General features: G+C 37.4%; 14 protein-coding genes, 4 long non-coding RNA genes, 1 other non-coding gene and 2 pseudogenes across 22 annotated transcripts; 12 read left to right on the top strand and 9 right to left on the bottom strand.

The window, feature by feature from the left end:
- Positions 1 to 718: 718 nt before the first annotated feature.
- On the bottom strand, positions 719 to 1993 carry LOC113735952 (uncharacterized). The gene has a single exon (XM_027262911.1). The coding sequence runs from the start codon at positions 1991 to 1993 to the stop codon at positions 719 to 721; it is 1275 nt and encodes a 424-aa protein (XP_027118712.1).
- A 769-nt stretch (positions 1994 to 2762) lies between these two features.
- On the top strand, positions 2763 to 2869 carry LOC140038210 (small nucleolar RNA R71). Its single transcript, XR_011842005.1, has one exon. It is a non-coding gene; the product is annotated as a small nucleolar RNA R71 (small nucleolar RNA).
- Positions 2870 to 12079: 9210 nt separating this feature from the next.
- Positions 12080 to 12473, top strand: LOC140038149 (uncharacterized). The gene is made up of 2 exons (XR_011841969.1): positions 12080 to 12173; positions 12283 to 12473. It is a non-coding gene; the product is annotated as an uncharacterized lncRNA (long non-coding RNA).
- A 3789-nt stretch (positions 12474 to 16262) lies between these two features.
- Positions 16263 to 18278, top strand: LOC140037739 (trans-resveratrol di-O-methyltransferase-like). Its single transcript, XM_072082742.1, has 2 exons — positions 16263 to 17087; positions 17431 to 18278. The coding sequence occupies exons 1-2, from the start codon at positions 16305 to 16307 to the stop codon at positions 17737 to 17739; spliced, it is 1092 nt and encodes a 363-aa protein (XP_071938843.1). The 5' UTR covers positions 16263 to 16304; the 3' UTR covers positions 17740 to 18278.
- Positions 18279 to 30605: 12327 nt separating this feature from the next.
- On the bottom strand, positions 30606 to 32916 carry LOC113735950 (replication protein A 70 kDa DNA-binding subunit D-like). The gene is made up of 10 exons (XM_072083173.1): positions 32773 to 32916; positions 32406 to 32676; positions 32244 to 32323; positions 31993 to 32149; positions 31815 to 31893; positions 31588 to 31717; positions 31352 to 31488; positions 31125 to 31245; positions 30824 to 31052; positions 30606 to 30733 (listed from the first exon to the last, which is right to left on the bottom strand). The coding sequence occupies exons 1-10, from the start codon at positions 32914 to 32916 to the stop codon at positions 30606 to 30608; spliced, it is 1476 nt and encodes a 491-aa protein (XP_071939274.1).
- Positions 32917 to 33039: 123 nt separating this feature from the next.
- Positions 33040 to 38507, bottom strand: LOC113735946 (uncharacterized). Its single transcript, XM_072083172.1, has 5 exons — positions 37883 to 38507; positions 37580 to 37741; positions 36558 to 37469; positions 33840 to 36465; positions 33040 to 33751 (listed from the first exon to the last, which is right to left on the bottom strand). The coding sequence occupies exons 1-5, from the start codon at positions 38505 to 38507 to the stop codon at positions 33040 to 33042; spliced, it is 5037 nt and encodes a 1678-aa protein (XP_071939273.1).
- Positions 38508 to 51941: 13434 nt separating this feature from the next.
- Positions 51942 to 53946, top strand: LOC140037738 (trans-resveratrol di-O-methyltransferase-like). Its single transcript, XM_072082741.1, has 2 exons — positions 51942 to 52777; positions 53131 to 53946. The coding sequence occupies exons 1-2, from the start codon at positions 51995 to 51997 to the stop codon at positions 53440 to 53442; spliced, it is 1095 nt and encodes a 364-aa protein (XP_071938842.1). The 5' UTR covers positions 51942 to 51994; the 3' UTR covers positions 53443 to 53946.
- Positions 53947 to 59318: 5372 nt separating this feature from the next.
- LOC113735071 (trans-resveratrol di-O-methyltransferase-like) lies at positions 59319 to 63903 on the top strand. The gene has a single exon (XM_072082740.1). The coding sequence runs from the start codon at positions 59370 to 59372 to the stop codon at positions 60156 to 60158; it is 789 nt and encodes a 262-aa protein (XP_071938841.1). The 5' UTR covers positions 59319 to 59369; the 3' UTR covers positions 60159 to 63903.
- Positions 62887 to 63903, top strand: LOC113735945 (trans-resveratrol di-O-methyltransferase-like; annotated as a pseudogene).
- A 648-nt stretch (positions 63904 to 64551) lies between these two features.
- LOC113735944 (uncharacterized) lies at positions 64552 to 65685 on the bottom strand. Its single transcript, XM_027262905.2, has one exon. The coding sequence runs from the start codon at positions 65683 to 65685 to the stop codon at positions 64552 to 64554; it is 1134 nt and encodes a 377-aa protein (XP_027118706.2).
- A 3786-nt stretch (positions 65686 to 69471) lies between these two features.
- On the bottom strand, positions 69472 to 70128 carry LOC113735943 (uncharacterized). The gene has a single exon (XM_027262904.1). It carries the CDS (start codon positions 70126 to 70128, stop codon positions 69472 to 69474), a length of 657 nt encoding a protein of 218 aa, XP_027118705.1.
- Positions 70129 to 72952: 2824 nt separating this feature from the next.
- LOC113735942 (trans-resveratrol di-O-methyltransferase-like) lies at positions 72953 to 74355 on the top strand. The gene is made up of 2 exons (XM_027262902.2): positions 72953 to 73726; positions 74004 to 74355. Exons 1-2 carry the CDS (start codon positions 72983 to 72985, stop codon positions 74136 to 74138), a joined length of 879 nt encoding a protein of 292 aa, XP_027118703.1. The 5' UTR covers positions 72953 to 72982; the 3' UTR covers positions 74139 to 74355.
- A 3654-nt stretch (positions 74356 to 78009) lies between these two features.
- Positions 78010 to 78429, bottom strand: LOC113735941 (uncharacterized). The gene has a single exon (XM_027262901.1). The coding sequence runs from the start codon at positions 78427 to 78429 to the stop codon at positions 78010 to 78012; it is 420 nt and encodes a 139-aa protein (XP_027118702.1).
- Positions 78430 to 85497: 7068 nt separating this feature from the next.
- Positions 85498 to 86405, bottom strand: LOC140038147 (uncharacterized). Its single transcript, XR_011841968.1, has 2 exons — positions 86326 to 86405; positions 85498 to 85920 (listed from the first exon to the last, which is right to left on the bottom strand). It is a non-coding gene; the product is annotated as an uncharacterized lncRNA (long non-coding RNA).
- Positions 86406 to 95816: 9411 nt separating this feature from the next.
- Positions 95817 to 98104, bottom strand: LOC113735070 (uncharacterized). 4 transcript variants are annotated; one of them, XR_003459508.2, is made up of 5 exons: positions 97970 to 98104; positions 97485 to 97560; positions 97022 to 97053; positions 96907 to 96935; positions 95817 to 95905 (listed from the first exon to the last, which is right to left on the bottom strand). It is a non-coding gene; the product is annotated as an uncharacterized lncRNA (long non-coding RNA). The 4 variants fall into 4 exon arrangements; XR_011841737.1 differs by having other exon boundaries at positions 98054 to 98100; XR_011841738.1 differs by lacking the exon at positions 97970 to 98104 and adding an exon at positions 97774 to 97910.
- A 948-nt stretch (positions 98105 to 99052) lies between these two features.
- Positions 99053 to 100903, top strand: LOC113735939 (uncharacterized). The gene is made up of 3 exons (XM_027262900.2): positions 99053 to 99873; positions 99965 to 100082; positions 100646 to 100903. The coding sequence occupies exons 1-3, from the start codon at positions 99053 to 99055 to the stop codon at positions 100901 to 100903; spliced, it is 1197 nt and encodes a 398-aa protein (XP_027118701.2).
- A 1101-nt stretch (positions 100904 to 102004) lies between these two features.
- LOC140038146 (uncharacterized) lies at positions 102005 to 102918 on the bottom strand. The gene is made up of 2 exons (XR_011841967.1): positions 102838 to 102918; positions 102005 to 102440 (listed from the first exon to the last, which is right to left on the bottom strand). It is a non-coding gene; the product is annotated as an uncharacterized lncRNA (long non-coding RNA).
- Positions 102919 to 105411: 2493 nt separating this feature from the next.
- LOC140037737 (trans-resveratrol di-O-methyltransferase-like) lies at positions 105412 to 107483 on the top strand. Its single transcript, XM_072082739.1, has 2 exons — positions 105412 to 106264; positions 106617 to 107483. Exons 1-2 carry the CDS (start codon positions 105482 to 105484, stop codon positions 106929 to 106931), a joined length of 1098 nt encoding a protein of 365 aa, XP_071938840.1. The 5' UTR covers positions 105412 to 105481; the 3' UTR covers positions 106932 to 107483.
- A 23-nt stretch (positions 107484 to 107506) lies between these two features.
- Positions 107507 to 109207, top strand: LOC140037989 (trans-resveratrol di-O-methyltransferase-like; annotated as a pseudogene).
- A 3247-nt stretch (positions 109208 to 112454) lies between these two features.
- On the top strand, positions 112455 to 114701 carry LOC140037988 (uncharacterized). Its single transcript, XM_072083171.1, has 2 exons — positions 112455 to 113491; positions 113645 to 114701. Exons 1-2 carry the CDS (start codon positions 112455 to 112457, stop codon positions 114699 to 114701), a joined length of 2094 nt encoding a protein of 697 aa, XP_071939272.1.
- A 24980-nt stretch (positions 114702 to 139681) lies between these two features.
- On the top strand, positions 139682 to 141031 carry LOC140037987 (uncharacterized). The gene has a single exon (XM_072083170.1). It carries the CDS (start codon positions 139682 to 139684, stop codon positions 141029 to 141031), a length of 1350 nt encoding a protein of 449 aa, XP_071939271.1.
- Positions 141032 to 142518: the final 1487 nt, after the last annotated feature.

The raw sequence follows: 142518 nt of genomic DNA, 5'->3' as shown, positions 1-142518 counted from the left end.
GTGATCAAATCAATTTTAGCCTTATCTACCTCAATACCCCTTGATGAAACAACATGGCCCAAAACTATGCCTTCCTTAACCATGAAATGACATTTTTCATAATTAAGAACCAAGTTTGTTTCAATGCATCTTTTCAAAACCTTTGTTAAATGGTCTAGGCACTGATCAAAAGAATCACAGTATACTGTAAAATCATCCATGAAAATTTCAATGCAATTATCAATCATATCAGAAAAAATACTCATCATGCATCTTTGAAATGTTCCAGGAGCATTACACAAACCAAAAGGCATACGACGATATGCAAAAGTTCCAAAAGGGCAGGTAAAAGTGGTTTTATGTTGGTCCTCTTGAGCAACAATAATTTGATAATATCCAGAGTAACCATCTAAAAAGCAAAAGAAACACTTACCTACCAACCTCTCAAGCATTTCATCAATAAATGGGAGTGGAAAGTGGTCTTTCCTAGTTGCGGCATTTAACTTCCTAAAGTCAATGCACATTCTCCACCCATTTTTCAATCTCATTGGCACTAACTCATTCTTTTCATTTTTCACCAACGTGATTCCAGTCTTCTTGGGAACAACATGGACTGGACTTACCCACTGGCTGTCAGAAATAGGAAAAATAATTCCTAATTCTAAGAGTTTGAGAATCTCTTTCATCACCACCTCCTTCATTGCGGGGTTGAGCTTGCGTTGATGCTCTCTCACGGGTTTTACGTCCGACTCCAAAGGATGTGATGCATGCAAATGAATGGATTGATGCCTTTGATGTCTGCTAACGTCCATCCAATTGCTGGTTTAAATACCCGTAAGACCCGTAAGAGCCTCTCTTCTTGCAACGCAGTTAAATCATTGGCAATGATTACAGGCAAAGTCTTGTTATCTCCCAAGTAAGCATATTTCAAATGCTGGGGCAGTTCCTTCAATTCCACATTAGGTGCCTGTTGAACAGAAGGTAGAATCCTTTCATTAGAAGTGGGTAATGGTAGAAAAGAATTTTCAAACCTGCCTGGAAGCGGATGTAGTGAATGTAAGGACATGATAGCTTCTTTGACTTCCTCCTCCTCCATGTCGTCCACTTCTAAATTGGTCTTGCCTTGTTGTAAGACAAAGTCCAACTTGTCCCTCATGAAATTCTGTTCAAAATTCTCTTGCACAATGGTGTTAGTCATGCCAACAAAATTTACAGATTCAGTATCCACAGGATGCTTCATTGCATCAAAAATATTAAAAGTGACCTTCTCTCCATCAAATTCCACAGATAAAGTCCCTTCATGTACATCTATTTTAGTCCTTGCTGTGCTCATGAAGGGTCTACCCAAAAGAATCACTACTGAATCAGTAGAGTATGCATCATTCATATCAACAATGTAAAAATCCACAGGAAAAATGAATTCATTGACCTTTACTAGAACATCTTCAACTAGGCCCTCAGGGTAGACATTCGACCTATCAGCTAGTTGAATGATTACCCTAGTTTCTTTGAGGGGTCCTAAATTCAAAACTTTAAAAATTGAGAGAGGCATGACATTTATTGAAGCACCTAAGTCAAGCATGCTTTTTTCAATTCTTTGATTGCCAATTATGCATGGTATAGTAAACATACCTGGATCCTTGCATTTCTGGGGCAACTTCCTTTGAAACATCGCTGAGACATTCTCCCCCACCTTCACCTTGTCATCCAGACTCAACTTATTGCGGTTAGTGCATAAACCCTTAAAAAATTTAGCATATTTAGGCAATTGCCTAATAGCATCCAATAAAGGAATATTGATCTCCACTTTCCTGAAGGTGTCCAAAATCTCTTGCTCAGATTCTTCCTTTTTGGCTCTTGTAAACCTGCCAGGAAAAGGAGGAGGAATGTCAACTTTCTTTGAGACTTCAGAGGATTGTTTCTCATCTTCCTCTTCCACCTTCCTGGGTACTTCTTCTTCTTTGGCATGGGCACGCCTAGGAGACTGTACCTCCTTGCCACTCCGTAATTGCATTGCACTGGCATTCTCCTTGGGATTAGGAATTACTTAAGATGGTAACTTTCCTCTATTACTATTTTCCAGGTTGCTCATGGAAGTTGCCAATTGAGACATCTGTACTTCCAAATTCCTAATGCTAGCACGAGTCTCTTGTTGAAATCTGTGAGACTCCTGCTGAGATCTTTGAGTCTCTTGCTGTAATTGACTCGTGCTTTGGGCCAGTGACTTCACCATATCTTCAAGAGACATGTTTGAATTGGAAGTGGATGGTTGTTGCACTGGTGGCCGTGGCTGGAAATGTTGTTGAAAGCCAGGGGGTTTTGAAGCATAGCTAAAGTTAGGATGATTTCGCCACCCTGGATTGTAAGTGGGTGCAAAAGGATCATTCCTTCGTGGAGGTGGTCCAGAAAAATCTTCCACTATGTTGGCTTGTTCAGGTGAATCCTCCTGGAGAGTTGGGCACATGTCAGTCATGTGTCTGGGAGCAGCACAGATACCACAAGTCTTCACAGATTGTAATTGCCCTCTTGCCATTTGACGTACCAGAGAGGTAAGCTCAGATAGTTTACCCTCTAAGTCAGAGTGATTCACTTCATTGACCCTTCTTATTGCTCCATCAGCTGTCACTCCAAATTGTTGGGAATTTCCAGCCATGGTGGAGATCAATAACGTGGATTCGTCTGTGGTCTTGTTAACCAGAGCACCGCCACTGGCTGCATCTAACATGCTCCTATCCATGGGTCATAATCCCTCGTAGAAATATTGTATTAAGAGCTGATCAGGGATTTGATGATGCGGGCAGCTGGCACACAGTTGTTTAAAGCGCTCCCAGTACTCATATAGAATTTCCCCATTTGCCTGCCTAACTCCACATATTTCTTTCCTTATATTGGCGGCTCTAGAGGCAGGGAAAAATTTCTCGAGGAATCTTCTCTTCAATTCTTCCCACGTAGTGATGGATCCAGATGGCAGGTAAAATAACCAATCTTTAGCCTTATCTGCCAAAGAGAAAGGGAAGGCTCTCAATTTGATGTGGTCCTCAGTGACTCCTTGAGGTTTCATTGTGGAGCACACCACATGAAATTCCTTCAAGTGTTTATGTGGGTCTTCACCTGCAATACCAAGAAAAGTAGGAAGTAAGTGAATAAGACCAGATTTAAGCTCAAATGCCTCTTCCGTGTTAGGAAATGTAATGCATAATGGCTGCTGGTTCACATTAGGAGTTGCCAACTCCCTCAAAGTTCTTGGGGCTGCCATTGCTACTCGGGGAATATGCACTTCTTCTTTTTCAGATTCACTTGATGAATCACTGGAAACAAACTCTTGCTTAGATTCTGAAGGTGACGTTGAATCTTGTTGCTTACGCAACTTTGCCTCCTTGGTCAACCTTCTTGCAGTCTTCTCAATCTCTGGATCAAATTCTAATTCTTCTGTACGAGAAGATCGAGGCATAAAATAAATAAAACTAATAAAAATAAAAATAAAAACTAAAGCCTGTGCAATAAGTCACTTAAAACACCAGATCCCCGGCAACGGCGCCAAAATTTGGTGGGTGTCAAACCACCAAAAATAAAATTTATATTAGACCTACTACCAAAACTGAATGAGTATAGTGGTGAATAGGGTCATCTCCACAGGGAACAGGTAGGCAAATCACACAGGAAAATGGGGGGGGATTTTTAGCAGTAGTACCAACTAATTAAAAAGGAATAAAAACTGAAATTTAAAGTTGATTAAGATAGCAGGAACCAAACTACACAAATAACAATTAATTAAACAACCTAGTCAAGGAATTAATCTTGGCACCAAAGCACACAACTGATCACAGATACACGGGACAATTCATATACTCACGAATAAACTGGTTATAGTGGTCAAGCGACGCGCCCAACTACCAATCTTTCCTTAATTTTATGGTAGTCAAGAGACGCTCATAAACTACCCTCTTGTGACTAGACAACCCTAGAAACGCTCACAGGATTTAATGTAGCTACAGCATTAGGATTTAGAAAGACCCAATTCTAGATGACAAACACACATGCGGGTTTATTTAGGCTAGATTAATTATCCCCACGATCCAAATTAGACCGCTTGCGAGGCGGTGAAGTTGTCTCGTTTGCCACTAATCAAGATGTTTAAAGGCTACGTGCCAACATCCTAATTGGCTATCAATTATTTAGACAATCGAATAACAGGCCTAATTATCCAATAAATCTAAACAATAATAACTCAGGGAAAAATAGAGAATAATCAAATACCCATGAACATATAAATTAAAAATAAAACAATTAAAACGATCTCACAGTTATGGTGCTCCAATCCTTGATTTATTCCTCAACTAGATAAAAGAACTAGCCTTGCCGCATAATCATGAAGCAATTCAGAGTTTTCATGGAGTTTTTGTCGATTGAGGAAGTAGTAAAAGATGTCGGCTGCTATTTGCTACTTGCATTCCAGAGGAAAAAGAGAGAAAAGAAAAACAAAAAGACAAGTCCAAGACAGAAGATGCCCTAGTCTATTGCTGCCCTTTTATTTATAGTGTTGCCGCCGCTTCCCTTTGCTTGTTGAATTGGAATTTGTTTCCCACAAGGATTGTTTCCTTATTTCCCTCATTGGATTGTTGCCAAAAGTCCTCTTCGAATTCTATTTCCTCTGCTACTTAAAGGTCTTCGCAGCACTTGCTTTCCAATTCCAATTGGTTTCCAATTCTCCTGTGTTTCCCAAAAGGATTCCTTTTTCTTACTTTCTTAGTTGTTTGTTGCCAAACGACTTCTTGCTTTTAAGGTTTCCTGATCTCACGCATGGTAAAAAGGTATCTTCCAATCAGAATGGTTGTTCCAGGGGTTGGGCCCGTGATCCGGCTTTTTCACGCAACTCTGTGTTGTCTGGCGTGGGCACGCCAGAGAAGCAAGAGTCTTCTGGATTTTTGCCTCCCTTTTGTCACTTTCAACACTAATTGCCTGTAATTAACACCAATACTAATTATGAGCAGAAATCCAATACTTTGCATACTATACTGCCAAAATTAAGACCAAATAACCACAAATAAAATGCATAATTATATCCCTATCAACCACACCTGATTTAGCTATTAATCCCTGTAGCTTTGGTTTTTGTACACTGACTCAAATTTTGACACTTAAAAAATGAACAAAAAAAAAGATAAATTAAAGTAAGACATTAAGATTGTGTTAGAGAAAATACTAAAAGAGTAAATTTTATATACACGGACAGCGTATACTAGTTGATGTTTCTTTAATTTTATTTTATGCTAATTTAAAAGGATAGGAAGGGACACCACATCAGCTTTAGCAAATAATCCCTATAGCAGGTCCAGTAGTATTTTGGACTCCAAATGTACCGCGCCAAAACCCCTACTTTGCCTGATCTAGCAAGCAGTGATTTTAATGGTAGTGACTCTATGGTAATGGAAGACCAAAAAGTCTTCAATTACCACTCCAGAGAAAATTCGACACTTTTGTCTTGATTATTCACCAAGCCATAATATCAAAGAAAAGGTATTCCTAACTTCTCTGCACAACTCTGTCTCTGTCTCTCTCTCGACAGTTTTCTCAGACCCATCCTCACCGCCCTGCACTTGTAGGCTCTACTCCAACATAGGTTAATTATACTGGAGCCAAGCTAGAGATGGTTGAGTTTTCTTGTTTTTCTCTTTCCTTCTGATTTCGCTGGTCATTGACTGGATTCTATATGAGATGGTTGAGGGTTTCGGGATTTTTGGTTGATTTTCTGTCGTTCTGGTGGGATGCTGGGGATTCATGGTGAATTGGAATTTTTGAGTAGCAATTGGTGGTGGGTTTTCCAATTTATACAAACTTGAACAAAACTTAGTTTGTTGAATTTCAATTGACATTTTGCTCATTTTGATGGAGACGATTTGTAGTATTTGAGATAAATTTGTGATGTTTTGGGTACTAGTATGGGTTCTAATGTCATAGGCTGTGGTTGCTGGCCGGTGTTTGGTGATGGTTTGGCTCCAGGGATCAGCCTATTCCATTACAAAGCAAGAAAAAAAATTGAAGAAAAAATGGAAATCCATTACAGTAATAAAAAGAAGGGTAAAATACATTTTACTCACATGTGATTTAGCGATTTTTCATATAACCCGACTATAGTTTCGAAAGTTATATATATAACTCCCTTATAGTTGGAACTAAAGTGTCAAACTAACCCATGAAAATATCGAAATTATTCTTGTTTAAAAATTAAAATAGTTGAAATGACCAAAATATATAAACATAATATGCACGACATTCTAATCTCATATAGTTTTATATTTTATCATATATCCCCTTATGCTTTATATGGAAAGAAAGAAATAAGAGAACATTTCAGAATACCGCTACACCAGCTGACAAAATAGTTGCTGATATCAACAAAGTAGTACAAATGACTGTTATTTCATGGCCAAGAGCTCCTCGCACCAAAGAAAATTGGCAACTAGTTTTGGAATGGGGTTTGCCCCAATCCTGTTTGCAGGATTAGACTCTTTAGCATGTAGTAGTAGTACTAGTCATGGTTTTCATTTTCTTTACATGATTAATGAATTATATATGTTAGGAAATTGGCTTAATTTCTTTTAGTCAAGATTCCTATTTGGTGTGGGAACTAGTTTCCTAATTGGATTTAGTTACTTGAAGTAGTAGTCAAGTAAATTCCTATTTAGCTAGATACTATTTTCTACTCTATATGAGTTTAGGAAATAGTATTAGTTTTCAATTGTTATTTGGTTTTTTGGCAGTAATGTTCCCTATAAATAGGTGGGTTGGCATACTACAAAGACACACAAGAAAGAAGTGAGAGAGTTCTTAGTGGGTGAGAGGGTTATACAAGAGTTGGGGCTTGGGAATCAAGTTGTAATCTTGTGGTGTTTTTCTCATAGTAAGAACAAGTTTTTCTCTCCGTGGATATAGGTTTGGTAATTAAGCCGAACCACGTTAATTCTTGTGTGTTGTTCATCGTTCATGCTAGATATTGTTTTCTATTAAATTGTTGGTCTTTTCCTTTTCAAATAATTGGCCTGATACCCTAACAATATAGTGTAGTTACACTTGTGACGTGCATGTATATGGAGACTTCTGACTCTCCTTTGTAAAGCTTTCCTGCATATCAATAAAGAACAAACATTTGCCTAAAAAAATGATTCTAGAATATTAAATATATTTTTGTGTAGTAACCATGCTTATATACAATGTTTTAGATTTCATAGACACTGATATGAAGAACTTAATTTCAGGTGCAAAATGTTATTTTAACTTGCAGATTTCCTGTCTGAAGTTGAAGCTGAGGAGTCAATTAAAAAGTACACCAAGCCCTCTAGAAAACTCCTTCAGGACGAAATGCTTATTAAAATATTTGGGATTAAGGATGGCCATGGAGAAAATCCATGTACCCATACCCATGAACGCTGTTTTGAGGATATAGTTTACGGTGTAATGGCACCTGCTGAACACAGATCCACTGCAATTGCTGGATTTCTTGTCCAGCAAAGTCCTCCTGCTGTTGAAGCTGCTTGTCAAACCTGATGTTGTCATGATCTATATTTTGTATTGTGTAAATCTCTTATTGTGGATGCAATATTTCTCCTCGGGATTTTTTCATTGTCAGCAACAGGTTGTTTCATTCTTAAAGTAACTTTGAGACAAAGTTGTCTTTTTCTTTTCTGTATTATTTTCTAAAATTCTTAAGTAATTTCACTATCAACAAGCACACAACAAAGCAGTAGCTGGCCTAACATTTGGACCCACTCTACCACTGTCTTCCCACGTGCGCGCCCACACACACACACATATATATATGAGCTTTTTTTGAGGTATAAGAGTTTTTAACGTGAAACGATATTTTCTTACCATAAATTAAACAAAGAGAATAAGAAGAAAAACTGCTGATCTTATGCTGAGTCACCCACAAAAGTTTTTACACCCAGAATGTTTAAGTGATATTTTTGAGTACATACGTGAGTACTCCATTTTGAACCCCCATTAAGCCATTATCAAAAAGTAGTAGTAAAGTATTACGAGTTGGAAAAAATATAGTTTTGGCCCCTGATGTTTAGCTCCTTTGCAGTTTTAGTTTTTAAAATTTTGTTAAAAACAAATCTGATTCTCAATGTTTAGCACATGTGTAGTTTTAGTCCGTAAAATTTTAGCAATAGTAAATCTGGTCCCCAGTATTACAAATTGGAAGCATTATTTAGGACAATTGATGGATTTTTTCAAATATTGACGGAATCAGTCATGACAATCACATGTTTGTTGAATTAAATTTCTTAAAAAAGAAGCAAAATAACTAGTAATGTTGAACAATAAGAATAACTTACATGATAGAACGTTAGTAACTAATTATTAAAGAATATATATATGAAAAACTAAGTACTATGATTTGTTGATTAAAGGTAATAGGATTAGAATATGAAAATGAATTCTAGATCGATGAATTGAATGCTTCGAAACCTTAGTTAATTAATTTGGACATAAGCAATTAGTCCTTATTATTGTTATTTAAAGTTTGCCACTATTTTGATTCTTTATTTTGAAATTTAATTTAATGGACACATGATTAAACATGACTACATTTTGTTAGTATTTGAGAAAAATTCTTCAAATGTTCTAAATCTGCTTTTTATTGGATACACTGGGAACCAGATTTGCTCTTATCAAAACTTTAAGGACTAAAACTATACATATATTAAACACTAACAACCAAATTTACTTTTGCTAAAATTTTAAAAACTAAAACTGTACAGATAGAAACATTAAGGACTAAAACTGCATTTTCCTCAAAACTCGACTTCAAGTACATAATATAAAAAGTATTCTGGTTTTTTTTTTAAAAAAAATAAGAAACTGTATAAAGCAGCAATAAATGAAATAGGAAGGCCATATGTTTCACGAAGGTGTCCTTCGAAAAATACTATTTCCTTCCTTTCATATTAGATGATACGAAATAATTTGAATTCTATATGAAATATGCTTAGAGAGAGAGAGAGAGAGAGAGAGAGAGAGAGAGAGAGACTATTGTGTTAGTTATGATTTTATGTAAATGATAAAACAAAGTAAGTCTGATAGACTAACTAGATGCAAGGAGCACAAGAACAAGGAAAAAAGACTGATTAAAAGCCATTTGGATTCCTATTATTTTGGCATTATCTAGAAAAATAGAAAAATCATTAAAATACCCTTCATATTTTGTTAAATGAATTTTTTTGCCTATCACTTTTAAAATGTTAACTTTACCTCCTTTATAAATTCAAATTAATAAATTTTGGTACCAAATCAAGTTTTTGATAACTTTTGAGCCTGAAAATCACCATTTGGTCCACATACAGTTATTTTTTATATACAAAAAGGTCAGGTTCCATTTCTTCAATGGCACAAGTGAATATAGATTAGGTCAAATCCCGTTTTTTTAAGAGAAAAAAATAAATATGATTTAGATCAAATCCTATTTCTAGGAACAAAAATGAATATGGATCCAGTCATTTATTTAATTATAAATGGGATATAACGTTTTTGCCCCTAAAAAATGATCATGCATTGGTCACGTGTTGGATTCAAGGTAAAACGTGGTAAAAAATCTAAATAGCAACCAAATTTTATCGATTTGATTTTGTGAGGGACATAAATTTAGTATTTCAAAAGCGAAGGGTGGAAAATTTTATTTGATGAGATGTGAGGGACATTTTGAACAATTTTCTCTTAGAAAATCTTTTCAAATATTTGTTGTACATAATTTTTGAATCATTTTTCATTTAACATACATCGCATCATAAAAGTTGTTATAGTAAAGAAAATTCCCAAAAAATGCAATCCCTCTGATCTACAAAACTATTGATTTGAAAAATTATACAAGTGCACGGATTTGTATGGATTGGTGATTCTTAATTATGTGATAAAGATTGAATAGATATCATGAAGGCCCACCAGACCTTTGATTGGTATTTGGTTCTTGACTAAAAGAAGAAAAACAAAGAAAACTTTTGGAGACTTGCCTGCTGAGGACTGATTGGTGAATATGACTTGTGAGTAGTCTAGAATGTGTGCTAGTGGTGGACCTTTGGAGTTTGGATTCTATTCTTGTTTGGTATAGTAGGCTTTTACTCCTCGTTAACGTTGTTACTGCCTTCCACAAGCCAACCCCATTATCTACTATTCTACTGGTAGTGCTTTATTTGTCTCTTGTTCTGGTTTGGTTTATTTGACGGTCTGGCAATGGTGGTGCTGATTGTGGTCCTGCTGCTGGTTGAGTGGTACTAATCTCTTCTTCAAGTGAGTTGCTACAGATATCAAGTTAAATTTGGATCAGTAACAAGTTAAATTTGCATTCAGTTGAATTGTTGGGCTGCATTGATTCTACATTTGAGTAAATTAGGACCACTACTGATTATTGATTGCAATCGTTGCTTTGTTGAAAAATTGGTATAGACCTTGGGTGCCTCACATGTACATTCTGTTGATTGGGTTTGCCATTTAAGTTGCTTCAGTATCTGTGGAGTGCACCAGTGGTACTGGTTGGGGTGTTTTGACTAATATTTGTTCTTTCTAATGGGTTGGCTGCCTGATTAAAAAGGGAAAACTTGTGATTGTGTGGTTATTGTCTAATTTCTATACTGCTATTGCTAGAATTGCCGCTTCTGAGTTGAAAATTAATTATCCACTTGGAGACTTTGTTGAGATTTTGGTTGGACAGAGTTGTGCATTTGCTGGTTGAATTGAGTTATGATGTCTCAGAACTTGGGCATGTACTTCACCACGTTGGTTTCCCTCCGCAGCTGCCAAATACCCTTAGCCACTCGAGAGGGAAGTTTCGTTGTCCTCTTCACTTTAATTGCTTTAATTCCTCCATTGAGGACAATGTAGGGTCTAGGTGTGGGGGGGCAGCTGTGCTAGTATCTTTCGTTCATTTTCATTTTCTTCTTTTTAGTGATTGGCTCGTAAGTGCATGCCAAAATTTGATGTTGGATTGTTGCCTCTATTTCTACTTTTGCCAATTTTAATAATAAAAGGGTATCAAGTTAATGTGGTTGAATCCAAAAACATCTCTTTGGTGAATATCGATGATTGTTTTACTCTTATAATTTTTGGTTAACTTTCCTAGGCATAGGGAATGATTATTGGCATTTTCATGTGAATTGGTCCGGTTATTAACTTTAGTTCTCCATGTTTGAAAATGAGGCTAGCTGATGCAAGTTTTCTTTTTGTTCTTGAGTTATATTGAGTTTTTGTGATTTTTAGCTATGCATAAACTTGACTGTACTCCGCTAGTATTTACTACCGAGTAACCGGGAATTTTCACCAAAAGTGTTGATTCTCGCGTCAAAAGGTAGTAATTGCTATGAGTACGTGGTCACGTGGCGATAGAAGCTGAGTAACCGGGCTCTTTCATCTGGCCAATGTTGGAGTTCGCGTCAAAAGGCTCTAATGGCTAGCGACTAAGTCTTTTGTTACTATTGAAAAGAAGAATAAAAAAAAAAAGAGAGAAAAGTAGAAAAAAAATGTGAAAAAAAAGTGAATGTTGTGTTAGTGTATAATAAAAGTCAGCTTGCCGATTTGTGGATTTAATGTTGAGATTTTGGTTAATAGTTGGACCATTTGCTGATAAATGTTATGCGTCATTCCTTTTTCTTAGATTAGTTAACCTGAAATTAGAGGAGTTTGTGGTTTAGAAGCTAACCAAAGTGATATTTCTTGGATCTTATTCACTGATGCTTGATTATTGTTTTTCTTGGTATCTTGGCAATTTGTGAGATAGAGCAATAGTCACTATCAAATATTGGTACTTGTCTGCTGTTCTCATTGATAGGGTGTAATTTTATCATTTATTTTATTATTAATTTTCCCTATTACTTGACCCGATGTGGATTAATTGCTGGATTCTACTCATTTTTAGTGTTTTGCATATATTCCAGGGAGTAGAACGAAAATATGATAACAAGTGCTAATTTGACAAAAAAGGAGTCTAAGGCACAGAGCTCACCCCAGGGGCATTGTTGGCAAAGGCAAGCTTATGCCCATTTTAGTAATTGCCGAAGACAAAAGCATTAAAAGGAGCAACGAAGGGCTGAAGGCAAGGGTCTTCTTCTTCGTCTCCGGAGGGGGAGCGCCGCACAGGAGGTCCTCTCCGCAAGGGGCCGCCGCACAGGAAGGCCTTAGAGATGATTAGAGAGGAACGAATGGTACAGAGGGAAACCCAATCTTCAGTAGTTAGCTTTTAGTCTTTTGACTTTTCTTCTTCGGTTGTAGTAAAGACTCTTAGTAGTTGTTTTCTTCCTTCGTGAATGTCAGGAGCAAAAGAAAAGTATTGGACTATTCCTTTTTCTTTGCTTTGTGCTCTTTGACTTTTCCGTCGTGGCTCTGAGTAGTATTGCTCCCTGACAATGGCCGCGATTCTTGCTTCACTCTTGCGTGGATTTTGTTCATCGATTTCGCATGGGTTTTCCTCATCAATAATGAGCTAAATCCCTTTTTCTAGTTAAGGAGCAACGGATGCTTTGGATCGCCTAAAAATTGTGAGATCGATTTAATTTTATCTTTCCCTTTATTTATTAGTATTTGCATATTCCCTGATTGCAGTGCTTATGGTTGTTTAATTAATTGATTGTCTTGGATCCGGATAATTAGTTAATTTAATAATCTATTATCAATTGAGGTGTTAAATCCGTAATTGTTTAATTGTCTCAAAATAGTGATAACTGGCATGATTGGGTTTGTGTCAGGGGAATACGCGGGCTAATCTAAAATAACCCTGGTAGTGCGTTATTTGGTTAGAATAGGGCTCCTCTAATACGTAAAGCAATTGGGGAATTAAATTCTACGGGCGTACCTAGGATTATTTCTCAATTAGAGCAGTGATTAACGGGCGTACCTTAATCATCGACACAGTAAGGAGGGGTTGACTGTCTTCGCTTGTTTGGCAGTTATAACCTATTTATTGATAAATAATTGGAATTGCCTCTGCTTATCGATGATCAATTAGGTGAACCATTGCTGAAGTTATTTCTTGGCTAGATCCTTAATTATCACTCATTAGATTTTAGTAAATTGTTATTTAATTTCTAGTTGGCTATTTTATTTTTATTATTTTACTTTTAGTTGATTTGTTTAGATTGTCACTCCTGATATAAAACACCCCCCTTGTCACTGTGAATTTGGAAAGGACAATTACTCCCAGTCCCTGTGGATTCGACCCTGCTTACTGCTATCTACAGAAATTACTTTTAGTTTGAGCAGGTTTTATTATTGCACAGGCTTCGACAACCTGTCACTCATGCTTGAGGACAAGCATGGTTTAGGTGTGGGGGGAATTGATAGGTTGCAATTTTATCATTTATTTTATTATTAATTTCCCCTATTATCTGACCTGATGTGGATTAATTTCTAGATTCTACTCATTTTTGATATTTCACATTTATTTCAGGGAGTAGAACGAAAATATGATAACAAGTGCCAATTTGATAGAAAAAGAGTCCAAGGCACAGAGCTTATCCCGGGGGTATTATTGGCAAAGGAAGACTTTTGCCCATTTTGGTAATTTCAAAAGAAGAGAGCAGGGCAAAGGCCTCTATTTTACTGGAGGCTAGAGCGCCGCACAAGGGGAGCTTCTTCTTCCTCTCCGAAAGGGGGCCGCCGCACAAGGCCAGACAGTAGCAATAGGCCATTAGGATAGGAACTATTAGATTGCAGAGAACAAGCACTTTCTTTTTCTAGCTTCACTTTGACTTTTCTTCCTAGCTTTTCATTGCTTTACTCCACGCATGTTAGGAGAAAGCAATTTCTAGTTTTAGCGTTTGACTTTTCCATTTCGTCTTCTTGTGGTTTCTCTAGTCCGTATGTGAAGACCAAGTGAAAACATTGAATTCCTTCCTGTAGCTTGTCTTTCTCCTTGATTTCTCCGAATTGAATTTGACGATGGCCGCTACTGTTGCGTCAGCTTTGTATGGGGTTTTCCCATCAACAATGAGCTAAATCCATTTTCTCTAGTCAAGGGACAACGGATGCTTTGAGTCGCCTAAAACTGTGAGATCGATTTAATTTTATCTTTTTCTTTTATTTATTGGTATTTGCATATTCTCTGGTTACAGTGCTTATGGTTGTTTAATTAATTGATTGTCTTGGATCCAGATAATTAATTGATTTGATAATCTATTGTCAATTGAGGTATTAAATCCGTAATTGTTTAATTACCTCAAAATAGTGACAACTGGCACGATTAGATTTGTGTCAGGGGAATACGCGGGCTAATCTAAAATAACCCTGGTAGTGCGTTATTTGGTTAGAATAGGGCTCCTCTAATACGTAAGGCAATTGGAAAATTAAATTCTACGAGCGTACCTAGGATTATTTCTCAATTAGAGCAGTGATTAACGGGCGTACCTTAATCATCGACACAGTAAGGAGGGGTTGACTGTCATCGCTTGTTTGGCAGTTATAACCTATTTATTAGTAAATAATTGGGATTGTCTTTGCTTATCGATGATCAATTAGGTGAACCATTGCTGAAGTTATTCCTTGGCTAGATCCTTAATTATCATTCATTTGATTTTAGTAATTTGTTAATTAATTTTTAGTAGTTTCTTAGATTTTATTTGAACTTCTTTTATTGTCACCTTCTGCATAAAAACACCCCATTGTCACTGTGAATTTGAAAAGAAACAATTACTCCCAGTCCCTGTGGATTCGACCCTACTCACCACTATCTACAGAAATTACTTTTAGTTTGAGCAGGTATTTATTATTGCACAGGCTTCGACAACCTGTCATGGATATTAGGCCATTATTGCATTAAGCTTTGTTTATGCTACTTTTAATTCTTAATCTCCAATAAGATGTTGAAACAATCAATCTTTGGACAAGTTGCCTAGCCAATTTGGATGAGTTGCAACTCATTGAAATGGAGTTGAGGTAGGTTGCAGATGGTTGTGACAAAGGTTAATTGAAATTTGTCAAATTTAATGCGTTTTTAGTTGATCTCATTGTGTTATTTGTTTTTCATTTTTTTACATATATATTTTTCTCGATAGGCTCATCTTGATAGGGCGTTGTTTGTTGACTTTGTTAAGTTTATTCACAGAAATTATTGCTACGTGATTTATTTTAGCCTCGTGACCTGCGTTATAAATTCCAATTTCTTCTACGCTTGCAATCGAAACCATTCTAGAGTGATAAAAAAAAATTTTAAAAAAAATGCTAATGAAACCATATATTCAACTTCATAAACTCTCTTTTCCTCACATGTGTAATTTATCTTCGAAGGCAGATATGAACATGGCCTGCCAATTCACTCCTATCCCAATCAAGAAAACAGCAGCCTTTTTTTTTTTTAGTCTATTGTCTTAAGTGGATTTTATCCATTCAGATTTCTTCATAAAAGCAAATTAGCTTCCTGATAATGAAATGAAAAGGGTTATCTGCACACACCAATATCAAGACATATGCAAGTAATGTTGGAAACAAAACCAAAAGTGACAAAATATAATTAAAGATCTTTTTTTACACCAAAGAAATGTGTATATTTTTAATTCTGTGGCGTGATTCCTTTTTAAAATGTTTGAAGCCCAATGTTCCTATAATAGAGGAAGCCTAGGAAAGCATTTGACAGTATTGCCAAGCAGTGGTAGGTTTTGTAGGCCAAAATGGTGCAATGTAAGTCGAAATGACAGACTATTTGCACCACAACAAATTTAGCAGCCCATTCTGGCGTTCAAAATAATATGATCGGCCAAAGTTTAAATTCTTCAAATATCCAAATCCAAATTTTTTACAACTTTATATTTTTTTCTTGCGAGGATTTTGGTTAGTCTAACACTTGTATAAACTTTCCTTTCTCCATTCATACAATTAGGACGAAATCTATCCAAAATTACGTGTGTCAGGAAAAGACTGTTGAATTGTGGTGGACTCTAGTATCAAATTAATGGATTAAATCTTCTAATAATTGAGGCAAATAAATAGTTTTATTCCATTGAAGGTGTATATAATGACAATACTCATAAAATTAACTTATACTAGACGCCTAATAATTGAGTCTAGATCTTGAGAATATATGTTCTAATTTTATTAGAGTTTCACTCTTGACATATCTGCTCAAAGATTCACTTAATAATTGAGTTCATTTATTGCCTTTGGATCCTTGTTTCTGAGTTGATTTCATAGTTTATTCATTTTTCTAACCGGTTGTTGTCATATTATTAGAAGAAACTATTGCAACGTTATTCCTGTGAATCCCATACCCGGCCTATAAAATGCGAGTTCTACTTGTAATTCCCAACCAAAAAGCGAAAAAAAATCCTAGAATTTCAAACAAAAAAATGGATTTGGCTAGAAATATTGGTGATCATACTGGTGAGCTTTTTCAAGCACAAGCTCACATATGGAACCATATATTCAACTTCATAAATTCTATGTCCGTCAAATGTGCAATTCAATTAGGCATTCCAGACGTTATTCACAAACATGGCCAGCCGATGACCCTTGATCAATTGATTGATGCTCTTCCCATCAAGAATGCAAAAGCCCCTTTCGTTTATCGTCTCATGCAGATTTTGATCCACTCAGGCTTCTTCATTGAAGCAAAGATTCCTGGAAATGAGAATGATAATCAAAAGGGTTATCTGCTTACTTCTGCTTCTGAACTCCTTTTAAAGAGTAACCCTTTTAGCATGACGCCGTTTTTACTAGCCATTCTCGATCCCACCTTGACTGATCCATGGCACCATCTCAGCCAGTGGTTTCAGAATAGTGATGAAACCCCGTTTTATACTTGCCATGGCAGCTCACTTTATGATCTTGCAAGCCATGAGCCGCGGCTTAATCAATTCTTTAACGAAGCAGTGGCTAGTGATACCCGGCTGGTTAGTAGCGTGGTGACCAAAGATTGTAAGCATGTTTTTGAGGGTTTGAATTCATTGGTAGATGTTGGAGGTGGAACTGGAACCTTTGCTAAGGCAATTGCTGATGCTTTCCCTCGCCTGAAATGCACTGTGTTTGATCTTCCTCATGTTGTTGATGGCTTGGAGAGTAGTAAGAACTTGGCCTATGTTGGAGGTAACAAGTTTGAAGCCATTCCTCCTGCAGATGCTGTTTTAATGAAGGTATGAAATCGATGTTGCACGTTTTCTAGTTGACAAATTTTTTTTATAGTAGTGTTATTTAGATTTTTATCCTTATTGCCTGAGATCATAAGATTAAAATTCACCAATTATAAGAAGTGTCAATTTCAAAAGTAAGATTGAGTAGTAGAAATTGAGGTTATGCTTAATCTAAGAACTGCATCATGAAGAGGGGAAAAAAAAGAACAAAGTTTTAAACGTCAAATTGATTGCGTGTGTTTGGTACTATAAGAGAATAGTTTTGTTTTTGCTTTTTGACGCAAAAAGCTTTAAATGGGTTGTAATGTTTCTAACAAAAAAATTGATTGGTTTTGCAATCAAGCAGTGGATATTGATTGATTGGAGCGATGATGAGTGTGTACAAATACTAAAAAAATGTAAAGAAGCAATTCCTAGCAAGGAAAAAGGAGGCAAAGTGATAATTGTTGAAATGTTCTGCAAAAGTCTGCAGAAAGGGGAAGATGATCATGAGGCGATTGAGACCCAACTGTTCTTTGATATGGCAGTGATGGTTCTACTCAAAGGAAGGCAAAGAAATGAGAAAGATTGGGCGAAACTTTTCACGGAGGCAGGCTTCAGTGACTATAAGATAACGGCAGTATTGGGATTGAGATCTATCATTGAGGTTTATTAATTAATATGCTTTTTGAAAATGTTGTTTGTGCTAAAGAGCGATGAATCTTTAGTCAGGATGTTCAGAATAAGTTTTATGGCTTTGGAGTGTTTGTTTTACTCATTTATTGGCAATAGACAAATTGCCAAAGTCCAGTCTTGAAGCTGTACGTGGGCGGCTTATCAACTTGGTTCGTGCTTGTATCTTGAACCAGATTTACTCGCGAAGTTCACCGGATTTTCTGGCAATTGGGCATTGAATGAGAAGAGAAAAATTACAGCCGCTTGTAGGATCCTTACTAGTATAAATAAATGCCATTTCCTCAGTTGAAGGGCACCAAAGCTCAAGTGAAAGATAGGAAATGAACGAGTTCAATTGTTGAGTGAGTGTTTGAGCAGATATCTCAAGAGTGAGGCACTGATATATTAGAGCAACTATTCTCAAGAGTGAGGCTCAATTATTAGTGTCCAATATAAATTTATTTTGTGTGTTGTTATTAAATATATTTTGAGTGTAATAAAATTGTTCGTTTGCCTCCTTTATATAAAGGATTTAATCCATTGATTTGGTAATAAACCCCACCACAATCCAACACTGCAATGTGTCCAAATCCCAGCCTGGAATACACAGCAAGCACATTATGTATAAATGGTGTGGAGTTGAGGTAGCTAACGACAATAACTGTTTCCAACATTGTTGAAGTTGAAGTAGAGGCATCGCTTCCACTTTAAATTCAGCCATTACAGCTGAATGTAAGTTGAAAGAAGAACGGATAAACAAAATGTAAGTTTAAAAGATTTTCAGTTCTTAACTTGCCTAAGTTGTACAACACTTTCTAAACAAAATGTAACTCAATGTAAATTACTTATTCAATTTTGAAACAATGACATTGTATCTAATTAATATTCGTGTAGATCCATATATGTTTGTAATTTCAAAGTTATGTGACTTGCTTTTGGCTGCACATTATCAAAATTTGCCTTGTTGAGAAAATCTTTCCCATACATCATTTGGGACGGTGGCACCTGACAACCGTCCCAGCCCATTCTCCACAAATACACCTTTCTGGATCTTGCAAATATATTAGTCAACAAAAAGAGTACGCAGAAGAACTAAATTGAATTGTTATAGCCACTCATGGCTCCAGTTACTAATCATCATGCCTATCCATTCGTGTGGGTCTTATATGCTCTTTAACCATAAGATTGGATGCCTACCTGTTATACCCAAAAAGGAAAACAAAATCAACAGCGAAAAAGTTGGATTTGGGCATTAGCGAAAAAGTTTAGTTATATGACTTATATCTAAAAAGTTTTGACAAACATATGAAAAAATCCATGTCGCAAGCGAGACAAGCAATAGGCAATCTGATGGAGCAAATTGAGAACATGACAATGGCACACCATTGATGAAAATAAACCGTTCGTCTACCATGGAGCCGCGCTTGGTCAATGGTAAATGAACAGATAGCATAAATCAGGCAGCCTAACATAGTAAAAGGAGGGTTGATATTCGCCTGGTCTTATATGCACATTTAATATCATCCCAGCAAATTCTGCTGGAAATGACACGCACCACCTCCCCCCTTTGCTGTCAATGCATCATAGTACAATCGCCATCAGTCAATGTCAAACTAGATCCTGCACTACTAGAAGAGGGAAAAAATCGCAAATGTGTAAATCATGATGCTGGAAGACAAGAAATGGTCATTTGTTTCTTCAGCCCAAAAGAATTGACATTTTGACATCTGCACAATTCCAGAAGACATAGTTCGTGATACCTATGAAAACAACATGTTACACTTTTCAGATGCGAGTCTTTTAGCCGATGAAACTTGTTTTCTCAGACAGAAGAATCTAAGTTGGCCAAGTAGTCAGGGACTTCCCCCGCTATTTGGTTGAGGGTTCAAATATTGGACTCAACAATTGGGAGTGGGAAGGGTGGGAGGTTAAAAAAAATGGTTTGGCCTGGAAAAATAACATTATCTTACTTTTTACCACTAGCATTGCAGTTGCCTTGACGTGTATTATGGTCTGCAGTCTGCACTCACTAAAGAAAGGGTCGAAACCGAAAAACCGAAAAAACAAAATAATGATAATCATAATAAGATTATAAGAATTAGAAACTTCATTTTGTTTATTCTTTGTTTTATAAGAGAACCTCCTCAGTTGAATTCTATTTTACCTCCGTCCTTAGCTAACATGGAGCTGAGAAAAGCGATGAAATCAGCTCAAATGATGTGAATATTCGTTCGGAAAAATGGAATAACTGATTGTTGATTCGCTAAAAGAGGAAAAGTGTAAGTTTTAAGTTCTACAAAAGATGTCAGTATCAGTATCAAATGAGGAAGATGAACTGAGGTGACTGTGTTTCACAAGACGGATACTACTGTACTACTTACACCTGTTATGCCTTTCACAAGTTATTTGGTTGGAGAGATGAGATTCAGTCAGCAATTCCTTCTCCCCATGAAATATTGGTAATCCAGCTTTTCATGTTTTTGTCATAAAAGTATTTTCGTATTTCAAACAGAGAAAGAAAAGCACAGGCAACATATTGGAACACACATCCTAATGTGTGTGAATGACATATGAAAAAACTTCACATAATGCTCACGTGATACCAAAGCCACAGGAAACATAAGATAAATCAGCACATCTTATAAAAAGCACTAGTGTGAATTGTGGCTCGGAAATTGAAACTCAAAAGAAAAAAAGGGATAAGGGAAGTCTTTTGCAACGCACAAATCTCACCTAAGTCAAGGAGTACATCCAAGTTGGAGGACTCTTTCATTTTACAGCTAGAATGAAAATGGTCACTCTTAGTTGCTATTTTCCGACAATCAGTTTTGCTCTTGCATGTCCCGCCTCAATTCGGAATTGCTCTCCCAATCCAAAATGAGCCATCAGTATCCAGACAAAAGTAATGAGCTCACCACCTTTACTGAGCTGCTGAGCATGAGCATTTGCTCGGCAGTGACTGGCAGCATAGGACAACAGTTCCACCCACACTTTACTCATTATCTCCCACCTTTTCTTATCATTCAACTTTTTCAAATCCTTTGCAAGCCTACAGGCATCGAACAATATTGATTTGCTTCTATCTCCCTTCACCTCAATGGCTTTAACAAGAGCATTTACATTAAGTAGCTTTTCGCATGCATTTCTTTTTCGATTTGCTGAACTTGATTCTCTTCCAGTTAATCCATTCTGGGCTATGCAGCAGGTGATTAATTTTCTGCAAATTCCCAAGTCTGGGGTTCTTATAATTAGTTCTGATTTCCACCTGCTGAAGAACATCTTAGCTTCTTCACATGTGTCCCGAAATTGAATTTGTCCAATGCCAGAAACTGCAGACATCAAATTAGGCCTCATAACCAAAAGATACAACATATAATCAGATATAAGCTTACAATAATTGCGATTGGAATTGCCATCATCAGGACTCGTGCAATAGCATAGCTCAGTGGCAATATGCCACAGCAACAGGCTCTCATCGTATTCAACTTCGTCACCTACACTTGATGAAATGATGGGATATGGGTAGTGATTGGTGTAATCCAACAGTACCAAATCACCTCTTGCTGAGTATATCTCTTTAGCAACATTTGTGGTTTTTGCTTTGGTAGCTTTAACCTTGAGCTCAATAAAGATGAAATCCTTTAAGTCCTCTGGAATGACAATGTCCTCCTTGTAGTACATTTCATCAAGAACATCCTTGATTCCAACGGTTTCAGCTGCAATATCTAACCATCTCCAACGCTGATTCACACAAAAGTTTATCAAGTTACATTGCCAAAGGGTATTAGACCACCTTTTGGAACATGACAGCTTTTCACGGACTGCATATACAGTTGTTTTGACTGTGAGATTCTTAAGCTTGACTATGGTCCAGTCTGAGAAAATGAGCTTAGTAAAGGCTACAAAATTCAAGAGAACAGCACCCGAAAGCAAAATGTAGGTAGTAGCAACATCAAAATGGTTAATATCGGGTTTATGATGTGATGCAAATCTCTCAAAAGAAAGCACTATAAGTATAGAGCAGATCAATCGAAGACAATAACCTTTTTTACTGTGTACCACAGCCATCTTAGTGTAGAGAGTATCATATATGAAATTGAGCTCCACCTCCATTACTCTGAAAGCATCAAATGCAGACCTTTGGAAGAAAAATTTTCTGTTCTTACTGCGCTCATGAAAGCTAAACATATGGTCAACAATCAGGCCCCTAAAAGTGGTAAACAATTCATACCCATTTTGCACAATATCTATATCACTGATGTCTTCAGGACTCAAATTCTCTTCTTCTGGATTTGCAGAAGTCTGAGTGCCTCTGTCATGTTCCTTCACTATCTCTATCTCAACTGGAACTTGAGCAGCTTCCTTAGATGAGTACTCCACCATAAGCTGCATAGTTTGGTCCAGCATCTGGCAGTGGAAGCATAGAATCCTTAATATTACCCAAACAAGCTAAATATAAAGCCCGTGTTCGCTCAGCATATTTAATAGTTCCAGAAAAAATCAAGAGTATTGTGGGGACATAGAATACGTTACGCAGGGATTGTGAAAAAACATAAGCAACAGCAGAAAACTGAGTGATAAGCCCAAGCAGATGCCTAATCCACAGCTCATTGTCTTTAAGCGAGATGGCGGTAATATTATCAGGGCCACCAAGATGTGGCAATAGAAATGGAGCCCAAAATGCTGCAAGGTCTTGATTTACTGCAAATCTCTCAGGACAATTATTACTTTGACCGTTGGAGATGAGTCCAACAGCAAAAGCTGCAAACCAATCAGCAAGCAGATAAAATAACCAGATGGTAGCAGTCACTGTCATGTTTCCTGTTCTTTTACGTGATGCCGCACAGCATATTAACACCACTTGGAAAAAAAGACTGATGAGAACAGCAGCACGAAGATTCCACTCATCCCATAGCCTCTTTACTCTGTCTGGAATGGGGAAGGCCATGCAACTTTTTTGTTCTTTCCTCTCCTTTCCTCTCTTTATTCACAATAGCAATCCAGCTGTAAAGAAGAGAAACTGGACAGGAAGCAAGGACAAATTCCAGCATCAAAGACATAGACGATGGCACAAGATGGATTAGGCTTTCGTCATATACAAAATTTCTCAAGAACAACAGGTGAAAAAAGGTGAAAATCTGTATAAGAACCCCACCCCATTTGAGACTTCTAACAGAAACATGGATGCATTGTCTTTAAAATGAGGGTATCAAATGGAGCGCCAGGCACACAACATAAATGATTGACCTAAAGACCTTATTACACCGTAAATTGTGTCAATACAAACCAAAAGTTTTCCTACACATCCACAATGAGATTTCTAGCAGTATTTTTCTTCAAGCCTTTCTGGACTTTAGTTGTCTGTTATCATCCAAAACCTTCAATCATGTAGAAGCATCTGTAAATACTTCAAAACGGACTAACTCCATTATGAAGGTCTGGGGTAAACGGAAGTGGTTAACATCCAAATTCAGGATCCTCTAAAGGATTGTCGAGTTTTAGAGGCTTCTATAAGCTAGTGTCAGCTCAAAATAGGTCTATCAAAATGTGCATGGCAACCTTGCATTCGTGGTTTGCACGATTTTACCATTTTATAGCGCAAAAATCAAATTCATCATCTGATTCAACTCTCAGGCATTTGAGCATCCATTTTCAAATATATATATATATATATATATATATATATATATATATATATATATATATATATATATATATCATCTGACAATTCAGCAACACCAAGGTTTAAAGGTATATGTGTAATTTTTTCTGCTGTCTAGTTGGTATCCTCAAGAAAGAAAGGGGGAGGAGGGGGGGGGGGGGAACTTGCATATGAAAGTACAAAAATTGCACTTTATACTTCTGAACAAGCAGTGAGTCAATGTCAAATGCTAGCAACAATCAGAAGAATTAGGAAACATGACTGACATAGGATTGAACATCATTACCTGATTGACTTTTACTCTCTTTGGTTCTTCTTCTGCAGTTCTACTTCTTGTGTGCCTACAGTTTGTCATTTAGGTTATAAGAAAAAGTATAGTGGTCTGTAAGAGTAATCCGATTGAATTTTGCGGTAAGAGTGGTTTGTCCTTTTGAATTTTGTACCTCAAATCATATCATATTTTCACTACACTAAAGTATGAGTTGCCTAACGTAATTTCGAGCAACTTCAGTTGCATTTTCATGAAAGCAGTTATGCTGTAAATTTCAACAAATCCAGTGGCGTTTCATTAGTTGTCGTCTGGGTTTGACCTCCTGCTTCAAATCAAACCCTAGTAGCCTTTCCCTTATCACTGTATCGCCGCTGCCGTTTCCTTCTCTCTCCTATATCTACGGCCATAGGCCTGAGAAAAAAAAAGCCTTTTTCACTCACCACCATCCGAAGTGCCAAACAAATGTATAGGATTGGAAGAGGAGTCAAACTATTCAATATTCGAATCGAGTTTTATTTGATAAAAGTTCATTCAATTTTGATTCATCAATTAATTAATTTAAAATTGAATAATATTTTATATTCGTTGAAAAAAATTATTTAATTTCGATTTGACAAATAAATTATTTAAATTTTAATAAAATTTCAAACTCGTTAAAATAACTAAACAAGTTTAAATACTATGACATTTGATTTTATTAGACTCATTTACACCCTCTACAAATGTCTTTCCTCTTTCTTCACTTCTCCTCCCTTCCTCTTCGCGGCTTTGGTGTTTATCCAAGGACTAGGCCCTCTCCATCTCCCTCTCTTTGCACAAAATTTTCATTCCTCCTACATCCCCCCACCTTTCCCTTCTATATATTTTGGATCCTGGACTTCCTCCGGAAAGACAAGACTACTTTTTATGTTTGTGCCATATCGATTAGAGTTAAGCACACCATGTGATTGCTATTGACATGAATTGCTAGTTGTGCTGTTCTCGATTTTCCTTCCATATCGAGGTCCGATTTTTCGTTCATTCGTACCAGACATTGGGAACAATAATAGTGAGTAGCAAATCTTCCTTCTTGGTTGCGATCATACCAGCACTGATGCAGCGGATGCCATCAGAACTCCGAAATTAAGGAACCATCAGCCTTTGGGCTTGTGGCCACCATCCCACCAATCACCACAATTAAATGTGGATTTGTTTCAAAAAACCCAGACGAGTACGTAGTGCACCCATTTGGTCCGGTGGTAGTTCAGTCCTTTCCGGATTATCCCTGGACCTCGTTAGATCCACCCCCTCCCCCTAGTGTAGAATAGATTAGGATATACTACAATTGTCGTCTCCGGAAAAAAAAAAGTAGCAGATCAAAATAAAACCCTATTTGATAACTCACTTCAGCACTTAAACTTGCTTAATATATTCAGATCTTTAACATTTCTAGACATGTTTGATAACAAGAAATTGAGCATTTTAATTAATTAAATGGTTCCAAATTATGTTGGATTTCATTTAATGCAAAATAAGCTCAAATATTATGATTTCAGTATTTATAATTTAATAATTTAACGGATTCAGATGTCGGTTTTCAAACGTCAGATTTGAAATTTCAATTTTGTCAAACGTATCTTAAATGAATGAACCTGAAAATATTAAATAAAAAAAAAAGCAGGTTTGGCTAAATAGTTTACACCTTATGTCCACCTCGAAAGACATGTACAGCTAAATGCTTATTACTAGTACATGTTGTGATTGAGTAGCTTAAGCGGCAATCCCCTTGCCTTTAATTACATTTAAACTAGCAAAATATGACCGTGCTTGCGCACGGTGGAAAAATATTTTTGAATATGCCCATTAAAAGTTAATAATGATAAAAAATTGTGCTTAATTAGTTGTTAATTTCTTAAGGAGAATACTTTTTAATAGTATAATTCAGTAGTTGAAAATAAATTGCATACATGTTTTAGGCGTTCGGAAAGAATGAAGCGGTACTATAATGAAGCATCTTAGCAAAAGATGGATGCAACCTGGAAGCCAACAAATGGGTAAATGGTGGTATAGGCAAACGATTAACAAGAATGAAACTTGTCTAAAGCAAATAATTCTAAATTTTATTTTATCTATCTTGATAAGAAAAGCATCATTTATCCTTAACTTAAATAGTAGCTAACATGACAACTAATTTTACACTGGCAAGCTGATCAGTCTATCCTACTTGCAAGTTGGCCACAATCTTTGGAAATTGAGCAAAACTCATGCTTGCTCCGTTACAATTGCTTTTTACCCTCGCTCAACTCTGAGAAAGTTAAAAAAAAAAAAAAAAAACAAGAAGCTAATCTAATCTAAATACATGTGAATCAAATGTAGCAAGAGTGACAAATCATTCCCATCTGAATTAACTTGCCCTGTAACGTTCAATGGATCATTCTAAATAACACAATTGAGCCATTGGTACTGTTGCCGTAGTTGCCTCCATTTTCACCGGCTCTAGGCAGGATTTACCTTCAAACCTTTTCGCCATAACCACTATAAGCTTGCCAAAACAATCACATCAATCCCACGTGCCACCAAGTTAATAAGTACAACAATACCCAAATCCGGACTGTATTAATTTGCTGAGACCACTGCTGACACATTCCACCAGTTCCACTCGCTTTCGTTAATTCTCCAAGTAAACTAATTCCAAAAGGAAACCGTTGCAAAGGATCCTTAGAGATGATGATCATGGCAGTGGGTCATAACAATTGTCTGGGGTTTTTAGAGAGGGAAAAATGGAGAGGTGTTGACAGGTTGTCGAAGCCTGTGCAATCATAAATACTTGCTCAAACTAAAAATAATTTCTGTAGATAGTGGTGAGCAGGGTCGAATCCACAGGGACTGGGAGTAATTGTTTCTTTTCAAGTTCACAGTGACAAAGAGGGTGTTTTATATCAGGAGTGACAATTTAACCAATCCAACTAAAAATAAAATGATAAAAATAAAATAGCCAACTAGAAATTAAATAACAATTTACTAAAATCTAATAAGTGGTAATTAAGGATCTAGCCAAGAAATAATTTCAACAATGGTTCACCTAATTGATCATCGATAAGCAAAGGCAATTCCAATTATTCATCAATAAATAGGTTATAACTACCAAACAAGCGATGGCAGTCAACCCCTCCTTACTGTGTCGGTGATTAAGGTACGCCCGTTAATCACTGCTCTAATTGAGAAATAATCCTAGGTACGCCCGTAAGATTTAATTCCCCAATTGCCTTATGTATTAGAGGAGCCCTATTCTAACCAAATAACGCACTACCAGGGTTATTTTAGATTAGCCCGCGTATTCCCCTGACACAAACCCAATCATGCCAGTTATCACTATTTTGAGACAATTAAACAATTACGGATTTAACGTCCCAATTGATAATAGATTATCAAATTAACTAATTATCCGGATCCAAGACAACCAATTAATTAAACAATCATAAGCACTGTAATCAGAAAATATGCGAATACCAATAAATAAAAGAAAAAGATAAAATTAAATCGATCTCACAATTTTAGGCGACCCAAAGCATCCGTTGTCCCTTGACTAGGGTGAGGAAATTAGTTCATAGTTGATGAACAAAATCCACAAGAAATTGAAGCAAAAGCTGCGGCCATCAATTCGGAAGTTGGGCGAATTCAATTCGTCTATTCAATAAAGAAAGAAAGCTACAAAAGGTACTTCATAGTTTTCCTTCGGTCTGGACATCCGCAGGAAGCAAACCACTAAAAGACGAAAAAGGAAAAGTCACAAGCTAAAACTAAGAATTGCTTCCTCCTGACATGCGTGGAGAAAAGCAATGAAAAGCTAGGAAGAAAAGTCAAAGTGAAGCTAGAAAAAGATAGTGCTTGTTCTCTGCAATCTAATAGTTCCTATCCTAATGGCCTATTGCTACTGTCTGGCCTTGTGCGGCGGCCCCCTTCCAGAGAGGAAGCAGCTCCCTCTTTTCCTGCGCAAGTTTTCTATATAAAGTAGTGCCCTTGCGGCGGCTCCTGTGCGGGAAAATGAAGACTTCGGCCCAATTTGCCCAACAAGGGCTCATGTTTTGTTGTTCCAAAAATGCCCCTAGGACAAACTCTATCATCTGAACTCTTTTCTTGCCAAATTAGCACCTGTTATTATATTTTCGTTCTACTCCCTGAAATAAATGCAAAATATCAAAAGTGAGTAGAATCTAGCAATTAATCCACATTAGGTCAGGTAATAGGGAAAATTAATAATAAAATAAATGATAAAATTGCAACCTATCAGACGTGAAGGAGGTGAATAAAACGAGGCTTTTGCCTCGGGCCCCTTAAAGCTAAAGCATCGTTCCTTTTTTATGCTTTTCATATAGACATACTTGATTTCTTTTGGGTTCCAAGACACAAAAAAGAGCTTTTTTATATATTTTTTTCCCTTTGAGTTCCAAGACACAAAAGAATTTTACCTAAAAAAACCAAATTCTTACAAAATATGCATGTGCACTGCACATGGGAGGACGACCATGTTTTGGCAATCTCCATTCCCACTTTATATACATTCTTTAAATAAACTAGGAGGGGTTCACCGCGCGATGCGCGGTGTTGGTTCCATGCTGCCCAGAAAATGCCCAATTTTCAAGTGAAGATATCACAAACCGCATGAGGTATATTTAAGTTCTTTGGCTATGAAATGATTAAATTTTTAAATAAGCCAGGTTGCAGGAAAATGCGAGTAAATAAAGGTTTGCATTCAACACGGCATCAAGGAAAAGATTGAAAAGAAAACATTTTTGGTGAATAAAATTGAAGCTGATAATAGATGTTAGGCATTCATAATATATTTGCTACATGTTTAATTTCATTGCAATGCAGTTATATTTAGGAGGAATGAAGAATGCGGTTCAACGAAATAAAAAACTGAAACATATGCGATGGAGAGGTTGAAGGTAACAGGGAACTTCGGTTACAGAGAAAACATAGTGCAGAAGTTAGGTACAAGTAGGACAATTAGAATAAATTTTGAAGGTGCAAGACCATGGAAAGACTCTCTCGACTCCATTATCGTCAAAGACTGCAAGCGTGAAGGTAGTTGATGATTCTGGAATGAAGACAAGGACTTCATTGTGCTGTAACTGATGTTGAAGAACGAAGCTTCTCCAATTTGTTTTTAGCTTTTTCCCTTTTACACCTATTGATGTAATTATCTCTCCAGTCCTAATAAGAAGTGTTGGAGTTCTTTGTTCATTAATAAAGCGATCGACGAATCTTGGAATTTTCTGATACAAAAGGAATGAAAGTCAGATGCGAGAACATAATATATATTTTTTGTTCAAAGTAATGCAGTAAGAGATGGAAAAAGAAACAGTGTATGGATAGATTACCAATGTGTTTGGGGTTGCTGTATTGAAGGTTTGATAGAAGCAAACTGAATCAACGAGATTCTGGTTTAAATCTGGGTTTATTGATGAAGCAACTAACTGCTGAATTTTTATAGAAGCGGCACTATCTGAAGTTATTTAGCAGATAATGAATTAGAGAAGATTTTACTACAACTAACTGCATGATATAAAGGTTAGTATAAACTGACCTTGTGCATGAGCACCAACAGGCTGCAATAAATTTGGTAATGGGACTGTCCAAGATAGGTAAACCTGTTTTTGTAGCTCGGAAAAGTGTATGACATCAAAGATGAGATTGCCAGCATGTCGTAGAAGCAACATATCATGTTTGTTTGCAATATTTTCTTGGTAATATTCATCCCAGCCTTCTTGAAATGAACGATCACCGACTACAACAGGCCATTTATAAGTTCCGTGCTTGAGAATAATTGTATTATGCTGGTGCTGGGTAAGTAATACCTTGAATTGAGCAGGTAGAATCTGCATTTTAGGAGATAAAAATAGGAAATGTCAAATGAACATATATATCTACACTGCACATTGCTAACAAGTAATTTCTATTGCATAGAAGAAAATTAGACCTCTCCTCTATGATTGCATTTCAGTAGAAAACAACAGGCCATTGAGCTACTATTTGTTAGTCCATAGGTAGATGGACCTTCTGCCATTGATGTGACCGGGGAAGCTAATTTTAAAAAAGTGGGAAAGATGCAGTCATATGAAGGCAAAGGGAACAAGTGAACCTTAGGGATAATCTGAGGGAAGCAAGTAGAAAGGTTAACTTGAAGTGTTTTGCTTCGGATGTATGAGCCATTCAAGAGGCAGCTATATATAAACAATGAATGGGTAAAAGAGTTTTTTAGTAAATTTGTTTATGGTCAGGCTTGCTTTAGTTCTTCTCAGAGCTGAGTGCTTTAATGCTTCGTCACATCAAAGAAGTAGAACAGGTTAATATTAAAAGAAGTGACTGGTAAGGTTACAGCTAAGAAGTGAATGCAGAGCAGGGTAATATCTATTGTATAACACAGTTATGGTGACGAAAAAAGTAGAGTTTCTGTAAAAGAACCGAAGTCTGCACAACTACACAATCTAAGGCTAATAGATATACTAAGTCTGAGATGCTGAGCAGAGTGAGTGGAGCTGACAATAGTAGGTGCGATATTTAATAGGAGATTTATGTGAAGGAGAAAATTTGAATAGCTTTGATAAAAGCATTCAGTAAAAGCTGGCGAATAACAGATAGTACATTCACCACAAGGTCAGTTAATAAGCTAAATAGAGCAGAAGGTGAATTCAAAGGACCCTGTGACCAGTACATAACAGCTGTAAAACATCTATTCAAAATACATAGCTGGTGCTGATTGCAGATTATCAGCTAACGTAAAAGGTTTAACATCAAAAGCAGTTTAAGGGGCATTCATGAACAAAAGACAGGTTTAACTAATACATCAATGACTCTTTGAGGAACACAAAAGCAACTTTGCAAAAATATAGGATAGCATGGGAGGCATAGAAAGCAGAGATTTGGTCGACAAAAGGGGCAAAAGAAACAGTCAATTGAGTCTTTGTTTTTTGCTAGAGCTGCATTCTGCATTTTCATCTTCCTCAGCTTCAGTGCTCTGTGGTTCATCAAACCTTTCAGAAAGGCGAACACAAACTTTTGAACGAGCGCTACTCTCTCCTGCGACCATATTTGTTTGATATGTCACATGATTCAGTTGAAGTAAAATATAAATGCTGGAAGCTAAACTGTGTAGTGCTTGTGAGTTACCTGGAGCCCCGAGCTGTATAGTGTCAGATTCTGTGCTAGGAAAAGGAGGGGCATCCTCTGCTTCACTTGTTAACTGCGCAGAATCGGCACCAGCATTGACTTCAGAGTAGTATATAATTGTGTAGCGCTGCCTTGCGTCTGCCAGTTGCGCTTGCACAGGTTTGATGTGAAGCAGAAACGTCTTTGAACTGAGCTCCTTGTGGACAAACTCCAGGGGAAGTGCAACATTCTGTTAAGGGAATGAAAAGTGAGAATAAAAAGTATAGAATACCCTGATCATCAAGATTTAGGGAGCAAGAACCTCATTAAAATGTTGCATTGCTTCCAGTGCATTAAACGTCAGTAAGTTCTCTGCTAATTCGCCAAATATTGAAGCTGGTATCACGCCGGTGCTATCGATCAAATCAACATCAAAGCGGCATCTAAAAATAGGGACACAATATGCAGGAATTCATATTTTTTTATCTGAAACAGCATTAGATAGCAGCAAATACAAACCAATATATTACAAGTGTATTTTTTTAGCACCTAGGTACTGCAGGATGTTTTTCTTTGCACGAGTTACAGGTAAACTCAACTTGATAGGCTGCTGCTGTGGCTCGGCAACAGTTCTTACAGCTCATGTACCAATATTTCTGGAAGATATGCTCAAAAGAGAACTGTGCCTTCACCCATATAGTCTTAAAGACGAGCAAGCATGAGTACAAAAAGACGAGTGCACATGAAAAGAGAATGAAAACAGGTAACATGTTCGAGTCCCAAACCTTTTGTGACGAAGTTATGTTACAAATCCAGGTAGTTTTCTGATCTGCTTTTAATGACAGCTGTGGATTATATTTAATATAGTCCTTTTTTTCGGCAGCTTCTTTAAGCAACTTAGTGTTCCTCAATGCCCTGGGTGAAAGGAGACATAAAAAGTATTAAGACTGAAAGTGTGGACAGAATTTGGAGCTAAACTGTATAGAGGTCGGTGATTCAAAATATATCGCACCAGTTCTTGAGTTCTCTTGCCTCTTGTACAGGTGGATCAACAAGAATCGCTGAATCAAACCAAGTACCAAGTGCGACTCCTGTATGGCGAAAGTAAAGTACACATTTCTTTACAGGCGTTGCAGGCAGGAAGAAAAAGCTAAAGAGTAAAAACGTTAAAAGCTAAAACTGGAACAGACCATTATAGTTGTTCACTTTAACTCTGCGAGCAATGATGACAGGATAGCTGTGAAGTTTAGATAATATTTCCTGTCCTTCATTATCCAGAAAACTATCCCATAGAGACAGGAGCACCGTCTGTGATCTGTGCTCGTGATAAGAGTTAACAGTTACAAACTGAAAAAAATGGTTGTAGAGAAAAAGAAATAAAGGTAGTGGGAAGTTTTGCATAAACTGAGAATTGAAGCTCTCGCTGTTCATTAAGAAGGACAAATTTCTGAACATCTGATTGCTTTGAGTTTTTGGTAACAGTTTTCTTCTCAAGCGCACTAATCACAACTCCTAGCACGTCTATGAACAATACAGAGAATGGGATTATGAAAACTTTGGCCAGAACGTAAACATATTAAGAGCAAAGCATTGAAAGGCTTACCGACTGATTTAGTTCTGTCATCCATGTATTGAACTAAGTCAGTAAACTTTGAATAGCAGAATTTTACAGGCATGACTTCATCATCATCAGCAATTTCGTCAATGACAGTCTTGGTGCTGATAACCCATTGAACGGTGAGCTCAGATGTCTGGAACTTTGGTGGTATGGTTCTGACCTCAGCATTGGATATTTTATATTTTTTATAGACCTGCAAAATGCTGCTCATTCTAGGAATGTCATCATTGAAGATGATTCCTTCGACTCTTGATCCCTACGTAAAGAGGTGAAGTTAATGCTGCATAAAGAAATCAAAACAATAGCTGACTTAAATGCTAGAATCTAAACTTGAGCAGTGGCTTCAACTAACCTCTGAATCGTAGAAAACAAATTTCTGCTTTCTTGTTGGCGTTCCCATTGAGCTTGTGATCTGTTGCTTTTCCTGAACAGTGACGATGCAGCTCCAATTTTTCATGTGAGGTATGATATCTCGCATTGGCAGCAAGTTAGCCATCCTACAAAAACACAAGTCGATGGATATATGAACAGGAACTAAAAGATAAAAAAAACACAGTAAACCATATTTGAAAAATATGTATGACGAGCTTACTTTAGGATAAGTCAAGCAGAAAATTGCTTAGGCTTGAGCTAATCTAAAAATTTCATCAAAGACAACATTTCGAGTTTTGCAATCTACTTTTGTGTCATCAAATGTTCCAGGAACAAGAAGAACTTTAACTTTGGCAGCGGTTTTAGCTCTGGACAGAGCAACATACAGCTGGCCATGAGAAAAAACTGGTTCCCGTAGATAGATGCCGACGTAGTCAAGAGTTTGGCCCTGCGATTTATTGATAGTTAAAGCGAAGCAAAGGCGGACAGGAAATTGTGTTCTTATGAATGGAATCCCATTCTTGTCATTGTCGGGCGTTTGAAGAGGTATCCTTGGAACGAAAACTCTTTTTCCTCGATGATGGCCAAAAACAATTTCAGCAGAAATTGTGTGCTGGCCAAGTTCCCTACATATTAACCTTGTGCCATTGCAAAGGCCTTCAGCTGGATTTAGATTTCTTAGAAGCATCAGTGGACAGTTTTCCTTCAACAGCAACTTATGAGGAGGAAGACCTTTAGGATTTTGAGAATTGAGGAAGTCTTCGTAGTCATCTTGGTGCCGCTGATCAACAGTCTTGTCGGAGCTAATATAAGTGTGAAGGCTTCCAGGAAATCTCCTAATCATTATTTCATTGAGTTCATCAACTGAGCTATTTTTAGGCGCAAGGATGCACCTATTTATTAGGTTATAAGGATCTTGCGAATAGGTGTTCAAATCTGGAAAGACACTTTCTAGTAACCTGCGTAAAAGAAGCTGCATTGATAATGGGAAGCAGGAGGAATAGTTGCTAAACAAAAACTAAATTTGATTGTATGTACCCATCTAACCTGTCTAAGGATTTCTCTTTATCGTAATAAGGAATAACTATATCTGATGATAAAGTTATTTCGCCCTCATCATCAATAGGTTCTCTTCCTTCTCCTACTCTTAGAAGGAATCGTGAAAATTCAGGATCAAACATAGCTCGCATATTTTGTACGAGTCGGATTTTATGCAGTTTAGGCCACAGAGGAGACATGGGAAAGGTCGACTGGACGAGAACTTGTTTAGTTGCTTGTTCAATCACAGGAAGAGTCTGTCGAAAATCTCCTCCAAAAACTATTACCTTTCCTCCAAAAGGTAAATCTGAGTCCATTAAATCCTTCAGCAATTCGTCGAAGGCTTCAATTGTGTCCCGTTTAGCCATTGAAGCCTCATCCCACAAAATAAGCTTAGATTCTGAAATGAGTTTTGCAGCAGAACTTTGTTTACTAAGCTGGCAACTCTTACCTTTCTGGAAATCAAGTGGTATCTTGAATCTTGAGTGAGCTGTCCTTCCACCAGGAAGGATTGATGCTGCAATTCCAGATGTTGCCACTGCAATTGCAATATGGTTCTGTGATCGTAAGGTCGCGAGAAGCGACCGATACAGGAACGTTTTACCGGTGCCGCCGGGGCCATCAACAAAAAAAGCCTGGCCTTCTAAGGAAAAACATGCTGCTAGGATTAGATCATAGGCATGTTTCTGCTCAGGATTTAGCATCTGAGGCAAAAGCAGATCCTCAGGTGTCACTGCTAAGCTTTTCTCACTTTCAATCTCCTTTGTTAATCGTTCAGTATAATTGCATGTAAAATCGTCAGAGACAAAGTGAAAATCAGTAATGTTTTTCCCCATTTGTTCAAGTGAACTGTTAATAGCTTGCAAAACTTTCTGTCTAATTTCAGCTGAAGAAAAGCCATGGAGTGGTTGCTGGTGATGATAGTCAGCAGAAAGGTCATGTTCAAATTTTTCCCAAAGCGATTTAGGATTTGTTGGAGAACAGTACACAAGGAGAGTGGCAAACAACAGCCTCAATGAAGATGGCATTTGAAATGCCATCGCTTCCTGAAGTGTCTCCTCTATATAAGCATCGGATTGTAGAAGGCCAAGAGCTAAAGCAGCTTCTCTAAAAGAACCTAATTTCTGTGCATTAACAGTCAAAAGGTCTTCAAAAGAGGTCGGGCCAGCAATGTGCGTTAATAGCAACCGCAAATAATATCTTTCTCCTTCCTTTGGACTAACAGTGACCATGCGACCAATCACCTTTCGACGCTTTCTTTCAGTCCACTCTTTATATTTACCAGACCAAACAAAATGCTCAGGAAAATTTCTGTACAAGCATTTCAGATTCTGTGCTCTAGGATTGGTTTTGTTCATGCGAAAAAACTGAGTTAACATAGTCTTTGAAAAGTCAATTTTACTCAGCAATTGCAGCAAGTCAGAGTTCTTGTCAAAGGAAATGAATTGCTGATCTGGAAGGTGAATCTGAAGGGTGTAAACTGCAGGGGTCATTTCGCTCAGCTTAAATTCATAAATGCGCCAAAAAGCTTCTGGAGGTGAAACCCATCTACCTTTCTGGAAGTCTTTTATTTCATCAATAGCATCCGCTGATGCACAGGAAATAATCTTAAAGCTCACTTGATCGTGTCCTTTGAAAACATACTTATACAAGTACTTCACGAGCTTAAGAGTAGAACAAATTTCGACATTGATGTGGCAATCAAATAAAGCAAGCAGGTAAGGGTTGTAAGGCACAACCCACCTATTATCAAGAGTAAATCTACGAACCTTCACTCTTTTGCCATCATCTCTTCTCCTATAACACGGATAGGTATCCTCACCATGAGTTGTCTGAGAACAAAAGCTCTTTGGATAGCGATTTTTGCAGGTCCCATCTCTCATACAAGGACAAGATGTATCCATGGCTCCGCAAGGACCATGGATCATATGTTTCACAACAAGAGAATACAAGTGAGGATATCTATCTTTGTCGGGCAACTCAGCACAAACAACTTTGTCGTATGACTCTGGATTAAGCAGCTTATGACCAGGTTTTAAGATCAATAATAAATGGGCATGAGGAAAGCCGCGTTTCTGAAACTCAATCACGTAAACACATGCTGAAACCTCGCCGAAGATCTGCTTATTCAGAATTTCTGCTTTAAGCATTTCAAACTTGGCTCTAAAAACTCTAGCGAGAAGGTCTGGCCGATCCTGAGGTTTTTCATGGTATTTCAAATTTTCCTGAATTTCTTTCCATGCTGGATTACACGTCATTGTAAGAAAAATGTCTGGTTTTCCATATTTCTGTACGAGTGCCATCGCATCTAGGTAACGACGCCTCATATCCCTCGGACCACCTATAAAGGAAGCTGGAAGAATGACCTTACGACCAACCTTAGAAGCAGCAGTGTGGCCAACAGAAACACTGTCAAGAACCCCTTGCAGAATTTCGGAACGTATATTGTTTTGCCGATGCCTATGAAAGTCAAGCCTACATGTTTCAATCTTGACATAAGCATCAACTGAAAACTGCTGTAGCAGCCTAAGAGTGTGTAACAGCATTGACTCATCATCGTCCCTTATTTGGAACCTATAACAGTAGTACTCCCTAGCAGATACAGTACTTTCCTCTGTTTTTCCTTGGTCAGCAGCTATAAAGAAGGGAAAAGATGCTGTACATGGTTAAATAATGTAACGCAATGGGCAGGTTCAGTAGTTTATAAGAAGAGAGAAATGTGCTCGCCTCTTTGTTCTAAATCGATTAACTCCGATGAGGAGTTAACTGAAGTTGGATCAATGTTAATATCATTCTCACAAGCGTCCCCTCCTCTTTTCCTCTTGCAAAGCCTTTTAATCCCATGGTGCCAGCCACACTCACCACGAGGGAAAAGGAGAGGGTACTGTAAAGGGTCGTAACAGCCATAGTAATGTTGAATCCTATGGCTACCAGCCGAGCGAGAATAAACCTGAATATGAGCGCGCCTATCGGACGACTGATCTTCACTTTCAGTCCATATAGCTGCTACTTGCGAGGCTGAGGGAAGGTTATATACTCGCTGGTCAAGTGAAGGATAACAATTAAGGATAATGTTCAGGTTGTCAAGGTGTGGAACATCCCTAAGGCCTTTAAAGAACCGAGCATAAGGATTGTCAGAAAGTACGCGCATAAGCAGTCTTAAAGTGCTTTCGCGTAGTTTATCTGAGTTACCAAGCCTCTTTGTTAATTCCTCAGCAGTGTCAAAAAAATATAATTGGATTCCAGATGGTCGATCACCTAAGTGAACGAGACCATCAAGAAAGTGGTAAACCTGACCTTGAACACGGAAGGTATAGACACCTTTTGTGTTTTTTGTTAATTCAGAGTCATACTTTGCAGCAAAAGATGTGAAGCCAAGGTTGTTGTTATAAGTGCGAACAATGGTTCTAAAGTGAGCACTCTCTTCATCGTTGCCAATGAATAAGCGTTTCAAATCGTAAGGCATTGGAGGAGCAACGATAGAGATCTCTCCTCCTGAGCAGCAAAAGGAAGGAGGTTCCAAATGGAACCTTTTCGCTCCACAATGCTGACAATCAGGAACACGAGGCAGAACCAGAGATGCATTGGGAATATTGGCAAGACGAGACATGGTTGAATGTGCACGAGCTTGTTTTTTCGCTGCAGTTTTATTGCACGCACAAACGAGTTTATTAATTATGACTGGTGAGCTGGATAAATCAGGATGGAAGGCAACAAACGGTTAAAGAGGATCAGGAGCAAATCCAAACCTGAGCTGGGGTTGTTTACAGATGCAGGGGCGGTGCGTTTTTTGTAACGGGAGCGAACAATAGATGGATCAGAAGAAGGAGCTACTTTTCTGGTTTTTTTCTTCAAGTGACCAGATGTTGGCTCACACCTGGACACCTCCTCTGTGTGAGCAGGAAAGTTGGCTGCGAATTGCACAAGCGAATAAGGTAGGCAAAAGAGTGCCAATTCCCTTAAAGGAACACCGGCAAACAAAGGAAGAAGGCTTCCGGAAGGCCAGGATATAAAGTTGGTTATTCAATATTTACAGTCTGGCCGAAACAGACCAGGAGGTTTGCAAACACAGCGTATATCGTAAGGCAAGACAGTACCTTCGCAAGGTTGTTCTAAAGGAGAATCTGGGATTCCAGCAGGGAAAGAATGACTCGCAGGAGCATTTTCTTTTGGAATCGACTGTTCAGAGTTCTTAAGAGATGAATTCAAAGGAAATAAGCCTAGCATAACTTCAGGATGTGAAAGGTTAACAGGTTGTTCATTTTCAGGCGGAAGGGAGAATACGTGCTTATGTTTCTCTCTACCTGGGTCATCACTGAGTTGTGGTCCAAAGGAGGGGATAGGATGACCAGTAAATGAACCAGGGGACTGACACGACATGAAATCTAATCCCTCTCTAATCGCAAAGTCATCATCAGCTGGAAACACAACATGTGTATTCCCCAACGGCTGAGAATGAGCAGCCGTAGGATCCTCACTACGACATGGCATATGATGAGCATTTGGGAATGACACACCAGTTTCAACATATCCTAATGGGACCCTGCGAACACGAGGAGCTGGAGCTTTTCCAGCTTTCTTGGAGGCCCGAGCCTGCCTTCGAGAGCGCAGAAGCTCTGCTTTCTTCAGAGGCGGCATTTCTGCATATTTTTTGCGGCGCACAGCATTCCTATCCATCTGATTGGTGCACACTTGAGTAGGCGAAAAGAAAGCCAAACGTACGCGTCTAATACACGACTACAGCGGTAACTAAATAAGTAAGAAGTAGGGCAAAGCTCTACCAAGATTGACGCATAAAAACAGAGGAAGAAAAGCTAAAGTGCAGCTCTCACACAGGAGAACGAAACTCAGCAGACATAAAAAAAGAAAGATAAGTGCAGTCCTTATACAGAACCATGGAATCCAGTAAGTATAATTATTTAAAAGGAAAAGAGCGAAGCAAAGTTAAAGCACAGGCCTCAGACAGGAGCATGGAACAGAGCACACAAGGAAAAGCAGATAAAAGTTCGAGCCAAGCTGGTAACATTTAAAAGTGAAGCAATAAAACCACGGGGCAAATGATTATTGGACAGGAGCAAGGTAAAAGCACATACGGAAGGGAGGATAAGTAATGTCACCTTAACCTTAAGCCTCTATCAGCCAACAGCAAAGCAAAGCAACAAAGAAGAGGACAGAACCTGCTTCAGCACCTAACAAACCAACAAGAGGAAAAAAGGGTAAGAAGATACAATTCCAAAGAGTAAAATGCGGTAGAACAAGCATTTCTTGCAGGCAATTCTGAAAGCTCTTAATAAGTTGGGTGGCAGGTTTATTTTTTGCAAGCATTTTTTAAGGGGGGGGAAGATAACCTCTTAATAAGTATCTCTGAAACAGTTATCCTTACAAGCATTCCTCACAAAATAGTTCCCTCCTGTAAGAGAGGGAGGGGTACACTCCAGAATGGTGTCTGAAAATATATAGGGTATAATATAAGGAATGCTTACTAAGAACTCCAAAAAAGGTAGAAGGCGGGGAAGGATAATTTGTAGGCAGTAAGAGTAGTAGGACAAAACGTGAAGAAAGCACAGCAATGCAAGAATTGTTCATAGGGGGGACACGGGAAAAGCAGGGGAAAAGGATCCGGCAAGGAAAATAACAAATTTAAATAGGATAAATGAGGGAAAAGGGAAGAAGCAAAATGAGATGAAAAGCAAACCAAAAAGGCAATTAAACAGTAACAACTGAAGAGAGAATAAAATTTAGCCGCTAAAAAAAACAAATAACCACAACAGTGCACACAACGGTCTCAGAAGGAGCTAAAATCAAACAATAACAACAGAATTAAACCTTATGCAAGAAGGCAGCAAGACAGTAGCTCTCAGAAAGGCTGGGAAAAGTGGGGGAAAGAAAGAAGACAATAGTTGAGAATGAAGAAGCAAGCAGCTGAAGGGCAAGGAAAAGGGAGCAATGGAAATGAGGCACAATTACCGCGGTGCATGATGACGAAAGCTGGAAAAGGCGAAATTTGGAGGTTAGAAACCCCTGCATACATCGGACTAACAAAGAGCTTCCAGTCTTGTCAATCATCATCATCATCATCAAAGAAGAAAAGAGGGAAATGTGCTTTTTCGGCAGCCCTATAGAGCAGAGCTGTAGTTTCTTTTCTCACCAAAGCGCAAAGAGAAGGAAGAAACTTAGTCAGATGCAACGGTGAATCTGATTTTAAAAGAAGGGCAGTATCGTCAAAGCACACCAACCACATTGAGCCCATCACCAAACAGCTATCATCATCAATCAAACCATCACCAGCCGCCAATCTCACTAAGCTGGCAACGTTTATCGTCAAAACCGGAGGTCCTTCTGCTTCTCTCTCGGACAAAAGCAAGACAAGAAGAATTGCACTTCCCAGCAAGAGCACACAAGCCCCACGCGATTGACGGCCAAATCTCAGCCAAAAAACTGAAGGTCCTTCTTCTTCTCTCTCGGACAAACAAAAGCAAGAGAAGAAGAATTACATTTCCCAAGATGACTCAGCTGGCAATCTGCCGACCAGAGAAAAGAAAAGAAAAAAAAGAAATGATGGCCATGCTACAGAGAAATGTTTCTTCTTAAAAACCGAAGGTCCAGCTTTCTTCTCGTCGGACAACAGCAAGAATGGCACTTCTCCTTCCAGCGAAAGCACGCGAGTTCCACGTGATTGACGACCAAATTTCAGCCAATAAAAACGAGCCACGTCAGCACAAAACCACCACACTTGACAACCTCATTCGCGCTTTTACTATATAGGTAGACAAGATGACTCAGCTGGCAATCTGCCGACCAGAGAAAAGAAAAGAAAAAAAAGAAATGATGGCCATGCTACAGAGAAATGTTTCTTCTTAAAAACCGAAGGTCCAGCTTTCTTCTCGTCGGACAACAGCAAGAATGGCACTTCTCCTTCCAGCGAAAGCACGCGAGTTCCACGTGATTGACGACCAAATTTCAGCCAATAAAAACGAGCCACGTCAGCACAAAACCACCACACTTGACAACCTCATTCGCGCTTTTACTATATAGGTAGATAAACGGAAGATCCTTTTCACATGACAACTTGCAGTATTTATTGGGTGGTAGTGACTGATTTGTACCACTAATCATTCTTTAATTCACTTTTTAATTATTCTTCCAAAAAGATAAGTTATCACATTAAGATGGGTCACTGACTCCACCAACTGCAATGACTTCTTTGAGTTTGTTGTAAATTAACGCGTAATAGGTACGCGCAACTGTGCAAGAAAATGATTGTCATCCAAAACTACCTTTTGCCCCTTCGTATTTCACATCGAAAATATATAGAACTAGTTTTGTACCCGTTCGTCGAATGGGAATCGTCGAAAAATAACAAACTTTAGTCAATTTATAAAAATGTCAATATAAAATACATATTTAATGTATAATCTATTATAATTTGTCTTAAGTATATTACCATGTGCGCATTGTAATGTAAAGTATTCTTATAATATAAATTTGAACATCTAATTCAGTGAATAATGATTCAAAAATAGAAAAAATAACATTCAAAAACTTGAAAATAAATAAAAAGTGCAGTAAATAGTATCAAATAATATTCTACTATTCAAAACTTTTTTTTTGTTTTTTTCTGTTTGAACATTCTCCTCGATTTGTCCGTGCAAATCAGCATTTATTGATTTTCTATTATCACTGCATGATAGCAAAGTAGGATAACTAAATATAAAAAAAATTAATGATTTATCCCATTCAAGTTTGTGTATAACAATACGTAAAGATTATAATTAAATAAATGGCCAGAGTCTTTTAATTAACTAATGAATTTGCAGATATATCTAATAGAGATATTTATGTTTCTTGTATTTATATCGCATTACTTTCCAGTGCCTTTTGTTTTTGGTTGTTTTTCCTGAAAACAAATTAACAAACATCGTAGTATATGATCACAAAAATCAATTAACAAACATGTTAGAAAAAATTCTACAAAAATAACGATGAAAGTACTTGTTTAAATCCTATGTCTTCATACAAATCAAATAGAAAATAAAACAAAAAAAATTCAAGATATGTTACTAAGCTCTTACAATTGAAGATCAACATGCCTTTTTAAAAAAAATATATATATATATTGAAAAAAGATGTACCTGATAATCAAGAGGAGTGAAAACCCAAAATCGATACTTTAATATGCCAACCGCTTGCACTGGAAATACCTAACCATGAATTGGATACTTGAATCAATATATTAGAGGCTATATGTAGTATAGACATAGAAAATAAGAATTGATAAGAATACAAAGAGATATTGATAAGAACATTAAAAGTATGTTTATCTTAATTTAAGTTGCTTAAAGTACGTAACTTTGGGTAGGAAATAAGAATCTTATAATATTAAGAATTCTTATAAGAAATAAAACCATAATCGTCCAAATAACTTTGGGTAGGAAATAAGACCTTATGTGACTCGTACTATGCACGTATATAAACCTGTACGTAATAAATTTACAAATGCGTTATCAAGATAGATTTTATCGACCTTAAAAGACCACCTCCACTATATCGAGTCCTTTAAGTGCATGGACTCCTATGATGTGCGTCCACACACGAAATACTCCCCACCATCTGGGCAAAGATGTATTGTGATTAAGGAATTATTAGCAGAAATATATTAAAAAAAAAGACGGGCGGAGCACACGACGGACGAAGGGTCGGGTAGGGGCTTTTGGGGTGCAAAACTTCAATAAATATCTAATGTTTTATCTCATTTTTCTTTAGCTATGATAATGGGATTTTATTTCTTTGGTTGATGACACTCCATTTCTTTGTATGGACTTTTTCAGAATTTTTCAATCAGATGAAGTGCCATTTCTCTTTGTACATCAATTATGCATGGGGATTGTGAGTCTTGTAAAACTTTCTCGGGCTAACTTTCTTTAATTTCCATGTCTAGATTGTATGTATGTTGTTCTATATATGGGTAAATTATCTTAAAATAAAAAGGATCTATGATGAAGCTGTTAAAAAAAAAATAGGACACTATAAAAAAATATATTATCATTTATTCCTATATATCTAATAGAGGAGATTTATGTCTCTTTTATTTATATCGCATTACTTTTTAGTTCCTTTTTTGGGTAAGAAATAAGAATCATATAATATTAAGAATTTTTATAGAAAATAAGAATTGATATATATCCAAACAAAAAAGGAGTAAGCCACGTAGGAAACTACTTGCCGTCTCGTTAAGTCACGTAGGAAAGAAAAAATATGAAGGGATAAGTATGAGGATACGACTTTATTTTATATATATATATATATATATATATATATATATATATATATATCTGATTTGGATTTAGAAAGAAGGAATTGCATTTTTTGTTTTTTTTGGAGTTCATCGGCAGAGGAACAGAAGCAGAAGAGAGGGGCAACCACCCTCCAGAACTCCATTTACCTCTCTTCTGGTGGTTGTCCTCCGCCTCAGTCTTAAACTAATTAGATTTTGGTCCTCAACAATTAGGATGTGGGTAAAATGGTTTTTTTGTTTCAAGGAAGAAAATTTAGTCCTTGATATTTAGAAAATTAATCAATTTGGTCCTATTAAATTTCAGGCAAATTATATTGAGTCTACGATCTTTACTATTTTTAACTAATATCAGGCCGGTTTTAAAAGAATGTGGGCGATACGAACACAAAATAGGCTTTAGAGGCATTTACAAGTGTTCTAATATTAGGCATTTTATTGTAAAAGAAAATTTCAAGAAATATTTCAGTAAAGTGGTATGGTCTTGAACTTTGCATTCTTAAAATCCCAAACATAATAATAACCATGCAGTCCTAATACCAGAAAGGGAAAAGAATGGTTAACAAATCAATGGAGCATTGAAAAAAAAAAGTACAAGTCAAATAAATAAATAATTAGAAAAATCATACCACATCAGAGCTTCAATCAATCCTAGAGGTCCAAATGAGTCGAGTTACTCGCAATTGAAGTGACCGAGCTCGAGCAAACTCGAGTTTAAAGATACTTAACTCGTTAGCTCGTAAGTTTCAATCCTTGTTTTCTTTTCATCATCTTGCTGATTCATCTTTTCCTTTTTTTTTTATTTCAGAACTAGCCATCCTTTTTTTTTTAAGTTCCAGATCTAGCAACTATGATGGCAACCATGAAAGGCTCTTGCTAGATTACCACCATGGAAGTATCCGTGAGAGAACATAGGGTAGTTAAAGGTTAGTGATCATCTCTTAGGGATAGGAACAGTCAAAAAGTGAAGAAGAAAAAGCAGAATACCAAACAAATGAAACAAACCGGTCCTTATGGTTATTTTCAATTCCCGGTCAGACCCGATTTTGACTGATTTTTATTTAGGCGGTTTTTTGAATGAACTCGGACTGAAAGCCTAGCTGATTCTCGGTTCAACCAGTCGAACCAGTCAGTTTGATCCGAGTTTAAAAACACAAACAGCCCCCCACCTTTCCTTTCTCTATTTTGGATTCTAGACTTCCTTCGGAAAGACAAGACCATTTTTTTATGTTTATGCCATATTGATTAGTGTTAAGCACACCATGTGATTGCTATATTGACATGAATTGCTAGTTGTGCTGCTCTCGATTTTCCTTCCATATTGAGGTCCGATTTTTTGTTCATTCGTACCAGCATGGGAACAATTACGGGTACAAATGAGTTAAGATGAGTCGAGTTTTGAACTAATTAAATTCAGTCTCAACCTAAGTTTATGAAATTTGAACTTGAGCTCGATGAGCTCAAAATGTAAAACTCGATCTTGAACTCGAGTTTAAAAAATAAAAAAAATTATTTAATTTTTAAAAAATAAATAAAATAATAATTTTCCTTAACAAATAATAAAATATTAAGAATATATATTTAATTTTATTATTAAAATAAAAAATAATATATATAATCGAGTTCGAGTAGACTCGCGAGCTAATGGGTTTAATATTTTTGAATTCGAGTTCGAGATCGAACTTGACTCGAGCTCAATGTTGACCTAGCTGGACTCGAGTCTCTCACGATCGATTCGCAAGCGATTAAATTCGTTTGCAACCCAGGGAACAACAATAGTGAGTAGCAAATCAAATTAATACCCAATATCCCTATCAAACACATCTTCCGCTTATTAGGATATACTATTCTTCATTCGTAACGACGAATTCTTGCATTTGTACATTTCTCCTCCCTACAATTATCGTATGGACTAGAGCCAATTTGAAAGCAATCTTGCATCATCACAGGACGAATAACTGCATTCTCAGCGCAATATGTCGAATGCAATTGAACATGATCAGCAATGCCACTAGCATTGGGTAAATAAACAACAGCAAGAATCGTATCCCCTTGCAACTGAAATACCCAATAAACGTGTTTAACAAATCACAATAAAGATTGCTACTGATAAACAAAACACAGACCAAGGGCATCCTCATGCGAGGGTGAAAAACTAGTCTGATAAATAAAAATGTACACTTGAATGCAATTTTAAGCTTCTTAAACTAAAACCCTGTTTGATAATTCAATTCAATACTTAAACTTATTTAATATATTCAGATCTTTAACATGTTTAGATATGTTTGATAACGAGAAATTGAGCATTTTAATTAATTAAATGGGTTCGAACGGTGTAGGATTTCATTGAATGCAGAATATGCTCAAATATTAGATTTCAGTATTTATAATTTAATAACTTAACGATGTCAGATTTTAATTTTACCAAATGCATCTTGAATGAATGAACCCGAAAATATTAAATAAAAAAAAAGCAGGTTTGGCTAAATAGTTTACACCTTATGTCCACCTCAAAAGACACGTACAGCTAAGTACATGTTGTGATTGAGAAGCTTAAGCGGCAGGCCGGCAATCCCGTTGCCTTTAATTACACTTAAATAAACGGAAGAACCTTTTCACATGACAACTTGCAGTATTTATTGGCTGGTAGTGACTTATTTGTACCATTAATCATTCTTTAATTCACTTTTTAATTGTTCTTTCAAATAGATATAAATTTGTTAGGAAGTAGTCAATTTCAAATTGTTATCTTCTGTGTACTTGATTGCTTGTTGGGCAGCCCATTAATTTTGTCGAAGAATTGTTGTCCTTTCTGTTATCTGTGCTGTCCTCGATGTTTTCAAAGTCGGACAGGTAAATGAATTAGGTTGATTTTTTTTTTTCCAAACAAATTGGGTGGATGTTCGGTTCTTTTTTAAAAAAAAAAAAAATCGGTTTAACCAGTCAGTTCATCGGCTCGATGATTTTTTAAAAACTTTTTTAATAATAAAAAAATAGCTAATAATGAGGAAGTATGAAATAAAGGCAAAAACCCTGAATTCTGAAATATCTTTTACACAATGTCTAGCAATTTTCAATTCATCAACCAAAGAAATGAAATGTTTTTCGTTTAGCAATATTAAAGATCAAAACAAATATAAATTTATCTACCGAATATCTCAAATTAATGGAAAAAGAAGATTCTGACTCTCCCAAGTCAAGAACAAATCAAATAAGGTTTGTAAAATCAACTCCAATATTGAAAATTAACAAAAAAGAAAGAAAAGTAGAACAACCATGTACTGAAGATATATGCGTCCTTTATAATTGATATTTATATTGCCCATTATCATCTTCTTCACTACCAAATGGCCTTCTATGGTAAAAAAAAAAAAAAAAAAAAGTTTGTAATGTACATCTTTACTAACTTTATCATCATTTTCACCGTCTAAATAATAAAATTAAAAAAATGATAAAAGGGAAAAAATGAGGAGTAGAAGAAGAAACTAGAAGGACGGCTGAGGTATGAATAAGGTAGGAAGAGCAATCCAAAGTAATCATATATATATATATATATATATATATATATATATATATATATATAATAAAGTCGTATTATCATACTTATCTCTTCATATTTTCTCTTTTCTACGTGGCTTAACGAGATGGCAAGTAGTTTCCTACGAGGGTTGGATTGGGTGGTACGGGGGGAGGGAGTGTAAGCAAGAGGTCTCGGGTTCGAGTCCTTCCGCTTACAAAAAAAAAAAAAAAAAGTAGTTTCCTACATGGCTTACTCCTTTTTTGTTTGGATATATATCAATTCTTATTTTCTATAAAAATTCTTAATATTATATGATTCTTATTTCTTACCCAAAAAAGGAACTGGAAAGTAATGCGATAAAAATAAAAGAGACATAAATCTCCTCTATTAGATATATAGGAATAAATGATAATATATTTTTTTATAGTGTCCTATTCTTTTTTTTTTTTAACAGCTTCATCATAGATCCTTTTTATTTTAAGATAATTTACCCATATATAGAATAACATACAAACAATCTAGACATGGAAATTAAAGAAAATTAGCCCGAGAAAGTTTTTACAAGACTCACAATCCCCATGCATAATTGATGTACAAAGAGAAATGGCACTTCATATGATTGAAAAATTCTAGAAAAGTCCATAAAAAAAATGGAGTGTCATCAACCAAAGAAATAAAATCCCATTATCATAGCTAAAGAAAGATGAGATAAAACATTAGATATTTATTGAAGTTTTGCACCCCGAAAGCCCCTACCCAACCCTCCGTCCGTCGTGTCCTCCGCCCGTCTTTTTTTTAATATATTTCTGCTAATAATTCCTTAATCACAATACATCTTTGCCCAGATGGTAGGGAGTATTTCGTGTATGGACCCACATCATAGGAGTCCATGCACTTAAAGGACTCGATATAGTGGAGGTGGTCTTTTAAGATCGATAAAATCTATCTTGATAACGCATTTGTAAATTTATTACGTACAGGTTTATATATGTGCATAGTACGAGTCACATAAGGTCTTATTTCCTACCCAAAGTTATTTGGATGATTATGTGATAGGGTGTTAATTGTTAGTAATTTTATTGTTAATTTCCCCTTTTATTCTTGCCAAATATTGTTTTAATTATTAATATTTACTTATATTTGGTATTGGGGTTTAATTTCAGGAACAAAGCAGAAAATTACCAAAAAGGAGGGACTTTTATGGGAAAATGGAGACTTCTAAGGACCTTGGACTCTTGAATTGGTGGGGACCACAAGCTAGTGCAAGGCATTTAGTCATGTGGGCTTTTCAAAGAAAGCTACGTAAGAGACTTGGAGCAAGAAGTACTTTGGAGGTTGTGTCCACATGTGCGGGGACCACGGATAAGAAGCATGAGTCATTTGGACTCTAGGAAAAGAAACGTACAAGACTTTGAATTTGGTGTGGGGACCACTAGAGATAGCATTAGACTTCCTTTTGGCTTTAAAAAGGAAGAAACGTACGGGAGATAGGGAATCAATAGTTCTTAGTTTAGTTTTAGTTTCTTTTCTTTCTTTCCTTAGACTGGCCTCTGACACACGCCAGGTGTTCGACAATATTCCCCAACGGGGAGAGTTCTCATGAGGCGTGGTTAAGTGTTTCTAGTCAAGGGGACAACTGACGATTTGGTTCGACAACTACTGTGAGATCGAATCTGTTTTAATTATTTTCTTCATTTATTGGTATTTATATGTTCCTTGATTGGGCCTCTAATATATTGATTTCAAGTATCAAATTCATGGTTAGGTATTTCCAGTGCAAGCGGTTGGCATATTAAAGTATCGATTTTGGGTTTTCACTCCTCTTGATTATCAGGTACATCTTTTTTCAATATATATATATATATATTTTAAAAAGGCATGTTGATCTTCAATTGTAAGAGCTTAGTAACATATCTTGAATTTTTTTTGTTTTATTTTCTATTTGTTTTGTATGAAGACATAGGATTTAAACAAGTACTTTCATCGTTATTTTTGTAGGATTTTTTCTAACATGTTTGTTAATTGATTTTTGTGATCATATACTACGATGTTTGTTAATTTGCCTTAAGGAAAAACAACCAAAAACAAAAGGCACTGGAAAGTAATGCGATATAAATACAACATAAATATCTCTATTAGATATATCTGCAAATTCATTAATTAGTTAATTAAAAGACTCTGGCCATTTACTTAATTATAATCTTTATGTATTGTTATACACAAACTTCAATGCAATAAATCATTTATTTTTTTTAATATTTAGTTATCCTACTTTGCTATCATGCAGTGATAATAGAAAATCAATAAATGCTGATTTGCACGGACAAATCGAGGAGAATGTTCAAACAGAAAAAAACAAAAAAAAAGTTTTGAATAGTAGAATATTATTTGATACTATTTACTGCACTTTTTATTTATTTTCAAGTTTTTGAATGTTATGGTATTGTTGAATGTTATTTTTTCTATTTTTGAATTATTATTCACTGAATTAGATGTTCAAATTTATATTATAAGAATACTTTACATTACAATGCGCACATGGTAATATACTTAAGACAAATTATAATAGATTATACATTAAATATGTATTTTATATCGACATTTTTATAAATTGACTAAAGTTTGTTATTTTTCGACGATTCCCATTCAACGAACGGGTACAAAACTAGTTGACTATTGAAGTGGAAATGTACAAACTTAATGGAGTGATTCACTCCATTTGGATTAACTGTTTTTTGAGATGTTTTTAAAAAAATTTACTGTAACAGAATTTTTAAAGTATATTTTGAGATATTTTTAAAAAATATTTTGAAATATTTAAGAATTGAAGAATTTCTAGAATATATTTTAAAATATTTTTTAAAAATTTTAAAAAAATTTAAATTAAGTTTTAGATAACCTTTTAAAATATTTTTTAAAAATTAGGCTTTCCTTTCTCCATCTGAACAATAACAAGGAAAGCTTTCCAAATTTACATGTGTTAGAAAATGTCTGCCTGTGTTGAATTTTCAAAATAAAGAACTTTTAAATTAAGAATTGTGTTATCTTGTGGCCATTAAGACTTGTAAATCATACCAAACTCACCGTATAAATATACATCCTAACAATTACTACTATACCTTATTTTTATAAAATTTCTTTATTTAACTTTACATTTCTAAGATATTTACATGTGAACTTCATCTTAACAACAAGTGCTTAATGGACACTTATTAGATAGGACCCTAAATTAAAGATTACTTCATTTACTTTAGCATCATGCCGTGCTCAATTACCCCATATTTTACAGGTCGAAGGTGAGTACTAATTTGATATTGATTAACAATAATGGCGAGTTCTAATTTTCGAATCCATCAGAGTTGTCAGTCTCTCATAGCAGGATGAAAACAAGTCTTAACGTTTCAATTAAAAAATCGATCCCTATATTTAGGACAAGAAATAAAGTTTCTTAAGCATTGCAATACATCAGATCGTTGTGAAAAGACAATTTGCTCAAGAATGACGCATCGACGTAAACTTTAACTCAACCATGACTCAAAAGTTGTGACTATTTAAATTTCTTTTTCTTCACCTTCCAAACAAGAAGCACCACCTGCAGCGTGCATTATGTGATTTTCTCAAGTGATAATACGAGTTGACACAAAGAACAATTAATTAACAAGCGCTGATTATACACTTTAATTTAAGCACGTCTCCAGAAACAATGAATTATGTGTAGTCACACCAAGAAGGAGACTGAGTAACCCATATACTCATATATGAATTGGTCAATGATGGGTTACAATTTTATCATTTATTTTATTATTAATTTTTCCTATTACCTGATCTGATGTGGATTAATTATTAAATTCTATTTATTTTTCGTAATTTGTATTTATTTCAGGGAATAGAACGAAAATATGATAACAAGCGCTAATTTTACGATCATCGGGAAAGAATTAAAAAAGAAGGCACTCAAGGGCATTTTTGGAACAAAGGAGGTGCAGCCCTTTTTGGTAATTTGGCCGAAGAAAGAAAAAAGGGAAGTCTTCGGTTTTCTTGATAGCCGCGGACGCCGCACAAGAGTAGGAGGAACCAGATATTAGATAGTTTTTCTTTTGACTTTTCTGGAGTAGCTTTTCTTTCTTCAGATAGTAGGACCTCTAGCTTAGTTTAGTTTTGGACTTTTTCCATGTCATCTTCTTGTGGTTTCTCTTATGCGTATGTAAAGGCCAAGTGGAAACATTGAATTCCTTCCTGTAGCTTGTCTTTCTTCTTGATTACTACGAATTGAATTTCCCCGATTTCAAGGGACAATGGCCGCTGTTTCCTTTACAATTTTCTGTGAGTTTTGTTCATCAAATATGAATTAAATCCCCTCCTCTAGTCAAGGAACAATGGATGGTTTGAGTCGCCTAAAAGTGTGAAATCGATTTAATTTTATCTCTTTCTTTTATTTATTAGTATTCGCATATTCCCTGGTTTCAATATTTGTGATTATTCAATTAATTGATTGTCTTGGATCCGGATAATTAGTTAATTTGATAATCTATTGTCAATTGGGACGTTAAATCCGTAATTGTTTAATTGTCTCAAAATAGTGACAACTGACATGATTAGATTTGTGTCAGGGAGATACGCGAGCTAACCTAAAATAATCCAGGTAGTGCGTTATTTTGTTAAAATAGAGCCCCTCTAATACGTAAGGCAATTGGGGAATTAAATCTTACGAGCGTATCTAGGATTATTTTTCAATTAGAACAGTGATTAACGGGCGTACCTTAGTCACCGATACAGTAAGGAAGGGTTGACTGTCATCGCTTGTTTAGCAGTTGTAACCTATTTATTAGTAAATATTTGGAATTGCCTTTGTTTCGATGATCAATTAGGTGAATCATTGCTGAAGTTATTTCTTGGCTAGCTCGTTAGTTATCATTCATTTGACTTTAGTAAATTGTTATTTAATTTTTAGTAGTTTCTTGAATTTTATTTGCATTTATTTGATTGTCACCTTCTAGGTAAAAACACCCCCTGATTACTGTGAATTTGAAAAGAAACAGTTACACCCAGTCTCTGTGGATTCGATCCTGCTTACCACTACTACAAAAATTAACTTTAGTTGAGCAGGTTTTTATTATTGCACAGGCACGACACCTGTCAGTCAAGAAAAGGAAATTGATGTCAGCTGCCTTTGGATCCTTTTTTCTGAGTTGATTTCATTGTTTATTTTTTTAACAGGTTCTTGGCAGGCTATTAGAAGAAATTATTGCAACATTATTCCTGTGAATCCCATAATCCGCCTATAAAATGCGAGTTCTACTTGTAATTCACACCACCAAAAAGCACAAAAAATCCTAGAATTTCAAACAAAAAATGGATTTGGCTAGAAATATTGGTGATCATACTGATGAGCTTTTTCAAGCACAAGCTCACATATGGAACCATATATTCAACTTCATAAATTCTATGTCCCTCAAATGTGCAATTCAATTAGACATTCCAGATGTTATTCACAAGCATGGCCAGCCGATGACCCTCGATCAATTGATCGATGCTCTTCCCATCAAGAATGAAAAAACCCCATTCGTTTATCGTCTCATGCAGATTTTGATCCACTCAGGCTTCTTCATTGAAGCAAAGATTCCTGGAAATGAGAATGATAATCAAAAGGGTTATCTGCTCACTTCTGCTTCTGAACTTCTTTTAAAGAGCAACCCTTTTAGCGTGACGCCATTTTTACTGGCCATGCTCGATCCCGCCTTGACTGATCCATGGCACCATCTCAGCCAGTGGTTTCAGAACAGCGATGAAAGCCCCTTTTATACTTGCCATGGGAGGTCACTTTATGATTTTGCGAGCCATGAGTCTCAGCTTAATCAATTCTTTAACGAAGCAATGGCTAGTGATGCCCGGATGGTTAGTAGCGTGGTGACCAAAGATTGTAAGCACGTTTTTGAGGGTTTGAATTCATTGGTAGATATTGGAGGTGGAACTGGAACCTTTGCTAAGGCAATTGCTGATGCTTTCCCTCGCCTGAAATGCACTGTGCTTGATCTTCCTCATGTTGTTGATGGCTTGGAGAGTAGTAAGAACTTGGCCTATGTTGGAGGTAACATGTTTGAAGCCATTCCTCCTGCAGATGCTGTTTTAATGAAGGTATGAAATCGATGTTGCACGTTTTCTAGTTGACCATTTTCTTTTATAGAAGTTTTATTTAGATTTTCATCCTAACTGCCTGAGATCATAGGATTAAAATTCACCAATTATGGGAAGTGTCAACTTCAAAAGTAAGATTGAGCAGAAGAAATTGAGGCTATGCTTAATCTAAGAACTGCATCATGAAGAGGGACAGAAAAAGAACAAAGTTTTAAACGTCAAATTGATGGCATGTGTTTGGTACTATAGGAGAATAGTTTTGTTTTTTCTTTTTGACGCAAAAAGCTTTAGATGGGGTGTAATGTTTCTAACAAAAATTTTCTTTCATTGTGATACAATTTGCAATCGAGCAGTGGATATTGATTGATTGGAACGATGATGAGTGTGTACAAATACTAAAAAAATGTAAAGAAGCAATTCCTAGCAAGGAAAAAGGAGGCAAAGTGATTATTGTTGACACGTTCTGCAAAAGCCAGCAGAAAGGGGATGATGATCATGAGGCGATTGAGACCCAACTGTTCTATGATATGGGGGCGATGGTTCTAGTCAAAGGAAGGCAAAGAAATGAGAAAGATTGGGCGAAACTTTTCTCTGAGGCAGGCTTCTGTGACTATAAGATAACTGCAGTATTGGGATTGAGATCTATCATTGAGGTTTATTATTAATTAATTAATATGTCTTTTGAAAATGTTGTTTGTGCTAAAGAACGATGAATCTTTAGTCAGGATGTTCAGAATGAGTTTTATGGCTTTGGAGTGTTTGTTTTACTCATTTATTGGCAATAGACAAATTGCCAAAGTCCATCTTGAAGCTGAACGTGGGCGGCTGATCAATTTGGTTCGTGCTTGTATCTTGAACCAGATTTACTTGCAAAGTTCACCAGATTTTCTGGCAATTGGGCATTGAATGAGAAGAGAAAATTACAGCCGCTTGTAGGATCCTTACTAGTATAAATAAATGCCATTTCCTCAGTTGAAGGGCACCAAAGCTCAAGTGAAAGATAGGAAATGAACGAGTTCAATTGTGGAGTGAGTGTTTGAGCAGATATCTCAACAGTGAGGCTCAATTATTAGTGTCTAATATAAATGTATTTTGTCTGTTGTTATTATATATATTTTGAGTGTAATAAAATTGTTTGTTTAGCTCCTTTATATAAAGGATTTAATTCATTGATTTGGTATTAAACCCCACCACAATCCAACATTGGAATGCGTCCAAATCCCAGCCTGGAATGCACAGCAAGCACATTATGTATAAATGGTGTGGAGTTGAGGTAGCTAAGGACAATAACTGTTTCCAACATTGTTGAAGTAGATGCATCGCTTCCACTTTAAATTCAGCCATTACAGCTGAATGTAAGTTGAAGAAGGAACGGATAATGAAGAAAAAGATTTTCAGTTCTTAACAAAAATATAGCCCATTGTTCCGTTCCAATTTCTGAATTTTCCCCATCAAAACCTTATTCTTTTTCCTTTATTGATTGTTTTCTACGACTTATGGAAATAACTATGCCGTAATTTCTTTTCACCTTCAAACGAAGAGACAAGAATTTCAAGAGTAAGGTATTACAAAGTCTATATGTATGTTCAATTGTCAAAATGAAAATGTTTTTACACAACCCAATAATGAAATTACAGCACATCTGACATATTCGTTCCTTTTTTCTTTCACTTTTTTTTTTTCAATTGAGCATTTTGATATGGATTTCTCTATTATCTCATAGCATTAATGCATTTGTTGTTGTGGAGCTGAATTTTACGTTAGTACGTGCTCAAAAATTCTAAACATAAAATTTGGTTAGAAAACCACTAAGGTGCAAAGAAACTAATAATAGTTAAGACCACAACATCTGGTAGGTAAAATTGATAATATGAAATAGTAAGGTCGTTCCATGTTAACTACATAACATAGTTTAGTTATATCTAAAAAGTTTTGACAAACATATGAAAAAATCCATGTCGCTTTCATATATTATTAATACCACTTAAGCATTAGCAAAATTAATTGAAAATTTAAAAAAAAAGAGTAAGGGATTAGATGGTAATCAGTAGATTAGGTAGGTGAGATGGGAGATTGTAGCCAATTTAAATGCAACTACCAGTTCACAGAACCTAGAATAAGATATTTTGGCTGATTAAATCCTTGGATTAGGGTCTATACCTCAAATGGTTAGCAACTTACCAATTTGTATTAGACTTCCAGATCTCATTCGGTTTGTGTTCAACTAACTTGTTTTTATGTATATTTTTAAATGAAATACAGGTCAAATTGGACACACACACTCATTTTTGGTGAGTTCTGATCAAATTAATAGAGTCAAGTGATGTTTATAATTTGAAGTGATTTTCATCGTATCGTTTTCAAAATATAGTTTCTTTGAGCTACTGATGGGCTTTTGATATAAGTACAAGTTTAATTCCGAAATATACCCTTTTTGACTGCAAGTATATAGGTCAAATTAGTAGTTTATGACAAATATCGGGTCAATCCCATGAGAAAGATTGGACAAATACCGGCACTGCTAAAACTTCTCTATTATTTAGACGATCAATGAATTAAAAGAGATAAAACTATGTTAAACTTATGCAAGATAAAAACAAATGAAAGCTCCTTAGATTATGGTATTCCTAACCATTCATGCAAATGCTATTTTTGGATCATTGATTACTACTATCTTAGCTAGTTATGGCGTAATTTTCTTATGCATGTGAAACCTATTCTCGTAATGAATCAACTATACTTATAACTAATCTATACCTACTCTCGTGGTTATTAAATTAGCTACAAGTTCATTTCTTCTATGAAATTACATGAAATGAATCACTAAAGCCACATAGACACACTTCTACTCTCGTGAGTGTACACCATAGGTTTAGCACTTTTTGAACTAGTGTTAAATCTCAATTTTCATTGAAGAAACAACACATTTAGCAATCACAATTAATGGTACCAAGTTAATCATGATTTAAAGAGCTAAAGTGCCAAATAACTTGCTCAAAATAATCGCATCAAATAGCCAAATAATAAACACTAACAATCAAAGAAAGTTTAACCAAACCCAAGGCATTAACTTTAGATACACATAGTGAACATAAACTTTAATGTATACCAGATGCCCTGGTTATTTCGACTATTGGAATTAATGATGCATACATGCAAAATTACAAACCTTATTGGACAGTGATTCCATGAAATCTTTAGGTGAAACTAGAAATCAGGTAATTGATAGTTGGAATTGTAGACTTTTTATACATAATATGTTTTCTTTTTATCTTTTTTAAGGTATAGTCCGGATGTACCATCCGAGGTGTACTTTTCAGACGTCTTCACAATTGCTAACGTCCGATCACCTTTGCATGAGCTCATTGTCCATATTTACATTTTTTACTTTAATTTCCATTTATTTTTAATTTTTTATTGATTTGTTGTTTTTTCTTTTTTTTTCATATTCTGTTTTGGATTTTTCTCCCTTTTTTTTTTTTGGTATATTGTGTTATGTTACTTGATGATGATGATGATTCAGTAAAGTTCAAAATTTTCTATTTGAATTGGATATATATTTTTTAATTTTCTAATGACGATTATACATATTGTCAATCTTTGGTGTTATTCATTTGGATACCTCAAATTTTAATAGATAAATTCAAAAGAATTAATTTTTTTTGTTATAACAATTTTAGGTCCCATTTTAAGATAGAAAAGAATTATTTCTTTTTTTTTTGTGACGATTTTATGTCCCATTTAACCATATAAGAGAGGAAATTTTTAATGAAAATAAATTTGGGATGTTAAATTTAGACAAAAACATAATAAGAGTGAAGTCTGATGATTCTCTTAGTGACGGATGTCTGTACAAGATAGGTATTTTGGAGATATTAGTCTATGTCTGCTTATCTATGTGAGATCAATGGAGGCTGTTTTGTTAATATTATTCTTGTTTTGTGCAGCAGCAATATACACGGTAAAAAAAATTTATAGGTTCATTTTCCACCTTAGAGTGTTAGTTATAATGCTCATGCAATTAGCCAGTAGATTAGTACTATCAATGATCTATCTGCCTACAAATGGCCATATGATATGGATTGCTCTATTGTCTCACTGCATTTATGCATTCATTGTTATTAAACTGAATTTTATATTAGTACTTGCTCAAAAATTATAAAGCTAAAATTCAGTTAGAATACCACTAAGGAGCAAAGAAGCTAATAATAGTTAAATCCTCAACATCTGGCATATAAAATTGATAACAAGAAATTTGTAACTTCATTCCAAGTTAATTGCATAACATAGTTTAATTATATCTAAAATGTTCTGATGAACATATGAAAAAAAATCATGTCGTATTCAAATCTTACTAATACAACTTAAGCAGTGGCAAAATTACTCGAAAATTAAAAAGATGTAAGAAATTAGGTGGTAATCAGCAGATCAGGTAGGCGAAATGGAAGACTGTAGCCATTTTGGATGCAGCTATCAGTTCACACACCATAAAACAACACATTTAGGTTGCTTAACATCCTTGGATTAGGGTCTATATCTCAAATGGTTAATAACCTATCAGTTTTTAATAGACTTTAAGATCTCATTCAATTTGTATTTAATTGAGTTGTTTTTATGTACTATTTTCAAATGAAATATTGGTGAAATTGAACACATGCTTGTTTTCAATAAGTCTTGGTCAAGTTAGTAGAGTCATGGGATGTTTACAATTTGAAATGATTTTCTTGCCGTTTTCAAATTATAGTTTCTTTGAGCTACGGCTAGAAAACCCACCAAAATATATATATTTTTTAAAATCATAATGGCTGCTGATTGATGTTCTATTACTATTCATGACTTGCATACTTTTGGCAATTAGAAATCCTACCCTATGTACTGCATGGATGGCCAAACCTATGTATGGTTTCAATCAGTTTTGCTTTGACCAGATTTTTTCGTGCACGTATGTATGGTTATTCATGAAACTGGCTAGCTAATTCCAATCTTTAAGGTGCAAGGACAAGTCTATCATGACCTTTCTAACCTAATGCATAATGAGATGTGCAACACCATCTCTAACATTTCTGCAAACGCAAAGAATGGGATAATATCATGAAGTGCTAGTTTAAGCTAAGTAACAAGTGGAGCTTTACAATTTTTAAAAAAATATTTATTTGGAGTTTTACAGTATGATTTTTATCTGTTTTTCATTTCTGCAGATAACCCATGTTGATTTACTCGCATAATTTGATGAATTATGACTAATTGAGAGGAACTGGTTATTACTTCGTCATTGCATTAAGTTTTGTTTATGTTGAATTAATAGTAAACAGTCAGTTTCTGGAGATGCTGTGACACAGGTTAATTGAACTTTGTCAAATTTAATGTGTTTTTTAATTGATCTCATTGTATTTTTTAATTCATTTTTTTACATATATGTTTTTCTCAATATGCTCATTTTGATAGGACATTGTTTGTCCAATTTCTATTTGGCTTGCAATTGAAATCATTTAAGAGTAAAAAAAAAAAAACTGCTAAACTAATCAAAGCTCAAGCCAACAAATATTCAACTTCATAAACTCTCTATTGCTCACATGTGCAGTTTAACTTCATAAGCAGAAATTGGTATGGCCAGCCAATCAGCCTTGCTAAATTGATCATTGCTTTACATTCTATAAATTTTCTTTATTTAACTTTACATTTCTAAGATATTTACATGTGAACTTCATCTTAGCAATGAATGCCTAATGGACACTTTTTAGATAAGACCCTAAATTAAAGACCACTTCATTTACTTTAGCATCATGCCATGTTCAATTACCCCATATTTTATTGGTCGAAGACTCTAAATCTAAGAGCTGCAAATTAGGCATATATACATTATGAATAAAAGAATAGCCCAAAATAACATTGGTTCCACATTTCATCAAATTCTAGTATTTGATATTGATTAACAATAATGGCTAGTACTAATTTTCGAATCCATTAGAGTTGTAAATCTCTCATAGTAGGAAGAAAACAAGGCTTAACGTTCCAATTAAGAAATCGATCACTATATTTAGGACAAGAATAATGTTTCTTAAGCATTGCAATACACCAGATCGTTGTGAAAAGAGAATTTGCTCAAGAATGATGCACCAACGTAAAATTTTACTCAACCACGGCTCAAAAGTTGTGACAATTTAAATTTCTTTTTCTTCGTCTTCCAAACAAGAAGCACCACCAGCAGCGTGCATTATGCGATTTTCTCAAGTGATAATACGAGTCGACACAAAGAACAATTAATTAATAAGTGCTGATTATACACTTTAATTTAAGCACGTCTCCAGAAACACTGAATTATGTGTAGTTACACCAAGAAGGAGACTAGACTAACCCATATACTCATATATGAATTGGTCAAGAAAAGGAAACTGATGTTAGCTGCCTTTGGATCCTTGTTTCTGAGTTGATTTCATTGTTTTTTTTGCTAACAGGTTCTTGTCAGACTATTAGAAGAAACTATTGCAACGTTATTCCTGTGAATCCCATACCCGGCCTATAAAATGCGAGTTCTACTTGTAATTCCCAACCAAAAAGCGAAAAAAAAAATCCTAGAATTTCAAACAAAAAAATGGATTCGGCTAGAAATATTGGTGATCATACTGGTGAGCTTTTTCAAGCACAAGCTCACATATGGAACCATATATTCAACTTCATAAATTCTATGTCCGTCAAATGTGCAATTCAATTAGGCATTCCAGACGCTATTCACAAACATGGCCAGCCGATGACTCTTGATCAATTGATCGATGCTCTTCCCATCAAGAATGCAAAAGCCCCTTTCGTTTATCGTCTCATGCAGATTTTGATCCACTCAGGCTTCTTCATTGAAGCAAAGATTCCTGGAAATGAGAATGATAATCAAAAGGGTTATCTGCTCACTTCTGCTTCTGAACTCCTTTTAAAGAGTAACCCTTTTAGCATGACGCCGTTTTTACTAGCCATGCTCGATCCCACCTTGACTGATCCATGGCACCATCTCAGCCAGTGGTTTCAGAATAGTGACGAAACCCCATTTTATACTTGCCATGGGAGGTCAATTTATGCTTTTGCAAGTCATGCGCCGTGGCTTAATCAATTCTTTAACGAAGCAATGGCTAGTGATACCCGGATGGTTAGTAGTGTGGTGACCAAAGATTGTAAGCATGTTTTTGAGAGTTTGAATTCATTGGTGGATGTTGGAGGTGGAACTGGAACCTTTGCTAAGGCAATTGCTGATGCTTTCCCTCGCCTGAAATGCACTGTGCTTGATCTTCCTCATGTTGTTGATGGCTTGGAGAGTAGTAAGAACTTGGCCTATGTTGGAGGTAACATGTTTGAAGCCATTCCTCCTGCAGATGCTGTTTTAATGAAGGTATGAAATCGATGTTGCACGTTTTCTAGTTGACAATTTTTTTTATAGTAGTGTTATTTAGATTTTTATCCTTATTGCCTGAGTTCATAAGATTAAAATTCACCAATTAAAATCCATTGATTTGGTATTAAACCCCACCACAATCCAACACTGGAATGTGTCCAAATCCCAGCCTGGAATACACCGCAAGCACATTATGTATAAATGGTGTGGAGTTGAGGTAGCTAAGGACAATAACTGTTTCCAACATTGTTGAAGTTGAAGTAGATGCATCGCTTCCGCTTTAAATTCAGCCATTACAGCTGAATGTAAGTTGAAGAAAGAACGGATAAACATGAGGGGCAAAAAACTGAAAAAGATTTTCAGTTCTTAACTTGCCTAAGTTGTACAACACTTTCTAAACAAAATGTAAATTACTTATTCAATTTCGAACAATGACATTGTATCTAATTAATATTCGTGTAGATCCATATATGTTTGTAATTTCAAAGTTATGTGACTTGCTTTTGGCTGCACGTTATCAAAATTTGCCTTGTTGAGAAAACCTTTCCCATACATCATTTGGGACGGTGGCACCTGACAACCGTCCCAGCCCATTCTCCACAAATACACCTTTCTTCTTTTTTTTTTTTTTTCTCAAACGGTATTCTTCTTATACATATATGAACTTGATAATACAAGATTTTAGTTACATAAAAGGACATTGGTCCTATTATCCTCCTGTATACTCTCTTTCAGCCACAGGGGGAAACTTTGTTTCCATATTACCTTGAAAACAAGTTTAGTTGCAAATTGTGCCATTTTATGAGCACTTCTATTTCCATCTCGATACACAAAAGAAAAAGTACAGTCTTGGAACATGTCACTCAAATGTCTAATATCTTCTATGATCGTGCCAATTGGTGTTTCACCCAAGCCTGTCTTGCATATTGTTTCAATGGCAGCTTTGCAATTAGTTTGCATTTCAATTCTTCTCCATCCAGCTTCTCTAGCCATTAGCAGGCCTTGTCTGAGTGCATCTGCCTCTTCCATTTCCGCACCACCCCTACTATACTTCCTGATGCCTCTTGCTTGGACAATGTTTCCATCACTATCTCTCGCTATCATTCCTAACCCAGCTCCTGCTGATTTAGTAGGAATCGTGGCATCAGTGTTTATCTTTATTACCCCTGCGTCTGGTGGGCTCCATAGATAGTTTTGCATTTGGTGACTCGTTCCTGTCCTATGCTTTTTTTCATTTTCCACCTGCTCCTCTTGGAACTCCAGCCATTCATTTTTTGCCGTTTCTAGTATGGCCATGTGCTCTCCACATTTCCCTTCAAACTGTCGAGCATTTCTTGCCTTCCAAATTTGCCAGATGATGTTTGCTGTTAAAGTGATGTGGTCTTCTCCTCTTTGTCTGCTCCTTGCCTCTAATATACCTTCCCACCATCTCCAGAAATTTGATCTCCATTGCAATAATCTGTCCCACTGTATTGGGGCCAGCTTCCATATAGGGTCAGCATTATTGCAAAAGAAAATCATATGTTCCACTGTCTCCTCCCCCTCCCCACAACATTTGCATAATGGAGAGCCTTTTCCTGTTCTTTTGTGTATCAACTCATTTACAGGAATGCTGTTGTGTAGGCATCTCCATATGAAATGTTTTATCTTTGGCTTCATCCTTAATCCCCACAAGCTCTTCCACACTTTTCCTTTATGCTGTGCGTAGCTGGTTCCTTCCTCTCCATGATTTTTCTTGTGCCTTTGGTTGACCTCTTCCTTTTCTACTGCATATCCCGATTTCACAGTGTAATTTCCTGATTTTGAGTATTTCCAATAAACCGCATCCTTTCTGGGAAACAAACTTAATGGCACCTGTAATATTTGTGAAGCTTCCTGCTTTGAGAACGTCTCCTCAATCAGCTTTGTATTCCATTCCTTCTCTATCAACAAGTCTGCCACAGTTTGCAAGTTACAAGCTGGAGGTTTCTGAGTTGCTATTCTCCCGGTTGGTGGTGCCATGATCCATTTGTCCCTCCATATGTTGATAGTAGTCCCATCTCCCACTCTCTTCCACATTCCTTTTTTTAGCACCAGTCCAGAGCTGTATATACTTTTCCACACCCATGTTGCGTTCTTTGGAGCTTCTCCATCCCAGCCTGTTTACGCTATTTTGTACTTTGCTCCTAGCACTCTGCTCACTAATAGGTCTGGTTGCATCAATATCCTCCATAGTTGCTTTGCTAACAAAGCACTATTAAAGTGCTCTAGATCCCTAAAACCCAGACCTCCATTTTCCTTCACCTGTGTAATTTTCTCCCAACTTACCCATTGCATCTTCCTATCCTCTTCATTTTGGCCTCTCCAAAATTTTGCCATTTGACCACATATTTCATAACAAAGTCCTTTAGGCAACCTACAGCATGACATTGTGTAATTTGGTAATGCCATTATGACTGACTTAAGAAGTACCTCTTTTCCTGCATAGCTGAGTAAGTTGTGCTTCCATCCCTGCATTTTTTATTTTGCTTTATCAACAATGTAGGCGAAAACTTGCTTTTTTGATGCTGTTATCACCAGGGGAAGTCCCAAGTACAAATACACCTTTCTGGATCTTGCAAATATATTAATCAACAAAAAGAGTGCGCAGAAGAACTAAATTGAATTGTTATAGCCACTCATGGCACCAGTTACTAATCATCATGCCTATCCATTGGTATGGGCCTTATATGCTCTTTAACTATAAGATTGGATGCCTACCTGTTATACCCAAAGAGGAAAACAAAATCAACAGCGAAAGATGGACTTGGGTAGAAATGGTGATGCTAATAAGCTACTTCAAGCTCAAGCTCACATATGGAATCACATATTCAACTTCATAAACTCCATTTCCCTCAAATGTGCAATTCAACTCGGCATACCAGACATTAATCACAAGCATGTTAAGCCAATGAGTCTGGATGAACTCACCAATGCTTTTCCAATTGGCAATGCAAAAGCCCCCTTTGTCTATCATCTGATGAGGATTCTAATCCACTCAGGCTTCTTCATCGAGGCAAAAGTTACCCAGCACGATGAAGAGGAAGGTTATATGCTCACTACTTCTTCTAAACTTTTATTAAAAGATGAGCCTTTTAGCGTGACACCATGCTTGATCCTACCTTGATGGATCCATGGTACCACCTTAGCCGGTGGTTGCAAAGCAACAGTGATGTGAATCCCTTCAAGACTTGTCACGGGAAGGTAGTGTGGGAGCTTGCAGGCCAGGATCTGAGGCTTAATAATTTTTTTAATGAAGGAATGGCTAGCGATTCTAGGCTAGTTGGCAGTATTCTGATCAGGGATTGCAAGGATGTTCTTTCAATGTTGAATTCTTTGGTGGATGTTGGAGGTGGAACTGGAACTTTGGCTACGGAAATTGCTGATGCTTTTCCTGACTTGAACTGTATTGTTCTCGATCTTCCTCATGTGGTTGACGGCTTGGTAGCGAATAACAAGAGTTTAGCCTTTGTTGGAGGAAGTATGTTTGTAGCTATTCCTCCTGCAGATGATGTTACAATGAAGGTAAGATCACCTTTCCAAGAAGATGCAACAGATCCCTATTCACCTTTTTGTTGTTAAAAGGCAGCTTAGTATTGATTCTAAACACATCTATATATGCTGCTGATTCATTACAACCATGTCTTTTTGATGTGGTATTCTTGACTAATTTGAATTCTTTGTGATATGAATGTTAATTTAAACAGTGGATATTGCACGATTGGAATGATGAGGAATGATTTTATTTCTTGAGTATTTATTTCTTTTCATGGCCCGTCCCAGGGAAAGAATTTGAGGAATCATTCGTTAACCCCAAGAGACAGACTACAGGGCAGATAACTTAGCCAAAAAGGAGACCCAACATTTAGCCATTGTGCGTAGGGATGTCATTGAGCTTAATCAAGACGAACATTCTAGTATTTAAATTTGTTTGATTATTTTAATGATTTTAAAATTTTATTTAAGTTTGATTTGTTTATTTGTCCAATCGAACTTGAACGAGTTTTTATCGAATTTGAATGCTATCGAATATAAAATGTTATTCGAGTTTGGTTTGACTAGTTATCGAATCAAATTCGAATGAACTCTTAAACTCAATTCAAATATCATATAAATTAGTTCATCTTTCAACTCTAATCGTGCTGTTTCAATTTTTGAATTTTCCTCATCAAAACCTTATTCTTTTTTCTTTTTTGATTCTTTTATACAACTTATGAAAATATAACTATGCAGTAATTTCTTTTCACCTTCACACGAGGAGGCAAGAATTTCAAGAGTAAGGTATCATAAATTCTATTTTTTTTATTAAATTCATCATTTATTATGAATTCGAACTGAAAGTTACAACCATGCTCACTGCCTTATCCCAACACAGAAGCTACGCCATCCGGACCTTCCTAACTGACGGCAAGCCTAACCTATCTAAACGAAGGGCGCCCCGAACCAACTGAGGTATCAGTCCTACGTGTTCATAAACCCTAACCTGATGTCCAGGGTGTGAAACTCCCACATTAGACAAAATATCCGCAACTTTGTTCGCCTCCCTGTAGCAATGAGCTACCCGAGGGGAGTCACCAAGCAATTGCCATATCTGCCAAACTGCCCTCCGGATGTGCCAAGGACACTGGAACGTCTTCTGCAGAATCCCCACCAGGACCAAGGAATCTAACTGGACTCCTACATTGCCGAATCCCCTCTGAGCACACTCGCGAAGCCCAATCAGAAGGGCTGAAGTTTCCGCATGTAGACTGGTAGTTTCCCCAAGATAGGCCGAGAATGCCAATAGCAACCTTCCGGAAGAGTCGCGCAGGACACCACCGCTACCACCCGTACCAGGGTTCCCCTTTGAGCACCCATCTGTATTGAGCGTTAACACCCATAATTCTGGCCCTATCCAACGCACCAACTGAAAACCAAAGCCACCCACTGGGACACCCGACCAATCATATAACTGCTGAAACGTGTGTGCCCCAACTTGGCCCTTAAACTGAATCTCCAAAAGCATCTTAGCTTCTCTGAATATGGCCTGAATAACAACTGCTGGACGCATTGGTTTGCCTTCAAAGACGCCTTTATTCCTAGCCTTCCAAATATGCCAGCAAATAAGGCTAGGAAGGATAGTAAAAATGAATCGCCTCCTTTCCAATTTCTGCTCAACGAACCACCACGCACCCATTCGAGCACGCAATAAGGACCCTGTACAGATTACCCCACACATACTCCCAAAGTAACTCCATACTTCCAGGGCCACCTGCCCCATAGAGAACAGATGCTCAATGGATTCGCAGGATGGACTTTGACAACAAAGGCACTTTGAAGGCATATGAAAGCCAAGCTTACATAGCGTCTCTGCCAGAGGCAACCGGCCCATCAATAATCGTAGCATGAAAAAGGAAATCTTCAATGGAATTCGATGATGCCAGACACGAGATAGAACAGCCGAGATGTTGCGGGCCTGACGAACTTCTCCAAAAGCCGAGGCCAGGGTGAATTTACCAGATGTCGACGCCATCCATACCGCCTCATCCGCACAACCCCCACCAGGTACCGGCTGTTGTAAGATGGCCGGGATAATGTCTTGTGGTACAGCTCGAGAAAGCAACTGTACATCTCATTCCCCATTGCTGATGAAGTCCCCAAAAGTGAGATCCGGGGCGACGGTAGACCGCAGCACTAAAGCACCACTGCCTAACCAATTGTCATACCAGAAGTTACACGAACCCTCGTTAACCTGCCATAGCATTGACAACTCCACCTGTCGACTAACATTCCACATTCGTCTCCAAGTAGCCATAGCGGACAACCTCAATGGGACTTCGCACGGATGAGCCCCTCTACAATATTTAGCGTGCAAAAAGGTTGCCCAAAGCGAAGATCCCGTCCGAAACAGCCACCATAGTTTGCACGAAAAAGCTCGGTAGACATCCCGAAGCCTACGAAATCCTGCGCCTCCCTCCTCCACCGGGTAGCATAAATGAGGCCATCGTATCAAATGGAACTTCGCTTTCTCATCCAGTGATCCCCACAAGAAGTTTGCACAAACCTTTTCAATCATTGCGAATACCGAGCTCGGCAACACTGCTGCCGAGAGCAAATGGACAGGTATAGCTGCAAGAACATGTTTAATAAGGATTAACTTCCCACCTGGAGATAGAAGCCTTGATTTCCATGACATCACCCTTCCCAAAATAGCTCGGCTCACTCCCCCAAAATACGACGACCGACACCTGCCCAAATACAGCGGGAATCCCAAGTAGCGAAATGGAAGAGCCTGCCTAGTAAACTTCGTGACCCGCTCAATCAACCTTCGTCGAGACGGAGGCAGTGATGGGTGAGTCATATATCCGCTTTTTTGAGCATTCACCAACTGCCCCGAGGAATGCTGGTACAACTCCAAAACCCGCATGATGCGCCGCAAAGAATTGGACGAACCATTTGCAAATATAAGAACATCATCCGTAAAAGCCAAGTGGGAGATAGTAGGACACCCATGGGGAACTTTAAAGCCGACAAACCCTGGCTGGAGAGCCATGTCATTAAGACCTCTCGACAGCACCTCAGCACCTATAACAAATAGCGCCGGTGACAAAGGGTCACCCTGACGCAACCCCCTAGCCGACTTAAAAAATCCATGCAATGCACCATTGACAATGACTGAGAACTACACATTAGAGAGTAGACGCCAAACCCTGTCTATGAACTGCTCTCCAAACCCAAATCTCCGCAACACATTAACAATGTGAAACCAGGACACCCTATCATATGCCTTAGACATGTCCAACTTAAGGGCAACATTTCCCCCTCTAGCGGACTTGCCAATACCCGACATCAATTCTTGGGCCAACAAATAATTTTCCGTTATATTCTGCCCCTTAACAAAACCCGTCTGCTGGGGGGAGATTATCTTCGGCAAAATAGAGGATAGCCTGTCGGCCAAAAGTCTAGACAACAGTTTGTTAAAAAAATTGCAGAGACTGATCGGTCTAAACATTGAAAAGTCTTGAGGATTTGACACCTTAGGGATGAGCACAATAGAGGTGGAAGTAATGAATTTAGGTAATTCAGCCCCACAGAAAAAGCTTAGCACCGCATTATAGACATCTTGGGCAATGACATCCCAGGAAAATGTAAAGAACTTACCCGTGAATCCATCCGGTCCTGCAGCACTTTCCCCGTCCATTGTAAAAACCACTCGTCGAACCTCCTCCATGGTCGGGACCTGCTCCAAGAGCTTATTATCCTCCTCCGTGATTAATGGGGGAATTAAGTGCAACAGCTCCTGTACAGGGGCAATAGGCTCAGAAAACAGGTCCAAGAAGAACGTGATCGCCTCAGATGCTATTTCGTCATCCTTTTCCACCCAGGAACCCTGTGAGTTCTTGATCCGATGGATAGCGCTCTGCACCCTTCGTTGCTTCACCACCACATGGAAAAACTTGGAATTCCGATCTCCACTTTGAAGCCACCGGACTCGGGCCTTTTGCCTCCAAAATTGCTCCTCAAGAGCCAGGGCCCGACTTAGGTCCGCCTGAGCCCTTTCAAGGCCATCATGTGCCTGCTCAACCTCATTGCCCTCCACCTCCACCTCAGCCCGTCGAACCGTCTCCTCTGCCACCCTAACCATGTCGAAAACGTTAGCAAAGGATTGCTTGTTCCACTCCTGGATAGCTTTCCTTGTTGCCAACAGTTTCAAACACAAGACCCGTAGCAGAGCCCCAATCACCGATCTATCCCAAGCAGCTCTAATGACCTCTATCAGGGTAGCCTGAGAAGTCCAAACGTTCAAGAATCGAAACGGCCTCGGTTTGTTGTCTAGTCGAGTAGCAAACGAAATCCGTAGAGGAGCATGATCGGATGGGTGTCACGCTAAATGCTCTACGGAGATGGTGGAAGAGACCTCCGCACATTCCCCATTTATTAACACTCTGTCCAATCGCTTCCAAATTTTAGCTCTACCTCTCCGATTGTTGCACCAATTAAAGTTAGCACCCGAATAGCCCACGTCAAAGACGCCAGCTACCTCCATAAAAGACATGAGCTCCAACCCCTCATGGACCCCAACCGGCCGACCCCTCCGCTTTTCATGGGGAGCCATAACAACATTAAGATCCCCCCAATACACCACGGAAGGGAACTAGGTTTATCATCAAGTAGGTTCTGCCAAAGTTCTCTTCGCTTCTCCAAAGAGCACTTGGCATGCACAAAAGAAAAAATGATAGAATTGGGCAATTGTGGATGCTGAATAGATAAGGAAATATGCTGTGTAGAATTACCTATAACCGTACAACTGAAGGGATTGCAATAAAAAATCCAGATGTCATTCGACAAATTTGTAATAGCTGAATCGAATGCCAGACGCATACGAATGAAGTCAACCTTAGACACATCAGATTTGGGCTCACAAATAACAGCAAACTTGACCGCATACAACCTTATTAATTTTATCAATCTCCTAAGATTGGGGGCTTTAGAGACCCCGCGAATATTCCAGAAAATTGCGTTAATCATGAGGCAAAACCTGGAAGGAGTTATAGGTTGGTGTTGCAGACCTCAACTGGCGATCAGAGGGGATACGCACACGGCCACCTTTCCCTCGCCCTTGTTTGATACCTTGCACCCCATTAGTGACCTGGTCGATGTTTAATGCCTGGACCGATGACTCCATGACGTTGTCCTGTCGCACAACCATTCTTGGGGACAAACTCCCAGCCGCAATAGGTAACTCAATGTACACCTCTGCAATCTCCCCCTCCTCAGCCCTCTCGTCCCTGTCCAAGCACAGATACTGCATGTCACCCAGGCTGGTGTCCTTCGCAAGTGTCGCCTGCCCGTCGCCAGTGTGCCGCTGCTCCTCGCTGCCTTGTCCTGGTTCCTTATCAACCGAACTCCCATCTGCATCCCCCTTCCCCGAGTCCCTACACTCCTGCTCCTCGGGCCTGCCCTCTACGCTTACCATACTCCCCTCAACTTCGTGCTGCCCAGGTCCCTGTCCATCCTGTGAAGCCGCAGCCTCTCCCCCCTCACTCAGGCACAGCCCCTTCATGGAGCTCTCCCCCGCCAGCGTTGGCATTATCACGAGTAACGGGTCCTCCTCCCGTATCTTTGAATCTCCCTGGGTCTCCTTAACCGAGACCTCCTCCGTTTGCTTGTTGTCTGCCGCTGCCTGGGGCACTTGCGAAGCCACCGCAAGGCGCTTGGGGACTTGACGACTCGCAAATCCCTCCCTCTTACAGTCACCACCCGCATGACCCAGCCGTCAACACTTTGAACAATACGAGGGGAGATCTTCTATGACAATCTACTGCCAGAAACCTGTCTCACCCTCCACTGCAACCCAAACTCTGGAGCATATGGGCTTCACCAAATCCACTTCCACACATACCCTGGCCACACTAGGCCGTGTACCCGCTGCCGTTGCCGCATCCAAGAATAACGGCTTCCCTACTGGAGAAAGGATGGAGAACAGAGAATGTTTATCAAAGAAGTGTACTGGTAAGGCTGGTAATGTTACCCAAACTGGAGCGAGAGAGGATTCTTTCTGAACGTGAAAATCCCTTGTCCATCGAAACACTCTCATGGGAAACCTACCCAATTGCCAAATCCCTCGTGTCCATAATCTATTGAAATCCACTTCTGCCGAGCATTTGATAAGAACATGGCGATAATCCAGCAATCTAACTGAGACATGGTCCCTCAGATTCAATGTTGCTAAGAACTTCCGAATATCTTCCAAAGATGGCCTACCATGCGAAAACTTTCCCACCAACGCCCAGCGAAAAGGAGATGCCAATCTGTCTGCATCTTCCCTGGAGAAAATTACAGCAGCCTCGCCCTTGTAGGAAGTCACTGGCCGGAGTTGTATGGGTGAGGATGAAGGTTGAGAGAACAACTGAGAGAAGGATCTCCGTGAAGGAGAGCCGCCTAGCCCCTCAGCCAATGGCTGACGGCCAGCCATGAAGCACCACTAACCCTAGACGAAGAAGGCAGCGGCAAGGAGAGAAAAAACCCTAGGTATTATTTGTGTGTATATGACATAAACTAATGTATCATAAATTCTATATGTATGCTCAACTGTCAAAAAGAAAAAGCTTTTACACAACTCAATAATGAAATTACAGCACGTCTGACCTTTTTGTTACTTTTTCCTTTCACTTTTTTTTTTCAAACAAGCAAAGAAATAGCACATAAACAAAACTATTTACACAACCCGATTAATTCAGAAATTGGAAGGGGGAAAAATCAATAGAGTAGCTGGACAAATACCCAAAGTTGTAGGTGCAACCAAATAGGTTGATGTTCAAGATTCTACCGATTGAAAATGTAGGACAGTGATAAAAAGTATAACAGTAATTTCAAAATTGCCACCATTGATGTTCAAAATTGCATTTTATTTCATGAAAATTACATCCAAAAAGTATAACAGCAATTTCTTTCCCAAAATCTCTTCCTCAAAATGCAATTCAAACAACTTCTTAATTTTCTTCAAAAGAAAGCTTTTAGAGCTCAAGCAAACATCAATCGCACTAGTATCACCTAGCCAGATTTGCAGCTTCCCTTCATCCAATATGAAAACATCACTTGTAGGAGCTCATGTCAAACTCTTAACATATATTCGAGGTAAATTTTTACTTTAAAAAGAGATGGGCAATCGTTTCTAGTTGGATTATTCTCACTATATTTCTAAATTCACAGGCCAAAGTTGAAGATTTCTAAATTCAGTTTTTATTTCATAGATATACATGACCAGGATTGAAACTCATGGCTTGTTCGTAATCTTTATTCCTTGTTGCTAACCGTCATATGTGCTTACATGTCGGCTATACTCAGTTCCACTTTGCGTAATGTACATGGAAACCGAAGATGAAAAAAATAGGGCGTCACTAACTATTGACTAGTGAAGCTTTGAAAAAAATAAAACAGAAACAAAGAAAAAGAGAGCTCTTTCTGTAAATGAATTAATTTCTGAAGATCCATGCCACACTTTTTTGCCAAAGTTATTAAATTCGGCCCTGCCCAATATTGAATCGGTCAAATCAGTAGATAGGCCATGGAACCAAGCGATTTGGCAATTGGATCGGAGTTGCAAATAACTCGCTTTGAATCATTTGACTCGAACGGTTGAACCTATGGCCCGTTAAACCTGGCTGGTTTTGAAAATTTTTCTGAAATTACCTTTTTACTCAATTTTTTTTACTTCACCAGCCATACCAACATTGGCATTATCGTCTTTTTGACAATTAGATGAGAAAAATTGAAAAGAAATTTGAGAATTAGGTTTTTTTTTCTTTCTTTGATATTTAGATTTATTATTTATATTTGTGTATAATATCAATATAAATTCACGAATTAAAAAACACGTATGGGTATGGCTTGTGTGTATAAAATATGAAATATAAATAGGTTATGATTTCTTAACATTTAAGAATTTCTATACTTATATTATAATTTATATGTTTATTTAATTATATTATATATTTTTTTTTATTATATAGTGTGATTCGACAGTTCAACCAGTGATCCGCCAGTTGAACCATTAACCCGCCAACCCGATCCTCCTGTCGGGTTGATGCCCATGTTGGTTTTAATAACTTTGCCTAAAACCACTTGTTAGTGTCTCCATGTCGCAGGTTGCAAAATCTGCATGCCTATTTGCCCAACTTGAAAATTTCAAATTTAATGCATTTGGGCCCAAATTAATCAATAATTTATTTTTACCCCAAACGGTAAAACTTATGCTAATATTTGCAACAACATTTTTTCAAGAGAAAAAGCCCTCAAGTACACATAAGAAAACCTGTACTATACACAAGAGACACAAATAAAATCAACTTGGAAAACATTCAAAATACAATCCCCATCCCAAAGCTATCTGCCACAAATCAGTATCTCAGCACTTCATTAGGCAAATCCTATCTCATTTTGCGTTCTAACTACTAGATTGTCTTAGTCCAGCCGTATAAAGTTGAATCTTTCAAACCACCTGTTAGAATTCTAGATTTTTTCTTTTTGTTTAGAATTCTAGAAGTTGTTTTTAACGTTATCCCTACATAATCTAGTGATCACAACAAAAATTACTTGAGTAATACAATATCATCTTTTGCATACAGCTTATAGGCTTTAGCCTTCTACTATTTTATGTGAGAGGCCACATTAAACAAAATTTCCTTGACGAGTCAAAATTAGAGAATCGACCTTTTGTGAGCCCATTCAAAATTAAAAAGCATCCCGACTCTTATTTGAGATTTTCCAATAAAAAATTTCCAGACCACCATTGTAGTGAACAAGGAAGATGATAACATTTTTTTGGATTACCTTTTCTGTAAATGCTTGTAACATGGAAGAGGTCTGCCATCAAGAATACGGCAAAACAATTGCTACCCGGTCGATCCTCGAAAAGCTAGTCAAACCCCCATAACCATTTGTTTCAACTTTTATGTCACCATCAATGGTGGCAGCTTCAATTTACTCTCAGTCTTGCTCGTGGTTCATTCGTTTTGAATTTTCTCAGTTACTAACTCATAATTGCAATTGCGTCAGAAATTAGATATTTTAATCGAATTGCTTGGGCGTATTTATTTGGTTTGGTGAAGTTTGACACCTCTAGATCTGCCAAACCTATTTAGATACTTTGAAATCGTGGAAACCAATCAAATATAGCCTCATAGCAGGCACAAGAGGGATCTACTGCCATAATTTAGTACCAGATATGCACTGCTACCCATAATTTACTACCATATAAATGCAGTCCTGCTTAACCATTTATTGTTTAATTAGGCTACTGAATTAATGCCATTGAATTTGAACAAAAGATGGAAAAAGCTGAGAATTTAGTTGAGCTTATTGAAGCTCAAACTCATGTGTGGAATGCAATGTTCCACTTCAAGAAATCTGCATGTCTAAAGTGTGCAGTTGAGTTGGGAATCCCAGATGTGATCAGTAATCATGGGAAGCCCATCACACTTTCTGACCTGATTTCTGTCCTCCCAATCCACCCTTTTAAATCTGCCCACATTTTTCGCTTAATGCGATTCATGGCTAACTCTGGATTCTTTGTTGAAAACCCTCAAGGCTATGCACTCACCTCTGCAGGTCAGCTTCTTTTGAAAGACGAGCCATTCAATGTACGGGCACACATTTTTCTATCATGTGATCCTGCACTGTTGAAGCCCTGGAATCTCTTGACCGAGTGGTTCCAGAATGATGGTCCCTCTCCATTTGATACTGCATATGGGAATAATCTCTGGGATTACAGCGCGCGAGAAGTTCGATTTGGAAACATGTTTAACGAGGCCGTGGCTAGTGATAGTCAGTTGTCTGTAGAAGTGCTGATGACCAAATGCAAGTTTGTGTTTGAAGGCTTGACAACTTTTGCTGATGTTGGGGGTGGTACTGGCAAAGTTGCTAAGGCCGTTGCCCAAAACTTTCCTAGCATAAAATGTACTGTATATGATCTCGCACATGTCGTTGCCAATCAAGAAGGAGCTGAGAACTTGGAATTTTTAGCTGGAGATATGTTTCGAAGTGTACCCCGTGCTAATGCAATCTTGCTCAAGGTAACTAAAGACATCCTGTCACTGAATTCTGATTTTCTTTAGGGTAAAAAAATAAAAAAGTTTCCTGTGATAAACCTAATACATAGAAAAGCCCTCCATGATTTTAAAATATACAACACGACCACTCATATTTTGAACTAAATTATAAAGGTGACGGAATCCGTTAAACTTAACAGAAATAGACAGTGGGGGGAAGGTGATCATTATAGACAGTGTAATGGGAAGCCAGATACAAGATGAGACATCATTTGAAACAGAATTTAGCTTGGACATGCAGATGTTGGTTATGCTCGGCCCTGCCAAAGGAAGAACTGGGAAGGAATGGTCAAAATTGTTTTCAGATGCTGGATTTAGTAGCTATAAAGTATATCCAGTCTTGGGCATGAGGTGTCTCATTGAGGTTTATCCCTAAGTTAAGGAACATTTTGTTGCTTGTAACATAAAAACTACTACCAAGTGTTTGGTTTTGGATTTTTTTTTTTTCCCTTTTCCCTGAGATACAAATCCCATCATTTTCCCCTTCTCTGCTGCATTTAGTTGTGTTGAACTTGTTATCCCGTGGTAACAAGAGTCTGTGTTTCTCATGTAAATTATCGCATTCAATATAAATATCCAGTTCATTGCTTAACTAGAAAAATTTTAGTACATCTTTAATATTTTCTTTTCCTTCTTTTACCCGTAAAAGGCAAAAGAATCAGACAGTAGTATGTTGTATGTACCAACGGTTAAAGGTGCAAACGTTCATTTATAGCTAAATGACTCTTTAGGGGCAAAAAGTCTTCCAAATTTATTTATTTATTTTTTGACTACATGCCAAAATATGTCTACCGTAATATTAATTGTCCATAAGTTCGAAAAAGCTGATTATTCTGAATAATCTCAAGAAGCATAGAATGGTTGTAGATTATCTATGAACATGTCAATATACCATATAATCATACACGTTCTTACACATCCGAAGTTTGATGATGAAATTACTCCACCATAAGGAGTAAAGACCAGCGTACATCAAAATAATCTTAGTTCGAGAAATTCAGGGAATAAAACAATCAAACAAAAAAATTATTTTTTTTTTTTTTTTTAAGAATTCAGACAAAGTTATTCAATCAAGACTGCCATTTTTGACAGCCTTGTGCTGGAGTTTTCACAGATATTGCAAGTTTCAATGCTAAGAAAAATTGACAAAACAAATTTGCCAAAATCCAGTTCTCCAAGAATGCCAACTTTGGACGAGCCGTTCTCTAAATCGAACCCATGTTATGTTAGCGCTTTACATGAAATGTAACAAAAATGAAAGACATAGTTAAACAAAGTTTCAACTTATCTCTATTATTGTTCAAAAGAATGACACAAGTAGTTTCAATAGTCGATTTGACAATTAAGTTTTATCTGTGTAGATATATACATTTCTAAAGCTACTTTAAGCTTTTATATCAAACAATTATTTTGTTGTTAATCAAAATAACATCCTATTATATCCTCAAAAGAATTGCAAATAATTCAAAATAGGCGAGTAACGATGTCTTCATCTAAATTAATTCAGAATATAATACTACATGGAGAGAATCCTAGTTTTGAGGGATTTTGTTTTTTTTTTTTTTTTGCAATGTCAAATATTAGTTTAGTATCTAAGTACAAGTGGAGTGTTCATTGACAAGATGAATTAAGGGTAGCTGTTGCAAACTATTTTTAAAACATTTTTCTTATATAATAATGCTACCCAATCAGAAAAAAACTTTTGCACACACACACATGTGTGTGTATATATATATAGTACTGAATGAAACGGAAGATATAACGCCTTGGGTCCATTGGTGTGACCCATTAACTTTTTGAATTAAAACTATGTATTTAAAATGATTAATCCAAATTTATTAGTAATTGGATGGGGCGAAACTTATAATTCATTTAGTTCTTTTTCCGATTTCCAATGTGCGACATCTCACTCAATCCTCCCCTTTGAAACTTTACGTTCTTGCAAAATTTGATCATAACTATCCACTCACCACTCAGTCATATGTGGATTCTAGAGAATTCCGATAAGAGACCATAAAAGAATTGCTTTGATACCATTTATAACGCTCCGAGTCTACTAGATTGGCCGAATAATTTTTTGAACTGAAACTGTGTATTCAAAATAATTAATAATTGGGTTAATCACATTTTATCCCATTGAAAAATATCCCATTTCTCAGTTTACCCCCTAACCTTTAATTTTGTTCATTTAACCCCCTTTAGGACAAAATTGCCCTTGCATTATTTTGACTTTTCATTTACCTTATTTTCCTTTCTTTTATTTCTTTTTCTCTTTCTTCTTTATTTAATTCTTCCTTTTTCCCACAAAAATCTTCACCTTAATGATTGAAATTAAAAAAGAGGAATTGTAGAGATCTATCTTTTCCTTAAATGATTAAAAAAAATTCAAATCACTTTCCTAAAATACAATTTTTTTTAGCCTTTCAATTCTTTTAATTTTGGGTTTTCCTCTTTCCTTTCTAATTTCTCATTTTATTCCCAAGAAAATATCTTAAGATGAAATTGTGACCTGATTAATAATTATCAATTGAAATTTGTGGCACGTGACATCATACAAAAAATCAAAATTAGTTTTTGATGTCTTTTAAACCTTCGCCCAAAAATATGCGATTACAAACTCAAAACAAAAATTTTTGTGGAAATCGAATTTTCTATTGGGAAGGATGATAGAGAGAAGAAAGAGAAAAAGAAATAAAAGAAAGGAAAACAATTTCATCTTATGATATTTTCTTGAGAATAAAATGAGAAACTAGAAAGGAAAGAGGAAAACCCAAAATTAAAAGAATTGAAAGGCTAAAAAAACTGTATTTTAGAAAAGTGGTTTGAATTTTTTTTGATCATTTAAGAAGAAGATAGATCTTTGTAATTCCTCTTTTTTAATTTCAATCATTAAGGTGAAAATTTTTGTGGGAAAGAGGAAGAATTAAATAAAGAAGAAAGAGAAAAAGAAATAAAAGAAAGGAAAACAAGGTAAATGAAAAGTCAAAATAATGCAAAGGCAATTTTATCCTAAAGGGGGTTAAGTGAGCAAAATTAAATGTTAGGGGGTAAACTGAGAAATGGGGTATTCTTTAACGGGATAAAATGTGATTAACCCTTAATAATTCAACGGATCAAAACTTATATTTCATTTCTTTGTTCTTCTGATCTCCGATGTGGATTATCTCAGTACATTTACACTTGCATGAACACAAAAAACACGTTCCGGATAAGATTTTGGGATAAGATGGCTGAATGAAAGGATAGTTGGTGGTAGCAACTTCACTTGGATGATTACGGGTAGGTGGCAATAATTTCACTTGCATGACCACAAAGAACACAATTCCGAATGACATTTGGGATGAAAGGGTTGGTGGTGCACAAACTGTGCGATGTACTCTTAGATAACATCGTACTTGATTTGTCTTGTCATCTTTAATAAATTTAAGGGTAAAATATACTTTACTCCCAAGTGATTTAATAATTTTTTACATAATTTTTCTAAAGTTTTAAAAGTTATTCACAGTCCCTTTATAGTTTGAATTGAAGTGTCAAATTGACAAAAATATCCTATATAACAGAATCCAAAAAATGTAAAAAATACCCTTATTTAAAAACTAAAATAGTTGAAATAAGTAAAATATATAAACGTAATATGTATGACATTTTAACCCTTTATAGTTTTGTATTTTACCACATAACTCCCTTACGATTTAGTACTTTACCATATAATCTCATTTTGATTGTTAAAATTTATGCATAACCCCCTGTTGGTAATTAATAGTTTTCAACTTTATAAATGAGAACTTTTAACATTTTAGTTGATTTTATTATGGAATACAAATTCTGCCATTTTGACACTATTGTCCAAATTATAAAAGGGTTATATATAACTTTTCAAACCTCAAGGGGTTATGCGAAAAAGTGCCAAACCACAGGGGATAAAGTGTATTTTTACCCTAAATTTAATTATATGCTCATATAACTTGGAACATTAGGACTATTTATTCTACAGTATTGTCAATTTAAACCGAGCCAATGAGTCTTTTGGCTAAACATGCTTCCTCCTTGAGATAAATTACGGATGCATATTTTATGTCATTCTCTCCACTGTACAATTTTGAGCTTTGAAATTCCTCCAATTGATGGGTGGATTTCAAATCCAAATCCACTCAAATCCCTCATCCAAACAGATCCTAAGAAAATCTTTCCCACTTCTTTTTTTTTTTCAAACGATAACATTGTATTAAGCATAAACGGGTACAAAGTCAGAGCAACTGCTCCTGTAAATCTGCCCGAGTTAACTCAAGCAGCCACGCTGGGAAGCTAAGCTTCCATTCAACTACATCAATCAGTGTTATAGCAAACTTTGCTAAATAGTGACTTACATAGTTGTTGCTCCTTCTAGTATAGGAAAAACAACATTTATCAAATTCTTTCATCAGCCTCCAAATATCCAACTGAATTACGGCTATGCTGACTTCCTCCTCCCTTGCATTGATTTTGTCCACTACTAGCTTACAGTCCGATTCCAGCTCCACTTTTCTCCATCCCATTCGTTTCGCTAGTACCATAGCTTCTCTTATTGCCAGAGCTTCCTCCACCTGTGCCTCAGCACAGCCTTCAGTTGGCCTCGCTGATGAACCTACCAGTTCCCCTGAGCTATTCCTTTCGGTTGTACATCCCATATGGATTTCCCACCAAAGTATCTCGCTTTCATTACTCTACTCATCAGCAAATTAGGCTGCATCAAAATTCTCCATAATTGTTTCCCCAATAATGCCAAGTTAAAGTCCTGTAAATCCCTAAATCCCTGGCCCCCTTCAGCTTTGATATCTGTCATTCTACTCCATTTTATCCAGTGAATTTTCTTTTCATCCTCCCTCTATCCCCACCAGAATTTAGCCATTTCTAAACATACATTCTGTCACAATGCCTTTGGCAGCCTACAGCAAGACATCACGTATGCAGGGAGAGCTAGAATGACAGACTTCAATAAAGTCTCCTTTCCTGCTTGGCTCAGAAGTTTTTCCTTCCAACCCCCAAGTCTTTTAACTGCTTTCTGTCTAATAAACTCAAATACCTGTCTCTTTGACCTTCCTATAACCATAGGAAACCCAAGATATTTGCTCTGATGAACCTCTCTCATGCCTTCCAGCTCTTTAAGCACCTCTTCCTTTCTCCTTCCTTTGACATTTTTGCTGAAAAAGATAGAGGACTTTTCTTTGTTGATCAACTGGCCAGATGCTCTTCCATATTCTTCCAACACCTTCATAAGCTGCACAACCTCCCCAACCTTGGCTCTGCAGAAAATTAGTGAATCATCTGCAAAGACGAGATGAGACAAGCTAGGAGCTTCATTAGCAATCTTCATTCCAGACATACCACCTTGTCTATTAGCTCTTCTGAGCAAGGCAGAGAAACCTTCTGCACAAATCAGAAATAAGTAGGGGGATAGGGGATCCCCCTGCCTTAAGCCTCTAGAAGGCTTGATAAACCCCCTTTTTTCCCCACTAACATTCACAGAGTAGGTGACACTAGTTATACACTCTAAAATCCACTGAATCCAAGTTGGACAGAACCCCATTTTTTGCATCATCTTTGCCAAAAACACCCATTCAACTCTATCATAAGCCTTAGACATATCAAGCTTGATAGCCATATAACCATCCTTTCCAGTTCTCTTATTATTAAGAAAATGAATACTCTCATGTGCCACTAGGACATTGTCTAGAATCTGCCTACCAGGCACAAAAGCAAACTGAGAGGAACTAATGCAACAGTCTAGCACAGTTTTAAATCTGTTGACTAGAACTTTTGAGATGATCTTGTAAGTTACATTACACAAGCTGATAGGTCTAAACTTAGCAATCAGAATTGGTGAATCAGTTTTAGGGATAAGGCTTATCAAGGTCTCATTTATGGATTTTAGGATATGACCAGAGTGAAAAAAGCTTTGAACTGCACTAATAACATCACATTTGAAAACATGCCAAAATTTTTGAAAAAAGATAGAGGACATACCATCTAGTCCAGGAGACTTGTTTGGATGCATCGAATTTACTGCATGACTGATTTCTTGATCAGAGACTGGCCATGTCAACTTTCTGTTCATGTCAGCAGTTATAGTCTGTGAGATCTTTTCCAAAATAACACTGAAATCAGTTGGATCATCAGACGTGAACAATTGCTGAAAATAGTCCACAATTTCCTCCCTGACCTCCTCCTCATTCCTACGCCACTCCCCACCTCTCCTTTTCAGACCATTAAACCTATTCTGCTTCCTCCTACTTATTACACTAGCATGGAAGAAGCTAGTGTTTTTGTCTCGCTCCTGGAGCCATTTAATTCTTGCCTTCTGACTCCAGTATACCTCCTCTCTCTTGTAAGCCTCTACCAATTTCCTCTTCAGTCCTATAAATTTTGTTCTGTCCTCTCTGCCCTGGCTTTCCCTCACATCTTTAATTTCCTTTTTAATCTGTTCTATCTGCTTTTTTGAGTTCAAATTCAATTTTTTGCTCCAATGCAGCAGATTCATACGAACTTGTTTAATTTTACTCTGCACTCTATACAACCTTGACCCCTGTTGCTCCTTCCCCCATGCCTCCTTGATCACCTCCCCAACCCCCTCCTGCATAATCCATCTCTTATCAAAAGCAAATCTCCTCTTTCTTGGTATTTCTACATGGGCCAGATCTAGTACCAAGGCACAATGATCAGAAGCTTCTGTTTCAGCATGAGTAACTTTAGCCTTTCCAAAATTTCCACACCACTGCTTAGTACCCATCACTCTATCATTCCTTTCCTCAATCACTCCTTCATTGTCCCAGTTATTACACTAGGTCCAAGGCACTCCCTCAAAGCCAATATCTATCAGGCCAGCCCTATTAATGAAACCAGTGAAACTTTCAAAACCGCTAGCAGGCCTGATTCTACCCCCCCACTTCTCTCTATTATAGGTGATATCGTTCAAATCTCTCATTTAAGACCAACAACCACCCCAAATCTGTGTTCTCCTCTCTAACACCCTCCATTGCTACACCCTAATCTTATCATCTGAACTGGCATAGGCACACACACACCACCAATCTCGACTACCTCCCTGATCCCCTATAAGTAACTCTATAGTAAAACTAGTAAATAAGATACTTTTCACCCATATATCCCTCTTCCAGATCACAGCTAAACCACCTGCAATCCCCACAGGGTCTACTACAAACAGATCATCAAACTTTACCCATTGCTTAACACTATTTATGAAGGTCTTTTTCTTTTTTGTCTCTGATAAGAATATCAGAGATGGAGAGTGGACTTGTACAAGTTCCTTAAGTTGGAGAACTGTCAAGGGGCTCCCCACACCTCGATAGTTCCACACCAGAGTTCTCATTGAGGGGTAGGAGCCCCATTAAGGGAGGGCTCCACCACCTTATACAGCATCACCACATTCTAACCCCTTCAATCAGCCTGGCTTTCTTCTTACACTCAGCCTTCCTCAGGTTCCTTTCCAGCTCACCCCCACCTGCTCCCTTTCTTCTCTTCCCTATTTCCATGCCATTCTGTGCAGTTTCAATCTTAGTCAAAGGCTTCCTCTTTCCCACCTCCTGCACCAGTCTCTTCCATGTCTTACTGATCCTATACTTCCCCGTGCCGGTTTTATTACCCTGGCCTTCCTGCTGATCTTCCCTCCCTCCCTTTACCCCCTCCTTCATACTCCTACCCCTGTGCAAATAGTGGTTGTTCTCACCATCAATCCACATCTTATCCTTGCCACTCCCTCCCTCCACTGCACTCCCCACATCCACTGCCTTGAGCATCAGCAAGTCTCCTCCTTTTTCTACTTCTACTAACTCCTTTACCTCCTCTAAAACCTGTCCTCCATGCTTACTCTCTTGCTCCCCTACCACATACTTACTAATCCCCTCACCCTTCTGCCTCCCATTCCACGCTTCTCTTTGGCCCCCCTAACTGCTGGTCCCCAGTTCTCCTTCTCATTGGATTGAATATCTGTCTTCCCGTTCCCCCTATGGAATTCTTTAGTGTAGGTAAGTAGAGGATACAGTTGGCTCCCAGTTTCCCCATCTGAGCTTTGATCCCTATACCCTTATTTCCCTGATGTTTCCTCTTCCCTATCATTCCTGCCTTTCTTCCTTGGACTCCTAGGGAAATTGGCTCGAAGCCAGTTACCATACTGACTCTCCCTATTGATAGAGCAGTTATTTGGCACATTTTGCATTGTCATCTTGTCCTAATTTTGGCTATTCATGGTGCTAAGAAATGAAATTTCACTCATATTTGATATTTGTGTGACTTGTAGGTGGTTAGCATTAAAAATGATATCTTGAGGTAAATTTCCAGAAGACTTCTCATTTCAGGGCGTGGTCACACCAGACAAGGTGGACGTTACCGAAAAGCCGGACCCCGGTCCACGTGAACCTGAAGCGTGGGATCAGCGCCCCTTAGGCAAAAGCCTCTTCCTGGGAGGAATACTACTTACGGCGGCTATAAAAAAGAGGAAAAAAGGAAGATTCGGGGGATCACTTCTGTTAGCTTTAGTTTTACTTTTTGCAATTTTGGGGTTAGACGCTTTTCTTTTGTTTCTTTTGCGGCTTTGGGTCAGACATTGGAGACTTTCTTCTTTTCCGTAGTTTTTGCTTTATGCGACTCTGACTCTTGAATTCGTTCCTTTCGCCTTTGACAATTCTCCGTTGGCTTTTGCTTTGTAATTGCGGCTCCAATACAAGACGAAGCCAGGTTTTTCGTTGATTGTTTCTTCGATTAATTCATCCTCCCTATTTCTGGGCAATTGATTCTTGGGTAATTGTGCGGATGATGTCAATTGAATCACGTGAAATTAATGCGATGAGGAGCGGCTAATTTCCTCATATACCCAAAGGTTGACGCGAGGGCGCGGTCCATAATATCTGTGAGATCTAATCGAATCTTCACTATTTCTTCCAATTTATTGCTATTCGTGCGTTTCCTGAATTAATTGTTCATGAGTATTTTATTAATTGAATATCAACGGCCGGGTATTTGATTTAATTTAATAGCCTACTGCCACGTTAATTAAATAGAATCCGTAATTGTTCATTTAGTTAACACCTCGTGGCAACCACCATAATTAGCTTTATGATGGGGAAGCGTAAGATCTAGTTTAAATAAACTCTCTTAGCGTGTTTATTGGTTAGGGTTGGGTTCTTCGAGCTTCAATGCAATTGGGTAATTAAATTCCTACAGTCGTACCTAGGGTTGTTATCTGGTTAGAGAAGCAGTCAATGGTCGTACCTTGACTGTCGAAAAAGTAAGGAAGAACTGGTTGTCAGAGCTTGTTGATAACTATAACCAACCTAGTGATGAATGGATGAAATATCTTTGCATCGATGATCATTTAATTGGACCGTACCTGAGTAGTTGATCCTTTGGGTAGAACTTTTGTTAATTGCTATATTTAGTAAATTGTGCTTTGTGAGTTAGTTTTGAATTTTGTTTGTTTTATTTCATTTTTTATTTTCCTCCCATCAAAAACTCCCCATACTCTGAATTTGAGAAGAAACGAATTATTTCCAGTCCCTGTGGATTCGACCCTACTCACCGCTATATACAAATTTTGTAATTTTCTTGAGTAGGTATTTATTATTGCACAGGTTCGGCACCTGTCACCTATCCACGTTTACCCCTTTCCTATTGCAGATTCTCTCATTATGTCCTATCAGTCCACAGTTGAAGCAAAAATCAGGGCATTTCTCATACCTAAACTCAATCCATCTGGTTCCTTCATTACTTTTCACCATAGTACCTCTAGGCAGAGGCTCTTTAAGATTCACTTCAGCTAAGATTTTGAGATGCTTACCTTCCTTGCCTCCTCCCTGAGGAATAATGACCTCTCTAACCCCTGCAAATATTCCACCTATTTTACGCCCATCCTCCTTAGTAACCCAGTGGAGAGGTAAATTCCAAATTTGAACCCACACTAAAGTCCTACTAAACGCCTGCTCCTTCTCCTCTAAATCTGCCTGCCATTCCAGTAAAACCAGAGGCTAGCCATCATATATCCAAGGTCTTTTGCTAAGCACCAACTCAATATCCTTTTTAGACTCAAAAACAAATTGAAACATATTGACCTTGACCTCTGTAATTTTTACGTTTCTCAACTGAGGCCACACATTAGTAGCAAAACTCCTCATACCAGTTTTGTTAGCTATTTTTTCCCCCCACACTCTCCCTATTAGACTCAATCTGCACTCATTTACACCTTTTTCCAAATCCTCATTCCCTAGACAAACTCCCTCGCTCTCATTCTCAGATAAGGTGAATTTCCTCATTATCTCTTCTATGTGTTCCATTTTCGAAGATCCCACGGTCTAAGCTGCAGCCAGTTCCAAATTGTTGCAGAACCAGTTCAGCTCCAGAAATCATCACCGTTTTCCAGCTTCCCAAGCATCGTCTCCTTGAATACACTGCTAAGCCCCTAGATCAACGATCTAGCTGAGCAACCTGAAAAGTACCAGACAAAACAGAAGAAGCAAAACAACAAAAGAATAGAAAGAAAGCTCAACAGCAATCACAAAGCAACACCTCCCGCGAACTTATTGATGAATTATATGGCTATCAACTGTAAATGTTTAGGCTAATCTAAGGTAGATTCATGTACTTAGCTCAAACTACTAATTTGGAATGAATGCTAAAATAGGAAAGAAAATTTGATGAATAGGATCTGTTATTTTGGGATTCGAGATTTTTTGAAAATTTGTTAGAGAAAAGCACGACTCCCATAGGAGGGAGATTTCTCTCTCTAGAATAGAGAGAAAGAGGCTCTCATAGTGAGAGATTACAACAACAGATATAAATCTTTCCTACTTCACCCATCGTTTTGTTATGGCATTTTTGCAGTTCAAATGATTTTACAAATATGGTCATGCAATTGCAAACGAAGTACCATGCCCTTGATCCTGATTTCTTAATGCTCTTGAGTTCCATACCTCCTTTTAGTTTCTTGAACATTGGAATTAATCAATAGGGTCATCAATCAAGTAATTGTAAAGTTTTAATTTGACTCTTGAACTCTTCCTTTATGCTTTTTTTTTTCTTAATTAGACTTAGAGTCTCAGTTGAAGAATTGAAGTACAAATCTTTTTGTCTTTTATTCTTTTACTTATATATTTTTTGTGGAGCTCTAACTTCCTATGCATTCACATGTCTCTAGTTCCTGAAATTGCTGCTATTTCACACAAAAAATTATTGGAAAAAAAAAAGACATTTCCGTTTACACGGCAATAGGCCCAAAAGCCAGTCTCTCCGAAAAAAAAAAAAAAAAAAAAGACACTTCATCCTATGTAGATCAGTTGCACTTTGCTATCTCATCAAACAAATTATGTTAAGACATGAATGATTCGGAATGCATTTTGGCTGGATTTGTAAGGGTAAACTCTGTGTTTATTTTGTATTAAACAAAAGTTCTCATGGTTAATTATTTATTTGGAGCTAACAACGGCATGTTCCTCCCTTGTCAATAATACTGTCAAGAGCCAATAAATAGAACAAATAAACTGATAAATTTACCCTCTACTCACAACAATAAATAAAATTCACAAAAAAAAGAAAAAGTTGCAAAAATAAAAATCGACAGAGTTTAATAGAGAGAACAGAAAGATAATTGAACAAAATAAATCTTTATCCCAACGCCTAAACTTTAAAAATTGATAGATAAAAGAAAACATAAGAATGGAAATTGCAGAAAATAATAAAAAGGAAGTTCATACACAAAAGAAATGGATTTCCGACTGAAAATCCATTTACAATATTTTATTCAACAGCTGGAGATAACATACTACACTAGAACCATGCTTCCATTTATTTATGTAACGGCGAGAACAATTTGCTAATTGTTCCCTTAGATGCCAGCAGCATTTTAGCTTGGAGCTTTAGCTTGATTCAGCAGTTACCACGACAGGTACCCACATGCGTAGGGTAATCGACGATGCACAGACAGGAATCACAACAGCGCACTGGTCTGCAGGGTTTCCCGGCGGGTGAACATTCCCCTTCCTGACCATCATGAACTCCAACGCCAAGCATTTTTATAATCTGTCCTCCAATTGGCAGCATTTTTCTTGATGCAGTTTTGACAGCATTGGTGGTTTCTGTAGCTTCCCCAGCTTCATCTTGCCCCAGCACCACACCTACAAAAGAAATTTAAAAAAAAAAAAATCTTAGTAGGAAATTAGCTAGTAATGGATGGTAATTGGGTTCTACTAGTAATTAATACTCTAATTGAATTTAAAGACAAACTAACAATTCAATTAGATTAAATGCATTAAATCTCCATGAACTTTCACCGTAGTTGCATTTTACCCCCCTAAACTTCTCTAATAGGCACTTTTTGTGCCACCCCTCCCCCCAAAAAAATGTCCTTGCAATAATTTTTTTGCTCTCTCATGATACTATTTCCTTCCTTTCATATTAGATGATACGAATAATTTGAATACTATATGAAATATGCTTAGAGAGAGAGAGAGAGAGAGAGACTATTGTGTTAATTATGACTGTATACAAATGATAAAACAAAATAAGTATGAGAGACTAACTAGATGCAAGGAGCACAAGAACAACGAAGAAAGAATGCTTAAAAGCCATTTGGTGTGAGATCCTGAGTGCGTAAACTTTTGCACACATGCATATATATATAGTGCTGAATGAAACGGTAGATGTAACCCCTTGGATTCACTGGTGTGACCCATTAACTTTTTGAGCTAAAATTATGTGTTCAAAATGATTAATCCAAATTTATTAGTAATTTGATGGGGTCGAACTTATATTTGATTTAGTTCTTCTTCCTATTTTAAATATGAGACATCTCATTCAATCCTTCCCCTTAAAAATTTTACGTCCTTGCAAAATTTGGTCATAACTATCCACTTAGTCGCACGCAGATTTTAGAGAATCCAGCACAGAGATCACATGAGATTTGTTTTAATACCTTCAAATTTACTAGATTGGCCCAATAACTTTTTGAATTGAAACTTTGTGTTAATTCAAAATTATTAATAATTCAAAGGACCGAAACTTATATTTCATTTCTTTCTTCTTCCGATATCCGATGTGGATTATCTCAGTAGACATTCACAAAAAACACGTTCCGGATAAGATTTTGGGATAAGATGGCTGAATGAAAGGGATGTTGGTGGTAATAACTTCACTCGATGATTACGGGTAGGTGGCAATAATTTCGGTTGCATGACCCCAAAGAACACAATTCCGAATGAGATACGGGATGAAAGGCTCGTGGTTCATAAACTTTGCGATGCACTCTTAGATAACATCGTACCTGATTTGTCTTGTCATCTTTAACAACTTTTAAGGATAAAATACGCTTTACTCCCATGTGATTTAATAATTTTTCAAATGATTTTTCTAAAATTTTAAAAGTTATATTTAATCCCTTTATAGTTTGAACGAAGTGTCAAATTGACTGAAATAATCATTTGTAACGAAATCCAATAAAATATAGAAAATACGCCTGTTTAAAAACTAAAATAGTTGAAATAATTAAAATATATAAACGTCCAATAGTTTTGAATTTTATCACATAACTCCCTTATAATTTAGTACTTACCATATAATCCCGTTATAATTTTCAAAATATAACATAACCCCCTATTGGTAATTAATAATTTCAAGTTTACAAAGGAGTATTTTTTATATTTTAATTGACTCTGTCATAGAATGCAAATTCTGTTATTTTGACACTTTAATCCAAATTATGAAAGGGTTATATAGCTTTACAATCCTCAAAGAGTTTATGTGGAAAAGTGTTAAACCACAGGAGTAAAGTATATTTTACCCTAAATTGAATTATATGGTCATATAACCTGAAACATTAGGACTATTTATTCTACGGTATTGTCAATTTAAACCAAGCCAATGAGTCTTTTGGCCAAACATGCTTCCTCCTTGAGATAAATTACGGATGCATATTTTATGTCATTCTCTCCACTATATAATTTTGAGCTTTGAAATTTCTCCAATTGATAGGTGGATTTCAAATCCAAATCCACTCAAATCCCTCATCCAAACAGATCCTAAGAAAATCTTTCCTACTTCACCCATCGTTTTGTTATGGCATTTTTGCAGGTCAAATGATTGTACAAATATGGTCATACAATTGCGAACGAAGTACCGTGCCCTCGATCCTTATTTCTTAATGCTCTTGAGTTCCATACCTCCTTTTGGTTTCTTGAACATTGGAATTAATCAATAGGGTCATCAATCAAGTAATTGTAAAGTTTTAATTTGACTCTCGAGCTCTGCCTTTATGCTTTTTTTCTTAATTAGACTTAGAGTCTCACTTGTAGAATTGAAGTACAAATCTTTTTGTTTTTTATTCTTTTACTTATATATTTTTTGTGGAGCTCTAACTTCTTATGCATTCACATATCTCTAGTGCCTGAAATTGCTGCTATTTCACACAAAAAATTATTAAAAAAAAAGACCTTTTCATTTACACTGCAATAGGCCCAAAAAAAGGCACTTCGTGCGATGTAGATCTGTTGCACTTTGCTATCTGGTCAAACAAATTATATTAAGACTTGAATGATTCGGAATACATTTTGGCTGGATTTGTAAGGGTAAACTTTGTGTTATTTTGTATTAAACAAAAGTTCTCATGGTTTAATTATTTATTGGGTTAATTTCACATACCTCCCCTCAGTTTTGTACAATTGCAGAAAGCTCCCCTCAAGTTCTAAAAATTACACCTACCTTACCTATTTTCACTATTTAAGTAACATTTTAGGCGCAAAAGGCTATACTTTTTCTCAAAATTCCTATAATGCCCTTGAGTTATAATTCACAAAAAAAATGTAAAGGAAAAAAATGGTTCACAATCTCTATTTCATTTATCTTTACTTGCTATCACTAATACCTATCCATCAACATCCAAATCACCATTAAATAAACACTTAGCTTTGTTCTAATGTTCCTCTTTTATCTAAAAATTTTTTATGTTGACCATTGTACCAACTATAAACACTACATCAGATACTCAAAAGTTTTCCTATAATCTCATATCAATATAATATTTTACTTAATACACAAAAATATTCATTAATATCCCTAAATTTTAATCCCATGGCTGCCACTTTTTTAATACAAAATAATCTAAACCATTACTACTAATATCAATATCCAATATATTCCATTGGCACAGAGTTCAAAATCAATCAAATTCTCTATATAGGAATAACATTAATAATTATAAATCAACAATAGAAACACAATGCTGTTATAAATATATACCAAGAACATTTTGTTTTCATGGTAAGATATAAATATATACCAAGATATGTACATATTGGTGGTTTGGTGTATATAATGATTTTATTAGTGGCAACAGTACACATTTAGTTGATAATAATAAATAAATGATTTTAAAAGGAAAATGGATGTAGGAGAAAGAGGATAGATAGTTAAATGAGAAAAACTATAGTTTGAATTATTGATTGATAATAGATGAGAGAGCTTTAATATTTGATAGAGTTTTTCAATGAGTTGACAATTAATGAAGGGCATTGTTGTCTTTTTATTACATCAAGGGAGGTTTCTGTAATTATGTAAATTTCAAGGGGGCCGAGTGAAATTATTGAAAATCTCAGAGGAGGCTTCTAAAATTATCCCTTATTTATTTAGGGCTAACAATGGCATGTGCATCGCTGGACTCTTCAAACTTTCTTTTGATCGAAGTAAAATAGTCTAGTCAAATATAAATTAAGTTATTAAAATGGGCTAAAGGGCCTTGTGGGTTAATTTTGGGGTTAATTACATTTGTCTCCGTTAAGGTTTGACCAAACTATGAACCAAATCTTGAGGTTTAACTAAATTACATTTGCCTCCCTTGTCAATAATACTATCAAGAGCCAATAAATAGAACAAATAAAATGACAAATTTACCCTCTACTGACAACAATAAATAAAATTCACACAAAAAAAAAAGAAAAAGTTGCAAAAATAAAAATTGAGAGAGTTTAATGGAGAAAACATAAAGATAATTGAACAAAATAAATCTTTATCCCAATATCTAAACTTTAAAAATTGATAGATAAATGAAAATATTATAACTATGGAAATTGCAGAAAATAATAAAAAGGAAGTTCAAATACAAAAGAAAAATTAATCAGAAACTTAACATACAAAGAAAAATTAGTCTGACTTGAAACTCATTGCATAAAAAACAAGTAAACTCGTTATTAGATACGGGAAAGAATAAAAAAATTAACAAAGAAAAAGATTTCCTGCCGTCCATAGATCTCATCGTACTCCTCGAAACCTTAATTGCTCCTGTTCTTATCTTCAAGTTATCACTCATCTCTAACACACTCCCAATTTCAAACTATTGCAAATTCATTCATCTTTTAACACCATAACCTTTTTTTTTTTTTTTTAGTATAAGCAAGAGGACTCGAACCCGGGACCTCTCACTTACACTCCCTCCCCCGTACCACCCAACCCAACCCTCCCCCTTTTTAACACCATAACCTACGTTTTCTATCCTCTCCCTTAAAAACCCACAAAAAATAGACATATAATTGCCGTATACGAAACCAAATCGTGGCAACCCAATTCTTTGTCACATTCAAGAGAAGCAAAGCTGACAAAATAGAAACAAGAAGTCAGCAAAATTTGATACCACAAAAATCACAAGCAAAACCATATCCCATCTTAGCCACGACTCATGAGCAATGCACAGAATCTCTTCTTCACTACCTCATAAACAGGGTTCATCATTCAAATCTCACGTCAAGAGGACAATCATTTGAACTAAAGATTTGGTTTTGGTAGTTAAATTGCAAGATCTATATTTTGATAGGTATTGCAATTCGTGTTTTTTATTTTTCTTTATTTTTCCTACTTTTGATTGAATCTAAGGCTGACAATTTGTGAAGAAATAGTAGTGTTTTAATAGAAGAAGAAGCAGCAAGGAGTATTTTTGATAAGCAGCTAGTGAGTGTGTGCCCATTTAAATCCACTCTACACGAACAACGAAGTATTGTGCAACTAACAATTTTGCAACTCTGTTGGTTTCAATCCCTGAGGAAGAGAAGAGTTAAAGACGTAAATGGGAATAAGCTTGTGAGCAGTTTAGGACATTCACTGACTTTTTCGTTTAATATCAAGCAGTCAACGTTTGTTAAGCTTTTGTGTAATCGAAGGGTTCTTCAGTAGTTTGGTCTCAGGGTTTAGTTTGTAGTTTGGCCATACCTCAGGGAGGTAAATATAATTAACCCTTAATTTTAATATCCATTGATGAAAGAAAAATAGTTTCATAAAAAACACTAAACTTATTAAAGCAGGCAAATGGTCATTGTGGTCATTGTCAATCTATTCGGCTCTATTTGTTAGATGGGAAAGTCATACAAGAAAATGTGTCGTTCTATAAGCGAAGTGAGATAATTGTACTCTCCAAGGGCTGTGTTCCGCATACCGTCTGTTTAGAAATTCAAGTAGATTGGATGATGACAAACTGGATTGTTTTCATATTTGTGCATGTATATTTAAAGTAGTATTAAAAAACTGTTGCCATTTTGGACCCACTCTACCGCTGTCTCCCCGCGCGTGCGTAAACATATATATATATATATATATATATATATATATATATATATATATTTGAGCTTTTTTTTTAGGTATAAGAGTTTTTAACATGAAACGATATTTTCTTATCATAAATTAAACAAAGAGAATAAGAAGAATAACTGTTGATCTTAGGCGAATTTCTTAGTATATTGTCGATTTTGAAAAAGTTCACAAAATTGGGGTTGTGTGGGGAATTTTGCTGGTTAAGGGGTCGCTGCAATTAGGAGTGGAGGCGACTAGAAAAAGAGTTTTAATTTTCATTTATTTTGGTTTCATTTTTTGGTTCGGTTTTTTTTTTTAAAATAACAACGCTTCGCCGCTCATTGGCCTTAAAGCCTGACCATGATTTTACAGGATGTCAGAAGCAACTTTTGACTTTTGTTGAGATGTCAGATGACTTTTTGAATTTTATTGCTTGAGACCAAAATTATTTGTGGACCGGAGAGAGTAGTACTTTTTGACTTTTTCTCCATATGTCAGACTACTTTTTCACTTTTTTGTTTGAGGCCAAATTATTTGCCTCATGCGGAGAGGAGGCACTAAATAATTTTTTTCGTATTTGCTACTTGATTTGCGGCGTAAAAAATTTTTTTTATTGACGCCCCAAATTTGATTTGCGGCGTCGAGTAGAATTTTTTTTCCCACATTGTGATCAACGGACGCTGTCGATCAAAATATTTTCTTTAAAGTGAGATGGCTTAATTTAATTGAAAAATAATATTTTTAAAATAAAACCGCAAATCTTGATTGCGATGACAGTTTTTCCACCGTCAACCCCACCAACCCAACATATCCAATGGTTGTCATTGAATAAAAAAGGCCAACGGTCATGCACTAATTTTTTTTTTAAACTAAACTAATCAAAGTTAAGTATTTAGTCAAAAACAATTTGTAGTCAATGCAGTACTACAATTATTTGTTTGCCAACAATAACTATTCTGCCCCGTCTTTACGGACAACCTCAACATTTCTCTCTTCTCTATATATTCACTTGAGAAAACATACTTCCTTCGCTTTCTTTCTTTTTCTGGTGTGGTCCTCATCTTCTTCTTCATCGTTTTCACAAATTTTTCTTAGCTTTCCCTTTCTGGTGGTCCTCATCTTATATTTCTCCTAAATTTTTTAGAATAGCTGATCGATTAAGACGATGATTCAGGAAAGCAACGTTGCAATTTGAGGGGTGGATCGGAAAGAAATTTTGTAAAGAAACAACATATCACTGACCAGGTTAGTTTATTTAATAATTTTGTTAATAATATTTGTATTATATTTGCAGTTATGTTAAGTTCTAAATATTATGCTACTTTACATTTATTTAATTTTGGAATGAGATATCTATTTATAGTTTGCAGTAGTCTTTTATTTATGGTTTGCAGTAGTCTTTTATTTATGATTTATTTATGGTTTGCCTACAAGTCTTTTAGGTGAATTAATAATGAATATTAATAGTAAGATATATTATTAAATGATTATTTATTGATATTAAAGGTCAGATGAATAAAAGGTGATAGTTTTTAACATTTAATAATCGTTGGCAGGTGAATTAATATTTACATTTAAGATTATTTAAAAGTCAAATGATAAGGTTAGCCTTTTATGGTTACTAAAGAAGTTTTTTAAAGATTATTTATTGACGGATTTTAGAATTAATTTTATCAATGCAGTAGTCGTTTAGGCGAATGATGAATAAAAAGTAAATAATGGTAGATGTTAAATAGTAAATAGTAAATAGTAAGTGATAAAAGATAAATGATAAATGTTAAATAGTAAATAGTAAATAATAAATAATAAATTGTAAATAATAAGTGGTAAGTAGTAAATAGTAAATGATAAATAGTAAAAAGTAAAAAGTAACTGATAATGTAAATGGTAAATGGTAAATAGTAAAGGAAAAATAGTAAATAGTAAACGGTAAATAATAAATGGTAAATGATAAATAGTTAATAGTTAATAATAAATAGTAAGTAATAAATAATAAATAGTAAATACTGAGTGTTTAAAATTGTATAGTAAAAATAACAATAATACAATATGAGATAGTGAGATATTAATTGATACATTAATAATACCAGTACTATTAATCTATAGTTTAGTAATATTAATATGAATAATAAACAATAAGTAATACTAATAGTTTTAAAAATATAAGTTACAGTACTACAAGCATAGTCTAATAATACCTATGACTAATTAAAGAAAATCATTACTCTAATAATGTAAATAATACTATTTGTTTGATAAATTTATTTTTATTTATTTATTTGATATTGATGATTATTTTATTAGTGGTGCTATTACCAATGAAAACGTTTATTGCATTAATATTTGTAATTATGATAAGTTGTTAAAAGAAATAAGTTGACATAAAAATATTCGTAAGATTAGGAAAAAATGTCAATGGATCTTGCATTGGTGTTTCAATTTTATTGGGGAGGCAGAAAAAACGAGACCGGAGGATCATTCGCATATGAACCTCCACGGTGTAAAAAAGCTATTTTAGTGAAACATCGAATAAGTTATGATGAATTGGTGGATAGAGTGTACACCTACATGCAATTAGATCGGAATATTTGCAAGTTGAATCTATAGTTTAGAAATGCTGTTGGCCAAGACATATTTGCTGGAGTGCAATTGGAACGCGAAGATGACATTGATACACTATATCATACTAGGAGGGGATCACCGCGCGTTGCGCGGTGTTAATTTCATGTTGCCCAGAAAATGCCCAGATTTTCAAGTAGAGATATCATAAATCGTATGCATTGCATTTAAGTTATTTGGTTATAAAATGATTAAGCTTTTAAATAAGCAATGTTGTAAGAAAATGCGAGTAAATAAAGGTTTGCATCTAACATGGTGTCGAGAAAAAGATCGAAAAGAAAATAATTGAGGCGAATAAAATTGAAGCTCATCAGTATGATTTTGTTTCATGTAGAGATGGGATGAAGTGTTGGGAAAAATAAATGGGAGATTCAAAAATATTAAACAATAAGTAAACACTATTAATTTTTTCTATTATTCTGCAAAGGATTGATTATCGGTGGTGTTTTTAAATTTACAGTGAGCATTAATTTTGATGTTGTTCAATCGTTTCTATGTTGTTTATCCAATTCTTTGCATGTAACATGAAAATATCGGAACAACTAACGCAACAACTCTGGTCAGGAGAATGGAAGTGTGATACATGGTACGAAAGTAGGTGTACACTGAGAATGAAGGAGGTTCATATTTCTGAAAAAGGATCCTCCGTGCAACAATCTATCTTCACAGTCAAAGGAAACGTTTCCTAACCGAAGTTTATTGTTGGGAGAATGAAATAACCAGTTGATAAATAGAAAGGTGGAATTCTTGGCGCACTTGAGTTTCATGCCATAACAGGCCATTTATATGAAATTAATTACTGATTATGCGGAAAAAGGTAGCAGGAAAACGGTGAAAGCATGCAAATTGCCCAATCCTGGCCATCTAACTTGCAAATTGTTGTGATGACAGATGTTGAATTATTTGAGGCCATACAATTAGGAGGCATATAATTAGTAAAAAGAATTATTGAATTAAAGAGGTAAGTAAAAATTGCAATTCAGTGTCATTAAGAATACAACCCACCGTAACTGGACAAAATTAGGAAGTACATAATAGATCCAATATACACAATATGATGCATTGAAACAAAAGTTGGTCACTATCTTTACAAACGAAACCTCTTATTTAAAATGTAAAAGGTACATAATGTCTACAATAATATGTATCCAAAAATGAGGCTAATAAATAATCACTGTAGATCCATGCAAGACAGACATAGAAATAATTCCAATCTTGATTCTAGGGGTGCATGACACTTCAATCATGATAATGCAAGGGAAACGGTAAGAGTTCTTCCACTCTTTGGGCTTTGACTCATTGCTAAGCAAAACAAGCCAAACAAATCATTAAGCATTCTCTCAAATAATTTACTTAATTTGAACTCAAGCCACACAATCAAATAACAGTAAGTATAAAGATATCTGATTGGGCTTAGAACAACAAAGCCTAAAGAAGTGTCAGATGTTTTAAATGAGGTCCTTTAATCTCCATATCTTGACTAATAACCTGCACATAGAACAGCAGAAACATATTCCAAGGAAAATGAAGAAAATTCTCTTAACAAATTTTGCAAGTCAACAAAATGTTGAACTCAAAGTCATAGCTCAGGAAATCCTCATCAATCCATTTTAGCTGCGAGGAGTAAAGACAAGGTACATTAAATAGCTATCAATGATACAGTCAACCAAACACAAATGGTCAAATAATAGTGAATTTCCCAAAGAATAGGAAACTTAAATGACAAATGCCTATCTTAGCGCCAAGTAACCCAAGGGTCTTTTCTTGAAACTCAATCTCTAGCTTTTTCTTAACATTTTAATCATTACAGTAATGACCATAATGATTTCAGTATCAGTATTTCAACTTGCACTTTTTCGCACACCTTTCTTCTTTTCTTTTACGTCCCTCCTCACACTGCCAATGCCTCTCATCCTTTTTTCAACAAGTTTATACCTATAAATATTGGAGTTCAAGAAATGAACCCAAAAGGTTAAAGATGAAATATACAAATTTATTACCAAGTAAAACTTACTCTAACAACATAAGTGTAATCAATCTATAAAATTAATCAATGAAAAGAAACTAATGATTCGTTATTCAAAAGCCCATCAAAAGAAGATGACATTTTCACACTACAAAATAGTCTATCTAGATTGCCAAATAAGGAAGCTGACATGCTATGGAATTCCAAATACGGATGTGCAAAATATCTGCTCAACCAAGTCACCTAGTTTAAGGTATTCTCACCTATCAATTAAACAGAACCTCAATTAATTAGAACTTATACTATCATTAAAACCCAAAAAAGGAAAAATAACAATAAAAGGTGAACAAACACCTACTTAAAGGCTATCTTCACCATTTGTTTATTCTTGGACCACAAACAAAGATTGCTTCTTCCTGTAGTGGATACCAGAAAAAGAAAAAAGAAGAAAGAAAAGGTCAGAGATAAAAATCTGATGGGGCAAAATTTATCCCTGAGAAATTGCAATGGCAAAGTACCTTCGGTTGTGTAGACAATCATCTCTCTAGTCTTACTCTCAAACATATACTACTTTAGAAATATTGACTTGTCCTAAAAGATGCAGAGACAGAAATTGCATGAAGACCAGGTCCCATATTCAGTGAAAAAACAAGAAAAGAACAAAAGGATTCAACTTTTAACTGAGCAAAAAATGATTCCTGAACCAGCTTAGAGGTTTCTTTGGAAAATCTTTAAACTTCTCTGTAAAAGTGAAAGTGAAAAGTCTTAACCTCGATCCTTTTGTTCCATATTAGTTAATGTTATTTATCATTTAGCTTCTGATTTAATAGATGCACTTGATATAATTTTGGCAGATTTCATTTTGATAGGTAAAAGGATTCACTCAAAGCTAGTATTTAAGAGAAGAATATTAAAATCTAAAAACAAAAGGCCCAAAGTACCATGAAAAAAATAGGAGCAGGAGTTTTACCACAATTTTTTGCCATCCTCCACAAATTTCTGTCATAGAGGGAAAGAGGGAAGGTCACAAATTGAAAAGGGAAACAAACCAGAGCAAAAAACTTGTTGGCTAAAAAGTTTCTTACCACAGAGGTTGTTCTTCCTTTTCTTCCTCACTCTGTAAAAATGCAAATTGTAATATGAAAGTATAAACGAAGTAAAAAGACGGGAAAAATCACAAATGAATGTGCGCCAAGAAAAGAAGCAATCAGTGTTTCTACAACAGGGGCTCTAGAGTGCATAGGTGTTTTAGGGATTAAATGCTTCTAGAATGCTTTAAGAAAACCACTATAACTCATACTTTCTGTCAAACAGCACCAGAAAAAATGTTTACAGAGGAAAACATTGATGTTCATGCCTATTTTTTAGCTAAAACCTAATAAATTCATCTTCCTCTCTATAAAAATAATAGTATAATCCAATAAAATAAAAGACAAAATAAAAACTTCAAGTGATTTGAGAGTACAGACCGAAATTAAAAGGACAAAGTTTTTATCGGCAAAAAATAAATAAACAAATAAATCAATAGATAAATAAAGCAGAACAGACCTTTGGAGGACAGAAAAGGATGGAATATATCCACAAGTACTTGCATTTGCATCCCATAAAAGTTTTCATCTTTTTCCTGCAAAGATAATACTATAAAATTTAGGAAATCGGATAAATAAAACATAAGAGACATAAAATAAAATAAAAAATCTTAAGATATAAAGATTAGAAGATCAAAGTTCTTATCGCTAAGAAAATAATTGACTAACAGAGATATTAAACCAAGCTTTATTAATTTTTAAGCAAATAAAGACCATCGGAAGAACAGAGAAAAGTTGAGTAAATCTACAAGTTATTTGTAGCTCATCTCATCTAAAAAGATCAGAAACAAAAGCTAGAAAATTGAAGGTCATCTGTGGCTGTTGTTGACCTTAATTTTTAGAGAAAACAATACAGAAAAAATCGGAGAGGTATGGAAGAATTGTTGGTCCGTCGGTGAGTTTGATAAGAGAAGAAAGTAAGTGACAGGTATGGAGAGTGTTTACCAAGCCCTATTCGCAATCGTACAGAAATCAGGGGAGGAAGAAGATAAGAATTTGATGGTAGAAATCCTCGAGCCACTAACCAACCTTCAATTGATGTGATTTTCTCTGCTACTGCACGTCTTAGATTGGATCTAGTGGATAATAGGTTGAGCTCAGCAACAAACAACGGTGCATCTGTTTTTTTAAAAAAAAGGGCAAAATCGTAAAACCATGGAAACCCACATTGAGCCCATCACTTTCGTCTCAGCAGGTCAGCACATTGAGCCACATTCAGCTCAGCAGGTCAGCTGGTCTTCATTTTCGTCTCTCGGACAAAAAACAGGAATTGCACTTCTCCTCCCAGCGGACAAAAGCAAGAATCCGAATTCTTCTCCCAGCAAAAACACGCGAGCCCCACGTGATGGACAACGACCCTCCAGCGAATGAAATGCAGCCACATCAGCACAACCACCGAATCCTTTCATGCTTTTACTATATAGGTTGATGAAGTCGATGTCACCACACACGGCATGTGAGATATATGCAGAAGTAGAGCCACGAACCTATCATATTCAAAGTGACCATGAGGGTGGACAAACATCATTACTCGAGAATGATTTTGAAAATGAGTCAAACAGTATGTTTTGTACTGAGGTAACTAAAAGTGCAAGGATGATAAATCGTTCTTTTGATGAGTTGCCTCAAACGGAAATTTTCAATCCGACAATTCTATCGACCATACCAGAGAGTGAAGGAGTTAATGTTGATCAAGACACGGAACCAGAACCAGACGGTGATGATTCGGACGATGATAAGCAGGATCAAATAGATGAAGAATCTGACAATCAGCCGGTTCAATCGGCTGTCGGTCCATCGACCTCATATCATATACCAGCCCAACTAAATGATCTTGAAGGTGTGCAAGCCTCACTGAATTTTGATCCATTTAAGAAAGGAGTTTCGGCGGAGTGCAATGTGTGGAATGAGTGGACAAAGGAGTTTAGATTGGGAATGGTTTTTGAAACAAAGAACGACGTGTAGAGAGCTGTCAAACTTTGGTCGATCAAGCACAACAAGGAGTTCAAAGTGCGAGAAAGTAAACCGATGACTTGGTATGTCCGCTGCAAGTCCCATAGTGCTTCGCTTCCATGCAATTGGCAGCTAAGAGCCACTCTAAGATGCACACATAACATATGGAAAATTGTAACATTTGTGAAGGAACACACGTGTGTGCGAGTTTCGAATTCCAATGACCACCGACAGTTGAGTTTGGAACTCATAGCCGAGTACATAATACATTACGTCCAGAATGGTCCGTTATATGCCATCAAAGAAATACAAACGAGCATTAAACGTGCTTTTGATACGGATGTTTCGTACAAAAAAGCATGGTATGCTAGGCGACGTGCGATTGATATTGTGTATGGTGATTGGCCAACTTCTATAGCTGCGCTCCCTACGTACATGCAGGAATTGGTTAAAGCCAATCCTGGAACAGTTGTTGAGTGGAAGCACCATCCGCAAAGTAGTACTGGATGCATCATCTTTCATTACGTGTTTTGGGCATTTGGGCCGGTAATCGAGTCATTTCGACACCTTAAGCTAGTTATTTGTGTTGACGGCACATTTATGAAGGGTACATACAAAGCAAAATTATTGGTTGCTGTTGGTTTTGATGCCTCCAATCGGCAGTGGCCACTTGCATTCGCACTTGTAGATGAAGAGACAAATCGGAGTTGGACATGGTTCATGTCGCATTTGCGACGTCATGTGTGCCGTGAGGTGGAAAATATTTGCGTTATTTCGGATAGGCACAAGGGCATAACACATGCTATGAATACTTTACCAGAGTGGAAAGAACCGTTGGCCGTGCACCGATACTATTTAATACACGTGCAGAGGTCCCAAAATTTTCGAAATCAAAGGTATATATATTTTTGAATATTACATTCGGAATACATAGCATGAATACCTACTAAATATGAGTTTAATCATCGATTAATTATCATTGTCCAGATTGAAGGATCTTATGTGGGCTGCCGGTGCAGCAAATCAAGCCAAAAAATATGAGGCATTTATGGAACAAATATGGTTGTTAAATGAAGAGGCGTATAAATGGTTGAATGGTGGTTCTGTAAAACCGGAACAATAGACATTATGCAAGGATGGGGGATATCGGTGGGACCACACATCAACGAACGTAGCTGAGTGCTTCAACAATGTATTGCGCAATGCTCGATTATTACAAATAACAGCATGCGTACAGTTCACTTTTAATCAAATTGTTGAAGTCTTTACGTCGAAGTGGAAATTGGCCTTCAACACCATGTATGCTTTTCCGAAAGAAATATGAAAGCCATTTTTGGAAAATGAACTAAAAGCAAGGACACACTCAATCCAAGTATATGATCATAGAGGCGGAATTTATTGCGTTACTACTGGTCGACGCGATAATGGAAAGGGTGGCAATGCGCAGATTATTAAGTTTGGGAATGACACATGTACATGTGGCAAGTGGGCTAAACTTAGATTTCCATGCTCGCACGTATTTGCAGCTTGTTATAGGTCGGGTACAAATCCGTACCATTTGGTAGGTCATGTGCACACATTTTCAGCATGACAATCTTCGCTTCAAGGACAGTTTCAACCTCTACCGGATTCAGCTTATTGGATCTCTTCAGAGTTGCGATGATGTAGGAAGAATTAAACAAAAGAGACCTGGTCCTAAGGCCATTGCAAGAATACATAACCAAATGGATCGTCGATGTCCCGATGCGCCTCGTCGTTGTAGTCACTGTTCACAGACAGGCCACAACGCCTCCAATTGCCTTTTTTACACTGGTTTGTGGTGTAACCATCAGCCTAGAGAAGTCTAGATTCTCTTCTGGAAGGACAAGAAGGACACTTAACTTTAACAAAACATTGAACCCGACCGATCACATGATGGGGCATTAGGGGTCTTATCAATTAGTACGGGGCGTGTTGAAATTGTTATCTTGAAGAGAAAAAAGGAAAATGAAATAAAATTGCTTAGTTACTATTACCTTATTCATCACGATCACTGTAAATTCTGCTCATTTTGCAATGATCTCACACCTCATATTACAGGTTTTTCTTAAGTATCAAAAGGTAGCCAAATAAGTCAATGGTTGACCTGCCATTCCAAATCAAGTTTTAACATGTGATTAGATTCATACAAAAAATTTGTTAAAGTATAGAAAATAGTCAACCAAAACAATCGAGGTGATTGAGAACTAAAAAAGAGTATTTTATAAAATTCGCCAATTATAGATTTTTTTTATAATTTTGAAAAGCAACTTTACCTTCTTTTTCTTAACCTCTTTTGACAAACTACTACTAAAATTTATTTCAAAAATATTATCCAAATCACACCTTTTGAGATAGTATTCCATTTTTGCTACTCATTCAGATCTTTTTTCATCAGTACTAAGAGTACGTGTACAAAATTTAAGCTTTTACCATTAATAAATTCCTTGTTTGTCATGGCAACTCAAAAAATAATGTACGTACCTTCACAAATAATTTTTTCCTCCCCTACTTGAATTTCTTGGCCTTCTTGATTTATGGCTCAATTATTGACGGAATCTTTTTCTCTAATCACTGCTTAACACAAATAATTTTGACAGGATTTTTTAGACCCCTGTCCAACTATGGTCAATTTTTCTTTAATTGTCAACAAATGATCCAGATAGTGGTCCAATTCTCTGATATTTGAGTATTCTATCACAAAATGGACAGGAACTACTCTAGGATCAATTTTGCTTGAATCAAGGGTTTTAATATTATTTGTTAGCACAAAGAATCATGTAGCAGAAGACATTATAATTTTTTAACGAAAAGCAAGAATGCTTAAGATAGAAGGGATAGATTTGTCCAAATATATCAAGAGGGGGGAGAGGGAGGGAGCGAAGTGCCTTTAAAAACAATTTAGGGGGGAAATTGTAACCGAATATATAGTTCATGAAGGCATTTTGCATTTCACCATTTTATGAGACAAAATACACGGACATATGCAAAAAAATTCTAAACTGCAAGGAGTTTTAACTCAAAATTCATTACCATGAAAAGTCCATACACCAATGGATTTCCTACTGAAAATCCATTTATCATAATTTATTCAATAGCAGGAGATAACATATTTTACACTAGAACCACGCTTCCATTTATTTATGTTACAGCAAGAACAATTTGCTAATTGTTCATTTAGATGCTAGCAGCATTTTAGCTTGGAGCTTCAGCATGATTCAGCAGTCACCACGACACAAGTCCCCAGGCCACAAACAGACACAGCCAGGACAACAGCCATATGGATCGTCCTTGCAGGATTCCAAAAGACCTATACAGGTATCTTTTCTAACCCCAAGCATTTTTATAATCTGTCCTCCAATTGGCAGCATTTTTCTTGATGCAGTTTTGACGGCATTGGTGGTTTCTGTAGCTTCTGCAGCTTCAACTTTTCCTAACACCACACCTGCAAAAGAAATTGGGGAAAAAAAATCTTAGTAGTACATTTAGCTAGTATTGGACAAAAAATGCTCTTATTATATGTGTGTATGCGCGCGTGCGGGTGTATGATACTATTTCCTTCCTTTCATATTACTTGAAACGAAATAATTTGAACACTATATGAAATATGCTAAAAAAAAATAGAAAGACAAAGAAAGACTATTGTGTTAGTTATGATTGTACATACACACACTTTTGCATGATACTATTTCATTGCTTTCATATTACCTGAAACGAAATAATTTGATTACTATATGAAATATGCTAAAAAGGGGGGGGAGGGGGGGAAGAGAGAGAGAGGACTATTGTGTTAATTATGATTGTACGTAAATGATAAAATAATATCAGTATGAGAGACTAACTAGATGCAAGGAGCACAAGAACAAGGAAGAAAGACTGATTAAAAGCCATTTGCTGTGAGATTCTAAGTGCATAAACTTTTGCACATATATGTGTATGTATAGTGGTGAATGAAAGGATAGTTGTATCACCCCGGGTCCATTGGACTGTCCCAATAAGTTTTTGATTTAAAAATATAGGTTTAAAATGATTAAATCAAAATTATTAGTAATCCAACGTGCCAAAGCTCATATTTCATTTCAAATCAAAATTATAATAGTGGGATATCTCACTCCTCTAATTTTATAGAACTCCTAATAACTTTTTGAGTTGAAGTCTCGGTTCAAAATAGTTAACTCAAAATTATAAATAATTCAACAAATTGGAACTTATATTACTTTTCTTTCTTCTTTTGACTTCCGATGTGGGATATCTCAATAGAGGGCACCAATTTCACTTGCATGATCACAAAAATCATGTTCCGGATAAGATTTCCAGATAAGATGGTTGACTATAAGGGTACGTGCAGGACCACGGGTAGGCGGCAATGATTTCACTTGTATGGCCACAAAAAACACGTTCCAAATAAGATTTCTGGATGAAAGGGTAGTTCGTAGTGGACAACGGTTCCGGGCAGTTTTGCCCATTTTTAACTGTGCGTAATTTTTTTTGTACATCGCATAGCTTTATAGTAAATTTTTGTGAATTTCACACATACATTAAAAATCAAGTTACAACTTGTGATCTCAACCACACAAATTGCATTAAGCTTTGTTTATGTTACTTTTAATTCTTAATCTCTAATAAGATGTTGAAACAATCAATCTTTGGACAAGTTGCCTAGCCAATTTGGAAGAGTTGCAACTCATTGAAATGGAGTTGAGGTAGGTTGCAGATGGTTGTGACAAAGGTTAATTGAAATTTGTCAAATTTAATGCGTTTTTAGTTGATCTCATTCTGTTATTTGTCTTTCATTTTTTTTACATATATATTTTTCTCAATAAGCTCATCTTGATAGGGCGTTGTTTGCTGACTTTGTTAAGTTTATTCACAGAAATTATTGCTACGTGATTTATTTTAGCCTCGTGACCTGCGTTATAAATTCCAATTTCTTCTACGCTTGCAATCGAAACCATTCTAGAGTGATAAAAAAATTTTTAAAAAAAATTGCTAATGAAACCATATATTCAACTTCATAAACTCTCTTTTCCTCACATGTGTAATTTATCTTCGTAAGCAGATATTAACATGGCCTGCCGATTCACTCCTATTCCAATCAAGAATATATGTTCTAATTTTATTACAGTTTCACTCTTGACATATCTGCTCAAAGATTCACTTAATAATTGAGTTCATTTATTTCCTATCTTTCTCCCAGGCTCTGCTGCACTCTAATGAATTGTTATTCATAATATTAAGGTGCTCGACATGCACCAATTTTCCTCATTAATTAAATGCTAGAATCCTGAAAATCCAATAAAATCTCATCCATGACAGCTCTAGATTCAGGCGTGGCTTAGCAGTAAAACATTTGTCACATTCAAATCACGAAAATTGACCTTTGCTAATTCTTATGACAAACATTTGTCACTCCAATAAATGAATGTGGGCTCACATGTTGCCAAAGTCAGTGATGGCAAGAAAAGGAAGAAAACATGGCTCAAAGTTCCAATTAAGAAATTGATCCCGAATTTAAGGATGGCAAGAAATGCAGTTTTAGTCTTCAATGTTTAGTATCTTTGCAGTTTTAATTCATTCAATTTTGACAATGGCTATCTTTGAACAATAAGAATAACTCATGTGATGATATGTGAGTAATAAATTAACCAAGAAACAGTAAAAAGAAAATATAATTTAATAAACACGTGACTAATTCCATCAATAATTTAAAAAATTCATCAATTATCTTGAATCTATTTCAAATTGAAAAAATTGGAGACCATATTTGTTTTTATTGAATTTTTTTTAGGAACTAAACTTGCGTCAAGTGTCAAATATTGGAGACCAGATTTATTTGTGTCGAAACATTAGGAGCTAAAATCAGACAGGTGCCCAACATTACAACTAAAACTGTATTTCTTCCTTTAAGGACAAGAAGCAAAGATTCTTAAGCATTGCGATACGTCAGATTGTTGTGAATAGCAATTATGCTCAAAAATGATGACACACCAATGTAAACTTTTACTCAACCATGACTCAAAAGTTGTCACTATTTAAATTTCGTCTTCCAAACAAGAAAGCACCACCAGCAGTGTGAATTGTGCGATTTTCTCAAGTGATAATACACATGGAAAAAAAAGAACAATTAATTAATTTGTGCTGATTATACACTTTAATTTAAGCAAGTCTCTAGAAACACTGAATTATTGCACCAAGTAGGAGCCTAGAGTAACCTATATACTCATATATGAATTGGTCAAGAAAAGGGGACTGATATAATTGCCCACAAGCTATTCCTTGTCGACAACAATCAGCTGCCTTTGGATCCTTGTTTCTGAGTTGATTTCACTGTTTATTCATTTTTCTAACCGGTTGTTGTCATATTATTAGAAGAAACTATTGCAACGTTATTGCAGTGAATCCCATACCCGGCCTATAAAATGCGAGTTCTACTTGTAATTCCCAACCAAAAAGCGAAAAAAAAATCCTAGAATTTCAAACAAAAAAATGGATTTGGCTAGAAATATTGGTGATCATACTGGTGAGCTTTTTCAAGCACAAGCTCACATATGGAACCATATGTTCAACTTCATAAATTCTATGTCCCTCAAATGTGCAATTCAATTAGGCATTCCAGACGTTATTCACAAACATGGCCAGCCGATGACCCTTGATCAATTGATTGATGCTCTTCCCATCAAGAATGCAAAAGCCCCTTTCCTTTATCGTCTCATGCAGATTTTGATCCACTCAGGCTTCTTCATTGAAGCAAAGATTCCTGGAAATGAGAATGATAATCAAAAGGGTTATCTGCTTACTTCTGCTGCTGAACTCCTTTTAAAGAGTAACCCTTTTAGCGTGACGCCGCTTTTACTGGTCACGCTCGATCCCACCTTGACTGATCCATGGCACCATCTCAGCCAGTGGTTTCAGAACAGTGATGAAACCCCATTTTATACTTGCCATGGGAGGTCACTTTACGATCTTGCAAGCCATGAGCCACGGCTTAATCAATTCTTTAACGAAGCAATGGCTAGTGATACCCGGCTGGTTAGTAGCGTGGTGACCAAAGATTGTAAGCATGTTTTTGAGGGTTTGAATTCATTGGTAGATGTTGGAGGTGGAACTGGAACCTTTTCTAAGGCAATTGCTGATGCTTTCCCTCACCTGAAATGCACTGTGCTTGATCTTCCTCATGTTGTTGATGGCTTGGAGAGTAGTAAGAACTTGGCCTATGTTGGAGGTAACATGTTTGAAGCCATTCCTCCTGCAGATGCTGTTTTAATGAAGGTATGAAATCGATGTTGCACGTTTTCTAGTTGACAAATTTTTTTATAGTAGTGTTATTTAGATTTTTTTCCTTATTGCCTGAGATCATAAGATTAAAATTCACCAATTATAAGAAGTGTCAACTTCAAAAGTAAGATTGAGTAGTAGAAATTGAGGTTATGCTTAATCTAAGAACTGCATCATGAAGAGGGGAAAAAAAAGAACAAAGTTTTAAACGTCAAATTGATTGCGTGTGTTTGGTACTATAAGAGAATAGTTTTGTTTTTGCTTTTTGACGCAAAAAGCTTTAGATGGGGTGCAATGTTTCTAACAAAAATTTTCTTTCATTGTGATATAATTTGCAATCAAGCAGTGGATATTGATTGATTGGAGCGATGATGAGTGTGTGCAAATACTAAAAAAATGTAAAGAAGCAATTCCTAGCAAGGAAAAAGGAGGCAAAGTGATAATTGTTGAAATGTTCTGCAAAAGCCAGCAGAAAGGGGATGATGATCATGAGGCGATTGAGACCCAACTATTGTTTCATATGCTGATGATGGTTCTATTCAAAGGAAGGCAAAGAAATGAGAAAGATTGGGCGAAACTTTTCACGGAGGCAGACTTCAGTGACTATAAGATAACTGCAGTATTGGGCTTGAGATCTATCATTGAGGTTTATTATAATTAATTAATATGCTTTTTGAAAATGTTGTTTGTGCTAAAGAGTGATGAATCTTTAGTCAGGATGTTCAGAATAAGTTTTATGGCTTTGGAGTGTTTGTTTTACTCATTTATTGGCAATAGACAAATTGCCAAAGTCCAGTCTTGAAGCTGAACGTGGGCGGCTGATCAATAGAAGTTTTATGGCTTTGAACCAGACTTACTTGCAAAGTTCACCGGATTTTCTGGCAATTGGGCATTGAATGAGAAGAGAAAAATTACAGCCGCTTGTAGGATCCTTACTAGTATAAATAAATGCCATTTCCTCAGTTGAAGGGCACCAAAGCTCAAGTGAAAGATAGGAAATGAACGAGTTCAATTGTTGAGTGAGTGTTTGAGCAGATATCTCAAGAGTGAGCCTCTGATAAATTAGACCAAATATTCTCAACAGTGAGGCTCAATTATTAGTGTCTAATATAAATGTATTTTGTCTGTTGTTATTGTATATATTTTGAGTGTAATAAAATTGTTCGTTTGCCTCCTTTATATAAAGGATTTAATCCATTGATTTGGTATTAAACCCCACCACAATCCAACACTGGAATGTGTCCAAATCCCAGCCTGGAATGCACAGCAAGCACATTATGTATAAATGGTGTGGAGTTGAGGTAGCTAAGGACAATAACTGTTTCCAACATTGTTGAAGTTGAAGTAGATGCATCGCTTCCACTTTAAATTCAGCCATTACAGCTGAATGTAAGTTGAAGAAAGAACGATTAAACATGAGGGACAAAAAACTGAAAAAGATTTTCAGTTCTTAACAACACTTTCTAAACAAAATGTAAATTACTTATTCAATTTCGAAACAATGACATTGTATCTAATTAATATTCGTGTAGATCCATATATGTTTGTAATTTCAAAGTTATGGGACTTGCTTTTGGCTGCACATTATCAAAATTTGCCTTGTTGAGAAAATCTTTCCCATACATCATTTGGGACGGTGGCACCTGACAACTGTCCCATACACCTTTCTGGATCTTGCAAATATATTAGTCAACAAAAAGAGTGCGCAGAAGAACTAAATTGAATTGTTATAGCCACTCATGGCCCCAGTTACTAATCATCATGCCTATCCATTCGTGTGGGTCTTATATGCTCTTTAACCATAAGATTGGATGCCTACCTGTTATACCCAAAAAGGAAAACAAAATCAACAGCGAAAAAGTTGGATTTGGGCAGAAATGGTAATGCTAATGAGCTACTTCAAGCTCAAGCTCACATATGGAATCACATATTCAACTTCATAAACTCCATTTCCCTCAAATGTACAATTCAACTCGGCATACCAGACATTATTCACAAGCATGGTAAGCCCATGACCCTGGATGAACTCACCAATGCTCTTCCAATTGGCAATGCAAAAGCCCCCTTTGTCTATCGCCTGATGAGGATTCTAATCCGGTCAGGCTTCTTCATCGAGGCAAAAATTAGTCAGCACGATGATGAGGAAGGTTATATGCTCACTACTTCATCTAAACTTTTATTAAAAGATGAGCCTTTTAGCTTGACGCCATGCTTGATCCTACCTTGATGGATCCATGGTACCACCTTAGCCAGTGGTTGCAAAACAACAGTGATGTGAATCCCTTCAAGACTTGTCACATCAGAAGCTTAATAATTTTTTTAACGAAGGAATGGCTTGCGATTCTCAGCTAGTTGGCAGTATTCTGATCAGGGATTGCTAGGATGTTTTTTCAGGGTTGAATTCTTTGGTGGATGTTGGAGGTGGTACTGGAACTTTGGCTAAGGAAACTGCTGATGCTTTTCTTGACTTGAACTGTATTGTTACCGATCTTCCTCATGTGGTTGATGGCTTGGTAGCGAATAACAAGAGTTTAGCCTTTGTTGGAGGAGATATGTTTGTAGCTATTCCTCCTGCAGATGATGTTATAATGAAGGTAAGATAACCTTTCCAAGAAGATGGAAGAGATCCATATTCGCCTTTTTGTTGTTAAAAGGCCAGTCTTAGTATTGATTCTAAACACATCTATGTATGCTGCTGATTCATTACAACCATGTCTTTATTACAGCAAACCATTGGATCAGTCATGGAAGTTTATTCACAAATAGAGCATTATTCACAAATGAGGAATGTGTACAAATACTTGGGAAATGCAAAGAAGCAATTCCTAGCAAGGAAAATGGAGGGAAACTCAACTTTTCTGTGATACGCTGATGATGGTCCTTGTCACAGGGAAACAATGAAATGAGAAGGCAGGCTTCATGCATTGACTAGAAGACAACTCTAGTGCTGGGCTTGAGATCCCTTATTGAGGTTTATTATTAGGACTTGTGGATAGTTTTTTTTTTTTTGGTTAGACATGTGTATGAAGTCAAGATGTGTATCTTATGTTATTTTGCGTACAAAGATAAAAAAACATTGCAATCGAAAAAGACAGGCTACATGGCCGATAACATAGCCCAAAATTGGAACAGAAATATAGCCCATTGTGCCGTTCCAATTTCTGAATTTTACTCATCAAAACCTTATTCTTTTGTCTTTTTTGATTGTTTTCTACAACTTATGGAAATAACTATGCAGTAATTTCTTTTCACCTTCAAACGAAGAGACAAGAATTTCAAGAGTAAGCTATTACGAAGTCTATATGTATGTTCAATTGTCAAAATGAAATGTTTTTACATAACCCAATAATGAAATAACAGCACATCTGACCTTTTCGTTCCTTTTTTCTTTCACTTTTTTTTTTCAATTGGGCATTTTGATATGGATTTCTCTATTATCTTATAGCATTAATGCATTTGTTGTTGTTGAGCTGAATTTTATGTTAGTACGTGCTAAAAAATTCTAAACATTAAATTTGGTTAGAAAACCACTAAGGTACAAAGAAACTAATAATAGTTAAGACCTCAACATCGGGTAGATAAAATTGATAATATGAAATAGTAAGTTCGTTCCATGTTAAATTACATACCATAGTTTAGTTATATCTAAAAAGTTTGACAAACATATGAAAAAATCCATGTCGCTTTCATATCTTACTAATACCACTTAACCAATAGCAAAATTAATTGAAAATTAAAAAAAAAGGTAAGGGATTAGATGGTAATTAGTAGATTAGATAGGTGAGATGGGAGATTGTAGCCAATTTGAATGCAACTACCAGTTCACAAAGCATAGAATAAGATATTTAGGCTCATTAAATCCTTGGATTAGGGTCTATACCTCAAATGGTTAGCAACTTACCAATTTGCATTAGACTTCAAGATCTCATCAGTTTGTGTTCAACTAACTTGTTTTTATGTACTATTTTTAAATGAAATACAGGGCAAATTGAACACACACTCATTTTTGGTGAGTTCTGATCAAATTAATAGAGTCACGTGATGTTTATAATTTGAAGTGATTTCATCATATTATTTTCAAAATATAGTTTCTTTGATCTACGGCTAGAAAACGTGCCCAACAAACTTAATTGTAATTGATAGGTTGCATTTTAGTGGGTATTTTGGGCATTATTGCACAATTAATTGACTAAATATTTTCGTTAATTGGGTGGATTCTACTGATATTTTGTTTTGGTGCTAATTGCAGGAATGGTTGCTGAAAAGTGCTTAAATTCAACTTTTAGAAGATTCATCGGACGTGGGGCCCGTTTGAGAAGCTGAAGAAACCTAATTGTAATAGATTTTATTTTAATATATTTCTAGGTAGTCTGGCTGCAATTTTAAACAAGTAACAATTTTTCGGCTATTGTGGGGGGATTGTATTTATCTCTCGCGCGGCTTAGGTTAGGGGAGAGTTTTTTTCTTTGTTTTTGAATGAGAGGAGGGAGCCGCAGCTTGGCAGAGAGAAGGCAGCAGACATTAGCCACTTTTGTTGACTTTGAATGCTAGTGAACTTTTCATGAGCTTTTGAACGGAATCAAACAATTGGAAAACTCCTTCTCGTATGAATTCGTTTGCCAATTAGGAGAAGCAGAAGGGGCCATTATTGTTGACTGTGTGTTACTTTTCATCTTGTGGTTGACTTTGGTAATTCCTTGGTTTTTTGATTAGTCTTGACCGAGAAATCAAGCAAGTGAAATTCTTTCTCGTATGCGCGCCTAACACCAAACAGGAAGAAAAGCATTGATGACCCTTCCCTACCTTGTACGCGCGGCCTGTTCACTAATGAGGAACTAAACCCCTAATTCTAGTCAAGGGAACAACTGACGAATTGGTTCAACAATTACTGTGAGATCTAATTTATTTTAATTGCTTCCTCATTTATTGGTATTTATGTGTTTCCTGTTTTTAATTGTTTTAGTCCTTATGTATGATTGATTAGTGCGCAATAATTAATTATTCATATAGGCTATTTTGCTAAGTAAAGGTAATTGAATCCGTAATTGTTCGTTATCTCTATCTTAGTAGCGACTGGCGTAATTGGGTTTATGTCAGGGGAGCATACGATCTAGTTTAAACAAACCCTCGTAGCGTGTTTGTTAGTTAGGATTGGGCCTTTCTAATTATTAATGCAATCTAGAAATTAAATCCTACGGTCGTACCTAGGGTTGTTTTTGGGTTAGAGAAATAGCTAACGGTCGTACCTTAGCTATCGATAAATTAAGGAAGGGTTGGTTGTTTAGCGCATGCGAGACAACTATAACCAATCTGTTAATAAGTGTTGGAATTATTTCTGCATCAATGATCAGTGCATGAACCACTTCTGAAGTATACCCTTGGCTAGAGTTTCTCTCAGTTATTCCTCTTAATTAATTATTTTCTGCATTTAATTTGTTCAGTTGGCTTTTGATATCAAAACCCCCCCATTAATCTTGATTTGAAAAGAAACAAATATCTCTCCAGTCCATGAGGAGACGACCCTGCTTACCATTGTCTACTAGTTAGGGAATTCAGTTAAATAATTAATTCAGGTATATCGGATTAAGCAAGCTCTTCGGGAACATGGTGAATCAAGTAACCCATTGCACACCTAGGGTCCCTGCTCCAGTACTCGAATTGATTACTGACTGTTTCAGGTAGTAGTTAGGATTCATTTATTATTATTGCACAGGTTCGGCACCTATCAATTTTTGGCGCCGTTGCCGGGGACTGGCATCTGAATTATTTGTTTCTTTTTGAATTCAGTTTTTTTTATTTAGTTTTTGTTATTATTTTATTTTTCTTGGTATTTTTGCTAGTTTATGCCCCGTTCCTCTCGCACAGGTGAATTAATATACGATCTTGAGGTTGAGAAGGCAGCGCGTAGGCGAAGACAAGAAACCAAGAGATGAAAAGAAGGGCACTTATCTTTTGCGAACGAGTCAGTAGAAAACGAATTTAGCATGGCCAACACCCAGACATTAAGGGAGCTGGCTACCCCAGACCTGATTCATCAGCCCTTGTGCATCACGTTCCCAACTCTGGCTGAAAATACCTATTTCGAGCTGAAATCGGGGTTGATTCAGCTCCTGCCTTCGTTCCATGATCTCTCTGGCGAAGAACCCACAAACATGTCAAGGAATTCGAAATAGTTTGCTCTAGCATGAAACCTCCTGGGGTCACTGAGGAGCAAATAAGACTGAGAGCCTTCCCCTTCTCTCTCAAGGATGCAGCGAAGGATTGGTTATACTACCTGCCTGCAGGTAGTATCACCACGTGGGCACAATTGAAAAAGAAATTCCTGGAGAAATTTTTCCCCGCGTCCCGGGCTGCAAGTTTGAGGAAGGAGATTTGCAGCATCAAGCAGTACTCCGGGGAGTCATTGTACGATTTTTGGGAAAGGTTCAACAAGTTGTGCGCTAGATGCCCACAGCATCAGATTAGTGAACAACTGTTGATCCAGTACTTCTATGAGGGACTCCAGTCAACTGACAGGAGTATTATTGACGCTGCGAGTGGAGGAGCCCTGGCGAACAAGACATCGAGGGAAGCGTGGGACCTTATTGAAGCCATGGCAGAAAACTCTCAGCAGTTCGGCTTCCGTGAGAGCAATCCTACCCGTAGAGTCAATGAGGCAGAGACGTCATTCATCCAGCAGCAATTGTCAGAGTTGACGTCTGCTGTCAGGCAATTGGCCATGAGAGACACGCCGCGAGCGAAGGTGTGTGGAATCTGTACTAGCATGGACCACTGCACGGATTCGTGCCCCATTCTGCAAGAGGACGGGGCGGAACAGGTAAATATGGCCGGAGGCGTGCCCGCGCCCTGCAGGCAGTATGACCCGTATTCCAACACATACAACCCCGGTTGGAGAGACCATCCCAATCTCAGTTATGGGAACAGGCAACAAGGTTCATTCCCGAATCGTCCACTAGGATTCCACCAGCCTTGGCAACCAAAATCTCAACCCTCATCCTCCAATTCAGGAAGCTCCTTGGAGGACCTAGTCAAAAGCCTGGCCACAACTACTACTCAACTTCATCAGGAGATCAAAGCGGACAAGAAGGACCAAGAAGCTCGGATAAGCCAACTAGCAACCGCTATTAACCGTTTGGAGTCCCACGTTTATGGGAAACTGCCATCGCAGCCCGAGGTGAATCCCAAGAATGTAAGTGCCATGACGCTGAGGAGTGGCAAGGAGTTGGAAGGGCCTAAAGTGAAAAATTCAAAAAACAAAAGCGAGGAGGAGATAGAAAAGGAAATTGAGGAGGAAGGACGTGTTTGTGAGGATCCTAAGGTAACTTCCACCTCTCCACTCACTATTAGCTCTAACTTACCCCCTTTTCCTTGCAGGTTGGAAAAGACAAAGAAGGTAGAGAAGGAAAAAGAGCTCTTGGATGTGTTTCGGAAAGTGAAGATCAACATTCCCCTGTTGGATGCAATCAAGCAGATACCGAAGTATGCTAAATTTTTGAAAGACTTGTGTACCCACAAGAGAAAGCTAAGGGGAGATGAACGAGTGGCGGTGGGAGAAAACGTGTCAGCTATACTCCAGAGAAAACTCCCACCAAAATGTGGAGACCTAGGTATGTTCACCATTCCCTGCAAGATAGGAGGTACTCCAATTAGGAAAGCAATGTTGGATTTGGGGGCGTCAATTAATGTTATGCCTAAGACAATTTATGCTTCCCTTAATCTTGGTCCATTAAAAGGCACAGGCATTATAATCCAACTTGCAGACCGTACCAATGCTTATCCAGAGGGGTTAGTTGAAGATGTTTTGGTACAAGTCAATGAGTTAGTTTTTCCTGCAGATTTCTATGTCCTAGACATGGGGGATGAAAGGGCACTAAATCCGTCTCCTATTTTGTTAGGTAGGCCATTTTTAAGCACTGCTAGGACAAAAATAGATGTAAATGAGGGTACTTTGTCGATGGAGTTTGATGGGGAAATTATAAATTTTAATATTTTTGAAGCGATGAAGTACCCAGATGAGACTAACTCTGTTTATGCTTTAAGTGTTGTCGAGCCCCTTGTACAGGAAATATTTAAATTGGATGGGGTTGATGCACTGGCAGTGGCATTGGCCAAACATCTTGAGTTGGGGGCAACTCTTGATGTAGAAATAAGTGATGAGCTATACCACGCTGTTGGAGCACTGCATTTGCTCCCACCAATTTCTCCAAGGTATGAGCTTACTTCTGTCTTTGTACCAGAAACTCAGGCAAAATTGTTGTCTTCTATTGTGCAGGCGCCTGAGTTGGAGCTCAAACCTCTCCCAAAGCATTTGAAGTATGCTTTTCTCGGGAACAATGAGACACTGCCAGTCATCATATCTGCACACCTGTCACCAGGGCAAGAAGATAGCCTAATTCGTCTTCTTCGAGATCATAAGGAAGCAATTGGGTAGAGCGTAGCAGATATCAAGGGAATTAGCCCCTCTTTATGCATGCATCGGATCCGGCTTGAAGATGATGCAAAACCAGTGACGCAGGCACAACGAAGATTGAACCCACTGATGATGGAAGTGGTGAAGAAGGAGATACTTAAACTCCTAGAGGTAGGGATCATCTTCGCCATTTCAGATAGTCCCTGGGTGAGCCCAGTGCAAGTAGTCCCGAAAAAGATGGGAGTAACAGTTGAAGAGAACCAAGAGGGTGAGATGGTTCCGGTGAGGAAACCCACAGGATGGCGTCAGTGCATTGACTACCGGCGCCTGAATGCTGTGACAAAGAAGGACCACTTCCCTCTACCTTTTATTGATCAGATGATAGAAAGGTTAGCTGGCCGTGTCTATTATTGTTTTCTTGATGGTTTCTCTGGTTATTTTCAGATCGCAATAGCACTAGAGGATCAGGAGAAAACTACATTCACTTGCCCCTTTGGTACTTTTGCCTATCGGAGGATGCCATTCGGCCTCCGCAATGCCCCAACAACTTTTCAGCGGTGTATGGTAAGTATATTCTCCGAATACGTAGAAAAGATTATTGAGGTGTTTATGGATGATTTTAGTGTATATGGAGATAGTTTTGATGAATGCCTTGATAATTTAGCCTTAATTTTAAAGAGATGCATTGAGACAAATCTAGTTCTAAATTGGGAAAAATGTCTTTTCATGGTGGATCATGGCATTGTTTTAGGGCATGTAGTGTCGGCCAGAGGTATAGAGGTAGACAAGGCAAAAGTCGATATTATTTCTGTTTTACCTTACCCCGCAAGTGTGCGGGAGGTGCGCTCCTTTTTGGGTCATGCAGGGTTCTACAGGAGATTCATCAAAGATTTCTCCAAAATTGGAGCGCCCCTGTTCAAACTATTGCAAAAAGATGTAGCATATGACTTCACCGAGGAGTGCAAGGTGGCATTTGACAGGTTAAGGGAGTCATTGACATCACCACCTGTTATCCAGCCTCCAGACTGGAGCCTCCCATTTGAGATAATGTGTGACGCGAGTGACTATGCAGTGGGAGCAGTGCTGGGGCAACGGATTGGCAGGACGGCTCATGCAATCTATTATGCATCAAAGGCGTTGAATGGAGCTCAACTCAACTATTCTACAACAGAGAAAGAATTACTTGCTGTGATTTTTGCACTAGAAAAATTTCGACCATACTTGTTAGGTGCAAAAGTAATAGTTTTTTCTGACCATGCAGCCTTGAGATATTTGATGACAAAGAAAGATGCTAAACCAAGGCTTATCAGATGGATCCTGCTCCTTCAAGAGTTCAATTTGGAGATTAAAGATAAGAGTGGGGTAGAAAACTTAGTCGCTGATCACTTGAGTCGCTTGCTTGCTCATAAGGAGGAGCCACCATTGAGGGAGGCATTTCCAGAGGAGCAACTACTTGCCATTAACTCGTCTACACCCTGGTATGCTGATATAGTAAATTTCTTGGTGACTAATCAAGTGCCTGAAGGGTGGCCAAAGGTTAAGAGAGACAAGTTGAAGAGTGATGCTAAATATTACATTTGGAACGATCCGTACCTTTGGAGACAATGTTCGGAAGTGCTCAGGAGGTGTGTAAGTACAGGTGAATTTCACTCCATTTTAAATTTCTGTCATTCGTTTGCATGTGGAGGGCATTTTGGGCCCAAGCGAACAGCTCGCAAAGTGTTAGAGAGTGGCTTTTACTGGTCCACCCTTTTTAAAGATTCGTATTTATTTTGCAAATCCTGTGATAGGTGTCAAAGGGTGGGGAATATTTTTCGTAAGGACCAAATGCTTCAAACCTCCATGTTGTTTGTTGAAATTTTTGATGTTTGGGGGATAGATTTTATGAGTCCTTTTCCCTCATCTTTTGGTTTCCTATACATTTTACTTGCTGTAGATTATGTCTCTAAATGGGTGGAAGCTAAAGCCACCCGTACTAATGATTCTAGAGTGGTTGCAGAGTTCTTAAAATCTAATATTTTTGTCCGTTTTGGAATGCCAAGAGCTGTGGTTAGTGATAGAGGGACACATTTCTGCAATAAGACTATCACGGCCTTGTTTTGAAAATATGGTGTACTCCATAAGGTATCCACACCGTATCACCTGCAGGCAAACGGTCAGGCCGAAGTGTCAAACAAGGAAATCAAGTCGATCTTGGAAAAGATGGTGCGTCCGGATAGGAAGGATTGGAATTTAAACCTAGAAGACGCGCTATGGGCGTACAGAACCGCGTATAAGACGCCGATTGGGATGTCTCCGTACAGACTTGTCTTCGGTAAGGCTTGCCATCTTCCCGTGGAGTTCGAACACAAGGCGTTTTGGGCAGTGAAGCAGTGTAACATGGGATTAGACGAAGCAGGGGTCCAAAGGAAATTGCAGCTACAAGAGTTAGAGGAGATAAGAAATGAAGCGTATGAGAATGCCACGATCTATAAGGAAAAGAGTAAAATGTTTCATGATCAACAGGTTTCCAGAAAATCTTTTGTAGTGGGGACAAAAGTCCTCTTGTATCACTCGAGGCTTAAACTTTTTCCCAGTAAGTTGCGTTCCCGTTGGATTGGTCCATTTGTCGTCTCTAATATTTTTCATTATGGTGCAGTGGAGATCCAAAGTTTAAAAACGGAGAAAAAGCTCGTGGTGAATGGCCATCGTCTCAAACCTTATTATGAGGGTTTCTATGTTGAAGAAGTAGAAGTTGAACACCTCCAAGATCCACCTTATCATGCTTGAGGGTTTTGGCCATGTCTAGCCAAAGACAGTAAAGAGAGGCGCTACTTGGGAGGCAACCCAAGACTATTTGTTTCAGTTTTCATGCATTTTTGAAGTTTTAGTTAGGTGTGGTAGCAATTAATAGTTTGGTGTTTGGTAACAGGAAATTGGCATTCAGGCGTGCCCACGCCAGGTGGTCACGTCTGAGGAAAAAGGTTGGAAGGCGAGGTTCTGCGAACTCTAATGCAGTTAGACGTGCCCACGCCAGATGGTCACGCCTGAGGGGAAGAAATTTTCGATCAGGATCTGCAGACTCTATGGCAGTTGAGCGTGCCCACGCCAGGTGGTCACGCTAAAAAAAAAGAAAAAAGAAAAAAAAAAGTTGAAAAAACCAAATTGCCCTTGAACGAAAAAAAGAAGAAAGAAAAATTTTCAAAGACCCGGAGCCCTAATCTTTTTCTCCTTCTCCTTTCTTTTCTTTTTCTTTCTTCTTCTTCTTTCTTTTCTTTCTTTTTCTTCCTTGCTCCCCTGGCCGCCGCTTCTCACTTGCTGTCTACTGGCCGGCGCCGCTCCACACCGCGCCGCACGCCGCCGCTCCTCGCTGCCCGCCGCCACCGCACCTCACCTCGCTGCCGCCGCTCGATCTCCACCAGCCCGCTTGCCACTCCAGCCGCGCAGCTGCACGCCGAAGCCAGGCGCGCGCGAGCTCCAGCAGCCAAGCGCGCGCTAGCTCCAACAGCCAGGCGCGCAGCTTTTGCGCGCAGTCCGTGCGCGCAAACCGAGCGCGCGCCGCCCAGCAGCTCGCGCGTACAGCGCCCACCCTGTTCTAGGCGCAACCAAGCCCAGCGCAACTCAGGCGCGCGACACGCGAATCCAGCTCTAGGCCCAGCAGTAGCAGCGCGTAGGGAAGCCGGTGAGCGTCCTCTTGGTGCAACTCGCAGCAGCAGCCGCCATCTCCAACGCGCGTGCCCGCCACGCATTTTTCCTTTCCCTCTGTTGTCACCCCGGCTCTCTACTTCACCCACTGCCAGTCAAAACCTCCGGTGATTTCTTCCTTTATCTTTCTGTCACTAAGTAACTGAGGCCAGATTACTTAATTTTATTAGCTGAGGACGGAATCTTATTTTCGTAGCTGAGGCCAGATTCTTTTTAATTGCTAGCTGAGGACAGATATTTTGTGCTTGATTTTGGGTGCTGCGCTATATCCGTGGGCGATTGCTAATTAATTGTCAAATTTTGTGCTCAATCAGTGATAGTTGGGGGGAATTTTTACCCTTGTTGCCTGTTTAATTAGTTTTTGGGGGAATTTTGCTGCGTTTGTCTAATTAAGTGAATTTTGGGGTGATTTGGTAGCGTTGGAAAGTATTTTGCTGATTCACAGGATTAGTTAGCTTTTGGGGTAATTTTATTGTTTGGTTGTGCACTTGTCTGTGACTAGAAACTGTGATTGGGACCCTTTTACTGAATCAGCTGCCTGTTGACCTCTTTTGTGCACATTTGCCTTGCCTCTGCCCTATCCAATAGACCAAATGACCAAACCAAAAACTAAAGGCAAGAACAAGCCTTCCACTTCCACTTCCACCCCTCAGCCTACAGTCCCCTTAGGGGGACCTGCCCCATCGACTGGGCCGGGAGGACCCCGGACTCGCCTTGGACGGAATAGGGAGGTTCATATCTCCTCTCCGGCCCACTTTGGCAGCAATTTGACCTTCACCCGGGCTGCCGACAAGGAGCGGTATGCCTCGGCTTGCACAAGGAAGATAATTCCTTGTAAATACATCCATGGCCCTACACTTGATATGTTAAACCTGCGGGATGAGGTCACGCAGCACTTGACTAACGTAGGCTGGACCCGCTATGCTTCTATCGTTTTACCTGCTTTCACTGAACTGACGTGGGAATTCTATGCTACTTTTGAGTTTAATATTCCTGATGAATTTTCCGTTACCACTCCTGGGGTAGTGAGGTTTCGATTAATGGGTAGAGAGTTCACCCAATCTATAACTGAGTTTAATTTGGCTCTTGGGTTTATTGATATTCCCTACTCTCAGAGTGAGGAGTATATGCACAGTGTGTGCGAGTACTCGGAGCCATTTTTCTCTCATTACATTGATTATTGGAGAGAGTTGTCTGTTGACCGACACTGCTATGACCCCAGTCAGTCTAAGGCTTCTTATCTTAAGAGCGCCGCCTACCGTTATTTACATAGATTCATGGCCTATAGTTTCTCAAGTAGGAAGGATAGCTCGGGTACTCTGACCAAACCCGAGTTCTTTTTCATTTGGTGCATGGTCACTCGGACTAAGGTCAATTTGGGTAGCTGGTTTGCCCTCCACCTCCGAACTGTGCTAAGTAAGAAAAATAAGCCATTAATCTTAGGCTCATTTATCACTCAGTTGGCTGTAAATCTTGGAGTTTTGGAATTAAATAATCATAACTTGCATCGTGCTTGTACTATGGAACCCGCCGATTTGGTTTGTTTGGAAAAAATGGGTCTTGTGAGACAGGTAGCGGGCGTTTTTCAGTTTACTCCCCCGGGGCCAATCTCCGTTCCTCCAAAGCACAGTGCTTCCAAAACCGCCGACCCGGAGGCTGGTGGTCCTTCTACGGATGCCCCCGGACCGTCCTCTTCGGCACCTCCACCATCTTCCTCCGTCGATAGCCAGCTTGCAGCTCTTCGGTTCCAGATGCAGCACATGGACACCCGTATGGATCGGATGGAGGGCCAAATGGCCGGCATGACCTAGAATTTAGCACAATACCTCCACCACGTGGGTTTCTGCCCACCGTGCCCTCCACAACCTTAGTTCACCTCTGCCCTCCGCCGTATTAAGGGAAGTGTTGTTGCCTTTATCACTTTATTTTCATCTTTATCCGCTTCCATTGAGGACAATGAAAGGTTTAGGTGTGGGGGAGGGTTAATTATGCATTAGTTGTGTTTTGAGCTGTTTTATGTGCATTTTCCTTGCCTTAGTAGTTTTTTTTTTAAACTGTAATGAATACAATTGAGATGTGAGTATAAGCAGTAAGTTCATGCCATGGGGTGTTCTATTTTCCTTAATATTGAATTGATTTATGAATATGCTGGATTTGACATCAATTTGACCACTTGTGCGATTTTTGGGCCTAATTTTTCGTTTATTTGAGTGGTTATTGCACATGGTTGGTCATTCTAGAACTTGCTCGGTTATGCGTGTCAAGACCACATTTAAATGAGTTTAATGCATTGAAATGATAGGGCACCTAGGAATGAGCCATTTTTGGACTTTCTTAAAACCAACCCTTGGATTATTTACTACCATTAGGGAGCCAAGTTGAGCCTTAACCCCTATTCTTTGCTTGAGACCCCAGCTTTTACCCGTGAACCCTCTTTTTAGACTTTCTTTCTGAATCTCGTGTGAAGAAGTGCTTTGATTTCATTATACAGAATTTTGAAATAGTATCTGAGAGGCATTGCACATGTCTATATATATATATATATATAACCAAAAAAAAAAGGAAAAAAAGAGGTGGAAAGAAGGCAAAATGTAAGAAAGCAACGAGTAAAGTTGAGTCTTATGGTGCTGGTTGGGAGTTGCTGAAAAAAAAAAGAAGAAGAAAAAAATATAGAAAAAAAGAGAGGAGAAAGGAAAAGTCGAAGGTCGTGGCAAGTGCCAATTCACTCTACTCGTGTGATGGTTGAGATGCCTTGAAGTTCCCAATGTGCAAGAATCTGTGTAATGAATTTCTGAGCACTTTCTTTATACTTTTACACCCTTTTGACTCCTTTTTATCCTACCTTCTCACCCTAATCCCATTACAACCTTGCGAAGTCCCTTAATTTTTGCATTTAAATTCAGAAGTAAGTGGTGGAGATATGATATATGAGCAAGCGTATGGTAGTGTCATTCTATTGTGTTGTTTCGAGAGCCATCTTATATACATTTCATATACACTTTGGAGTGAATGAGTGCACTTTAAACTGCGAGAATTGTTGATTTGGTATATTCTGATTTCGATAAGGTTATTGGGGATCTTGGAATGCCATTCTTGGTATGAACTGCTGTGATTTGCTTAGCATCTTGATTGTACTTCTGAGTTAATTATGCTTGAGGGCAAGCATAGTTCAGGTGTGGGGGAGATTGATAGGTTGCATTTTAGTGGGTATTTTGGGCATTATTGCACAATTAATTGACTAAATATTTTCGTTAATTGGGTGGATTCTACTGATATTTTGTTTTGGTGCTAATTGCAGGAATGGTTGCTGAAAAGTGCTTAAATTCAACTTTTAGAAGATTCATCGGACGTGGGGCCCGTTTGAGAAGCTGAAGAAACCTAATTGTAATAGATTTTATTTTAATATATTTCTAGGTAGTCTGGCTGCAATTTTAAACAAGTAACAATTTTTTGGCTATTGTGGGGGGATTGTATTTATCTCTCGCGCGGCTTAGGTTAGGGGAGAGTTTTTTTCTTTGTTTTTGAATGAGAGGAGGGAGCCGCAGCTTGGCAGAGAGAAGGCAGCAGACATTAGCCACTTTTGTTGACTTTGAATGCTAGTGAACTTTTCATGAGCTTTTGAACGGAATCAAACAATTGGAAAACTCCTTCTCGTATGAATTCGTTTGCCAATTAGGAGAAGCAGAAGGGGCCATTATTGTTGACTGTGTGTTACTTTTCATCTTGTGGTTGACTTTGGTAATTCCTTGGTTTTTTGATTAGTCTTGACCGAGAAATCAAGCAAGTGAAATTCTTTCTTGTATGCGCGCCTAACACCAAACAGGAAGAAAAGCATCGATGACCCTTCCCTACCTTGTACGCGCGGCCTGTTCACTAATGGGGAACTAAACCCCTAATTCTAGTCAAGGGAACAACTGACGAATTGGTTCAACAATTACTGTGAGATCTAATTTATTTTAATTGCTTCCTCATTTATTGGTATTTATGTGTTTCCTATTTTTAATTGTTTTAGTCCTTATGTATGATTGATTAGTGCGCAATAATTAATTATTCATATAGGCTATTTTGCTAAATAAATGTAATTGAATCCGTAATTGTTCGTTATCTCTATCTTAGTAGCGACTGGCGTAATTGGGTTTATGTCAGGGGAGCATACGATCTAGTTTAAACAAACCCTCGTAGCGTGTTTGTTAGTTAGGATTGGGCCTTTCTAATTATTAATGCAATCTAGAAATTAAATCCTACGGTCGTACGTAGGGTTGTTTTTGGGTTAGAGAAATAGCTAACGGTCGTACCTTAGCTATCGATAAATTAAGGAAGGGTTGGTTGTTTAGCGCGTGCGAGACAACTATAACCAATCTGTTAATAAATGTTGGAATTATTTCTGCATCAATGATCAGTGCATGAACCACTTCTGAAGTATACCCTTGGCTAGAGTTTCTCTCAGTTATTCCTCTTAATTAATTATTTTCTGCATTTAATTTGTTCAGTTGGCTTTTGATATCAAAACCCCCCCATTAATCTTGATTTGAAAAGAAACAAATATCTCTCCAGTCCATGAGGAGACGACCCTGCTTACCATTGTCTACTAGTTAGGGAATTCAGTTAAATAATTAATTCAGGTATATCGGATTAAGCAAACTCTTCGGGAACAGGGTGAATCAAGTAACCCATTGCACACCTAGGGTCCCTGCTCCAGTACTCGAATTGATTACTGACTGTTTCAGGTGGTAGTTAGGATTCATTTATTATTATTGCACAGGTTCGGCACCTGTCAGTAATGGTGGCTAATTGATGTCGTATTACCATTCATGACTTGCATACTTTTGGCAATTAGAAATGTACTACATGAATGGCCAAATCTATGTATGGTTTCAATCAATTTTGTTTTGACAAGATACTTTCGTGCACGTGTATATGGTTGTTCATGAAACTATCTAGCCAATTCCAATATTATATAGTGTTCGTGCTAAATCTCTTTGTCAATAAGTTTAATTAAAATTATAAACAGATACTATTACCCCTTCTTTCTTTTTGAATGATTAGTTTGCTACCATAAATAAAAGTGTTTTGAATGATTTACCGATATATGTTTCTTGATCTTTTGATTTGTCTAATATCTCCAAAATTATAGAAGTGTTAGCGTGAGCGTAAAATTGAGTATCATGGATATATACAATATTCCTATATAACGAGGTTTACAATTTGGTACAATTTGAACTTTATTAGCCTCTTCTTCCTTGTCTTCTCTTTTTCTTTTGTATCCAATTGAAAGCATTGAGTGGTCTTTTGTTCGAATACTAATGCTGACACTACTACAAACACTAATCAACAATATTTGACAGTTGATTGCTAATCTCCCGTTGAAATACAAATACTAGTTAATACTTATCATCAATACACGATAGTTTTATATCCATTATTGTTTCATTGATATCGGGGAAATTTTATCAAAGAAGAAGAAACCGTAGTTGAATTTGTTCATAATTCTTGCTCCTGTGTTCCGTAAGGAGTCTCTTAATTTATAAGTAATATTTTAATTTGTATCTTTATATGTTTTTCAAGAAGTTAATTCCAAAGGACAATTGCTATTACCAATGTATACCAGATACCCTGGTTATTTCGACTACTGGAATTAATGATGCATACATGCAAAATTACAAACCTTATTGGACAGTGATTCCATGAAATCTTTAGGTGAAACTAGAAATCAGGTAATTGATAGTTGGAATTGTAGACTTTTTATTCATAATATGTTTTCTTTTTATCTTTTTTTAGAAAAATATTGTAATTGGGAAATCAATGTCCGATTGCCGACGTCTTCACAATTTTCAAAGTCTGATCACCTTTGCATGAGCTCATTGTCCATATTTACATTTTTTACTTTAATTTCCATTTATTTTTAGTTTTTTATTGATTAGTTGTTTTTTCTTTTATTTTTCATATTCTGTTTTGGGTTTTTCTCCTTTTTTTTTTATTCTGGTATATTGTGTTATGTTACTTGATGATGATGATGATTCAGTAAAGTTCAAAATTTTCTATTTGAATTGGATATATATTTTTAAATTTTCTAATGACGATTATTTTTTTTATTATTAAATTCATCATTTATTATGAATTCGAACTGAAAGTTACAACCATGCTCACTGCCTTATCCCAACACAGAAGCTACGCCATCCGGACCTTTCTAACTGACGGCAAGCCTAACCTATCTAAACGAAGGGCGCCCCGAACCAACTGAGGTATCAGTCCTACGTGTTCATAAACCCTAACCTGATGTCCAGGGTGAGAAACTCCCACATTAGACAAAATATCCGCAACTTTGTTCGCCTCCCTGTAGCAATGAGCTACCCGAGGGGAGTCACCAAGCAATTGCCATATCTGCCAAACTGCCCTCCGGATGTGCCAAGGACACTGGAACGTCTTCTGCAGAATCCCCACCAGGACCAAGGAATCTAACTGGACTCCTACATTGCCGAATCCCCTCTGAGCACACTCGCGAAGCCCAATCAGAAGGGCTGAAGTTTCCGCATGTAGACTGGTAGTTTCCCCAAGATAGGCCGAGAATGCCAATAGCAACCTTCCGGATGAGTCGCGCAGGACACCACCGCCACCACCCGTACCAGGGTTCCCCTTTGAGCACCCATCTGTATTGAGTGTTAACACCCCTAATTCTGGCCCTATCCAACGCACCAACTGAAAACCAAAGCCACCCACTGGGACACCCGACCAATCATATAACTGCTGAAACGTGTGTGCCCCAACTTGGCCCTTAAAATGAATCTCCAAAAGCATCTTAGCTTCTCTGAATATGGCCTGAATAACAACTGCTGGACGCATTGGTTTGCCTTCAAAGACGCCTTTATTCCTAGCCTTCCAAATATGCCAGCAAATAAGGCTAGGAAGGATAGTAAAAATGAATCGTCTCCTTTCCAATTTCTACTCAACGAACCACCACGCACCCATTCGAGCACGCAATAAGGACCCTGTACAGATTACCCCACACATACTCCCAAAGTAACTCCATACTTCCAGGGCCACCTGCCCCATAGAGAACAGATGCTCAATGGATTCGCAGGATGGACTTTGACAACAAAGGCACTTTGAAGGCATATGAAAGCCAAGCTTACATAGCGTCTCTGCCAGAGGCAACCGGCCCATCAATAATCGTAGCATGAAAAAGGAAATCTTCAATGGAATTCGATGATGCCAGACACGAGATAGAACAGCCGAGATGTTGCGGGCCTGACGAACTTCTCCAAAAGCCGAGGCCAGGGTAAATTTACCAGATGTCGACGCCATCCATACCGCCTCATCCGCACAACCCCCACCAGGTACCGGCTGTTGTAAGATGGCCGGGATAATGTCTTGTGGTACAGCTCGAGAAAGCAACTGTATATCCCATTCCCCATTGCTGATGAAGTCCCCAAAAGTGAGATCCGGGGCGACGGTAGACCGCAGCACTAAAGCACCATTGCCTAACCAATTGTCATACCAGAAGTTACACGAACCCTCGTTAACCTGCCATAGCATTGACAACTCCACCTGTCGACTAACATTCCACATTCGTCTCCAAGTAGCCGTAGCGGACAACCTCAATGGGGCTTCGCACGGATGAGCCCCTCTACAATATTTAGCGTGCAAAAAGGTTGCCCAAAGCGAAGATCCCGTCCGAAACAGCCACCATAGTTTGCACGAAAAAGCTCGGTAGACATCCCGAAGCCTACGAAATCCTGCGCCCCCCTCCTCCACCGGGTAGCATAAATGAGGCCATCGTATCCAATGGAACTTCGCTTTCTCATCCAGTGATCCCCACAAGAAGTTTGCACAAACCTTTTCAATCATTGCGAATACCTAGCTCGGCAACACTGCTGCCGAGAGCAAATGGACAGGTATAGCTGCAAGAACATGTTTAATAAGGATTAACTTCCCACCTGGAGATAGAAGCCTTGATTTCCATGACATCACCCTTCCCAAAATAGCTCGGCTCACTCCCCCAAAATACGACGACCGACACCTGCCCAAATACAGCGGGAATCCCAAGTAGCGAAATGGAAGAGCCTGCCTAGTAAACTTCGTGACCCGCTCAATCAACCTTCGTCGAGACGGAGGCAGTGATGGGTGAGTCACATATCCGCTTTTTTGAGCATTAACCAACTGCCCCGAGGAATGCTGGTACAACTCCAAAACCCGCATGATGAGCCGCAAAGAATTGGACGAACCATTCGCAAATATAAGAACATCATCCGCAAAAGCCAAGTGGGAGATAGTAGGACACCCATGGGGAACTTTAAAGCCGACAAACCCTGGCTGGAGAGCCATGTCATTAAGACCTCTCGACAGCACCTCAGCACCTATAACAAATAGCGCCGGCGACAAAGAGTCACCCTGACGCAACCCCCTAGCCGACTTAAAAAATCCATGCGATGCACCATTGACAATGACTGAGAACCACACATTAGAGAGTAGACGCCAAACCCTGTCTATGAACTGCTCTCCAAACCCAAATCTCCGCAACACATTAACAATGTGAAACCAGGACACCCTATCATATGCCTTAGACATGTCCAACTTAAGGGCAACATTTCCCCCTCTAGCGGACTTGCCAATACCCGACATCAATTCTTGGGCCAACAAATAATTTTCCGTTATATTCCGCCCCTTAACAAAACCCGTCTGCTAGGGGGAGATTATCTTCGGCAAAATAGAGGATAGCCTGTCGGCCAAAAGTCTAGACAACAGTTTGTTAAAAAAATTGCAGAGACTGATCGGTCTAAACATTGAAAAGTCTTGAGGATTTGACACCTTAGGGATGAGCACAATAGAGGTGGAAGTAATGAATTTAGGTAATTCAGCCCCACAGAAAAAGCTCAGCACCGCATTATAGACATCTTGGGCAATGACATCCCAGGAAAATGTAAAGAACTTACCCGTGAATCCATCCGGTCCTGCAGCACTTTCCCCGTCCATTGTAAAAACCACTCGTCGAACCTCCTCCATGGTCGGGACCTGCTCCAAGAGCTTATTATCCTCCTCTGTGATTAATGGGGGAATTAAGTGCAACAGCTCCTGTACAGGGGCAATAGGCTCAGAAAACAGGTCCGAGAAGAACGTGATCGCCTCAGATGCTATTTCGTCATCTTTTTCCACCCAGGAACCCTGTGAGTTCTTGATCCGATGGATAGCGCTCTGCACCCTTTGTTGCTTCACCACCGCATGGAAAAACTTGGAATTCCCATCTCCATTTTGAAGCCACCGGACTCGGGCCTTTTGCCTCCAAAATTGCTCCTCAAGAGCCAGGGCCCGACTTAGGTCCGCCTGAGCCCTTTCAAGGCCATCATGTGCCAGCTCAACCTCATTGCACTCCACCTCCACCTCAGCCCGTCGAACCGCCTCCTCTGCCACCCTAACCATGTCGAAAACGTTACCAAAGGATTGCTTGTTCCACTCCTGGATAGCCTTCCATGTTGCCAACAGTTTCAAACACAAGACCCGTAGCGGAGCCCCAATCACCGATCTATCCCAAGCAGCTCTAATGACCTCTATCAGGGTGGCCTGAGAAGTCCAAACGTTCAAGAATCGAAACGGCCTCGGTTTGTTGTCTAGTCGAGTAGCAAACGAAATCCGTAGAGGAGCATGATCGGATGGGTGTCGCGCTAAATGCTCTACGGAGATGGTGGAAGAGACCTCCGCACATTCCCCATTTATTAACACTCTGTCCAATCGCTTCCAAATTTTAGCTCTACCTCTCCGATTGTTGCACCAAGTAAAGTTAGCACCCGAATAGCCCACGTCAAAGACGCCAGCTGCCTCCATAAAAGACATGAGCTCCAACCCCTCATGGACCCCAACCGGCCGACCCCCCCCGCTTTTCATGGGGAGCCATAACAACATTAAGATCCCCCCCAATACACTACGGAAGGGAACTAGGTTTATCATCAAGTAGGTTCTGCCAAAGTTCTCTTCGCTCCTCCAAAGAGCACTTGGCATGCACAAAAGAAAAAATGATAGAATTGGGCAATTGTGGATGCTGAATAGATAAGGAAATATGTTGTGTAGAATTACCTATAACCGTACAACTGAAGGGATTGCAATAAAAAATCCAGATGTCATTCGACAAATTTGTAATAGCTGAATCGAATGCCAGACGCATACAAATGAAGTCAACCTTAGACATATCATATTTGGGCTCACAAATAACAGCAAACTTGACCGCATACAACCTTATTAATTTTATCAATCTCCTAAGATTGGGGGCTTTAGAGACCCCGCGAATATTCTAGAAAATTGCGTTAATCATGAGGCAAAACCTGGAAGGAGTTATAGGTTGGTGTTGCAGACCTCAACTGGCGATCAGAGGGGATACGCACACGGCCACCTTTCCCTCGCCCTTGTTTGATACCTTGCACCCCATTAGTGACCTGGTCGATGTTTAATGCCTGGACCGATGACTCCATGACGTTGTCCTGTCGCACAACCATTCTTGGGGACAAACTCCCAGCCGCAATAGGTAACTCAATGTACACCTCTGCAATCTTCCCCTCCTCAGCCCTCTCGTCCCTGTCCAAGCGCAGATACTGCATGTCACCCAGGCTGGTGTCCTTCGCAAGTGTCGCCTGCCCGTCGCCAGAGTGCCGCTGCTCCTCGCTGCCTTGTCCTGGTTCCTTTGTTTAGCCAGAAGAATTTCTTTTTCTTGAGAGGATAATGCAGCGTATTGTTCTCTTAGCTTCTAATTACATTGTTTCTTTGTTTTTTTCACTTATCGCATCAAAATCACGAACATTAAATTTAGACAGGCTCATCCTACCAAATCGCGCAAGGTTATGTACTAAAGGCAATCAAACACCTAAAAGCATAGAAACAACAATAGAACTAATGAATATCTAATTAATTGCGAAAGCAAAAGCACAAGGCACGACACATCAAGGCAGTAAAATAGTAATTGGGAAAATAAAAACTGAATATGGCTACAGTTTAAAAACTAAGGCTAAATAAAAGTACAAATATGCATATTGTTAAAAATAGTAGAAAACATAAAGAGATGCCAGTACGCGTAAACCTAGATTTTGTGACCAGTATGAACAGGAAGCAAGACCAGAAGAAGAACCTGCTTAAAAAATAAGGTGGAAAAGCAAGAATTTTTAAAAAGTTGCAGACAAACAACAATACAAGTGATAAAGCAAAAGACCTTGAACACAAGAAAATAAACATGCTAAAAAAACACCAACAAAATGCAGCTTCCTATACATGATATCATCAGCGAAAGGGGAAAAAAGGATCTAACCAAAAAATACAGATTAATAACAAGTCTACATGCTAACTGAAACTAAATAGAAAAGTCAATACGAGCATATGAGTATTAAAAAACCAGAACATTCAAAAGAATCATATGCAGGTTAAAAATATTATGATGATAATAAAGGACTAAACATAATTCATTAAGAAGAAGATGATGATGATGATGTCTTTCAAAAAGCCTCGGGAAAACGCACCCTCATGAGGCAGAGTGAAAAGAATACACTGGCAGAAAAAAGAGATTGAAAACAATGGAAGTACAATCATACCCATGATTATAAAAGCATGTAAAATCATGTTGGTTTTAGCTTGTAGGTTGTAAGACAAAAATGGTTACCAATCAAAACATGCTTGTAAATCCCATTTCACAGACAACACTTGATTTATCATTGTGGACCAGAATTTATAACCCGAACAAAAAAAAAGGAACCACGTGGTGAAGAAGTGGCCAAGTGTGTGTAGGCTCAGCACAAGCTTATCATCAATTTTTTGAAGTAGATGAAAAATTATTCCATGCATTAATTAATTCCGTACGATGAAAATGGTGGACAATCACTCATAACTACATCCAAACTATATTAGGTGATTGTCACACTCATAAATTTGTTTGTAAATACCATTTTTTTAGGTGATTGTCACATCGTGGACTTATGAGTGGTTGCATGTATTTATGACAATCACCTAAAATGGTTGCATTTAAATCTATAGCTGTTGAATGCAATTATGAGTGGTTTAAATCTATAGCAGTTAAATTTTTTTTTAATGAAATACCCTTCTCTCATAAGGCCCACAATCGAGCCCCACAATTGGACAGTCAAAATCAACATTTAAGGAGGGATAGTTAACAGGTGTCGAGTCTGTATAATAATAAATATTTACTCAAATAATATATAGATTTTGTATACAGTAATAAGTAGGGTTGAATCTATAGGAATTTGGAAAATTCATTTTCTCTTAAATTCAAAGTTTGGGGAGATTTTCATAAGAATAGAGGTAGCTAAGCAGCTCAAGTAAAAATAAAAATAAATAAATAAATAAAAACTGATGACAGTTTACTACGATTGAATCAAAAATAAATAAACTCTAGCCATGGAATAACCTGGAAAATGGTTCACTCAACCGTCCTCTTCGGCACCTCCACCATCTTCCTCCGTCGATAGCCAGCTTACAGTTCTTCGGTTCCAGATGCAGCACATGGACACCCGTATGGATCGGATGGAGGGCCAAATGGCCGGCATGACCCAGAATTTAGCACAATACCTCCACCACGTGGGTTTCCGCCCACCGTGCCCTCCACAACCTTAGTTCACCTCTGCCCTCCGCCGTATTAAGGGAAGTGTTGTTGCCTTTATCACTTTATTTTCATCTTTATCCGCTTCCATTGAGGACAATGAAAGGTTTAGGTGTGGGGGAGGGTTAATTATGCATTAGTTGTGTTTTGATCTGTTTTATGTGCATTTTCCTTGCCTTAGTAGTTTTTTTCTTTAAACTGTGATGAATACAATTGAGATGTGAGTATAAGCAGTAAGTTCATGCCATGGGGTGTTCTATTTTCCTTAATATTGAATTGATTGATGAATATGCTGGATTTGACATCAATTTGACCACTTGTGCGATTTTTGGGCCTAATTTTTCGTTTGTTTGAGTGGTTATTGCACATGGTTGGTCATTCTAGAACTTGCTCGGTTATGCGTGTCAAGACCACATTTAAATGAGTTTAATGCATTGAAATGATAGGGCACCTAGGAATGAGCCATTTTTGGACTTTCTTAAAACCAACCCTTGGATTATTTACTACCATTAGGGAGCCAAGTTGAGCCTTAACCCCTATTCTTTGCTTGAGATCCCAGCTTTTAGCCGTGAAACCTCTTTTTAGACTTTCTTTCTGAACCTCGTGTGAAGAAGTGCTTTGATTTCATTATACAGAATTTTGAAATAGTATCTGAGAGGCATTGCACATGTCTATATATATATATATATATATAACCAAAAAAAAAGGTAAAAAAAAGGTGGAAAGAAGGCAAAATGTAAGAAAGCAACGAGTAAAGTTGAGTCTTATGGTGCTGGTTGGGAGTTGCTGAAAAAAAAAAAGAAGAAAAAAATATAGAAAAAAAGAGAGGAGAAAGGAAAAGTCGAAGGTCGTGGCAAGTGCCAATTCACTCTACTCGTGTGATGGTTGAGATGCCTTGAAGTTCCCAATGTGCAAGAATCTGTGTAATGAATTTCTGAGCACTTTCTTTATACTTTTACACCCTTTTGACTCCTTTTTATCCTACCTTCTCACCCTAACCCCATTACAACCTTGCGAAGTCCCTTGATTTTTGCATTTAAATTCAGAAGTAAGTGGTGGAGATATGATATATGAGCAAGCGTATGGTAGTGTCATTCTATTGTGTTGTTTCGAGAGCCATCTTATATACATTTCATATACACTTTGGAGTGAATGAGTGCACTTTAAACTGCGAGAATTGTTGATTTGGTATATTCTGATTTCGATAAGGTTATTGGGGATCTTGGAATGCCATTCTTGGTATGAACTGCTGTGATTTGCTTAGCATCTTGATTGTACTTCTGAGTTAATTATGCTTGAGGGCAAGCATAGTTCAGGTGTGGGGGAGATTGATAGGTTGCATTTTAGTGGGTATTTTGGGCATTATTGCACAATTAATTGACTAAATATTTTCGTTAATTGGGTGGATTCTACTGATATTTTGTTTTGGTGCTAATTGCAGGAATGGTTGCTGAAAAGTGCTTAAATTCAACTTTTAGAAGATTCATCGGACGTGGGGCCCGTTTGAGAAGCTGAAGAAACCTAATTGTAATAGATTTTATTTTAATATATTTCTAGGTAGTCTGGCTGCAATTTTAAACAAGTAACAATTTTTCGGCTATTGTGGGGGGATTGTATTTATCTCTCGCGCGGCTTAGGTTAGGGGAGAGTTTTTTTCTTTGTTTTTGAATGAGAGGAGGGAGCCGCAGCTTGGCAGAGAGAAGGCAGCAGACATTAGCCACTTTTGTTGACTTTGAATGCTAGTGAACTTTTCATGAGCTTTTGAACGGAATCAAACAATTGGAAAACTCCTTCTCGTATGAATTCATTTGCCAATTAGGAGAAGCAGAAGGGGCCATTATTGTTGACTGTGTGTTACTTTTCATCTTGTGGTTGACTTTGGTAATTCCTTGGTTTTTTGATTAGTCTTGACCGAGAAATCAAGCAAGTGAAATTCTTTCTTGTATGCGCGCCTAACACCAAATAGGAAGAAAAGCATCGATGACCCTTCCCTACCTTTTACGCGCGGCCTGTTCACTAATGGGGAACTAAACCCCTAATTCTAGTCAAGGGAACAACTGACGAATTGGTTCAACAATTACTGTGAGATCTAATTTATTTTAATTGCTTCCTCATTTATTGGTATTTATGTGTTTCCTGTTTTTAATTGTTTTAGTCCTTATGTATGATTGATTAGTGCGCAATAATTAATTATTCATATAGGCTATTTTGCTAAATAAATGTAATTGAATCCGTAATTGTTCGTTATCTCTATCTTAGTAGCGACTGGCGTAATTGGGTTTATGTCAGGGGAGCATACGATCTAGTTTAAACAAACCCTCATAGCGTGTTTGTTAGTTAGGATTGGGCCTTTCTAATTATTAATGCAATCTAGAAATTAAATCCTACGGTCGTACCTAGGGTTGTTTTTGGGTTAGAGAAATAGCTAACGGTCGTACCTTAGCTATCGATAAATTAAGGAAGGGTTGGTTGTTTAGCGCGTGCGAGACAACTATAACCAATCTGTTAATAAATGTTGGAATTATTTCTGCATCAATGATCAGTGCATGAACCACTTCTGAAGTATACCCTTGGCTAGAGTTTCTCTCAGTTATTCCTCTTAATTAATTATTTTCTGCATTTAATTTGTTCAGTTGGCTTTTGATATCAAAACCCCCCCCATTAATCTTGATTTGAAAAGAAACAAATATCTCTCCAGTCCATGAGGAGACGACCCTGCTTACCATTGTCTACTAGTTAGGGAATTCAGCTAAATAATTAATTCAGGTATATCGGATTACGCAAACGCTTCGGGAACAGGGTGAATCAAGTAACCCATTGCACACCTAGGGTCCCTGCTCCAGTACTCGAATTGATTACTGACTGTTTCAGGTGGTAGTTAGGATTCATTTATTATTATTGCACAGGTTCGGCACCTGTCAGTAATGGTGGCTAATTGATGTCGTATTACCATTCATGACTTGCATACTTTTGGCAATTAGAAATGTACTACATGAATGGCCAAATCTATGTATGGTTTCAATCAATTTTTTTTTGACAAGATACTTTCGTGCACGTGTATATGGTTGTTCATGAAACTATCTAGCCAATTCCAATATTATATAGTGTTCGTGCTAAATCTCTTTGTCAATAAGTTTAATTAAAATTATAAACAGATACTATTACCCCTTCTTTCTTTCTGAATGATTAGTTTGCTACCATAAATAAAAGTGTTTTGAATGATTTACCGATATATGTTTCTTGATCTTTTGATTTGTCTAATATCTCCAAAATTATAGAAGTGTTAGCGTGAGCGTAAAATTGAGTATCATGGATATATACAATATTCCTATATAACGAGGTTTACAATTTGGTACAATTTGAACTTTATTAGCCTCTTCTTCCTTGTCTTCTCTTTTTCTTTTGTATCCAATTGAAAGCATTGAGTGGTCTTTTGTTCGAATACTAATGCTGACACTACTACAAACACTAATCAACAATATTTGACAGTTGATTGCTAATCTCCCGTTGAAATACAAATACTAGTTAATACTTATCATCAATACACGATAGTTTTATATCCATTATTGTTTCATTGATATCGGGGAAATTTTATCAAAGAAGAAGAAACCGTAGTTGAATTTGTTCATAATTCTTGCTCCTGTGTTCGGTAAGGAGTCTCTTAATTTATAAGTAATATTTTAATTTGTATCTTTATATGTTTTTCAAGAAGTTAATTCCAAAGGACAATTGCTATTACTAATGTATACCAGATACCCTGGTTATTTCGACTACTGGAATTAATGATGCTTACATGCAAAATTACAAACCTTATTGGACAGTGATTCCATGAAATCTTTAGGTGAAACTAGAAATCAGGTAATTGATAGTTGGAATTGTAGACTTTTTATACATTATATGTTTTCTTTTTATCTTTTTTTAGAAAAATATTGTAATTGGGAAATCAATGTCCGATTGCCGACGTCTTCACAATTTTCAAAGTCTGATCACCTTTGCATGAGCCCATTGTCCATATTTACATTTTTTACTTTAATTTCCATTTATTTTTAGTTTTTTATTGATTAGTTGTTTTTTATTTTATTTTTCATATTCTGTTTTGGGTTTTTCTCCTTTTTTTTTATTTTGGTATATTGTGTTATGTTACTTGATGATGATGATGATTCAGTAAAGTTCAAAATTTTCTATTTGAACTGGATATATATTTTTTAATTTTCTATTGACGATTATACATATTGTCAATCTTTGGTGTTATTCAATTGGATACCTCAAATTTTAATAGATAAATTCAAAAGAATTAATTTTTTTGTTATAACAATTTTAGGTCCCATTTTAAGATAGAAAAGAATTATTTCTTTTTTTTGTGACAATTTTATGTCCCATTTAACCATATAAGAGAGGAAATTTTTAATGAAAATAAATTTGGGATGTTAAATTTAGACAAAAACATAATAAGAGTGAAGTCTGATGATTCTCTTAGTGAAGGATGTCTGTACAAGATAGGTATTTTGGAGATATTAGTCTATGTCTACTTATCTGTGTGAGATCAATGGAGGCTGTTTTGTTAATATTATTCTTGTTTTGTGCGGCAGCAATATAATGCTCATGCAATTAGCTAGTAGATTAGTACTATCAATGATCTATCTGCCTACAAATGGCCATATGATATGGATTTCTCTATTATCTCACTGCATTTACGCATTCGTTGTTATTAAACTGAATTTTATATTAGTAGTTGCTCAAAAATTATAAAGATAAAATTCAGTTAGAATACCACTAAGGAGCAAAGAAGCTAATAACAGTCAAAACCTCAACATCTGGCGTATAAAATTGATAACATGAAATTTGTAACTTCATTCCAAGTTAATTGCATAACATAGTTTAATTATATCTAAAATGTTCTGATGAACTTATGAAAAAAAATCATGGCGTCTTCAAATGTTACTAATACAACTTAAGCAGTGGCAAAATTACTCGAAAATTAAAAAGATGTAAGAAATTAGGTGGTAATCAGCAGATCAGGTAGGCGAAATGGAAGACTGTAGCCATTTTGGATGCAGCTATCAGTTCACACACCATAAAACAACACATTTAGGTTAGTTAACATCCATGGATTAGGGTCTATATCTCAAATGGTTAATAACTTACTAGTTTTTATTAGACTTTAAGATCTCATTCTGAGTTTTAACAAGAATTACACTTATTTTCTGGTTTTATTGTATGTTTGGGTACAACAATCAAGTTTTGCAGTTACATCTGACAAGACCAAGCTAACTTCAAGAAAAGTTATAAAATTATAGAGGATCTAATTTACGATGTGTCATAGGAAATGCCAACGGATGGGTTGGACTAACCTATCTTTGCATACGGTCGGAGTAAAGGATGATTGGATGGACACTGAAGATTATAGCTTTTATTGCAACTGTAGCTTTTGCATTCGTTGTTAAAGCTAATGTTGTCCTGTTATTTGGTGCATCCTTCTTGTTTCTGCAATCTCTAATGTTGTCCTGTTTGTTGGAGGTAAAGTTGCTGAGAGTCCACAAATGACACGCGAGTTCTAACAAACAGCTGAAGAAACTTCTGGACATTATCCTTCGCTGTGCATGTTCCCTTGCTCCAAATCATGGTATTGACCCCAGAAGCTTGATTTGATTAATCCTACTTGTGAGAAGGGAACACAATGGCAAAGCCTACAGCTCTAATTTACTGACACCATGAAGTAATGTCTCAAGTTAAATCAGCTTGGCCACTCAATTTTCAGTTTTCTTCCCAAAGTTCGACTAGAAAAACTATAGTTATTAAACCCGGTCCGAAAGGGAGCTGACAAAAGAGGTGGGTGAATGAGTTACTGGTTCAACCAATGAGTGAATGGTTCAACCGGTGAGTCACTAAATATATTTAAATATTATATTTCATAATTTTTGATATAGTTAAAACTATAATAAATTATGTCATAGTAAATGCTGAATTTGCCTAATTTATTATAGAATCATTAATTCTTATAAAAGTTAATAAAACCTAAATTCAATTAGTAATCTATCAAAGTTCAAGTATAAAATTTTATTTAAGTGTAATTATCGGGTTTATTTATGAATTTTAGGTGCAAAAGATTATTAGACATGAATTGTGTGTAAAAAATTATTATGATAGTTATTAAACGATATTAGAATGAATTGTGTGATATGTTATGTTTTATATTCGTTTCATAATTTATAGAGTTTGGGGAGTAATAAAATTTATTAAAAGATTCCAAATAAATTTTATTTTTAAAAAATAAAATAAGGATAAAAGTCTAATAGATAATATAAAAAAGACTAAACAATCAACAAATGAGTTGTTGCTGTAGTGGTAATTGCATTTGCATATATACAAGAAGTTTGGGTTCAAATCTTCACATCTAAAAATTTTTAACATGTAAACTGGGTTCCCTATAAAATCGAATGGTTCACCGGATTGACCGATTAAACCGTCGATCCGTTAAAAAGTCAATGGTTCACTTGTAGGAATGTTTGAATCAAAAAATTTGGCCTGGTTCAATGACCAGTTCACAGACTTGACGAGTCGAACCACCAGATCAAATTGGGTTTAATAACTATGAGAAAAACTCCAAGTCTATTGCAAACTACATGTGCTCGACATACATAAATAATCTAACAAGAAACTAATTCTGGAATTGGGCTTAGACATGCTTCCTGAGGTTGTAGAGCTTAGCCCGAGATTTAACTGATTCAGCCCTCAGTTAAAACTTAAAACAAAATACAGTTCAGTTCCCGATTTGATAAGTTTGCTGAATCGGAAATGTACAAGAGATGTCAATGGAAGCCCTCGCTTGCGGCAATGTTTGTTTTTCTTGGTTTTTTGCCCTTTTTTTTTGCTAGTAATTAATTCTCGTTCTTTTGCACTCCCTCATTTTCAGTAAACTCTTATCAATTTAATTGATTCCTAACCCCTATTGCATATTGATAGGGTATAATTTGTTAGTAATTTTTTTATTTATGTCCCCTTTTATCCCCTGATAAATATTGTGTTAATTGCTGATATTTACTCATATTTGGTATCTGGACTTAATTTCAGGAATGAAGCAGAAAACTACCAAAAAGGAGGGACTTTATGGAGAATATGGAGACGTCTAAGGGTTTCAATCCTTGGGCCCTTGGATTGGTGGGGACCACAAAGCTATAAGTCATTTGGGCTTTTCAAAGAAAGCTACGGAAAAGAGACTTGGGAGAAGAAGTACTTTGGAGGCTTTGTCCACATGTGTGGGGACCACCTAGATAGGTTTAGTCTATCTTTCTTTTGTTTCTTAAATAGGGATAACGTAGGGAAGGAAGACATCTCTAGTTTTAGTTTATCTTTTTAGTTTAGTTTTTCAGCCTAGTCTTTAGTTTTTCTTCCTTTCTCCTGACTGGCCTCTGACACACGGCAGGTGTTCGATAATATTCCCCAATGGAAAAAACACCTCTTATTCCTTGCTTCTTAATAGAAAACGCAATGCCTTTGCAATCTATTAATTTGTGTGGTGATTTAATTATGCGGCGTGGCTAAGTCTTCCATCTAGTCAAGGGTCAACTCGACGGCGCAGTCCTGAAAATCTGTGAGATCTAATTAATTTTCACGTGTTCCTTTATTTATTAATATTTGCACGTTGTCTGCTTGAATTTTCATGGGAATTATTTTATTAATTGGATGTCAAGGGCCCGATGTTCAATGTGATTTATTAATCTCGTGCCAATTTAGTCAATTAAATCCGTAATTGTTTGATTGATTAATATTAGTGGCAACTGGTGTGTTTACACATTAGGGGAACGTGCGATCTAATTTAAATAACCCTCGTAGCGTGTTATTGATTGGGGCTAGGTTTTTCTAGTTATTAATGCAATTGAAAAATTACTTCCTATGGTCGTACCTAGGAGTATTTGCTGATTAGGGGTAATCAACGGTCATACCTTGGTTATCAATAATTTAAGGAAAAATTGGTCGTCAGACTATAACTAGCCTATTAATACATTAAGTAAACACCTCTTGCATCAATGATCGGATGATTGGACTATGCCTGAGTAGTTGTATCCTTGGCTAGAATTTATTTATTCCTGATTAAATTCCTGCTATACTTGTGCTAGTTATTTATTCATTTTTAGTTACATTGTTTAATTATTTTTAGTTTCATTCCGGAGAAATCCCCCTTTATCAATTGCACTTTAAAAGAGACAGATATCTCCAGTCCCTGACGAAACGACCCTACTTGCCACTGTCTACTATTTAGTAATTTTTGTCAACTAATTAATTCTGGTATATCGGGTTAAGCAAACTCTTCGGGAACAGGGTGAATCAAGTAACCCATTGCACACCTAGAGTCCCTGCTCCAGTACCTAGGATTAATTATTGACTGTTCTTAGTGGTAGCTAGGTTCTATATTTATTATTATTATTGCACAGGTTGACGACCTGTCAATTTTTGGCGCCGTTGCCGGGGACTGGCGTTATTATTTGTTTCTTTTTAAATTCATGTTTATTCTAATTTTCTGGTATTTTTCTAGTGTATGCCTCGGTCTTCTCGTACAGGTGATTTGATTTTTGACCCTGAAGTAGAGAAAACCGCGCGTAGAACGAGAAAGGAAACCAGACAGCTCAGAGAGGAGCTCTCCAGTGCTACATCTCAGAGACCTGAGTCAGGAGGTGAACTAACAGATTCATTTGGTGACACTTCGAGTGACTCGGAGCAAGAAAAAATCCCCATGGCTAATGCACGAACATTAAGGGAGTTGGCTGCCCCTAATTTAAATCAGCAGCCTTTGTGCATTACTTTCCCGAGTTTGAGTGAAAACACTTCATTCGAGCTAAAATCTGGTCTGATTTCTCTTTTACCCTCTTTTCATGGCTTACCAGGTGAGGAGCCGTATAAGCATCTGCAGGAATTTGATGTCGTGTGCAATAGTATGAAACCCCCGGGCATTACAGAAGAGCAGATAAAAATGAGGGCATTTCCCTTTTTCTTGAAGGACTCTGCAAAGGACTGGTTATACTACCTACCACCAGGTAGCATCACCACGTGGGACCAATTAAAGAAAAAATTTTTAGATAAATATTTTCCTGCATCTAGGGCTGCGAGTCTAAGGAAAGAAATTTGCGGGATCAAGCAGCACCCAGGGGAGTCACTCTATGAGTATTGGGAACGGTTCAAGAAGTTGTGCAGAATGTGCCCCCAACACCAAATAAGTGAGCAGTTGCTCATACAGTATTTTTATGAGGGGCTCCTTTTCAGAGATAGGAGCATAATTGATGCTGCAAGTGGAGGGGCACTGGTGAACAAAACCCCTCAGGAAGCACGGGAGTTAATAGAGGGGATGGCAGAGAATTCACAACAATTCAGTTCGAGAGAGGACGTCCCAATACGTAAGGTGAATGAGATAGAGACATCCTCTATGCAGCAGCAACTAACTGAGTTGACCTCGTTTGTTAGGCAACTGGCTGTAGGGAATGCATCTCAGGCCAGGGTGTGCGGGATTTGCACTGGTATGGGTCACTCTGCAGACATGTGCCCAATGTTTCAGGAAGAAACTGCAGAACAGGTGAACATGGCTGGCCAAGCGCCCGCGCCAAGGAAGCAGTACGACCCTTACTCAAGTACCTACAACCCCAGGTGGAGAGATCATCCCAACCTCAGTTATGGAGGGAATAGGCAACCCAACTTTACATCGAACAGGCAGTCTAACTTTGTGCCATATAAGCCACCAGGGTACCAGCAGCAATACCAACCCCGACCACCTCCGTCCCCAAGCTCTGGTCCATCTTTGGAGGAGATGATGAAACAAATGATGACAACCATGGCGCAAAATCAGCAAAGGACGGAGGCAACCATTATGCAAAATCAGCAAAGGACGGACTCCGAAATGCAGGATCTAAGGAATCAGATAAGTCAAATGGCCACAACAATCAACCGTTTGGATTCCCAAAACCAAGGTAAATTGCCGTCTCAACCCGAATTAAACTCGAAGAATGTGAGCGCCATGACCTTGAAAAGTGGCAAGGATGTTCAAGGACCTGACCCGTTGATTCCTAAGGACAAGGACGAAGATCGAATTTAGAAAGAGGTGGAAGAGGAGGGCGGTGACAATAAAAATTCAAAACTAATCTCGGACCCACCCATTCCGGTTAGAACCAGCCCACCTCCCTTCCCAAGCAGATTGGAGAAACCAAGGAAGTAGGACAAGGAGAAAGAGATCCTAGAGATCTTTCGCAAAGTAGATATCAATATTCCCTTTCTAGATGTGATTAAGCAGGTACCCAAATACGCAAAATTTTTAAGGGACCTGTGTGTCAACCGAAGGCGGTTGAAGGGAGATGAGAGAGTGGTAGTGGGAGAAAATGTGTCAGCAATTCTGTAACGAAAGCTTCCTCCGAAATGCGGGGACCCAGGTATGTTCACTATTCCTTGTAGAATAGGCAATTCCTTGATTGGAAAGGCTATGTTGGATTTAGGAGCCTCAATTAATGTGATGCCCAAGTCTATATATGCTTCATTGAATTTAGGTCCCTTAAAAGAGACTGTGATAATAATCCAACTGGCTGACCGAACTAATGCATACCCTGACGGGTTGATTGAGGATGTTTTAGTGAAAATTAATGAATTGGTTTTCCCTGCTGATTTTTACGTGCTTAATATGGATGATGAACACTCTCACGACCCATCACCTTTACTGTTAGGTAGACCCTTCTTGAGCACAGCTCGAACTAGAATAGATGTTAATAAGGGCACCCTATCTATGGAATTTGATGGTGAGGTTGTTCATTTTAATATTTTCGACTCTATGAAATATCCTTCAGAATCACATGCTGGCTCTGTTTTCTCTATAAATGCTATTGATTCTGCTGTACGTGAAGTTTTTGAAATTGGAGGCAGGGATGAGCTGGAAGTTGCCTTGACCAAGCACTTCGAGTCAGAGATGACCGCTGAGATAGAGTTGAGTGAAGAGCTCAAATGTGTGATTGGAGCGTTACAGACGTTGCCAACCACAAAGATAAGGTATGACCTCGCACCCGTTTTTATACCTGAACCTCACCAGAGGCTACTTCCATCTGTGGTGCAGGCGCCTACCTTAGAGTTGAAACCGCTGCCAAAACACCTAAAGTATGCGTACTTGGGTGAGGGAGAGACACTCCCAGTGATTATCTCCGCCAGTTTATCAACAGTCCAAGAAGACAAATTGATTCGAGTTTTGAGGGACCATAAGCAGGCGATAGGATGGACTATCGCCGATATCAAGGGAATTAGTCCCGCGGTATGTACGCATCGGATTCGACTCGAGGAGGGCGCTAGACCTATTCGTCAGGCTCAAAGGAGATTGAATCCTCTCATGATGGAGGTAGTGAAGAAAGAGATCCTAAAACTACTTGATGTGGGGATAATTTTTGCTATATCAGATAGCCCCTGGGTGAGTCCAGTACAGGTGGTCCCAAAGAAGGCGGGAGTGACGGTAGAGTCTAATCAGGAGGGTGAGCTCGTACCAGTCCGAAAGCCCACTGGTTGGCGGCAGTGCATAGATTATAGGAAATTGAACGCCGTCACGAAAAA

The sequence above is a fragment of the Coffea arabica genome, chromosome 3c (genome assembly GCF_036785885.1).
Source record: "Coffea arabica cultivar ET-39 chromosome 3c, Coffea Arabica ET-39 HiFi, whole genome shotgun sequence".
In the NCBI taxonomy this organism is placed as follows: domain Eukaryota; kingdom Viridiplantae; phylum Streptophyta; class Magnoliopsida; order Gentianales; family Rubiaceae; genus Coffea; species Coffea arabica.
This window is presented reverse-complemented; position numbering and strand designations above follow the sequence as displayed.

What these genes read in the sequence shown, in the direction of transcription:
- LOC113735952 (XM_027262911.1), bottom strand. Translation starts at nt 1,993, where the DNA reads ATGCAATTACGGAGTGGCAAGGAGGTACAGTCTCCTAGGCGTGCCCAT.
- LOC140037739 (XM_072082742.1), top strand. Translation starts at nt 16,305, where the DNA reads ATGGATTTGGCTAGAAATATTGGTGATCATACTGGTGAGCTTTTTCAA. An exon ending in CAGATGCTGTTTTAATGAAG is followed by an intron (nt 17,088 to 17,430) that starts GTATGAAATCGA and finishes GCAATCAAGCAG; the next exon opens with TGGATATTGATTGATTGGAG.
- LOC113735950 (XM_072083173.1), bottom strand. Translation starts at nt 32,916, where the DNA reads ATGGCTAACTTGCTGCCAATGCGAGATATCATACCTCACATGAAAAAT. An exon ending in TTGTTTTCTACGATTCAGAG is followed by an intron (nt 32,677 to 32,772) that starts GTTAGTTGAAGC and finishes CTCTTTACGTAG; the next exon opens with GGATCAAGAGTCGAAGGAAT. An exon ending in AAACATCCTGCAGTACCTAG is followed by an intron (nt 31,246 to 31,351) that starts GTGCTAAAAAAA and finishes CCCTATTTTTAG; the next exon opens with ATGCCGCTTTGATGTTGATT.
- LOC113735946 (XM_072083172.1), bottom strand. Translation starts at nt 38,507, where the DNA reads ATGGATAGGAATGCTGTGCGCCGCAAAAAATATGCAGAAATGCCGCCT. An exon ending in TGTAAACAACCCCAGCTCAG is followed by an intron (nt 37,470 to 37,579) that starts GTTTGGATTTGC and finishes ATAAAACTGCAG; the next exon opens with CGAAAAAACAAGCTCGTGCA. An exon ending in AATCGATTTAGAACAAAGAG is followed by an intron (nt 36,466 to 36,557) that starts GCGAGCACATTT and finishes CCTTCTTTATAG; the next exon opens with CTGCTGACCAAGGAAAAACA.
- LOC140037738 (XM_072082741.1), top strand. Translation starts at nt 51,995, where the DNA reads ATGGATTTGGCTAGAAATATTGGTGATCATACTGATGAGCTTTTTCAA. An exon ending in CAGATGCTGTTTTAATGAAG is followed by an intron (nt 52,778 to 53,130) that starts GTATGAAATCGA and finishes GCAATCGAGCAG; the next exon opens with TGGATATTGATTGATTGGAA.
- LOC113735071 (XM_072082740.1), top strand. Translation starts at nt 59,370, where the DNA reads ATGGATTCGGCTAGAAATATTGGTGATCATACTGGTGAGCTTTTTCAA.
- LOC113735944 (XM_027262905.2), bottom strand. Translation starts at nt 65,685, where the DNA reads ATGGCGTCGACATCTGGTAAATTCACCCTGGCCTCGGCTTTTGGAGAA.
- LOC113735943 (XM_027262904.1), bottom strand. Translation starts at nt 70,128, where the DNA reads ATGGCTGGCCGTCAGCCATTGGCTGAGGGGCTAGGCGGCTCTCCTTCA.
- LOC113735942 (XM_027262902.2), top strand. Translation starts at nt 72,983, where the DNA reads ATGGAAAAAGCTGAGAATTTAGTTGAGCTTATTGAAGCTCAAACTCAT. An exon ending in CTAATGCAATCTTGCTCAAG is followed by an intron (nt 73,727 to 74,003) that starts GTAACTAAAGAC and finishes TTGGACATGCAG; the next exon opens with ATGTTGGTTATGCTCGGCCC.
- LOC113735941 (XM_027262901.1), bottom strand. Translation starts at nt 78,429, where the DNA reads ATGGGATGTACAACCGAAAGGAATAGCTCAGGGGAACTGGTAGGTTCA.
- LOC113735939 (XM_027262900.2), top strand. Translation starts at nt 99,053, where the DNA reads ATGACTTGGTATGTCCGCTGCAAGTCCCATAGTGCTTCGCTTCCATGC. An exon ending in CAAAATTTTCGAAATCAAAG is followed by an intron (nt 99,874 to 99,964) that starts GTATATATATTT and finishes ATCATTGTCCAG; the next exon opens with ATTGAAGGATCTTATGTGGG. An exon ending in AATGGTTGAATGGTGGTTCT is followed by an intron (nt 100,083 to 100,645) that starts GTAAAACCGGAA and finishes GCGATGATGTAG; the next exon opens with GAAGAATTAAACAAAAGAGA.
- LOC140037737 (XM_072082739.1), top strand. Translation starts at nt 105,482, where the DNA reads ATGGATTTGGCTAGAAATATTGGTGATCATACTGGTGAGCTTTTTCAA. An exon ending in CAGATGCTGTTTTAATGAAG is followed by an intron (nt 106,265 to 106,616) that starts GTATGAAATCGA and finishes GCAATCAAGCAG; the next exon opens with TGGATATTGATTGATTGGAG.
- LOC140037988 (XM_072083171.1), top strand. Translation starts at nt 112,455, where the DNA reads ATGAAACCTCCTGGGGTCACTGAGGAGCAAATAAGACTGAGAGCCTTC. An exon ending in ACGCTGAGGAGTGGCAAGGA is followed by an intron (nt 113,492 to 113,644) that starts GTTGGAAGGGCC and finishes TTTTCCTTGCAG; the next exon opens with GTTGGAAAAGACAAAGAAGG.
- LOC140037987 (XM_072083170.1), top strand. Translation starts at nt 139,682, where the DNA reads ATGGCTAATGCACGAACATTAAGGGAGTTGGCTGCCCCTAATTTAAAT.